The 115662-nt window shown below is 45.3% G+C and overlaps 1 long non-coding RNA gene, 1 other non-coding gene and 1 pseudogene across 3 annotated transcripts; 2 read left to right on the top strand and 1 right to left on the bottom strand.

Moving 5' to 3' along the window:
• Positions 1 to 30781: 30781 nt before the first annotated feature.
• On the bottom strand, positions 30782 to 106895 carry LOC138426926 (uncharacterized). 2 transcript variants are annotated; one of them, XR_011251837.1, is made up of 6 exons: positions 106772 to 106895; positions 106500 to 106672; positions 96202 to 96345; positions 35441 to 35606; positions 35020 to 35285; positions 30782 to 31321 (listed from the first exon to the last, which is right to left on the bottom strand). It is a non-coding gene; the product is annotated as an uncharacterized lncRNA (long non-coding RNA). The 2 variants fall into 2 exon arrangements; XR_011251838.1 differs by lacking the exons at positions 30782 to 31321; positions 35020 to 35285; positions 35441 to 35606 and adding an exon at positions 66379 to 66974.
• LOC138427372 (small nucleolar RNA SNORA70) lies at positions 76461 to 76595 on the top strand. The gene has a single exon (XR_011251976.1). It is a non-coding gene; the product is annotated as a small nucleolar RNA SNORA70 (small nucleolar RNA).
• Positions 76531 to 77008, top strand: LOC138426925 (uncharacterized; annotated as a pseudogene).
• Positions 106896 to 115662: the final 8767 nt, after the last annotated feature.

Raw genomic sequence — 115662 nt, forward strand, 5'->3', positions numbered from 1 at the left:
GCTTTAGCATCATTCGCTAGTTTCACGAGAAAAGTTTTCAATGGGACAAGAGCCCGGTACAATAAGGTAAGCAGAAGGATAGTGGGAGATTACAGACGAGGGGGGCTTTACCCAGTCTGGGATAAGAAGTCAGGGAAAGCTTCCCTAAGAAAGTGACACAGGAGCAAAGTCTGAAGGAAAGGTAAAGAGGGAGGTGGGGAGAGAATTCCAAGCAGTTGTTGAGTTGCTGAGCTGTGACCAACTCTTTTGAGACCCCATGGACTGACTGTAGCTTGCCAGGCTCCTCTATGAGATTTCCCAGGCAAGAATACTGGAGTGGGTTGCCATTTCCTTTTCCAGAGCATCTTCCCAATCCAGATGCTTCCCAAACCAGAATATCTTTTGTTGGCAGGCGAATTTCTTTACCACTAAGCCACCTGGGAAGCCTCTATATTCAAGGGTATAAGGTGTGGAAATGCATGGCCTGTCCAAGGCACCTTAAGGAAATACTTTGGCCTGAGACTCAGTGTTGGAAAAGGCTGGAAGGGTAGGATAGGGGCCAAGTTAGGAAAGGTGGTGTGCTGTAAAAAGGGGTTCAATTTTATCTTGAAGAACATGGAGACACTAAAGGGTTTCTGTCCAGAGAAATAATGTGTTAATTTTAAGAAAACTTATACTGAATTAACAGAAAAACTAGTAGGATAAGAGTATGGTTAAGTCACCAGATGCAGTTTTCCTATGTAATAGTCACCACCAGTTAGAAAACATAATGAAGGGAAAGCATTGCTTTCATTTATAGTGGCAACAAAAGCTCAAAGTACCTAGGAATAAAATTATCAAATATGTGAAGAAAACTATGTATGTTTACTGCTGGGCAGAAAACAAAACTTCATAAATGAAGAGACACCATGTTTCCAGATAGCCAACCTCAGTTTTGTAAAGCTGTCAATTCTCCCCCAAATAAACCTATAAATTCAGGGCAGTTTCTATAAAACTCAGGGGCTTCCCTGGTGGCTCAGAGGTTAAAGCGTCTGCCTCCAATGCGGGAGACCTGGGTTCGATCCCTGGGTCGGGAAGATCCCCTGGAGAAGGAAATAGCAACCAACTCCAGTATTCTTGCCTGGAGAATCCCATGGACGGAGAAGCCTGGTAAGCTACAGTCCGCAGGGTCAGACACGACTGAGCGACTTACACTTCACTTCACTTCTGTAAAACTCAGTAGTCTTTTGGAACCTTGACAAAATGATTCTAAAGTTCATTTGGAAGAGTGTATAGAAAAGCTGACAAGCATTTTAGGGGGGAAATGTTATGAGGTTAGATTTGCCCTCCCTGATATATAAAAAAAGTAGTATAATATACTATAAACGAGTTGGTACTAGAGCAGGAAGAGATGCGTAGATCAACACTACTAAACGGTCCTACCTCATAGGAATGGGAATTGATGGCACCCCACTCCAGTACTCTTGCCTGGAAAATCCCATGGACGGAGGAGCCTGGTGGGCTGCAGTCCATGGGGTCGCTGAGTCTGACACGACTGAGAGACTTCACTTTCACTTTTCACTTTCATGCACTGGAGAAGGAAATGGCAACCCACTCCAGTGTTCTTGCCTGGAGAATCCCAGGGAAGGGGGAGCCTGGTGGGCTGCTGTCTATGGGGTTACACAGAGTCAGACAAGACTGAAGCAACTTAGCAGCAAAGTGGCATTTCAATTGGGAGGGAGGGCAAGAATGGGTTCAAATGATGTTGAAACAATTGATAGTCATGTGGGGGAAAATGACTCAGTATTTCAAAATATGTTCTTGATGGATTAAAGATCCAAGCCTTAAACAAAACAAAACAAACCCTATAACGTTACCAGAAAACTATATAGAGGATTATCATTTAGAACTTGGACGTACAGAGTGTTCTTAGGAGGCTGTCATAAAAAAGAAGCCAGTTGCCAGGTTTGACTACTTGAAAATCTGGGCGGCTGGCTGGTTTGGTGACGTGGATGGTGGGATATTCTGGGCTATAGGGGGGCCGAGGTCACCCCCACTCTCACCGCACCTCACCCCAGCCTCCACAGAGAGGCGATGACAGAGGAAGAAGGACCAGCTATTGAACCCAAAGCAAAAAGACCAAGTCTTTAGAAAAGAAAGACTCTGCCAAACTAGAGAAAAATCAGTGACACTCAAGTTCCCAAAAGAGCTTCCAAAAGTAACAGGGTTGCAAAGCAGAATGTTATAAGAGTGCCTTGGTTATCAGGTGCATTGAATTACAGGAAAGGGATTAATTCAGATCCGAATTGGCCTCTGCAAGCAGGAGAGAAGGGGAAAGAAGCAATTCCAAAATTTCTGGGACTTGTAGTATTTAAGATAGATCTCTGTTTTTCAATTAGCAAAAAACAAAATCAAGAAATACTTTGAGTAACAAAGGCTGATTAAGATGAATCCTCCTGGCAGTGACCAAATCAAGGTCAAATGTCTTGACTGGATTAAGGTAGCTGCAGGGAGGAGAAGGCAATGGCACCCCACTCCAGTACTCTTGCCTGGAAAATCCCATGGATAGAGCAGCCTGGTAGGCTGCAGTCCATGGTGTCACTAAGAGTCGGACACGACTGAGTGACTTCATTTTCACTTTTTATTTTCACGCATTGGAGAAGGAAATGGCAACCCACTCCAGTGTTCTTGCCTGGAGAATCCCAGGGATGGTGGAGCCTGGTAGGCTGCCGTCTATGGGGTCGCACAGAGTCGGACACAACTGAATTGACTTAGCAAGCAAGCAAGCTGCAGGGAAGTTCTTTCAGTAGGACCAAGTGCCCAGGGAAAGAGAACAAAGGGTGTGATCCCACCAAAGCTTGATGAATTCAAAATATGTGGAGTTATATCTTTGAGGAGGCATACCTAGAAAAATATTCTGAATCTAGGAATATGAAGCTGACTGGTACCAAGCAGGTAGTCAACAAAATTCTTTTCTTTGCAAAAATGAGTGATTTTTCATTTTTAAAAAATTAAGGTATAATTAACATAAATAAAATGTAGAATCTTAGGTGTTTCATTAAATGTGTTTTGACATTTGAATACAGCTGAAACAAGATGCAGAACATTTTCATTATCCCAGAAATTCCCTTTGAACCCCTATCTGGTAGATTTCCTCCACTTCCCTCAAAACCACCACTCTTCTGAAATTTTCCAATAATTAACTTCGCATGTTCTAGAATTTCACTTAAATGAAATCATACAATTATAAAAATGAAAAGCTATAAGACAAAAGATGCCATGTTGTTGTTGTATAGTCACTAAGTCATGTCAGACTCAGGGGCCTGCAGCTCACCTGGCTCCTCTGTCCATAGGATTTCCTAGGCAAGAATATTGGAGTGGGTTGCCATTTCCTTCTCCAGGAGATCTTCCAGACCCAGGGATTGAACCCATGTCTCCTCCACCGGCAGGCAGATTCTTTATCACTGAGCCACCAGGAAAGCCCAAAGATGCCATAAACAAAATGCAAATATAAATTAAGTTGATACTTGTAGCTTGTTAAATAGTGAAGATTAACAACCATACTATGAAATAGATATTCGTATGTTTAACTGTATATTGCAGACACGTAAATCATTTTTGGATCGTCTTTACTGTAAGCTCCTGGAAGGCAGGCATTGGTCCTGTCTTCTCCATCCTACACTTCAGGCATTTTGCAAGATGCTTGGAACTTGGTCCTCAGTATGCACTGAATGGATGGATACATGCACGATTGAAGGTGGAGGATGGATTAAAGTCAGACAAGAGGGCTGAGTACCTATTTGGAGGTAATAGCCCTAGCTCTCAGTGAGCAGAGGAGAGAGAAAGCAGAGTTGAGAGATATGGAGCAGATAGAACAGACAGGATGAGGTGGCTGATTTGATAGTGTCTCCGGGGTGGTAAGGGGTGGGAGTGGGCACGAGAGCCCCCAGCTTTCTGGCCTGGGGAGCTGGGTTACTGCTGCCATTTACTGAGGATGGGAGCACAGAAGGAAATGCAGTTTTGGGGGAAGGCTGTTGAAGAAGGCCAGTGTGGTTTTGTATTAGCTGTGCCAAGTTTCAGGGCCTCTGGGACATCCAGGTGGACACAGCCAACATTAAGTTGGACCTACCAGAAGTTGTTCCAGTGCAAAACAGAGGTTTCTTGGCTCTGTGCTTGCTTCAACACATGCAGCTACAGTCACCATCATGGCAAAACAGAATCAGCTTGGAATATGTAGAAGGTCCCGCTCGGGGAGGCTGGCTGGGAAAAATGAAAGGGGACTCTTGTGCTGGTGTGTGTGTGTGTCTGCGGGTGGTGCAGGTAGGGTGTGTGTGTGTGTGTGTGTGTGTGTGTGTGTGTGTGTGTGTGTGTGTGTGTTTGCTTGGGCCTGTTCCACACTTTCTGGGAGCCCTGGGGTGTCAGAACTGCCATCTCCAAGCTTCTAGAGTCTTCTGAAGCCCTGGCCTGATCTTTGGACCTTTGTTGACCAGGTTTCCCCCACTCCCTCTCCTCCAGTTCCTCGTGACTCTGTGGAGGAGGGGAGTTTGGCAGGCCTCCCGGGACAGCCGCCTAGGCAGGAGGAGGCTCAGAGGAGGGAAGAGCCAGGCCTGTAGTTTCTGGAGAACAACCGCTAATCTGCTAATCCCGGAACTGGAGAGGAGTGAGGGAGGGAGCGGGGGTTGGGGGCAGGCGGGGTAGAGAGCTGCTGTCCCGCCATGACTCAGCACTCTGCTGGGCTGGAGGGGTTGGGCTTGGGCTCCAAAAGTGCTTTGTCATGGAGGGAAGGAGCCCGCTGGAAGATTTTATTGTAGGGTGAGCCACATTCCCTAGTGTGATTAGGTGTCCAGGCTGGAAGGAACAAAGGGGTCTAGTTCACCCAGCCAGGCCTCAGATGGTGTTTCTGCAGGAAAGAGGAGGTGTCACTTTTTGTTTGTCTTTCTTCTTTTTTAAAGAATTTTTTCCCTTTTTTTTTTTTGGCCTCACTGCGTGGCTTGCAGGATCTTATTGAATCCAGAACCTCCACAGTGAAAACACAGAATCCTAACCACCGACCACCAGGGAATTCTCTTTTCTTTTTTTTATGGACCCATTTTCTTTCTTATTGCTTTTCTGCCTCACACTGTGTTCTCAACAGATATTGGAGCTCTCTCCTTTCTAGGGATTGTTGCTATGAGGCTATGATTCCACAGTGGGGAAATCATAGACCTCAGAATATTAAGGCTTAGAAAGGACCTTAGAGTTTCCAGATCAGCCTATTTTACAGAAAAAGAAGTGAGAGGCCCATAAAACGCTGGGGCTTGCCTAAAGCCATTATCACTGGCAGAAACACAATCTGAAAATGAAGGACAAGACACTTGAGGGTGTGGTCATTAAAATGGATAAATGTGTTGCTGGAAAGTATATGAAACAATGTTATGTGAAAAAGCAGAGCCCAACATAGTTTGTGCAAAGCTGAGGACCATGAAGAGGATCACCCGGACCTGAAGCATGGCTGAGGATTGGGCAAGAATGGGTTAAACGATGTTTTCACTGACCAGCCGGTGTTTTTAAGTATCTAGGATTTTCCCTGGAGTTAGTAAAGTGAAGTGTGAGGAAATCAGAGTTCAGAAATTGGAAACCATGATACTGAATCAGATTCTGGTACATTTCTGGATGTTGCAACCATGATTCAGAGAGTTTGTCCTTAAACTTTCTTGAAAATCCATCTGGCAATGTAGACTTAGTCTAGGCACTCAGGTTCCCCCTTTCTCAGGAGATTAAGGTCAAGACCTGGGATGTTAGAGGATAACTTGAAAATGGAAGACTCTTTTTTTTTTTTTTTTAAGTCTTTACTGAATTTGTTACAACATTGCTTCTATGTTTTGGTTTTTTGGGGTGTGTGGGATCCTAGCTCCCCAGTGGGGGATCGAACCCTCACCCCCGAGCACTGGAAGGCGAAGCCTTAACCACTGGACTGCCAAGGAAGTCCTAGAAGGCTCACTTTTTAAGGCAACTCAGGCCTTATGGCATCTATGGGAGCTCCCTCTGGAAGAGTCCACAACCGCACTTGTGGCAGAGACCTTGTCCCACGGGCCCTGGCTGTCATTTACCTGTCTGACTTCCCGCTGGACTTTGGGCTCCATCCTAACGGGTATCCCAGACCCTAGCGCAGTCCAGGGGCCCTTCCAGTTCTGATAGATTTCAGCCCTAGGGCCCTTCTCTGAGACCATCAGGCCCAGTGGAATACCCTGTCTCTGCCTGGTCTCTTCCTATATCCTTCCAAAGGACCTGCTGGGTATGTGCCCACATTCTGAAAGCGTCAGTGAAGTCACCTGGCCTTTCTGAACTTTTTTTTTTTGGCCACACCACATGGCATGTGGAATCTTGGTTCCCAGACCAGGGATCGAACCCTCCAGTGAAAGCCGGGAGTCTTAACAATTGAACCACCAGGGAAGTCTCCCTTTCTCAACTTTGATGCTTGTATTTATTTACAGTCTCTGGAGTCAACCCTCCCCCATGCTACCCTGGGTGCCCACCCCTCCACACACACACTTTGGGTGCTCTTGTCACCATGATTCATGTTGCACCCCATGAGCTTATATCCAGCCACATGGCATACCCATGTCACCCAGTCCAGGCTCAGTCAGGCCCACCTTGGCCAAATCAGCAGAGGCCTGGTTCCACAAAAGGCAGCCTTGGACAGGGGCCAAGAGTAGTGTGGTGTGCTTGTCTTGGCAAGGCTGGGCAGGCAGAGGCTGGGATTGCCTCCTTGTGGAAGTGGAGACTGGTGTCTGCTTTGCCTCTTGTGCCGTGGACACTCGCTTCACCCACACTCAGCGAGGCTGCACAAGCACACTGCTCTGTCTGCTGGGGGAGGTTGAGGCAGAAGCTTGAGTTTCAGGCTGCACTGAGTAGCGGGTGGGAGGGGCGGGGACAGGACACCGAAGCTTGTTAGGAATCCTGTAGCCTGTAGTCCTGTAGCCTGGGGCAGAGGGGAGGCTGAAGTATAAAGAACAGCTCAGGGCTAACCAGGCTGGGAGTCAGTAGAAGGTGAAAGGATGATTCATTGACTTTCTGGGAAGGGCAGTAGGGGCAGTCCAGGCAAGCTGGTTTTTCTGGCTGAGCCAGCGGATGGGGCCTCAGTGATCAGCAGAGGGGAGTCCTACATGTCCCAGGAAGAGGGGCAGGACCCAGAATACCTCATCATTATGATGGAGAAGGCCCTAGTCAACCTGGGTGGCTACCAGTGCCCCTGGCTCCTATTTCCTGCCTGTACTACGATTTGTAGCCCTACCCCTCTCTAACTACCAGCATCCCCAGAACCCCTGGGGGTACCAAAATCCAAAGATGCCCAGTTCAGTTCAATCTCTCAGTAGTGTCTGACTCTTTGTGACCCCATGAACCACAACACGCCAGGCCTCTCTGTCCATCACCAACTTCCGGACTTTACTCAAACTCATGTCCATTGAGTCGGTGATGCTATCCAACCATCTCATCCTCTGTTATCCCCTTCTCCTCTCACCTTCAATCTTTCCCAAGTCCCTTATATAAAATGATGTAGTATTGGGACTTCCCTCCAGTCCAGTGGTTAAGACTCTGCACTTCCACTGCAGGGCATGGGTTCCATCCTTCATGGGGGAACTAAGATCCCACATGCTGTGTGGCACTGCCAAAAAATAAAATGAAAGAAAATAAAGTGGTAAGGTATTTGCATATAACCTATGCACATCTTCCTGTGTACCTTAAATTGTCTCTAGGTTACTTATGATACCTAATGCAATGTAAATGTTACGTAAATATGCCAGGCACATGGCAATTTCATGTTTTGCGTCTTGGAACTTTCTAGAATTTTCTTCAAAAATAATCTTGGTCCGTTGGTTGAATCTGTGGCCGAGGAAGCCACAGATATGGATGACTGTAGTCTCTTTTCTGTCTGTCTCAGCTTTGTGAAATGCGAAGGTAAGTACTTTACTCCTCCGCTTATAACACCTGCCAGTCTCTACTCTGCTCTCGGGATAAAAGTCCAGGTCTACCGTGGAGGGAGAGGCCCTGCCCATCTGCCACCCACTCTCCCCCCAGGTCCTCCTCTTCAGCTATTCCCTGCTACCCAGGAGCAGTCCCCTGCACCTCAGGGCTTCTGACAGCTGGTACCTCTGTCCAGGCTGTGTGCTGCCCTGACTTTTCTGTCTGAAGACAACCCAGCCTTTGACACCCAGCTCACATAGCTTCCATGATGCTTCCCTATACCCCTGCAGAGCTGAGAATTTCCATTCTTTGTGCCCTCCTGTGCTCTGAACGTTTCTCCAGGGCCATAGGCAGTGACCTGCTCTGTACCTACCTCCTGCAGCAGAAGAGGAGCTCCTGCCCTGTTCACCCGGGCAGGGCCACCCATTCCTCCCTACAAGACCCTTAAAGTGCCAGGCTCCCAGGCCACCAAGAACTGAGTGTTAGATTCATTTAAGAGGCCAGCTCTTACTCACCTGTCCTGTTATTGACAGACCTCCCACCTCTTGCCTCGTAGGTTTGCTTTTTCCGTCTTAAGTAAGACCAGCTCTTCCTACTCTCCATGAGGAAGGTGCAGAGAGTACGTGAGCTTCTGTGGGGTCTGAGGATTATTTCCTGGCAGAGACTTGAGAACGCTGCAGAGCGGAGTGGTCTGTGACCACCTGGACCATGGGGACACTGACGGCATGTGGGATCAGGGTCTCCCTGCTCTGTGGACCTGTTCCCTTTGCCTGTGGTGGTGGCCACAGAGAGTTTCCTCGACTGGAGGAATTTGTGGGAGGTCACTAGGGGCCAGGGAGGAAAACTAGAAGGATGGATTCTCTCTGCGTGGAATCCCCTGACAGTCCAGTGGTTAAGATCTGGAGCTTTCACTGCTGGGGCATGCGTGCATGTCTGTTCAGCTGTGTCTGACTCTTTGCAACCCCTTGGACTATAGCCTACCAGGTTCTCCTGTTCATGAGATTCTCCAGCCAAGAATACTGGAGTAGGTTTCCATTTCCTTCTCCAGGGAATCTTCCCAATCCAGGGATTGAACCTGTGTCTGCTGCATAGGTAGATTCTTTACCAGCTGCACCATCTAGGAATCAGCCTCACTGCTGGGGACCAAGGTTTAATCCCTGGTTAAGAAACTAAGATGCAGCAAGCTGCATGGTGCAGCCAAAAAAAAAAAAAAAAAAAAGCCACATGCTTCCTGGAGATGAGATTAGAGCATTCTCAGAATCGTTATATTCTACAAACATAACATGGCCAGAGAGTTTACATAAAGTAAGTTGACACCTTATTATTGCTGAAACCAGCTGCATCTCTTGAGGAGGAGGTGGGGCAGGTTGTGGCACTAGAAGCAGTCTCTGCTTTTCGGAGGAGGAAACTGACTGTCAGAGTGGTTTGGTTCAGTGACTGCTGGGCTGGACGTCGCACAGCTGGGTAAGAGGCAAGGCTGTGTGACTGGAACTCAGTCTAATTGTGGGATAATTTTCCAGATCTGCGACCCTGATTGTTGTTCAGTCGCAAAGTCATATCCGACTCTTTGCAGCTCCATGGTCTGCACCATGTCAGGCTTCTCTGTCCTTCACTGTCTCTTGAGTTCGCTCAAATTTATGTCGATTGAGTTGGTGATGCTATCTAACTATCTCATCTTCTGACATCCCCTTCTCCTTTTGCCATCAATCTTTCCCAGCATCAGGGTCTTTTTCAATGAATTGGCTCTTTGAATCGGGTGGCCAAAGTATTAGAGCTTCAGCTTCAGCATCGGTCCTTCTAATGAATATTCAGGGTTGATTTCCTTGAGGATTGACAGGTTTGATCTCCTTGCTGTCCAAAGGACTCTCAAGAGTATTCTCCAGAATCACAGTTCAAAAGCATCAGTTCTTTGGCCCTCAGCCTTCTTTATGGTCCAGCTGTCACATTCATACATGACTACTGAAAAAACTGTAGCTTTGACTGTATGGCCCTTTGTCGGCAAAATGAAGTCTCTGCTTTTTAATATGCTATCTAACTTTGTCATAGCTTTTCTTCTAAGGAGCAAGTACATAGTACAATTCTCATGGTCCATGACCCTGGACCGTGAAGCACAAAGAAAGAAGACCTTTGAGATCCCAGTTGCCTGGAGACTGAAATAGGCTTGTAGGTAGAGAGCAGTTCCTCAGCTCCAAATCCAGGCAAAGATAAGCCAGCCCCCATTTTTGACCAGCTTTAACATGCCCCAGTTGGCAGTTGACACTTGGCACTTTCAAAGCTGCAATTCCACTAGCAGCTATAACAGGCAGTTTTTAAAACCACTAAGCTGGTTTGGTTAGTAACCAGAGACTGCTTGGTGGGAGTTTTGTGATGCTTTAGAGGGCATCCTTGGGGACCCTATGACAAGGTTCAGGCTGTGCACTTGGTCTTGAGTTATCTCCCAAGCTTGGTGCTTGTGGCTGGCAGGCCTATGAAGTGACTAGAAGGCCTGGGGACCCTTGACTATTCCATGGCATCCCTGAGTGGGGCAGCTGGATCCAGACCCACTCCTGAGCCTTGAGAGTACTCCAGGCTTGTTGCTATTTAGTTACTAAGTCATATCCGACTCTTTGCAACCCTGGGCACTGTAGCCTGTCAGGCTCCTCTGTCCACAGGATTTCCCAGGCAAGAATATTGGAGTGGGTTGCCATTTCCTTCTCCCAGGGATCTTCCCGACCCAGGGATCAAACTCACATCTCCTCCTAGAATATACTGTTCACAGGGACCAAGGCTGGCTCCTCACATGCCTGTGCTCCCCATGGGCCTGAGGCTTGTCTGTAAGCAGAGGTGGACACACCAAGGTTGGGGAGCTGTCAGTAATGCCTGTTCCCAGGGTTTGCAGCCCTCATTCCCGGGGGAAATCTGAGGATCGTGTGGACTTTCCCCAAAAAGTCTGGGTCCCTGCCACTGAGGCTGCCTACACATCAGGGCACGTAGGAACTGCTTCCCAACTGGGGCAATGCCAGTCCCTCAGCAGGGCCTCAGCCCACCCTTGGCCTTCTCAGCAGAGGATTCGCCCGCCATTCAGATGGAGCTCGTGGTCTAGGGCAGATGCCTGTGCCAGACCCAGGGGAACCTTCCCAAGGGAGGGTACAACGCGCTCTTTCCCTTCCCTTCTTTTAGTTCTTGCTGCACGGATGACATTCCAACCCCCTTTCACACATCCCTGCCTTTTGTAATTCTTTGGAGTCAGTTGGAATTCAGCAGCTCTCTCTATTTTTTTTCATACTTGCTCACATGTCCAGCTGTCCTTTCAGTACTGTGGGTGTGTATGTGGTGGTAGTGGCAGCAATCCAGATATTTCGCTGTTTCTGAAATTGATGATTTCCCCAAGATCCACACCTACTTCCCCACATCCACCCCAACTTCTGGGTACTGAATCCAAATTTTCCTTCGGGGCAGCATTCTGCCACTTGCACCCGCCCCCCCCATTCCAGTCCCTGCCCTGTGATTAGAATGGGCTTTGTCCCCACATTTGGAGAGAGAGACACATTATCTGTCACTTGCAACACATTTTCCAGTCAATTTTCTTTTTTCTACATATATATATATATATATATATATATATATATATATATATATATTTAATTTATTTTATTTGACCATGCTGGGCAGCAGGCAGGATCTTAGTTCTCCAGCCAGGAATCACACCTGTGTTCTCTGCATTGAGAGCTCAGAGTCTTAACCACACGACTGCTGGGGAATTGCCCAATTTACTTTTTAGATCACCTAAAGGGCAACTAATTCCTTCATGAGTCACAGCATTTTCAAGCCAGGAAGTTCATTTATAGACTGTCTAATCTAATATAGTCATTCAGTCAACATTTTGAAATGCTGGTTTTGGGCCAGGCCTTAGATAAAGAAACTGAGGCCCACCGAGAGGAGGGGCCTGACTCAGGGCTTCACAGAAGGTGTGTCGTCGAGCCAATGACCAGGACCTAGGCCTCCTGACCCCCAAGCCAGCATTTTCTCATTATGTTTGTCTGCTTCCTGAGATTAAATCTCAATGCAGTGTGTGCAGATGGATATGCGAGCGTGAGAAAGATGGAGGGCTAGATGCTAAGCAGTGAGCATTGCTTCCTGGGCCAAGCAGACAAAGTGCTAAAGGCAGCAGAGAAAGGGACAGAGAAAAAGGAGAAAATGCAGAGCTGTCCACTCTCAAAACTGCATTTATGAAAAACTCAGCACACACACACACATAAAAATCACGCACGCATACACACCCCTTGCCCTGTAGGGAACAACTAAAGAGGCAGTCAGACAATTCAGCTATGCAGTCAGTACTGGGTTGAGCCGTGGAGACGCAGTGACAAGTGAGTTCCAGTAGTGTCTGACCACAATCCCTTCGAGCGTCTGTAATGACTACCTTGCCGGCCATACCTGCTGGCTACAAGGGCTGCATTGAGCCCTGAAGTCAGCCCCCCATGGGGCCCTGGGGCGAGCGAGGAGCAGTTAGCAACTGAGAGTGGGGCCTGTGGAAACACTGCCCAGAACTGGCCAGAACAGATTCCAGATGCCCTGTGCTTCTCTCCAGGAGTCAGAGGGAAACTGGAGCTGGAATCAAACCAACTGGGCACCTGTGGTGGGGCCGTCAAGGATGCTCGCTCCGCTGCCCCCCTCAAGCCCCCACCCTTGTCTTTTTTTTCCTTTCTTGGGGCTGCACTGCATGGCCCATGGGATCTTATTCCCTGACCAGAGATTGAACTTACACCCACCTGCAGTGGAAGTGCAGGGTCTTAACCACTGGACTTCAAGGGAAGTCGCTCACTCTTGTCTTTCTGAACTTCACTGACCTTTCACCGCATTTGCTACCAGCAGCCTCCCCTGAGTGCCAGGCAGTTGTCTGACAGGTGGCCAAGCCAGCTGGGGCTGCAGGAGGCCTCAGTCCTCCTGGTGTCTCCCCTGGCGTCCCACCTCACCCACTCCCGTCCTGACTGTGTCCAACAGGGCCATGTGGGCCGTACCTCTGTGCCTTTTCTTATGCCTTTCCTCCCCAGAGCCGTGCCCTTCAGCCTATCAAAGACCTGCCCTTCTTTCCAGCTCCCCTGGTCTGGATCCTGCTTCTGCTGAGGAGTCTTCCAGGATTCAGAGCTAACGTCTTTCTTCCCCTGACCTTGGTCCCTTCAGCCTTTATTGAATGACAGTGGGCACCTGTGTCATTCCATCATCATCATCGCTCCGTGGCCTCGAGACTGAGGGCTCAGTGGACTCAGGAACCTTGTTTTCCTCTCTGCTCCCGGTACGTGAGCCTGAACCCTGGCACACGGCAGGCACTCGGTGCAAACTCTGGTTGCGTGTAATTGAATTGCTGTGAAAAGGAGGAATCCTTGTCCCAGGAAGGTCCTTCCTTCCCTCCAACATGGTTCTTTGCACTTAACTAAAGAATTAGAGAGGACCCCTCCTGCATTTCTGCATAAAAGCCCAGAATGAGAACCTCAGAGGCAAAATTGGAATTGGCCTCATAGGATCTTAGTTCCCCAGAGATCAAATCCGTGCCTCTTGCAGTGGAAGCATGGAGTCCTAATCACTGGACTTTCAGGGAAGTCCCTGCCTAAAGCCCTTGAGCTGAAAACTCCTGTTTTCCAAGATCAGGGGTCCACAGGCCCAAGCTCTGCCCAGCTGGGTGGGTTAAAGTCAATTCTCTTTCTTAAAAATGAATCCAATAATAATACAATTGATGCTTAATAATAAAAACAAATAATAATAAAAAAGCGAATACTTACAAGATATGTCAAACATTTGCCAGATAAGAAGACTGAGGCACCGAATTACAAAGTAACTTGTCCAAGCACATCTGCACTTCAGATCCAAAGCCCACTCGCTTTTTTGTTTAATTTTTTATTTTCTGCCACACAGCTTGTAGGATCCTAGTTCCTCGACCAGGGATTGAACCCGAGCCCCAGCAGTGAAAGATCAGAGTCCTAACCACTGGACCACAAGGGAATTTCTAGACCCCACACTCTGACTCCTCCTAGCCCCCCTCCCATTGCCCAGGGTAGTCAGCCCTCTGCTACAGCCTGTCCTCTGCTCACCGCTCCTCTCTCTTTGCCTAGGACCCATTATGGGGTGTCTTACAGTGGGGTAGTAAGTGCTTATGCAATGGATGAGTGGGGTTTGGGCATTCTGTCTGCTTACCCAGCTTATTGCTAGGAGGGCATGGAGGGCATGAGAGGGAGAAACAAAAATGCTGGGCCCAGCAGCACAGACACTCCCACCCCAAGCCCAGCTTCCAGGACACCCTGATCCTCTTGGCCATGTCTAGGGAAAGGAATGTTTCTGTAAAGCTCTCGGATTTCAGGTTGGCTCTGTCACAGTGAGAGTAAGGTCAGAGGGCCTGAGTTGCCTCTTGGCCAACCCCCAAGAAAGTACTCGAGGGGAAGACTCCTGAGGTTGTGCCAAGGAGGATGTGAGGCAGGAGACAGGTGGGCCCCAGGGGCTGGACAGCTGGAGTTTGTCAAGTGGAGTAAAACTGAAGCTTTGTTCTCACCCAGACACTCCAAGGACAAAGCTAGTGGCAGAAGCTAAGCTCTGTTCGGATAGAGATACAATGACCCCTCCTGAGGTCAAGGAAAGCTTCTCTGTCTGCACACATGCAGGAAGGCTCCTTGGGGATCAAAAAGAGAGGGGCTCCACCCCATAAGTGTGGGCACGCACCTACAAGCCTCTGAGGTAAGATCCATCTTAGCAAAAAGTTGAGCACGTATGTTGGGGAGGGTCCTAGGACAGGTCAAGTGTGAAAAAAGAAACAAGTTGGGACTTCCCTGGGGGTCCAGTGGCTAAGACTCTGCGTCCTCAATTCAGGAACCCCAGGTTCCATCCCTGGTCAGGGGACTAGGTCCCACACACCATACGAACACTCGACAAAGCCAAATAAATAAATAAATAAATATTTACAAATTTTAAAACAAACGAACAAAAGATAATCTGCCAAAGGTAAACAAAGACCCAGAAGGACTGCCCTATGGAAGTGATTCGTATCGCCTTTGTGGCGCTTTTTATGCTCTGCTCTCTGGGTGTGTATTTCCGCCTAACTTCTGACTTAAGTAAATATATTATTTCCCTGTGTGCTCTCCTAAATGTCGCGCTGTGTCTTAATAATAAATTTGATACCCGTTTTTGCAGTTGTTGCTTCCTAGAAACATTCTTGCTTTCAAACAGGGGAAAGAGCCAAGACCATTTTTCTTCTAGCATCTAGCCCCTGGTGGTCTAGTGGTGAGGATGCCTGGTTTTAACCCAATCTACCCAGGTTTGATTCCTGGGCAGGGAGCTAAGATCTCTTTTCTGGATTGCTTGCTGCTTTCTCTCCTGGATCAGAGGGATGAGAGAGCTGGGAGGGCTACCTCAGTCAGGATGGTTTTGATTTCAGGCCACAAAACTCAACCCATACTAGCGGAGCAACAAAGGGGATTTGTTGGCTCTTGTAGCTGAGAAATCAAGTGGGCTTCAGGCATGGTTCCATCAGGGCTCTGCTTCTATCTCTCTGTGATTCTCTCTGGGATCTGCTCCCATTCATGGAGCTTCTCCCTCAGGCTATCTTTCAGCAGCCTCCAGGGTTGCAGTTCTTCTTCCAGAGGTAACATTAGATGTATCACTCTCACCCCTTCATTTCCCAAGCATTGTCTCATCAGGTCTTTTATCAGTCAGTACTGGAGAAGGAAATGGCAACCCACTCCAGTGTTCTTGCCTGGAGAATCCCAGGGAAGGGGGAGCCTGGTGGGCTGCCATCTATGGGGTCGCACAGAGTTGGACACGACTAAAGCGACTTAGCAGCAGCAGCAGCAACGGCCCCTCAGAGTGTCTGATTTTAAATGACTGCTTAAGTAAACCTAGAAGATGGAGCTGATGAGTGATTCAAAGTGGCATTTGGGCCCCAGGGCTCAACTGGAGACAGGAGGAGTTTCTGCCAAGCGCTCTCTTGTCTGGCTTGCTGGTATCCTTTTACCAAATAATACAATTATCTCAGAGGCAGGACATTGGAGCTGGGGCGCCTAGACCTGTGCCTTACAGAGTTCTACTACCAAGTGTCTGTCTGAAGACCTCTGAGGAGCCCAGCACTCTGATTTTGGAGGTGCCACTGTGCATCACAGCAAATACATTAAAATGTAGGTACACACCTCATTCAACTTAATGGAAAAGTAACTAAAAATAGTTGAGCTCAATTGCAGTTGAATACGTGACAATGTCGCAGTTTATAAACACATCCTTAAAAATTTTTTTTTGCCAGGCCACGTGACTGGCAGGATCTTAGTTCTCTCCACAGGGATTGAACCCAGCCCCTCGGCAGTGGAAGTGCAGAGTCCTAACCACTGGACCACCAGGAAATTCTCAATATTTACTTTTATGCTTTTATTGTTTTTCTTTCTTCGTCTTTTTTTCCTTTACCATCACATCACCCCTTTGTTTTTGGTAATCACATACTTCAACCATCTCCAACCTTTCTTCCTCCTGGTTTCTTTTTAAAAATTAAAAAAAAAATTATTATTTTGGTTGCACTGGGTTTTCGTTGCTGCACTCTTTTTTGCGGAGTCCAGGTTCTAGGCACACAGGCTTCAGTAGTTACATCACGCGGGCTCAGTAGTGTGGCTCATGGGCTTTGTTGCTCGGCAACATGCGGGATCGTCCAGGACCAGCGTCCAACCCATATCACCTGCGTTGGCAGGCAGATGCCTATCGTCTACCTCCAAGGAAGTCCTGCTATTCTCTTTTTGAATTTAGGGACCAACACGTTTTCTTGGGCCTTGGCAAAGCTTGTGAGCCCTAGGCCCAGGGCCTGCGGTGCTTATTATGGGGAACTCTCTGGGTGGAGACTAGTAACGGTGATGGTGTGCGCATGTGCCTGATCCGACACCAGGCCTGAAGCCAGACCTGTGGAAGTTGGTCCCAACTCTGCTGCTAACTAACTAAGTGGACTTGGGCAAGTTGCCAGTCTCTCTGGGGCTCCATGTGGTCAGTCGTCAACTGGAGATAAGGACGCTTGCACTTCTTCCCTGTTTACCTCCTAGAGGAGCATTCCTTCCAGCTGGCATTGCAAAGAGGATTAACTGGAAGTTACTTTCAGTTCAGTTCAGTTCACTCGCTCAGTTGTGTCTGACTCTTTGCGACCCCATGAATCGCAGCATACCAGGCCTCCCGGTCCATCACCAATTTCCGGAGTTCACTCACACTCATCTGCATCAAGTCAGTGATGCCATCCAGCCGTCTCATCCTCTGTCGTCCCCTTCTTCTCCTGCCTCTAATCCCTCCCAGCATCAGAATCTTTTCCAATGAGTCAACTCTTTGCATGAGGTGGCCAAAGTACTGAAATTTCAGCTTTAGCATCATTCCTTCCAAAGAAATCCCAGGGCTGATCTCCTTCACAATGGACTGGTTGGATCTCCTTGCAGTCCAAGGGACTCTCAAGAGTCTTCTCCAACACCACAGTTCAAAAGCATCAATTCTTCAGCACTCAGCCTTCCTTACAGTTCAACACTCACATCCATACATGACCACAGGAAACACCATAGCCTTGACTAGATGGACCTTTGTTGGCAAAGTAATGTCTCTGCTTTTGAATATGCTATCTAGGTTGGTCATAACTTTCCTTCCAAGGAGTAAGCGTCTTTTAATTTCATGGCTGCAATCACCATCTGCAGTGATTTGGGAGCCCAAAAAAATAAAGTCTGACACTGTTTCCACTGTTTCCCATCTATTTCCCATGAAGTGATGGGACTGGATGCCATGATCTTTGTTTTCTGAATGTTGAGCTTTAGGCCAACTTTTTCACTCTCCACTTTCACTTTCATCAAGAGGTTTTTTAGTTCCTCTTCACTTTCTGCCATAAGGGTGGTGTCATCTGCATATCTGAGGTTATTGATATTTCTCCCGGCAATCTTGATTCCAGCTTGTGTTTCTTCCAGTCCAGCATTTCTCATGATGTACTGTGCATAGAAGTTAAATAAGCAGGGTGACAATATACAGCCTTGACATTCTCCTTTTCCTATTTGGAACCAGTCTGTTGTTCCATGTCCAGTTCTAACTGCTGCTTCCTGACCTGCATACAGATTTCTCAAGAGGGAGGTCAGGTGGTCTGGTATTCCCATCTCTTTCAGAATTTTCCACAGTTTCTTGTGATCCACACAGTCAAAGGCTTTGGCATAGTCAATAAAGCAGAAATAGATGTTTTTCTGGAACTCTTGCTTTTTCCATGATCCAGTGGATGTTGGCAATTTGATCTCTGGTTCCTCTGTCTTTTCTAAAACCAGCTTGAACATCAGGGAGCTCATGGTTCATGTATTGCTGAAGCTTGGCTTGGAGAATTTTTAGCATTACTTTACTAGCATGTGAGATGGGTGCAACTGTGCGGTAGTTTGAGCATTCTTTGGCATTGCCTTTCTTTGGGACTGGAATGAAAATTGACCTTTTCCAGTCCTGTGGCCACTGCTGAGTTTTCCAAATTTGCTGGCATATTGAGTGCAGCACTTTCACAGTTTCATCTTTGAAACAGCTCAACTGGAATTCCATCACCTCCACTAGCTTTGTTCTTTCTAAGGCCCACTTGACTTTGCATTCCAGGATGTCTGGCTCTAGGTGAGTGATCACACCATCATGATTATCTGGGTCATGAAGATCTTTTTTGTACAGTTCTTCTGTGTATTCTTGCCACCTCTTCTTAATATCTTCGGCTTCTGTTAGGTCCAGACCATTTCTGTCCTTTATTGAGCCCATCTTTGCATGAAATGTTCCCTTGGTATCTCTAATTTTCTTGAAGAGATCTCTAGTCTTTCCCATTCTGTTCTTTTCCTCTATTTCTTTGCATTGATCGCTGAAGAAGGCTTTCTTATCTCTCCTTGCTATTCTTTGGAACTCTGCATTCAGATGCTTATATCTTTCCTTTTCTCCTTTGCTTTCCACCTCTCTTCTTTTCACAGCTATTTGTAAGGCCTCCCCAGACAGCCATTTTGCTTTTTTGCATTTCTTTTCCATGGGGATGGTCTTGATTCCTGTCTCCTGTACAATGTTACGAACCTCATTCCATAGTTCATCAGGAACTCTATCTATCAGATCTAGGTCCTTAAATCTATTTCTCACTTCCACTGTATAATCATAAGGGATTTTATTTAGGTCATACCTGAATAGTCTAGCGGTTTTCCCTACTTTCTTCAATTTGAGTCTGAATTTGGTAATAAGGAGTTCATGATCTGAGCCACAGTCAGCTCCTGGTCTTGTTTTTGTTGACTGTATAGAGCTTCTCCATCTTTGGCTCCAGAGAATATAATCAATCTGATTTCGGTGTTGACCATCTGGTGATGTCCATGTGTAGAGTCTTCTCTTGTGTTGTTGGAAGAGGGTGAGCTATGTAAACTCAATTTCTTTGGGATCCATTTAACAGAGTTACTCTGGTGGCTCAGACCATAAAGAATCTGCCTGCAAGGCAGGAGACCCTGGTTTGATCCCTGGGTAAGGAAGATCCCTGGAAAATGGAATGGCTACCCACTCTGGTGTTCTTGCCTGGAGAATTCCCATAGACAGAGGGGCCTGGTGGACTACAGTCCATGGGGTCACAGAGAGTCGGACATGACTGAAGCGACTAAGCACAGTACAGCATACATGGAATCATGCAGGAATTTTCCTTCGCTGACTGGCTTATTTCACTTAGTATGAAGTTCATCCACATTGTGCAGATGAGAGGGTTTTCTGCCTTTTTAAAGGCTGAATGATATTCCACTGTGTGTTTATGCCCCACTGTCTTCATCCATTCATCTATTGATAGGCATTTGTGTTGCTTCTACTTTGGGGCTATTTTGAATTAGGCTGCAGTGAACATGGGAGCCCAGATGTCTCTTTGAGATCGTATATTTCAGTTGCCTAATGTCCCCAGTTTCATCCATGTAGCATATTGCAGATTTTCCTTTGTGTTGAAGGCTGAATAATGTTCCACTGTATGTATAGATGACATTTTCCCTACCCATTCATCCATCAGTGGACATTTAGGTGGCTTCCAGGTTTTAACTACTATGAGTAATGCTGCTGTGAACATGGGGTCTCTTGGAGGCCCTGAGTTAAATTCTTTTTAGTGTATACCAAGAAGTGAAATTGCTAGGTTGGATGGTAGTTTTATTTTCAACTTTTTGAGGAAGATTGCTCATTCCTTTGATGGCTCCAAAGTACTCCATTGTGTGGATGTACTATTGTTTATTCTGCTTATTGATGGGCACTTGGCATTTTTTCCAGGCTTAGGCTGTTACAAATAAGGCTGCAATAAATAGCCTTGCCCCTGTGTCTTTTTGTATTGTTTGTGGTGAATCTTTAAGATAGATTCCTAGAAGTGGGATCACAAGATCAAAGGGCCAATACCCAAGCAGGTATTGCCAAATTCCCTGTCAACGGGACGGTTCCATTCCCACCAGCAAAGCGTGAGAATGTCTGTCTTCTCACAGCCTGGACAAGAGAGTGTTTTGTTAAACTTTTGGATTTTTGCCAATCTGATCAGCAAGAATTAGTTCCTTGGAGCAATTTGCATTTCTTTAACTACAAGCTTGGTTGAGCATCTTTTTATGTAGTTTTGAAATATTTATTTGCTTTTCTTTTTCTGTAAACTGTATTTGTAGTGCATCTTTCTCACAGTTGGTTGGCATTTCAATTTATATTAGAAGCACTTTGTGTTTATTCTAAGAATGTTAACTCTTTTGTGATGCAGTTGTAAATCTTTTTTTTTTTAAACCAGTCTGTCATTTGTCTTTTAAGATTTTATTTATTTAAGTTAATTTTGGGGCCATGACAAAAACTTCAGTTACATGAAACTTATTGATGTTTCCCTTTATTGCTTCTGGATGTTGAGTCAAAATTAGGAAAGATTTCCCTGGCCCAAGATTATAGAAGGATTTATTCATGTTTCCCTTTAATGCTTGGATGGTTTCCTTTTGTTGTTGTTTCTAATGTGGACCATTTTAAAAGACTTTATTGAATTGTTTACAATATTGCTTCTGTTTTAGGCTTTGATTTCTTGTCCCCAAGGCTTGGGGGATCTTAACTCCCCGACCAAGGATCGAACCCCCACCCCCTGCATTGGAAGGCAAAATCTTAACCAATGGACCATCAGGGAAGTCCCAGGATGGTTTCGTTTGTTATACCCAATCTCCAGTTTCTTTGGAATGTATCCTGGAATACAAAAGGAACACCTCCAGGTGTTTCTGATTCCACAGGGCTCTCCAGTTATCCCAACACTAAGTGTTACACCAGCTATTCTTTCCCCACAATTTGTGATGCTGCCTTCTCTGGTGGCTCAGACGGTAAAGAATCTGCCTGCAATGCGGAAGACCTGGGTTCGATCCCTGGGTTGGGAAGATCCTGTGGAGTAGGAAATGGCAACCGCTCCAGTATTCTTGCCTGGAGAGTTGCATGGACGGAGGAGCCTGGTGGGCTACAGTCCACGGGTCATGTGACTCGTATGCTCAGTCCATACTGAGCGACTGAAAGTTTCGGTTCCTTTGTCATGTATAAGCTCTCCATAGGCCATGGCGGCTGTTTCTGGATTTTGTACTCTGTTGTCCTGGGGACTCACTTCATCTCATTCAGCACTGCTCAGGACCCTGCTCTCCAAGAGCATTCCTGAGGATGGCCCCACCTGACCACAAGGCCCTTTCCTCCAGGCTCAGAGGTCAAGCTCTGCGAGGTCAAGCTCCCTTGGAGAGGGAGACCTGTGGGAGCCAAATTCACACCCACCCAGACTCTGCAGATGAGGAGGTGTTTCTGGAGAATGACCTTCAGAGAGGAGGGCTCTCTACCAGTAGGAGCACCTGTTCTGTCCCCAGGAAGGGATCAGTTCAGTTCAGTTCAGTCGCTCAGTTGTATCCGACTCTTCACAACCCCATGGACTGCAGCATGCCAGGCTTCCCTGTCCATCACCATCTTCCGGAGCCTACTCAAACTCATGTCAATTGCATCAGCAATGCCATCCAACCATCTCATCCTCTGTCACCCCCTTCTCCTCCCACCCTCAGTCTTTCCCAGCATCAGGGTCTTTTCCAATGAGTCAGTTCTTCGGATCAGGTGGCCCAAGTATTGGAGTTTCAACTTCAGCATCAGTCCTTCCAATGAATATTCAGGACTGATTTCCTTTAGGGTTGACAGGTTGGATCTTCTTGCAAGGAGGAAGGGATGGTGTGATGAAGTATTCTACCAGCACTGGGGCCAGGGGAGAATCTAGTGCTTGGCTAATGATGGCTCTTGAAGGATCATTTCTTCCAAGAAAAGACAGAACAACCATTTCTCACCCACCCATCAATATTTACTTAAATTCTACTTCACAGCAAACATTATGCTTTGTGCTATGAGGAAAGAGAATCAATACACTGTTCTTGCTTCTCTGGGGAGATAAGAACAGATGCTCTGAGAGCTAAAAGCATCATGATGGGAGACATGGGCGGGGCGACTTCCAGGCGCCCAGTGGTTAGGACTCAGCCTTCTAATACAAGGGGTGAGGGTTCGAATCCTAGTTGGGGGAACTAAGATCCAACATGCTGCTGGACTGCAGCAGAATCAGGCTGTTCCTTATTACAATCAAGTGACTTCAAATTGTTCCTTGAGCTCCAGGAAGTCACACCCATGTCATCTGAGTGTCCCCTGCCCTGACACCCACCAACTCCTACTGTCTCCATCTCTTTCACACTGAGTTCCGCTCCTTGTGTCCCCCGTGCCATGCTTTCTAGCCTGCTCTGTGTCGTGGACCCTCACCAGTCTCACTCTCCTGCCTGCCAGAGGGGTGCCTGGGTGAAAGAACAGAGGACAGGCATCTCCCTAACATGGGGTCTGGGTTTCCCTTCATGTCACCCACGGTGGCTGGAGGAGAATGGTCCTTGAAGAACCCTAAAGGGAAACTGTCAAAAATTTACACGGAGTGATGAAGCCAAGCAGACATCACCCTGAGACTTGGGAGGGGTTCGAATGATTCTCCCGCCCCCTCCATGTAGTTATTATGCTTATTTTCATAGAGCAAACCAAGCTGATGGGATCAGATCTCATGGTCCTGAAGTCTGGAGTTAATTCAAGGGCCATTAGCTAAAGGGACAAGAGGGTGACACTGGGGTTCAAAGCTCGTAATCCCTTCTGCTCTCCTGCTGAGACCCCTGGACATCTTTCTGACAATTAAGTAAAATAAATTGTCATGAGCCAAGCCAGTGACCAGGCAGCCCAGAGGTCAGTGGAGGAAAGAAGCTGACTTTGGGGCCTGGCTGACCTGTTAGGGAGGGCTTGGCAGGGAGTCTGTTCAGAGGTTAATCAGTGCCTTGTCTTGCTCCACATCTCCTGGGAGAGGAGATGGAGGCCCCTGTTACTTTGGTTCTAAGAGATGTTTTGGGCCTACCTTGCTAAAAGTACTGTTTCAGTTTGTAAGTTTTCAACATGTTTGCGTGTCCAAAGAGAAGGAAGTTAAAGCCTTCACACACAGACAGGAAGTTTCATCATCCTAGGCACATGGGAGTCAGGAGTGGTCCGGTATAGGGAGTGACCAACGCATCTGACCCCACGAGGAACTAAACAGAGCGCAAGGCTGTGCACTATTCTGAAAGCCTAGGGGCTGCTGTTGAAAACCCACCCACTGTCTGGGAGAGGAGAGATACCTTCGCAGAGAGCTCCACTTTGTCAAATGCCACTGGGGGTAAAGGTGTAGAAACTTCAGGCACATAGAGGTGATTCCCTCCTTCCCTGACCATCCCTACAAGGACCAGTGAAAGAGAGAACAACCTGAGTTTCCCCAGAGATTCCCCCGGATCCCCCAGCTGTGGTGTGGTCAGTGCACACCAGGACTTCCATATTTGCTGTTCCCTCTGCCTAGATGCTCTTTCCCCACATCTTTGCTGGACCAGCCTCTTCTCAGCACTGATGGCTTAACTCCTAGAGGCCCTGCCTGACCCCTACCCGTGGTGGCCCATCCCTGTAGGACTCAGCCTCTCTCTAAGCCATTACTGTTTTTTTCTTTAAAGTAGATAATACTATTTCTGTTTAGCTTACTTCCCTTTTCCAGGCTCCACTGACTAGAACGTGAAGTCCCAAGAGCCAGGCTTCATCATGATGATCACAGCTGTAGCCCAGTACCCAGAACTGTGCCTGGCACCTGGTGAATGTTTAGTTGAACTTGTGGATAGTACTTGAAGTAGACAGGGAAAGGAAGGAGATGGCTTGGAAACAGAAGGGGGCGTGTAGGAGGGAGGTGGCCTTTCCCTACTATCGGCTTTCTTCTTCATATGCCTCTTAAGGGGCCGACCATGTGGAGGAAGAAACATACCACCAGTCTCTGTCCCTTTAAGAGCCTTCACCAACAAGGAGGCTGAACCCCTGCTCTGTTGGGCTGGGGTCAGGCAGATGGACCACCCCACAGCAGAGGTGTTTCTGGGGCAGCAGAATCTGAACCTGCCACTGTTCTTTAGTTAAACCAAAGCACTTCTGGCACCATGAGGAAATCGATAGGAAATTCTCTGTCTGGGGTAGGCACCCAGGAGAAAGTGGGGTGGGCCCCTTTGACTTCAGTTCAGTTCAGTCATTCCGTTCCGTTTAGTTGCTCAGCTGCGTCCAACTCTTTACGACCCCATGGACTACAGCACACCAGGCTTCCCTTTGACTTGCTGAACTTTAAAAGTAAGTGGCAGGGACTTCCTTGGTGGTCCAGCGGTTAAGACTTCTCTTTCCAATGCAGAGGGTACCGGTTCGATCCCTGGTTGGAGAGCTAAGATCCCATATGTCTTATGGCCAAAAGACCCAAATGTGAAACAGAAGCAGTATTGTAACAAATTCAGTAAAGACTTTTAAAACTGGCCTACATAAAAAACAAAAAAAAGTAAAGTGGCACAGGTGAGAACAGGTTGAAGAAGCCAGTTTTCCTTCTATTTGGTCTGCCTACAAATCAAATATCCTAGCATTCAGTTCAGTTCAGTCGCTCAGTTGTGTCCCACTCTTTGCAACCCCCGTGGACCACGGCACGCCAGGCTTCCCAGTCCATCACCAACTCCTGGAGCTTGCTCAAACTCCATCAAGTCAGTGATGCCATCCAACCATCTCATACCCTGTCATCTTTGTCTAGTATCCAAGGACCCCTTAATTCTGCCCAGTGCTGGACCTAGTTGGTGGGTTCCTTAGAGGCAGAATGTGAGTGGGGTTTTTGTGCAAATTATGAAAACTGGTCAGGAAGGAGGCAAGCAGGGCAGGTTAGGTGAACAAGCCAAGCAGAGTTGTTTTCAGCTCTAGTCTGAAAACAGCCTGATCTCTTGGGAATTCTGGAGTGTGAACAGCCCCACAGAGCTGTTCCACCAGGGCAGGAGAGGGTGGGTCTTTGTAACCATGTATCACCCAGTCATCAGCTGCCAGCCACCCCCTGGGGAGTGTAAGGACCAGGTGGCTCCTCTCAGCCAAAGGCAGTTCTCTGGAGAAGGATGCTCTGTGGGGCAGCAGCAGCAGACATTCACAGCTCTGGGGAGTGGGTGACGGGGATCTGGATGGGCATCTGTATTATAGAGTCTCCTGTTGTTCATTGTTGTTCAGTTGCTTCTTTGTGACCCCTTGGACTGCAGTATACCAGGCTTCCCTCTCCTTTGCTATCTCCCGGAGTTTGCTCAGACTCTTGTCCATTGAGTTGGTGATGCCATACAATCATCTCATCCTCTGTCACCCCCTTCTCCTCCTACCCTCAGTCTTTCCCAGCATCAGGGTCTTTTCCAATGAACTGGCTCTTCGTATCAGGTGGCCAAAGTATTGGAGCCTCAGCTTCAGCATCAGTCCTTCCAATGAATATTCAAGGTTGATTTCCTTGGGGATTGACTAGTTTGATCTCCTTGCTGTCCAAGGGACTCTCAAGCATCTTCTCCAACATCACAGATCAAAAGCATCAATTCTTTGGTGCTCAGCCTTCTTTATGGTCCAGCTCTCACATCCATACACAACTACGGGAAAAACCATAACTTTGACTAGACGGATCTTTGTTGGCAAAGTGATGTCTCTGCTTTTTAATATGCTGTCTAGGTTTGTCATAGCTTTTCTTCCAAGGAGCAAGCGTCTTTTAATTTCAGGGCTGCAGTCACTGTCTGCAGTGATTTTGGAGCCCAAGAAAATAAAATCTGCCACTGTTTCCATTTTTTCTCCATCTATTTGTCGTGAATTAATGGGACTGGATTTTTGTTTCTTGAATGCTGAGTTTTAAGCCAGCTTTTTCACTTTCCTCTTTCACTTTCCTCAAGAGGCTCTTTAGTTCCTCTTCACTTTCTGCCATAAGGGTGGTAACATCTGCATATCTGAGGTTGTTGATATTTCTCCCAGCAATCTTGAGTCCAGCTTGTGCTTCATCTAGCCAGGCATTTTGCATGTACTCTCCCTGGTGGCTGAAATGGTAAAGAACCTGCCTGCAATGCAGGAGACCTGGGTTCAATCCCTGGGTCAGGAAGATCCCCTGGAAAAGGAAATGGCAGCCCACTCCAGTATTCTTGCCAGGAGAAATCCATGGACAGAGGAGGCTGGTGGGCTACAGTCCATGGGCTCACAAAGAGTCAGACATGACTGAGTGACTAACCCTTTCACTTTTCACTCTGCATAGAAGTTAAATAAGCAGAGTGACAATATACAGCCTTGATGTACTCCTTTCCCAGTTTGGAACCAGTCCCTTGCTCCAAGTCCGGTTCTAACTGCTTGGTCACCTGCATACAGGTTTCTCAAGACGCAGGTCAGGTGGTCTGGTATTCCCATCTCTTTAAGAATTTTCCACAGTTTGTTGTGATCTACACAGTCATAGTCAATGAAACAGAAATAGATGTTTTTCTGGAATTCTCTCGCTTTTTCTGTGATCCGATGGATGTCGGCAATTTGATCTCTGGTTCCTCTGCCTTTCCCAAACCCAGCTTGTACATCTGGAAGTTCTCAGTTCACATACTCTTGAGTCTCCTACAGCCTCCTGCTGGCCCAGGATGAACCACACCCTTCTCCATAGGTGTCTTTGCCTCTGCACCTCCCCTGCCTCCAAGGTCCCCTTCTTGCTCCTCCGAAAATCCTCCTCAAACACCAACATCACACCTTTGATTCCTACAGTGCTTATTGACCTGAATCATGTCCTCCTTATCTCCTTCTCCAACATTCCTGTCCTACCTTATATGTGGGCTGAGTCTCCACCTGCCCTTGGAAGCAAGGACCACCCCCATTTCCCTTCCATGTCTTTAAAAGGTCCTTGCACAGACCTGGACATGTGTGAAGTGACTCAGAATGTACAGCAGAACCCAGAGGACCCTAACCTCAAGAGCCTGAACCCCAGGGTCTATCCAAGGTCTCCAGACTGTAGGCAGAGCTGGTATTTGAGCTCATGACACTACTTAGATCTCCCCTGTTGCCAAGTCCAGATGAGAATATGTACTTAAAAATTTATTTATTTATTTATTTATTTTAACATGAGAAAAACATTTGATATTGGGATATAGCCGATTAACAATGTTGTGATAGTTTCAGGTGAACAGTGAAGGGACTCAGCCATACATATTCAGGTATCATCTCCCCTAAACTCCCCTCCCACGCAAGCGGCCACATAACACTGAGCAGAGTTCTGCGGCCAATACAATAGGTTTTTGTTGATTATCCATTTTAAATACAGCAATGTGTACATGCATGCGTGCTAAGTTGCTTCAGTCATGTCCGAGTCTTTGCGACCCTATGGACTGTAGCCCACCAGGCTCCTTTGTCCATGGGATTCTCCAGGCAACAATACTGGAGTGGGTTGCCATGCCCTTCTCCAGGGGATCTTCTGGACCCAGGGATCGAAACTGTGTCTCTTACATCTCCTGCTTTGGTAGGCCAGTTCTTTACCAGAGCCACCTGGGAATTCCCCAAATTCTTAACTATCCATCCATCTCACAGCCCCATCCCACCCGCTCTGCACCATGCCCCCCACCCTCGCACCTCCTCCCGCAACCCCCAACCGTCCCAGGAACCATGAGTTCGTTTTCTAAGTCTATGAATCTCTTTCTGTTTTGTGAGTAAGTTCATTTGTAAGAGAGTACATATTTTCTAAGTCACACATTTGGTCTTCTGGCTGTTAGGATTCTTGGGATTGTAATCTTTGTTCCCTGGGTCAGAAAGTTCTAACTTTGAGTGTCATATTACTGAAGTTGACCTACTGCTCAGAAAACCCATCAACCAAAACTCCCCAGGGAATTTAGGATCTATGCATGTTGCAGAAGCTTCTGAGGCCCAGTGTGTGGGATTTCCAAAGGAAGTGAAAGCTGGCCTCAGCCCCAGCTGGGACACGCAGACCAGCTGGCCACAGCCCAGCCTCACCGCTACCTTTGCTCTGCAATCCTAGACAAGCTTATTTCCCCTGAGCCAGAGCTCACAAGCTTCCTAGCAAACAAAACTGGGTCACCTGTGAGCGCCACTGCTGTGGTGTATCCCCCGAGGGCCAGAGAGGCACTGGGAAGACTCTGAGACTTGGGCATGGACTTTGCAGTTAGAAATCAAAGACAATCTCTCCTCTCTTTCTCCCTCTCCCGTGAGCAGTTGCTCTAATATTCTGCTCTAGACCACCCAGGAATGCACAGAAGGACAGACAAAATACAGTCCTAGGGCAATTCAGAGTGTCTGGAAGATCCCCTGGAGTAGGAAGTGGCAACCCACTCCAGTATTCTTGCCTGGGAAGTTCCATGGATAGAGGAGCCTGGCGGGCTACAGTCCTTGGGGTCACAAAGAGTCGGACACAACTGAGCAGCTGAGCACAGGGGCAACTCGGAGGCCAGTATCGCGTTGTTGCTGTTCAGCCTCAGTCATGTCCGACTCTTTGTAACCCCGCGGACTGCAGCACGCTAGGCTTCCTGTCTTTCACTCTCTCCCGGAGTTTGGTTAAAGTCCTGCTCATCGAGTTGATGATGCCATCCAACCGTCTCATCCTGTGTCGCCCCCTTCTCCTCCTGTCCTCAATGTTTCCCAGCATCAGGGTCTTTTCCAACGAGTCGGCTGTTTGTATCAAGTGGCCAAAGTATTGGAGCTTCAGCTTCAGCATCAGTCCTTCCAATAAATATTCAGTGTTGGTTTCCTTGAGGATTAACTGGTTTGATCTCCTTGCAGTCTCTCAAGAGCCTTCTCTAGCACCACACTTTGAAAGCATCAGTCCTTTGGCACTCAGCCTGCTTGATTTGTCCAGCTCTCACATCCGTACATGACTACTGGAAAAAGCACAGCTTTGTTGGCAAAATGATGTCTCTGCTTTTTAATGCCCTTCCTAGGTTTGTTATCATCTTTCTTCCAAGAAGCAAGCATCTTTCAATTCCACAGCTGCAGTGTCATATCTGTTCTCTAATGGTGCTAAGAAAGGATAATAACAATAATAACTCTGAATGAGAGCCGAGGGAGTGGCTGGGATGTGCCCCCAGGCCAATCAGGAGGAAGAAAACAGTGCAAAGAAGGATGCTATTCAGAGCCACAAACAACCTCTTTCTCCTGCTCAGTCTCCCCCTCCTCTTGGTCTCTGGAGTTCTCCTTCCACCCACGGGCACCAGCCTTGCTGCCCCGTGATTGTATAGTGGGGGCGGGGAATGGGAGAACTGGCCACCTGACTCTCCCTGGCCAGTTGGCTGCAAATTGTCATTCATGAAGCCTAAGGGGTTCCAGGCTCAGAATCGTATTTCCCTACCAGCACTTTAGGATCTTCCATTTGCTACCATCAAGGGGACCAGTGATTTTTCTCTCCAGTAAACTGTACATTTAGACTTGGCTTCCCTGGTGGCTCAGTGGCAAAGAATCTACCTGCCAGTGCAGGAGACTTGGGTTCGGTCCCTGGTGTGGGAAGATCCCACATGCTGTGTGGCCAATAAACCCGTGCCCTGTAACTACTGAGCCTGTGCTCCAGAGCTCCAGAGCCGCCACCAGCAAAGCCTGTACCCTCAGAGACAAGAAAAGCCACCGCAATGAGAAGCCTATACACCGCCCACTGCAGAGTAGCCCCTACTCGCTGCAACTAGAGAAAAGCCCTCGCGGCAACAAAGACCCAGCACAGCCAAAAGTAAATGAATAAATATTAGTAAATAAGATGATTTTTTTAAATGTACATTTAGATTCAGGGCTCTTCTTTCAGGAGGACTTATGAGGCGTCAATAGGAAAGTGAAAGTGAAAGTGAAGTCGTTCAGTCCTGTCCGACTCTTTGCGACCCCATGAACTGCAGCCCGCCAGGCTCCTCCATCCATGGGATTTTCCAGGCAAGAGTACTGGCGTGGGTTGCCATTTCTTTCTCTGGGCAATAGGAAGAGGACCCAGCAAAATATGGGGCTACCAGCTTCCCTACGGAAAGTGACTCCTAGGTCAAGACCTGTAGACTCTATTTGTATTTATCTGACCCGAACAGTTGGTTGGGATGAAAAAAGAGAAAGCAATTTTCAGCAAGTATGTACTCCTGGGCAAGAAAAAGGAAGGAAGCATTGATTCGCCCCACTTGGATGAATCACAATGGTGTTTATGCTGACCGAGAGAAGCCAGTCGCAAATGTTTGTATACTGTGAGATTCCGTTTATCTGACATTCTTGAGAACAGGGGGATGGGGAAGGAGGGTAGATCAGTGGCTGTCAAGGGTTATGAGTGGGGGTCAGGATACCGCAGAGCAGGAGAATGGTTTGGTTTTCTGTGGGGGAGGTTAAATAACAGAACAGTTATGTATCTGGTTATGGAGATAATTATAAGAATCTATATGTTTATCACTCAGTCGTGTCCAACTCTTTGCAACCCCATGGACTGTATCCTACCCGGTTCCTCTATCCATGAAATTTTCCAGGCAAGAATACGGGAGTGGGCTGCCATTTCCTTCTCCAGGGATATGAATCTATACAGGTGCTAAAATTCAAAGAATCATACATAATATAAGTCAATTTTTATGTAGTGATTTTTTTTTAAATAAAAAGTTAATGATGATAATGGCTGACATTTTCTCCCCACAGACCTGATTGTTTAAGTGCGAAACGTCCATTGTCTCATTGTTTTTCTTCTCAGTAAACAGGGGGCTTCTCAGTAAACCGTGTGGCTTCAGGTTATGCAACTTGCTTGAGGTCACATACTAAGCGGACCCTTGAACCATGTCTGTCTGACTCAAGATCTAACCACTGTGCGGTGGTGCCTCATTTGGGGGCAGGAGCGGGAAAGGATCACGCGATACCTGAGACCCTGGCTTGGAGAGCACGCGAGCAAGAATCAGATTCTCTTCCAATGGAAGAAGCTGTCGGGCAGGGGGCAGGGGTGGTGGGGAGGGTTAGCCCTGGCTGGAGAAGGGACTGCAGAGTTGAATTTACATCCGTCTGCTTCAGATGGCTCTTCCAGGCCCAATCCTGTTTCTCTGGTTTTCCCCCAGGATCCACGGCTGGGAAGCTGAATGGAACTGCTGTCCCCTGGGAACCACAGCCACTGTGAAGGAAAAAAATGAGACTAGACCAGTTACAACCCTCTGCCCAGGGCCAGGGATGAAGAAGCAGGGATTGGGAGACAAGGGGGCAGTTTTGTTTTCTTCTCATTTACATGTTCCATAAACTGACTTCTTTTCCTATTTTGTTAAAAATGTTTCATTTGTTGGACAGCACAGATGAGCGGGGACAGCGGATACGTGCACAAGTGCATGCTCAGTCACGTCCACATGTTTACAACCCCGTGGACTGTAACCCATCAGGCTCCTCTGTCCATGGGAATTCCCAGGCAAGAATACTGGAAGTGGGTTGCCATTTCCTTCTCCAGGGAATCTCCCCAACCCAGGCATTGAACCTGTGTCTCCTGCATTGCAGGCAGAATTTTTTTTTACCACTGTGCCACGTGGGAAGCCCTGCCTGTAAATTTCTGAAGTTGTTTTATGGGAATCAGTGGTCCTCTGGAGCTCTGTAGGGTGAGAGGGAATTAACACAGGCTGGCTATCGAGACTTCTAAGAAGAGGAAACACAGATGTGGGGGCCTCAGGCTGAAGAGGAACAGCACATATTTAGCAAATTGAAGAGTTCAGTGTATTTCAGGAGAGCCAAGCCTGGAAGCTGAGCCTGGGCGGGGAGGGGCTGGGCCATTCAGGACTCCTATGCGGACTGGAAGACTTTGAACTCTATCCTGATGGCAGTGACAACAAGCAGAGTGGGGGTGAAGTTTAGAAAGATCATTCCAGATGGCCGGGTATATCCAAGTGTGAGATGGGGGCCCCAGAGTTTGGCAGTGGCTGGAAGGACACATGGATAGGTTCAAAAGGTATTTAGGGAGTAGAATCAACAACAGGTCATGGAGATGGTTCAGATGTAGGGGCCAGGAAGGGAGGACTCACTAAGCTCTGAGCCAATAAAGATGCTTTTCCCTGGGATGCAAACACAGAAAAAAGAGGTGGGGTTGTGACCAAGAGTCTGCTTTTGGAAGCTTTCTAGTTCAGGTGCCCATGGGTCACCGGTGTGGAGCTGTCCCACTGGTGGTTGATTGTCCATTCTAGGGCTCAGGAGGAGCTGAACTGGTGATGTGGGCTTGGAGGTCATCAGCATAAGTGGTTCTTGGGAGTGGATGGCCTGAGTGGGGAGAACTAGCAAATCTGCAGAGGGAAGAGGAAGAGCTAAGAAGAAGGATCAAGGCACAACCGCAGGAGCCCTGCATCAAAACACAGCCACACACATCACCCTCACTGCATTTGCCGTACAATATGCTACCTCTATTATTTTCTATTTAATACTTTAAGTTGTCTCATTTTCAACTTAGTGGGTTTATTTAAAAGGAAAATCTATACAGTTAGATGAAAAATCAGTATCATTACCATAAATAGATATTGGTGAGAAAAATAAATACAATGAAAACCAAACAATCAGACTTTATTTTGGGGGCTCCAAAATCACTCCAGGTGGTGATTGCAGCCGTGAAATTAAAAGACGCTTACTCCTTGGAAGAAAAGTTATGACCAACCTAGATAGCATATTCAAAAGTAGAGACATTACTTTGCCGACTAAGGTCCGCCTAGTCAAGGCTATGGTTTTTCCTGTGGTCATGTATGGATGTGAGAGTTGGACTGTGAAGAAGGCTGAGTGCTGAAGAATTGATGCTTTTGAACTGTGGTGTTGCAGAAGACCCTTGAGAGTCCCTTGGACTGCAAGGAGATCCAACCAGTCCATTCTAAAGGAGATCAGCCCTGGGATTTCTTTGGAAGGACTGATGCTAAAGCTGAAACCCCAGTACTTTGGCCACCTCATGCAGAGTTGACTCATTGGAAAAGACTCTGATGCTAGGAGGGATTGGGGGCAGGAGGAGAAGGGGATGACCAAGGATGAGATGGCTGGATGGCATCATTGACTTGATGGATGTGAGTCTGAGGGAACTCCGGGAGTTGGTGATGGACAGGGAGGCCTGGTATGCTGCGATTCATGGGGTAGCAAAGAGTCGGACACGACTGAGCGACTGAACTGAACTGAACTAGCTAGCTAGTTTGAGAATCTCCTTTGTTCAAAAAGGAGATCCTCAAATGTCAGTCCTGCTTGCAAGATGTTCCCACACCCAGCTGAGCTTGCTCCTGGAAGAAATCAGGGTTGGAAGAGAGTTTAAGAGGGGATAGTCGTTTGTTTGTTTGTTTGTTTTTTAATTTGGCTGTGCTAAGTCTTTGTTGCAGCATGTGGGATCTCGTTCCCCATCCAGGGATCGAATCCAGGATGGCTGCGTTAAAAGTGTGGAGTCCTAGCCACTGGATCACCAGGGAAGTCCTGGAAAAACTTTCTTGCTGACACCTAAAATCAGCTCAGATCTCATCTACAACCAGGGCACGTTTGTCTAAAGCATGGGTCCTCAAACCTATTCTGTAAATGAGCAGATAGGAAATATTTCAGACTTTGAGGGCCAGCTACATCCCTGCGGTATATTCTGCTCCCTTCCTTCCTCTTTTCTTGCAATCCTTTAAACCCAATCTCACTTCTGGGTTGTATAAAAACAAGCCCAGGCTTGGATTTGGTACACAGGCTGTACGAGACAGGAGCAAACACCTAGAGAGATGGGAGCCTGTGGTGCCACAAGCGGTCCCGTGGCACTCAACTTCTTTCTTTAATTTCTACTTTATGTTGGAGTGTAGCTGATTAACAATGTTGCGTTGGTTTCCGGTGTACAGTAACGTGATTCAGTTCCGCTCATACATGTTCGGTTGCCTAGTCGTCTCTGACTCATTGCAACCCCATGGCCTGGAGCACACCAGGCTCCTCTTATCTATTCTTTTTCAAGTTCTTTTCCCATTTGGGTTATTACAGAATATTGAGCAGAGTTCCCTGTGCTGTCCAGTAAGTAGATCCTTGTTGGTTATCTATTTCAAATATGGCAGCGTGTAAATGTCAGTCCCAAACTTCCAATCTGGGCCTCCTTCACCTTTGCCTGCTGAACCAGAAGACCACTTTCTAAGCACTCAGCTTAGAGTGAGTGCATTTAGAGTGCCCTTAGAGTGAGTGAGTGCACTCTAAGCATTTCTGACCACAAATAATCACTCCCTTCCCAGCCATGAATGGCCCTTCACCGTCTCTGTTTTTAGGCTTCTCCCACAGGATAATTCCTTATCCCCTGTGAGTTTTGGGCTTCCCAGGTGGCACTAGTGGTAAAGAACTCGCCTGCCAGTGCAGGAGATGTAAGCGATGCGGGTTTGATTCCCACGTGTGGAAGATCCCCTGGGGGAGGGCATGGCACCACACTCCAGTATTCTTGCCTGGAGATTCCCATGGACAGAGGAACCTGGCAGGCTACAGTCCATAGAGTCACAGAGTCAGACACGACTGAAGTGACTTAGCACAAGCACCGTGAGTCTTGGGGGAGATTTGGCTACACTTCCTTTGTTGACAGTTTCTTAGGATCAGACACTCTCAGAACCCGTTGTTCAAGGATTCACTATTGGGATAGCCCTTCGGGCTGGGTCAGCGTTTCAGCACCAACACCTCCCTCTGGACCCCTCCGAGTTCCTCTTCCGATGTCACTCCTTCCCTCAGACCTCTCTGTGCCTCGACCTGAGGCTCACTGTCCCTCCTTTGCTCACTGAGGTGTAGCTACGTTAAGGTCACCTTTCACTCCCGATCTCCAAGGCTACCATCAAGTCCTTCCCTCCCTCCTGTCAGGAGCTGGAGTGCAATTACCCCTCTTCCAACTTGAGTGTGAGTAGTAGGTCTTCCATCTGAGGTGGAAGAGATGTTCTAGGTCTTCCAGGGCGTGGCCGTAAACAGCCTTGCAGGTTCTGATGGAGCCTGTCTTTTGCACAGTTGTTTAGAATGCAGCCAGCTGCCTTGAAAGAAGTCCAGCCAAGCTGTGAGGAAGTCCAAGCTAGTCACGTGGCGAGAACACGTGGAAAGAGAGACGCTTGACATCCTCCAGTTGTATTATTCATTTCTCCAAAATGGATCACCTTTTTCATGTAAAAAAAATGCCCCAGTTATTCATGAAGTAACTGTATGTTAGGGGATAAAAATCAGTATAATTTTAACAACATAACCATGTGTTCAACTTCACAGTGTCTCTAGTGGGTAGGTTTTGGCAGACATGCTGTGCTAAGTGTTATACCTGAATATTGTAAGGAGCTGGGTCACAGTGGAGTTCTAACATAAACTGGAGCACGGCAGAGTCAAGACGCACTGTCCACGCAGTGGTGCAATACAATTTCAGTATGCCTCGTTAGCAAACACGTCAGCTATGTTCAGGTTTCTCCTTTTTATTCAGCTCTTCCTGTCTAGGAGAGACAATATGATGCGTCAGGGGCACCGCTTATTAAGGCGTTTGGGGAGCAAACATTAAGAATGTGCCTGGCTGGTATTTGACTCCATAGAAGCACAAATGAGTCCCAGGTAGTTGCTATTGTCTTTTCCCCTTGACACTCTATATAACTCATACTTGAGGAAATGACAGTTTAAAAACACTATTGTATTATCTTTTTTTTTATTTTTTAAAACCTTTTATTGACATATAGTTGATTTACAATATTGCATCAGTTTCAGGCGTACAGCAAAGTGGTTCAGTTATATGTGTATATGTATACAATCCACTCTTTAAGATTCTTCTCCTGTATAGGCCATTACAGAGTACTGAGTAGAATCCCCTGGGCCATACAGTAGGTCCTTATTAGTTATCTATTTTATATATAGTAATGTGTGTGTGTCAATCTTGAGCTTTCAGTCTATCCCTCCCCCCTTACCCCCTGGTAACCATAAGCTTGTTTTCTACATCTGTAACTCTATTTCTGTTTTGTAGATGAGTTCATTTCTTTCTTTTTTTTTTTTGATTCCACATTCAAGTGATATCATGCAATACTTCTCTTTCTCTGTCTGACGCTTCCCTCAGTATGACAATCTCTGAGTCCATCCATGTTGCTACAGATACTTTTCAATGTAGCTTTTTTAGTTTGTTTTTATTTTTTTAATGGCGTATAAATTGACCTACAATACTATGTTAGTTCCTTGAGCGCAATGTAGTGATTTGATATTTCTAATGATCACCGCAGTAAACCTAGTCACCGTCTGCCGCCGTGCAAAGATATTACATAATAATTGACCTCTTTCCCTGGACTGTATATTTCATGCCAATGACTCATTTGTTTTGCAACTGGAAGTTTGTACCTCTGATCTCCCCTACCTATGTCTTTCCTTTCCTCACTCCCCTCCCTTCCTGCAAACATCTGTTTGTTCTCTGTATCTATGACGCTTTCTGTCTTGTTATGCTTGTTCATTTGTTTTGCTTTTAGGCTCCACGTATAAGTGAACTCATACCGTATTTTCTTTGTTTGACATTTTACTTAGCGTGACACCCTCTAGATCCGTCTATGCTATCACAAATGGCAAGACTGCATTCTTTTGTGGGGGGCATGCTACTCAACTTGTGGGATCTTAATTCCCTGACCAGGGATTGAACATCAGCCTTTGACAGTGAGAGTACAGAGGCCTAATTACCGGACCACCAGCGAATTCCCCCAAGAGTTCATTCTCTTTTATGAGTGAGTAATATTCCATTGTATATCTTATTAATCCATTCATCAATTGACGGGCACTTAGGTTGCTTCAGTCACTCTGTGTCTTTTGATTGGGACATTTAGTCCATTTACATTTAAACTAATTATTGATTGGTATTAAATATATCCTTATACTGCCATTTTGGTTAATCATTTTCCATTTGTTTTTGTAATTCTTTCTTTTCCTTTCTTTTTCTCTTGCTCGCTTCCCTTGTGATTTGATAACTCTCTGTAGTGTTATGTTTGGATTCTTTCTCTTTTGTGTGTATCTATTATAGTTATAGATTTTTGGCTTGTGATTACTATAAGGTTTATATATATGTGTGTGTGTGTGGTTACTATGAGGTTTATATGTTCATGATTATTTTCAGTTGATAATCTTAGTTTTTGAACTTAACAACTTGAGTTTTGAATTCTAACAACTCTGTACTTTTACTTTCCCCAACCATTGGGTTTAATGTTTTGGACATAACATTATACACCTTTTGGTTTTGTGTGTCTCTTAACTATTTATTGTAGATATATTAATAGATGATATCTCTAGAGAGTCCCTTGGACAGCAAGGAGATTAAACCAGTCAATACTAAAGGAAATCAACCCTGAATATTTACTGGAATGACTGATGCTGAAGCTGAAGTTTCAATACTTTGGCCACCTGATGCAAAGAGCCAACTCACTGGAAAAGACCCTCATGCTGGGAAAGATTGTGGGAAGGAGGAGAAAGGGGCGACAGAGGGTGGGATGGTTGGAGGGCATCACCGACTCAATAGACATAAGTTTGAGAAAACTCCAGGAGACGGTGAAGGACAGGGAAGCCTGGTATGCTGCAGACCATGGGGTTGCAAAGTTTGACAAAACTTAGTAACTGAACAACAGCTAGCTATTTTAGCTGTCCTGGCCCAGAAACCAAACATTTAAGTAAAGACAACTTCAAATGGCTTCGAACCACCCTGCAATCTTATGAGACCCCAAGTAAGAACTGCCCTGCTGAGCCCAGTCAACTCCCAGATGGTGAGAAATGTAACTTAACCCTTTAAGCCACTACATTTGGGGGTGGTTTGTTACACAGCAATTGACAACTGGAACACCACCCAAATGTGATGTCTCATCAGGAAGTTTTCTGTCTCACTCAGGGATAAGGTTTAAACTCTCTCTTTCTCTCATCCAAACAAGATGACTTTTCCTCAGCTTTGCAGGTCAATCTCTGGTTTTCTCATCAGAGAACAATGTGAATTTTTTACCCAGCTCAAATTACACAAACCCAGGAGTTCTCAAACTGATTAACTGTGAAAAGTACTTTTGTTTGCCTAAGCCAGAGTCATTGCCCAAATCTTTCATCCTGTCCTCTTTTACTGTAAAGCCCGGGACAGCCAGATACGCATTTCCTGGCTTTGTTGGGGAGGGCTTTATAACCCTTATTTGGCTAATGATGTGAGGTCAGCTGTTGGGTTCTTGAAAACAATCTTTGCTTGTTGATAAGGGGGAAGCTGGGGGAAGAAACTGCCTGACATCATCACCTGCTTTCTGCTTCTGAACATGGTGTGAGGATGTGATGTGATGTGCGGGGTTGCTGCAATCATTTTGAAATGATGAGGGGAAACCTAGGAACTCAGAACCTTATCATCTTCTTTATGAGAAGAATAAACAACTCTTTCTTTAAAACATTGCTGGTCAGGGGACTTCCTGGTAGTCCAGTGGTTAAGAATCTACCTGCCAGTGCAGAAGACATGGGTTCGATTCCTGGTCCAGGAAGATTTCACAGGCCGTGGAGCAACTAAGCCTGTGTGCCACAACTCCTGAACCCATGTGCTGCAATTATTGAAGCCTTTGTGCCTAGAGTCCATGCTGTACAACAAAAGAAGGCACCCCAGTGGGCCTGTGCCCTGCAACTAGAGAGTAGCCCCCAGTTTCTGTAATAAGAGAAAAGCCTGCACACAGCAACAAAGAGCCAGCATAGCCTAAATAAATAAATGAATAAAAATTTTAAATAAAACTATTATTGGTCTTTTTTTTTTTTTTTTTGCAACTGAATGCATTCCTTACTGTGACATTTAGACACAAGAAGATCGGAATTTTCCTTATAAAAGTGGGGAGTGTCTCCCTTTGGAGGCCTGCCTGTTGAGTTTTTGCCTCCTGGGGCTGGAGATTCAGTTGAAGGGAGGAGGAACATACCTCTACCTGGGGCGTGAGCTGGGAGTTGGGATGGGCTTGAGGGTTCTGGCAGGGAAGACTTGGGGAACACTTGGCTGATGTGAGCGCTCCCCGCTGCAGAGGGCTTTCCCTAGGATCCCCGCTGGGTCTGGTCTTGATCACATGAGGAGTCAAAGCTACCACCCTGGACTCATGAACTAGGAGACTGGGAGGTCCCCCCAGTATTAACGGTGGGCGGGGGTGGAGATGACAACAGACAGCGAATCAAGTCAGGAGACTGGACTCTGGCCCCAGCTCTGCCACTAACTGCCTTTGCGTCTCTGTATCTCAGCCAGTTCCTTGAGGGCTGGTGTTCTGAGCCCTCATCTGTGATAGGACATTCTGTGCATTCTGTGTTCACAGGGAACCCGCTGTCCCCAGGCTCCTGGTCTCTGAGCCTCTTCTTGGAAGCACAAGTAATCCTGGGCCAAGAAGGGCCCACATCCAACAGTCAGCAAATGCCACTCCAGGTTCCTCCCATGGTGGGAAGGGAAACCTGAGCCCCTGCTGGGCTTCCAGAGGCCAGGTGCAGCGAAGTGGCAGCGGGGGGGAGGGGGGGGTGGACAGGAGGCAAAGATGAATCAGAGGAAGAGCCTGCCTAGAGCAACACAGAGTAAGCGGAGGATGGTAATGTGAGGATCCAAGTTCTAAGGTCCCTGATCCCTGCCCTGCCAGCTCTCTCAGCTCACTTCCTGCTGCTGGGCCAGTGCGGGTGCTGGGGCGGGAGTGGTGGGCGGCCAGGCTACATGGCGGGGGAGGGGACAAAAAGCCGGAGTCCCAGCCTCTGGAAAGGTGGTGTTCAGGTTTCCTCACTGCTCCCTGGGAGGCTGAGCTGCTGGGAAGTGCCCACCACCCACCGGGCTTTCTCCTCGCCTCTCTCGGAATTTCTGCAGGGAACATTCTGCAGTCAGCCAGCAAAGAATCCACCCACAGTCCCCTGGAGCTGTAGACCCTCTCTCCTTCCTGCACGGGGAGACTCTTCTACCCAGTTAATACATTTAAGTGAACAGGAGTGTGATGGTGGCTCAGAATGCTGTTAGTGTTCCAGGCAATTTTTCCAAATCTTATCTCATCTAGTCCTTTTGATAAATCTAAGTACTCCATTGATTTCAGAGATGAGGAAGCAGGAGCAAAGAGACTGACTGACCTCCAAGGGGTCACACCAGCCGAGAAGCGACACAGCCACAATTTCCACTCTGGGTTGTTGATCTTTTCTTAATATCTTTTGCTTCTGTTAGGTCCATATCATTTCTGTCCTTTACTGACCCCATCTTTGCATGAAATGTTCCCTTGCTATCTCCAGTATTCTTGAAGAGAGCCCTAGTCTTTCCCATTCTATTGTTTTCCTCTATTTCTTTGCACTGATCACTGAGGAAAGCTTTCTTATCTCTCCTTGCTATTCTTTGGAACTCTGCATTCAAATGGGTATATCTTTCCTTTTCTTCTTTGCCTTTCACTTCTCTTCTTTTCTCAGCTATTTGTAAGGCCTCCTCAGACAACCATTTTGCCTTTTTACATTTCTTTTTCTTGGGGATGATCTTGATCACTACCTCTTGTACAACATCACGAACCTCCATCCACAGTTCTTCAGGCACTCTATCAGATCTAATCCCTTGAATCTATTTCTCACTTCCACTGTATAATCACAAGGGATTTGATTTACGTCGTACCTGAGTGGTCTAGTGGTTTTCCCTACTTTCTTCAATTTAAGTCTGAATATGGCAGTGAGTTCGTGATCTAACCCACAGTCAGCTCCCAGTCTTGTTTTTGCTGACTGTATAGAACTTCTCCATCTTTGACTGCAAAGAATATAATCAATCTGATTTCGGTGTTGACCATCTGGTGACTTCCATGTGTAGAGGCTTCTCTTGTGTTGTTGGAACAGGGTGTTTGCTATGACCAGTGTGTTCTCTTGGCAAAACTCTATTAGCCTTTGACCTGCTTCATTCTGTACTCCAAGGCCAAATTTGCCTGTTACTTCAGGTATCTCTTGACTTCCAACTTTTGTATTCCAGTCCCCTATAATGAAAAGGACATCTTTGTCGGGTATTAGTTCTAGAAAGTCTTGTAGGTCTTCATAGAACCATTCAACTTCAGCTTCTTCAGCATTACTGGTCGGGGCATAGACTTGGATTACTGTGACACTGAATGGTTTGCCTCAGAAATGAACAGAGATCATTCTGTTGTTTTTGAGACTGCATCCAAGTACTGCATTTTGAACTCTTTTGTTGACTATGACAGCTACTCCATTTCTTCTAAGGGAATCTTGCCCACAGTAGTAGATATAATGGTCATCTGAGTTAAACTCACCCATTCTGGTCCATTTTAGTTCACTGATTCCTAAAATGTTGATGTTCACTCTTGCCATCTCCTGTTTGACCACTTTCAATTTGCCTTGATTCATGGACCTAACATTCCAGGTTCCTATGCAATACTGTTCTTTATAGCATCAGACTTTACTTCCATCACCAGTCACATCCACAACTGGGTGTTGCTTTTGCTTTGGCTCCATCTCTTCATTCTACTATACAAAAAAGATCTTCATGACCCAGATAACCATGATGGCATGATCACTCGCCTAGAGCCAGACCTCCTGGAAAGTGAAGTCAAGTGGGCCTTAGGAAGCATCATTATGAACAAAGCTAGTGGAGGTGATGGAATTCCAGTTGAGCTATTTCAAATCCTGAAAGATGATGCTGTGAAAGTGCTGCACTAAATATGCCAGGAAATTTGGAAAACTCTGCAGTGGCCACAGGACTGGAAAAGGTCAGTTTTCATTCCAATCCCAAAGAAAGGCAATGCCAAAGAGTGTTCAAGCTACTGCACAATTGCACTCATCTCACACGCTAGCAAAATAATGCTCAAAATTCTCCAGGCCATGCTTTAACAGTACATAAACCGTGAACTTCTAGATGTTCAAGCCGGATTTAAAATAGGCAGAGGAACCAGAGATCAAATTGCCCACATCCGTTGGATCATCAAAAAAGCATGAGCGTTCCATGACGTCTACTTCTACTTTATTGACTATGCCAAAGCCTTTGACTGTGTGGATCACAACAAACTATGGAAAATTCTTCAGGAGATGGGAAAACCAGACCACCTGACCTGCCTCCTGAGAAGTCTGTATGCCGGTCAAGAAGCAATAGTTAGAACTGAACATGGAAAAACAGACTGGTTCTGAATTGGGAAAGGAATACGTGAAGGCTGTATATTGTCACCCTGCTTATTTAACTTCTATGCAGAGTACATCATGAGAAATGACAGGCTAGATGAAGCACAAACTGGAATCAAGATTGCTGGGAGAAATATAATAACCTCAGATATGCAGATGACACCACCCTTATGGCAGAAACTGAAGAACTGAAGAGCCTCTTGATGAAAGTGAAAGAGGAGAGTGGAAAATGTTGGCTTAAAACTCAATATTCAGAACACTAAGATCATGGCATTTGGTCCCATCACTTCATGGCAAATAGATGGGGAAATAATGGAAACAGTGGCAGACTTTTGGAGGGGGCGGGCCCCAAAGTCACTGCAGATGGTGACTGCAGCCATGAAATGGAAAGACACTTGCTCCTTGGAGGAAAAGCTATGACCAACCTAGACAGCATATTAAAGAGCAGAGACATTACATTGCCAACAAAAATCTGTCTAGTCAAAGCTTTGGTTTTTTCAGTAGCCATGTATGGATGTGAGAGTTGGACTATAAAGAAAGCTGAGCGCTAAAGAATTGATGCTTTTGAACTGTGGTGTTGGAGAAGGCTCTTGAGAGTCCCTTGGACTGTAAGGAGATGCAACCAGTCCATCCTAAAGGAAATCAGTCCTAAATGTTCATTGGAAGGACTGATGCAAAGCTGAAACTCCCATACTTTGGCCACCTGATGTGAGGAACTGACTCATTTGAAAAGATTCTAATGCTGGGAAAGACTGAAGGTGGAAAGAGAAGGGGACGACAGAGGATGAGACGGTTGGATGGAATCACTGACTCGATGGTCATGAGTTTGAGTAAGCTCCGGGAGTTGGTGATGGACAGGGAAGCCTAGTGTGCTGCAGTCCATGGAGTCACATAGAGTCGGACACAAGTGAACTGAACTGAACTTGTTGACCTTAACCCCCACTTCTCCAGGCTGACCATCCATCACCTGGAGAGTAAAACCCATACCAGCAGCTGGACACAAAGGGCCCTATGGGTGTGGTCTCCACGGACTTTCATTTCTAGAAGCGAAGATGTGGGGGAGAGCCACACAGAGGCCTTCAAATGAACCTGCAATGTTTTAACACTTTATTACTTAAAAAAATAAGAAGCAAACGTGGTACAGTGTTGACATCGGGCAAAGCTGGGTGATGGGTACACAGGTCTCCCACCTATAGTGTGTGTGTGTGATTTTGTTCCTTGGTAAATGAGCTGGTTTTTGAACTTGAGAGGAGGGCTGGGCCCCAAGGAGACAATTAGGATTTTAACAGCTTACTATAAGTGGAACATTTCATTTCTCTAAGTATTGAGAAGTGCATGTTAATAGTTATCCCAACCAACAGTTAATCTGTCAAAGAGTTCTATCAGACGGAGACATTCAGACAGATGTTCTAATAAATCAGCACTATAATCAGCAGAGACTTGCAAAGCCTTTTCTGGAGGAAGTCAGTCCGTGCAGGTCAGTTATTTAGATTCACAAGTCATTTTGTTGTCAGAGTATTACATTATTATCTATGCTTTCCTGTAAGCTTGAAATATTTCATAATTAAAATAAGATTGCCATGTAGATCCTTCTGTGGGACATTGTGGTCCCCCCAAAGAAGTTCCAGTCATTTCCCCAGGACCTGTGAATATGTGACCTTACAAGGCAAAAGGGACCTTGTGGATATGATGGAGCTAAGGATTTGGGAATCTAGGGATTATCTCAGTGGGCCTGCTGGAATCAAGGCTTCCCCGGTGGCCCAGTGGTAAAGAATCCACCTGGTTTGGGAAGATACCCTAGAGTAGGAAATGGCAACCCACTCCAGTATTTTTGTCTGGGAAATCCCATGGACAGAGGAGCCAGACAGACTACAGTCCATGAGTCCACAAAGAGTCAGACACGATGAGCAAGTGAACACTCCTGCTGGAATCGCAGGTCATTCATTATGAGAGAGCCAGGTGCCTCAGTCAGAGGGGATATGAAGATGGAATCCGTAGTCAGAATTGTGTGGTTATGAGTTGATGAACATGCACAGCCTTTGCTCTGTCATTCAGTCGTGTCCAGCTCTGCGACCCCATGGAGTAGTCCACCAGGCTCCTCTGTCCATGGGATTTTCCAGGCAAGAATACTGGAGCGGGTTGCCATTTCCTCCTCCAAGTGGGCAGCCTTTAGAAACTGGCAAAGTCAGGGAACCATTTCTCTCCAAGTCTCCGGAAGGATGGTTTCTGGCCCCTGCAAGTCTCACTGGAGACTTCTGACCTCCATAACTGTGAATGATCTTGTGTTTTTTTGAAGCCACCAAACATGTGGCAATTTGTTGCAGCAGCAGTAGGAAATGAATCTGGACATGGTCAGCAACTACGCCAGTTGGTGGTGATACAGTTTCTCAAAGCAGGAACAAGAGGTCCGGAAAGGGCAGTGCCCCACCCCCCTCCCCTTCCCACTCAGGATGGCACAGCTGGCCTCCCCGGGTTCCTGAATCCCCAGTCCTGGGTTTCCCTAGAGTCCACTCAGCACTATCTAACTTCAGCAGGAAAGCAGGGAGGCCAAAGGCTTATGGAGCCAAGAGCCCTGACCTGCGTGGTCAGCATTAACACTCCCAGGGCCTCAAATACTCGGTTCCTCCTGGGCCCCCCAGGGCTGAGATACTAGGTACTCCTGGTCTGGGAATGAACTGCCTAGGCCTTCCCTTCTGGGTCTTGCACATGAAAAGATGGATTTTCCAGTTGATGGACACCCAAGTGCTTCTGATCGCTCCCCCTGATCCCTGAACTTCTTTGTTCCTCTGTTGCCCTGGGCAGAGAACTGTGTCTTCTGACCTCCATGCCCATTCAACAACTTTTGCCGATTGCTTAGTCTGCAGCAATGCCAAATTCTGGGCAGGGAGGGGGAACGGGGTGAGGTCTTTTCAGAGACCCCTACTCCAATCACCTTAAGAGTTTATGGTCTAGGAGGGGAAACTATGACATGTACTGGATAGCTACAGACCAAGCTGGCCTGTGACTATAGCGGGAGGGAGGGATCTGAGATTCCATGTTTGTTTATTCAGATACTCGTTAAGGCTCCCAAATCATTTCCCTTCTGCCCATCTGGACTCTAGATGCTGAAAATGTGATCCTTTGCTGTGAAGGTGCAAAATATCTTCCTAGAGAGACAAAAACAGAAGCAGATGAAAAAATTTCCTAGCAATAGCTGAAGCTCCAATACTTTGGCCCCTGATGTGAAGAGCTGACTCATTGGAAAAGACCCTGATGCCGGGAAAGATTGAGGGCAAGAGGAGAAGAGGGTGACAGAGGATGAGATGGTTGGATGGCATCACTGACTCAATGGACAAGAGTTTGCACAAACTCCAAGAGATAGTGAAGGACAGGGAAGCCTGGTGTGCCGCAGTCCATGGGGTCTCAAAGAGTCAAATACAACTTAGCGACTGAAAAACAACAATCAGTAAGGCTGTGAGTGCCCTGGTATTGCTGGAACAGCTGTGGTGTCTCAGACAAGAGAGAGCAGGGAGGGACCTTCAGGGACTCAAGTCAGATTCCAGAAGATGCTCAGGATTGTGCTGGGAAAGCCCTGGAGGCAGTCTCAGCTGTGGGGGTTGCCATAGGAGAGTGTTGCGAAAAGGACAGAATGAGCTAAGCTAAGAAATGCTGACAGCAAAAGGTGTTCACAGTTGGAAAGGGGTCAGGAGTACCCAGCGTTAACTCTTGTGTTGGGAAATAATCTGAGTATGCTAGATTAACCCACGCATGCCTTTACTGGTATATCAATGCCCCTGAAGGAACTTCACTGGTGAGTCTGTTGGGGCAATGCAGGACTTCAAGTATTCCAGAACATGTGGTCAGAGCAGGTGTCCTGAACAAAAAGGGTAAGGAGGACATGCTTGATAAGGTGGGAGTCATAATTCAATGTGCTCAGAGACATCGTCAGGTGGAGGACTAACTAGGGGTCAGCCAGGAGGGGTTGAAGTGACAGGGTTAACTGGAAGAGCTGAGTAAAGGAGATTGTTCCCTGGAAATGAAAGTGACAACCATAAGGATTCATGACCAGTCACCTTCTCTGCAGAAGAGAAATTGATCAGAACCACAGCAAGGAGCAGCCCGATCTATCTTATTGATTACATTCGAATCTGACCAAAAGACGATTTGGAGCTACTATCGCACACTCAGGGGGACTGCCCTCCTCCCTCGGTTCTCTGGACTGTCTGTAAGAAGGTAGAATAAGGGGGCTGCCGTTGGCAAGGCTGAGCTTGCCCGGAGAATGGGGGGTTCAGGAGTCAGTATGGAGGAGGGAGGTGGGGACAGGCCAGGAAAAAGTGACTGCCCAGAACCAGCTCCAATGTGGGTTTAGGACAAAAGAGTAGAGAAGAAAGAAGGGCGAAAGGACAGGTAGATAAGATGTCATTCTCAACGTGAGACAGAAAGAGGTAGAGAGAAGAGATGAAGGCTGGAGGCAAGAGTGAAGGGTGGAGGAAAGCCTGGCGACGATGAACAGAGCCAAGAGAGGGTAAAAACAGGATGACAAGGCAGAAAGCCAAGCATCTGAGAACAATGGGGCCTGGGGGAGGAGAACAAAGCCCAGGACAGAGCCAGCACAGGCCTGGAGGCATTCAGACTGCAGCCCAAGGATTTGGTTACACAGAGGGGTCTGAGATTCTGCCAAACAGAGATAAGCACCCTGCTGTGTGGCTGGGCTGGAACTGCAGCTCCGCAGTTAGCTGAATGTTTGCTTAACAAAACCTTTCGCTGTGCAGAAAGCCCTCACGAGTCAGGTGGGCTTTCTTATCAAGACATTCAGGGTCTTTCACTCACACCACATCACTGTGATGACTACAAACCCAGGAGGTTCTGAATGCTAGAATGTCAAATGGCAGCATTTGTTACAATGATGCTCGAACTAAAAGTCAGACTTGGGGTTGCCAGGGGGAAGGGGAGTCGGGGAAGGAGAACTGAGAGTTTGGGGTTAGCAGATGCAAACTAATATATATATATATAGGACGGATAAACAACAGGATCTTACTGTATAGCACAGGGAACTATAGTCTGGTATCTGGTAATAAACCATAATGGAAAAGAATGTGAAAAAGAATATATATATCACACACATATTCATATATGTGTGTACTAATATAAGTGAATCACTCTATGCCAGAAATTAACACAACATTATAAATCAACTATACTTCAATAACAATTTTTATTTTATTTTATTTATTTTTGACTGCGTCTGGGTTTTCGTTGCTTCGGGGGGGCTTTCTCTAGTTGCAGTGAGTGGACTTCTTGTTGCAATGGCTTCTCTTGTTGGGGAGCTTAGGAGCGTGAGGGCTTCGGGAGGTACAATGCATGAGTTTAGCTGCTCAGCAGCATGTGGAATCGTCTCGGGCTAGGTATTGGACCCATGTCCTCTGCATTGGCAGGCAGATTCTTAACCACTGGACCACCAGAGAAGTCCAAAAAATATTTTTAATGAAAAAAATAAAGGCAGAGCCTTGTCCTGTTACTTGTATTTTATAGTTTTGAGAGTTTCACCCAATCTGGATAGGAGGGTATGATATCTTACAAGGGACATGTGACACAGTGGTTGGAATAAAGGCTCTATGCTTAGTGGCCTGGGTTCATATCCTTGCTTTGCTACACACTGAGAACTGTGGCCTTAATTTTATGATCTGTAAAATGGGTACATTGATAACACCTACCTCATAGGGTTGTTGTGAATAATAAATGAATATCTACATGTTAAGTGCTTAGAACAGTGCCTGGCACATGGAAAGTACTCTCTACATCTCAGTGATTTTGACTGCTTAGCGATCACAAGTGTAGAAGGAAATGGCAACCCACTCCACTATTCTTGCCTGGAGAACTCCATGGATGGAGGAGCCTGGTAGGCTACAGTCCATGGAGTCGCTAAGAGTTCGACACAACTGAGTGCCTTCACTTTCACTTTTCACTTTCATGCACTGGAGAAGGAAATGACAACCCACTCCAGTGTTCTTGCCTGGAGAATCCCAGGGACAGAGGAGCCTGGTGGGCTGCCATCTATGGGATCGCACAGAGTCGGACACGACTGAAGCGACTTAGCAGCAGCAGCAGCAGCGTTCATAAGAAAAAAATATGAGGACAGAAAGTAGAAGAAGGTCCTAGGTTAAGGGAGGAGAGGTTAGTTTGGAGTGGGCGTGTGTGGATTACGTGGTGTAGGGGTCAGAGAGATGGGAAGGGGCTTCCAATTGAAACTAGGGGTTTGAGTGTGGCCCTTCATGAGGGTTTGCTGCCGTTTCTGATCAAGCTAGGTCCAAGAGAGGGAACCGAGGGCCTCATCTGTCCATCAAGTGGGTAATAATAATAATTCTAGGTCCCCAAATGAGAGACTTCATGGTATATCCATATGTACCTATAGTTAGTTAGTTAGTTAGTTAAGTAGCTCAGTCATCCGACTCTGCAACCCATGGATTGTAGCCTACCAGGTTCCTCCCTCCATGGGATTCTCCAGGCAAGAATACTGGAGAGGGTTGCCATTTCCTTCTCCAGGGGATCTTCCCAACCCAGGCTTCATTGCACCCTAGCCCTAGAGATCTGTAATACGGTACAGCCACCTGACACTTGAACAAACAAAATCAGATTTGGAATTTGCCACCTGCCAGCATTTTGACCTTTGCCCCCACTTTCCTCCCCTCCCTCAGTGAGCTGTTATAAAGATCCAGCGAGTAGAGTAGGCAAAAACAAACACAACTGGATCCCCGATAAACATCACTTACAGAGCTAGTGTGCCGAAGAACTGCAGCCCTACCTGTGGAATCCAAACTCTGCTGGTAACAGAACTGTAAATAGTGTCTTTATGGACTAGAGGTGAAGGACTTCTTTAAAAATGCCAAAAGCACAATCGTAAGGCTCAAGATTAACGTGATCCCTCCAACTACAGGAAAACAAAGGACACAATGGTCAAAGATAATGACCAGGAGGAGAATGGGTACATGTGTGTGTATGGCTGAGTCCCTTCGCTCTTCACCTGAAACTGTCACAACATTGTAAATCTGCTGTGCCCCAATACAAAATAAAAAGTTAAAAAAGAAGATAATCACCAGATAACAGATTGGGCAAAGATACTGCAATACCTCAAGCTCAAAATGACTAGTATCTGAACAGTACAGGACCTCCTGCATATCAACAAGACAGAGAGAAGAAACTAGTGGGAAAATGGGCCAAGAAGAGGAACAGGCCATTTTCAGAATAAGAAACTGAAAGGGCAAATATATGGAGAGATGTTCACTGGTTAGAAGGTAACTGAAAATTAAACCAATGAGATACTACTTGCTACCTGTTTAGCAAAAATTAAAAAGCTGAGGAATGCCAAGCGGGTTAGGATGTGCGGCTATAAGCTTCCTACATTACTGGAGGTCATGGGTAGGTGGTGCAGCCTTCCTCAGCCAGACCGCCTCTATCTATACTACATAATCAATAATCCACTCCTGGGAATTTACATATAGGTATACCCTGAAGTCTCTCATGCAGGGACCTAAGGACACCTACATGAGGATGTTCATCATAGCAGAGAGTTGATGGCGGGGACAGGGCTGTGGATGGGGTGATGGCGGGGGCAGGCCTCAATCCAAGGCTCTTCCATGTGGCAGTGGACAGGTGAAACTCAGTGGCTGCACTCTCTAAGTCCTCTCCAGCAGCAAGAAGCAACACAGACGGCTCATACTAACATAGGCTGGGAGAAAAAGTGTGCCTACCCTAATTTACACAAGCAGATTTGACATCAGCATAAATTTAAAAACATGCCTAGAAAACAACCTGAAATTCCAAAAGCACAAACAAGGACATACACAAAACATGTCGGGATGGTTGTATAAGGGGAACGGGAATTGTGATAAACGGATACAACTGTTTTTAACAGGAGTGCAAATGACGTGTTTAGCCCAGAAACTGGCCTGTGGTAAGCACTCCCCAAGGGTTCGTTCGCTATTACTAACTAAGAAGAATAGTTCAACAATATACATAAGTCAAATCATGATGTTGTATGCTACCACGCACATGAACTCTGAATACATTATGCTAAGTAAAACAAGCCAGGCACAAAGAGCAAATACTGTCTGATCTACTTACGGGAGATCTCTAGCAGGCAAATGCATAGAGACAGAGAGTATTGTCGAATACTGCTTTCCAGGGGCTGGGGGCTGGGAGGAAGGGGCAGTTAGTATTTAATGGGCAGAGTATCAGTTTAGGAAGATGAAAAAGTTCTGGAGATAATGGTGTGATTGCACAACAACGTTAATGTTCTTAACAGCACTAAATTGTACACACAAAAATGATAAAATGATTAAGAATAGTAAGTTAAAAAAAATCATTATGAACTTTAAATGCCATACGTCAAATGTCAGTTTAAATGCCTTTAAACTTATACAATGCCATATGTCAGTTATAGCTCAAAAAAACCGGAGAGAATTCCCTGGCGGGCCAGTGGTTAGGACTCCATGTTCTCTCTGCTGACGGCCAGCGTTTGATCCCCGGTCAGAGGGATAAGATCCCACATGCCTCAAGGCCAAAAAACCACAAAGTGAAACAGAGGCAATATTGTAACAAATTCAATAAAGAATTTAAAAATGATTCACATCAAACAAATCTTTTAAAAAAAGGACTATTATTCAAATTACACAAAGAACGCAACCATAAGAAAATAAAAACTTATTTAAAAAATAAGCTAAGACCGTAACAGGCATCTCACCAAAGAAAATATACAGATGACAAATTAGCATACCAAAAACTCCACATCATATGTCATCAGGGAAACACAAATTAAAACAAAATAAGATTCTACTACAAACCTAACAGAATGGCCAAAATCCAGAACACTGACCACATCAAATGCTGGTGAAGATGTGGGGCAATAGAAACTCTCATTAATTACCAGTGGGAATGCAAAATGGTGCAACCATTTTGGAAGACAGTTTGGCAGTTTTTAACACAATTAACACATAGCTGAGAAATAGCTGAGAAAAGAAAAGAAGCGAAAGGCAACAAAGAAAAAGAAAGATATTCCCACTTGAATGCAGAGTTCCAAAGAATAGCAGGAGAGATAAGAAAGCCTTCCTCAGTGATCAATGCAAAGAAATAGAGGAAAACAATAGAATGGGAAAGACTAGAGGTCTCTTCAAGAAAATTAGAGATACCAAGGGAACATTTCACGCAAAGATGGGCTCAATAAAGGACAGAAATGATATAGACCTAACAGAAGCAGAAGATATTAAGAAGAGGTGGCAAGAATACACAGAAGAACTGTACAAAAAAGATCTTCATGACCCAGACAATCACGATGATGTGATCACTCACCCAGAGCCAGACATCCTGGAATGAGAAGTCAAGTGGGCCTTAGGAAGCATCACTATGAACAAAGCTAGTGGAGGTGATGGAATTCCAGTTGAGCCATTTCATATTTTAAAAAGCTGATACTGTTAAGGTGTTGAACTCAATATGCCAGGAAATTTGGAAAACTCAGCAATGGCCAAAGGACTGGAAAAGGTCAATTTTCATTTCAATCCCAAAGAAAGGAAATGTCAAAGAGTTTTCAAACTACCACACAATTGTACTCATCTCACACACTAGTAAAGTAATGCTCAAAATTCTCCCAGCCAGGCTTCAACATTACATGAACCGTGAACTTCCAGATGTTCAAACTGGATTTAGAAGAGGCAGAGGAACCAGAGACCGAATTGCCAACATCCATTGGATCATCGAGAAAGCAGGAAAGTACCAGAAAAACATCTACTTCTGCTTTATTGATTACATCAAAGTCTTTGATTGTGTGGATCACAACAAACTATGGAAAAATCTTCAAGAGATGGGAAAACCAGACTACCTCACCTGCTTCCTGAGAAATCTGTGTGCAGGTCAAGAAGCAGCAGTTAGAACCAGCCAAGGAACAACAGACTGGTTCCAAATTGGGAAAGGAATACGTCAAGGCTGTATATTGTCACCCTGCTTTATATCATACAAAATGCAGGGCTGGATGAAGCACAAACTGGAATCAAGATTGCCAGGAGAAACATCAATAACCTCAGATATGCAGATGACACCACCCTTATGGCAGAAACCGAAGAAGAACTAAAGAGCCTCCAAAGAGGAGAGTGAAAAAGCTGGCTTAACATTCAACATTCAGAAAACGAAGATCATAGCATCTGGTCCCATCACTTCATGGCAAATAGATGGGGAAACAACGGAAACAGTGACAGACTTTATTTGGGGGGCTCCAAAATCACTGCAGATGGTGACTTCAGCCATGAAATGAAAAGATGCTTGCTCCTTGGAAGAAAAGCTATGACCAACCTAGACAGCATATTGAAGAGGAGAGACATTACTTTGCCAACAGAAGTCCATCTAGTCAAGGCTATGTTTTTTCCAGTGGTCATGTATGGATGTGAGAGTAGGACTACAAAGAAAGTCGAGCACCGAAGAACTGATGCTTTTGAACTGTGGTGTTGGAGAAGACTCTTGAGAGTCCCTTGGACTGCAAGGAGATGCAACCAGTCCATCCTAAAAGAAATCAGCCCTGAATATTCATTGGAAGAACTGATGCTGAAGCTGAAACTCCAATACTTCGGCCACCTGATGAGAAGAAATGACTCATTGGAAAAGCCCCTGATGCTGGGAAAGATTGAAGGCAGGATGAGAAGGGGACGACAGACGATGAGATGGTTGGATGGCATCACCGACTTGATGGACATGAGTTTGAGTGAACTCCGGGATTTGGTGATGGACAGGGAAGCCTGGCATGCTGCCGTCCATGAAGTTGAAAAGAGGCAGACACGACTGAGCGATTGAACTGAACTAAACACAATTAACATACTTTTACCATAAGATCCAGCAATCTACTCCTTGGTATTTATCCCAGAGATTGATAACATGTTCACGCAAAAACCTGCACAGGGTGTTTATAGCAGCTTTATTCACAATTGCCAGAACTTGGAAGCAACCAAGATATCTTTCAGTAGGTGAGCGAATAAACTATATTCCAGACAATGGAATAGAATTTAGATGAAAAAAGAACAAGCTATCAAGCCATGACAAGACATGGAGGAAACTTAAATACGTATTACTAAGTGAAAGAAGCCAGTATGAAACAGCTACATACTGAGTGATTCTAACTTTATGCCATTCTGGAAAAGGCAAAACTATGGAGACAATAAAAAGATCAGTGACTGCCTAGGGTTGGGAGAGTAGAATGGAAATGAATACAGAGTACAGAGAAATTTTAGAACAGCGAAGATACTCTGTGTGATGCTGTAATGATGGATGCATGTCATTATACATTTGTCTAATCCCATAGAATACGTAACATCAAGAGTGAACCCTAAGGTAAACTATGGACTTTGGGTGATTATGACGTGTCAATGTAGGTTCATCTTGGGTAAGAAATGGACTATTCTGGTGAATGATGTTGACAACAGGGAGAGCAATGCATGTTGAAGGGAAGGGAATGCATGGAAATCTCTGCACCTTCCCCTCAATTTTGTTGTAACTGTTTATTTGTTCTAAAAAATAAAGCTTCCCCCCATCAACCATTCTTTTTAGGAGACTAGAACAGTTTCTGGCAGCGAATAAGTCTTTTGTAAAAGCTTTTTTTTTTTTTACTTATTTATTTGGCTGGGCCACACAGGATCTTTACATGTGGCATGCGGGATACAGTTCCCCAAACAGGGATCAGACTCCTACATTGGAAGCTCAGAGTCTTAGCCACTGGACCACCAGGAAAGTCCAAGCAAATATCTCTTGAATGATTGAACAAAAGCTAGTTGGTGTCAGAGTCGCCCACAAACTGAGAGAAACCTTCCCATCCTCCCCTCAAAGGTCTGAATTAGGGTTCACCAAGTTTTATATTTATACTTCCCCTTCCTTAAAAACATCTCGAAGCCCAGAAATGTCACACAGTTGTCCATATAAAGTCCCCACACCTCCCCTGACAATGGCGGGAGAGTTGGAACTTGAACTCAAGGCCCTTGCAGTTAAACCTGATAGTTTTCACCCATTCTAGGAATTCCTGCGGCCGCAGGGTTTGTGACCCAGGAAGCAGTAAACTCCATAGGCTAAGGGGAGTGAGTCAGAGTCTTGCCACTCGTGGATTTCAAAACAGAAGAGACAGCAGACTTTACCCCATGAAGAAATTCATCAGACAGTTCTGTTATGACATCAAGAAAGCTGAACTCAGCAGATACCCACAGGACGTGGGTGTGTTTTGACCACACCTCTCTCAGCAGTTACAGTACATGCCAAAGGGAAAAGCCCAGACACCATGACTGGCAGAAAAGTGACCGTTTGGGGGAATTAATTTACATTTTACAAAACAATGTTTTCAATGCAGAAAGCAAGGTCTTCATGTTGCTATGTGTGCACAGACCAAACCAGCTCCAGGTTAATGGCTTCTGACAATCCGAAACAGTGGAATAGGAAGGACATCCCAGGAAGTCCAGTGGATAAGACTCCATGCTCCCAATGCATGGGGCCTGGGTTCAATCCCTGGTCAGGGAACTAGATCCCACATGCCACAAATAAGAGCCTGTATGCCACAGCTAAAGATCCTGCAAGCTGCAACAAAGACAGAAGATCCCTCAACTAAAACCTGGCACAGACAAATAAATAAAAATAAATGTCTTTAAAAAAGAGATAGTGGAATATTGCCCATCCATGGTCCTCCCTCGTGAAACCTTCACTCAGTGGTACCTGAGTTTCCCTGGATTTTTAAAAATGTGCTGCCGCTGCAGCTCTTTCCTCATTCACCGAGATCATAGTCTTACTGTTTGAACTGGAGAATAGTCAACCTTAGTTGCATCTTAGAATCACCTGGAGAATTTTGAAAAATCCCAGTGCCTGGGTTGGGCTTCCCAGGTGGCACTAATGGTAAAGAATCTGCCTGCCAAATAGGATACACAAGAGACTCGGGTTTGATCCCTGAGTTGGGAAGATCCCCTGGAGAAGGGAATGGTTACCCACTGCAGTATCCTTGCCTATAAAATCCCATGGACAGAGGAGCCTGGTGGGCTACAGTCCATGAGGTTGCAAAGAGTCAGACACGACTGAGTGGCTGAGCACAACGCCTGGGTTGCACCTTTCCAGTGAAACCAGAACTTCTGGGATTTGAGCATGGGAATGAATATTGGTTAAGCTCCCCAAAGTGGTCCCCACATGCAGCTGTTTGTTTTTTTTTTTTCTGAAGCATAGTTGCTGTACAATATTATCTAAGCTACAGATGTACAATATAGTGACTCATAATTCTTCAAGGTTATACTCCATTTATAGTTATGATAGAATATTGACCATATTTCCTGTGTTGCACAATATATCCTCATAGCTTATTTTATACCTAATAGGCTCTACCTCTTAATCCCCTGGATTGTCCCTCCCATCCAGCACTTTATTCTCTGTATCTGTGAGTTTACTTCTTTTTCGTCACATTCAGTAATTTGCTGTATCTTTCAGAGCATGCGGCTTGCTTTTAAGCCCTGCTTAGGGGACATATTCAGGAAAGATGCATTAAATTAAGCACAAAAAAGGATTCCTTCCGTGCAGACTGATGACGGGGCCCTTGCCCTGGACCACATTGTAAGTGAGAATCAGACATCCAAGGCACAGATGCGCTGGCCCTCACCTCCCGGGGTCCCAGGGGAAAACAGCTTTGCTGAGGGTACAAACAGGACCCGGGAGCCTTCAAACTCGACAGTCGCCTGAGCCGTGGCCTCGCTCCTCCCAGATCTGCCGTTCTTTCCGTGATAATCGGAGGAGATGCCACCAGGACCCACTTCCATAGCTCTGTAGTGGGCATCCGGCTCACGGGGATACTTCGTCCTCTGATGCAGTAGCAGATGGGGTCAGGATGGTGCGAACCAGGAGCTGTGGTGAGAGGTCCAGAAGAATCTGGGGGCCCCTCTGCTTACAGCTCTCTGTTCCTCCAGGTTTCCTGGGTTCCACTATCAGGGCTGTTTGTTCCATAGTTATCCTGTGCTTAGTCGCTCAGTTGTGTCTGACTCTTTGCGACCCCATGGACTGTAGCCCGCCAGGCTCCTCTGTCCATGGGATTCTCCAGGCCAGAAGACTGGAGTGGGTTGCCATTTCCATCTGCAAGGGATCTTCCCAACCCAGGGATCAAACCCAGGTCTCCCGCATTGCAGGCAGATTCCTTATGGTCTGAGCCACCAGAGAAGCGCTTGCCACCGGGGAAGCCTATAGCTCTCCTAGCCTATGACAGAGATCGGGTTGGATTTAAAGGGAAAGAGAGCAACTGAGGGGGTTTTTGGGGAGAAAAAATTTGAGCCCTTTCTGCCAGTCACAGGGCAGACAGGAATTGCCACGTCTGTTTCTGAGACTAGAGGTAACAATAGTTCATATATATTTTTATTTTCATAAAGTTGTGAAATAGGCATAACATAAAAATTATTATTTTTACTATCTTCAAGTATCCTGTTCTGCGGCATAAAGAACCTTCCTTTATGGTGACAGTCATGAAACTGTCACCACAGTCCATCTCAGAGGTTTTTCCGTCCTCCCAAACTGAAACTGTCCTCCCCCACCCCATTAAACCAGTCCCCGTTCCCCCTCCTCCCCAGTCCTTGATAACCACTGTTCCTTCTGTCTCTGTGAATCCAACCACTCTAGGCACCATACCTAAGTGGGCTCATACCGAATTGGCCCTTTGGTGACCAGCTTGTTTCACTTGGCATCTCTTTCAGGTTCCCCCACTGCTGCATGTGTCAGAATTTCCATCCTTTTAAAGGATAAATTGTTGTTGTTCAGTCGCCAAGCTGTGTCCGACTCTTTGTGACCCCATGGGCTGCAGCACACCAGGCTTCCCTGTCCTTCACCATCTCCTGGAGTTTGCTCAGATTCATGTCTGTTGAATCGGTGATGCTATCTAACCATCTTATGCTCTGCCGCCCCCTTCTCCTTTTGTGTTCAGTCTTTCCCAGCATCAGGGTATTTTCCAACGAGCCAATTCTTCAAATCAGGTGGCCAAAGTATTGGAACTTCAGTTTCAGCATCAGTCTTTCCAATGAATATTCAGGGTTGATTTCCTTTAGGACTGACTTCAGGTCGAATAATGTTCCATTGCATGTATGGATCACATTTTGTTTATTTGTTCATCCATGATACATGGATTGCCTCCACACATGGATTATCTACAGCCTCCACAGAGTGGCTCAGATGATAAAGAATCTGCCTGCAATGCAGGAGACACGGGTTCAATTCCTGGGTGGGGAAGATCCCCTGGAGAACGGAACAGCAACCCACTCCAGTATTCCTGCCTGGAGAATCCCATGGATAGAGGAGCCTGGGGGGCTACAATTCATGGGGCCGAAAAGAGTCGGACATGACTGAGCAACTAACACTTTCACTTTCACACTTTCAATAACATGATAACTAATACTTTGGGGCACTCTCTGTGTGCCAGACACTCTTCTAAACACTTCACTTACATTAACTCATTTAATCTTCCCAGCAACCTGTGAGTTAGGTTCCGTCATCACTGACACATTTTAGATTTGGAAACGGAGGCACGGAGAGGGGAAGTCACTTGCCTGGGTATCCCAGCGAGTCGGGACTCCAGCGCCACTCGTGAGTGCTGCAGACTCCACTGAGCAGATCCAAAGCAGACTCCAAACTCCACCAGAGCCTGGACTTATTATTAAAGCAAGAGGCTCTAGTTTGGCTACCATGCAGCCACATTTTTTTATTAATACAAATAGGAAACCCATTTTACCAGAAACCCCCAGTCAAGATGCGTGGTTTGATATTTTTAGTATTTTTTGGTAAAACAAACACAAAAGCTGAGCTAGGAGGTGTTATTTGAATGGGACCCCCCAGTGTCAGGCCCTCTCTTGTGGCTCAGCTGGTAAAGAGTCCGCTTGCAATGTGGGAGACCTGGATTCAAGCCCTGGGTTAGGAAGATTCCCCTGGAGAAGGGAAAGGCTACCCACTCCAGTATTCTGGCCTGAAGAATTCCATGGACTATACAGTCCATGGGGTTGCAAAGAGTCGGACACAACTGAGTGATTTTCATTTTCCCCAGTGTCAGAGGTTGTGGTTCATCCTGAAGGTTTATAACTGGGTCACCTAGACAGACATTCTAAACCATCCCTGTTCTGGAGAAAGGGGCCTATTGCTGTATCTGGCAAGTGAGCCAGGGTTCATTTTAGAGACTTACCCAACTTGGTTGAGAGCCTTGAGGGTGACTCCTCTCAGTAAAAGTGAGTCACGTCAGGAAGACGGCAGGTTTCTGCTCCTTCAGAACACGGGCTTCCATCCTCCCTGGTCACACCGGCTCTCAGCCCTGACCGGTCATCTTTTTATTTTTCTTTAAAATCCATTCATTCATTTTATGTATCTGGCTGTGTTGGTTCTTAGTTGTGGCATGTGGGCTCAGTAGTTGCGGCACACAAGCTTAGTTGCCCCAAAGCACCTTAATTCTCCAACCTGAGGTTGAACCTATCTCCCTTGCCTTACAAGGTGGATTCTTAACCACTGGACCCCCGGGGAAGTCCTGTGACCAGTCTTCTTCATGTCATGGGAGACCCAGGAAGAGGAAGACTTTATTTTAGCCAAACCCACTACCCTCCAGGGGAAGGACAGTCCAGCACCATGCCAAAGAGGACAGGAGAGGCTCCTGTCCTGAGTCACACTTCGTGCCCAGACACTTACCTTCTTTCTGTCTCCCTTGCAATAGCCCTCTGTAATCCCTCTTTATTTCTGGACAGTCGATTCATTCTTCCCAGTGCTACCAGTAAGACGTGAATTTGATCATGCCACTCCCCCCTCAAAAACCCACGGTGGCTCCCCACTGCCGGCAGAGTAATGGGGATACCCCATTGCGTTTGGAAATGCTCTGTATAGAGCCCTAGATTTCATTTCCAGCCCCATCGGCTGCCTTCTCCCCAACGCTCTGCCTGCCTACACTAACTCCACGTGCTCCTCTGCTCCCCACTCTCCCTTCCCCATCCATCCCCCACCTCAGCCCGCTCTCTGAAGGCTTCCTCCTGTGTAAACTGCCCCCTCCTTGCTCCTTCCTCAATGCCAGCCCTGAGGGTACTCATCCCTCCTGGGGCCCTGTCTTGGATTGCTGTGGGGCATTCACAGATCACTTCCCCTATAGATAATCAATTCTGCAAGGACACTGACCATGGAATCACCTTTGGGCAGGGCAGAAACTCAAGCTCTTGTATTTATCAGTCATATGATATCCTCTCTGGGTGCAGCATCTTTTCTTAGTCATCACCCCTCTGTCTTGTTTTTATAGCAATGTTTCCTAAAGCGGGTTTGGAGGAAGGTGAGGACCATTGGAAGTCACCCGGGGGTGATGAGCTACTGATGGTGGTGGAAAGTACTAGTCTTGTGTAGGGGGTGTGTTAGTCACTCTTTGTCCTACTCTTTGCCACCCCCATGGACTGTAGCCCAGGCACCTCTGTCCAAGGATTCTCCAGGCGAGAATACTGGAGTGGGTTACGGTTCCCTTTTCGAAGGGATCTGCCCGACCCAAGGTCTCCAGCATTGCAGGCAGACTCTTTACTGTCTGAGCCAACAGGGCAAGAGCCATTGGAGGGTAGGGTGGGGAGAAGGTTGAGAACCGCTGCTCAGTAGCCACACTGGTTAATCCACACTGGTTGAAAGAACAGCCCTGTTCCCTCTCCAGTTGCCTCAACCCACTGCAGATAGATCCCTACAGAGCCACCAAATTCCTTTCTCTAACGTGATCCTCTAAGAGCAGAAGCCCAGCACATTGTTACGTGCTCAACACTGTCAGTGCCATTTGCTTTGTTCAATTTCAAATCTCTCCTTTCTCAGCTTCCTCCTCCTGCCCCTCTGCTGCTCCCTGTATATTGTATACATGCATAAACCCATACTGGATTGCCTTGAGCCCAGCTCACATGATTCTCTTGCTTCACCCTGGGACACTGTCCCCAGACAACACAGTCACTGGTGGGGCAAAGGTTGTTACCTAAATGCAGATGAGTCAAGTCTTAGTCTGCATTTGAGAGCTTTCTGAGCTCCTGATTAGAACTTCTGACTTCTAACTGGGTGCCCCAAAGTAGCCTCAACTTCTCTCCAAACTAATGTTTTTATTTATTTTTTAAATATTTATTTATTTGGCTGTGCTGGGCCTTAGTTGCAGCACAAGGGATCTTCTATCTTTGCTGCGGTATGTGGACTCCTAGTTGCTGTACGCAAACTCTTAGTTAAAGCATGTGGGATCTAGTTCCCTGACCAAACCCAGGGCCCCCTGCATTGGGAGTGCAGAGTCTTCTTAGCCACTGGACCATCAAGGAAGTTCCTAACTAATGCTTTTATAGGGAGAGATAAACTTGCATTTGGAGAAGGAACTGGGAACCCACTCCAGTATTCTTGCCTGGAGAATCCCATGGGCCGAGGAGCCTGGTGAGCTAGAGTCCGTGGGGTCATGAAGAGTCAGACACACTGAGTGACTACCACACACACGCTTGCATTACTGGCTCCAATCCTTCACCCTTCTGCCTCACCGTGGGCTTCACCCCTCCCCTTGATTTTGGCCTTGGCCACTTGACTTCCTTTGGCCAGTAGGGTAGAAGTGGCACTGTGCCTTAGTTGAGTCTCTGGCATTGCTGTGAAATGAGCCTCCCCTGCCTCCTGAGTCTGGGCCTGCAATGAACACACACAGAGCGAAGCTGCCCCCGCCAACATGCAGACCTAAAGCCAGAAGCAGAGCGGCCCCATGACTGCCGATGCATCAGAGCTACCGATTCTGCAGGACCCAGGGCTGTGAGACTAGAGGACTGTGGTCTTCAGCCACTGAATGTTGGGGTGATTTGTTACACACCATGATTGCAGCAACAGCTAACCAATACAATCTTACATAGTAAGATTCTTTGCGACACCATGGACAGTAGCCCACCAGGCTCCTCTGTCCATGGAATTTTCCGGGCAAGAATACTGGAGTGGGTTGCCATTTCCTACTCCAGGGGATCTTCCCCACCCAGGGATTGAAACCACGTCTTTGGAGGCTCTGGCAGTGGCAGGCAGATTCATTACCACTCCGCCACTTGGGAAGTCCATAAAACATAGATACACAAACTAAGATTAGTTATTTGAGGAAAACCTACATAACTACCACCAAGGGAAGGAAATAAAGCATCACTCGACACCCCAGAAACCTACATGTGCCTTTCCTGATCACCACCTCCTCTCTCAGCCCTAGATATAACCATAGATTTTACTTAAAAAAAAGCAAACAACTCTTACTTTTCTTCATAATTTATCATCCATATGTACATTCCTAAATTAGTTTGCTTTTTTTTTCCTATTGGAGGATAATTGTTTACAATACTGTGCTGGTTTCTGCCATACACCAGCATGAATCAGCCACAGGTACACGTATGTCCCCTCCCTCTGGAGCCTCCCTCCCATCTCCCACCCCATCCCCCCCCCCCTCTAGGTTGTCACAGAGCACTGGGTTGAGCTCCCTGTGTCACACAGCAAATTCCCACTGGCTATCTGTTTTACATATGGCAATGTACATGTTTCCATGCTGTACTCAATTTTGATTGTTGTTTTATCTTGATGTGAATGGAATCTGTCTGTATTTTTTGTGTCCTATTTTATTTGCTCCCTGAATACATGGAAGAACTGTACAAGAAAGATCTTCACGACCCAGAAAATCATGATGATGTGATCACTCATCTAGAGCCAGACATCTTGGAATATGAAGTCAAGTGGGCCTTAGAAAGCATCACTATGAACAAAGCTAGTGGAGGTGATGGAATTCCAGTTGAGCTGTTTCAAATCCTGAAAGATGATGCTGTGAAAGTGCTGCACTCAATATGCCACCAAATTTGGAAAACTCAGCAGTGGCCACAGGACTGGGAAAGGTCAGTTTTCATTCCAATTCCAAAAAAAGGCATTGCCAGAGAATACTCTAACTACTGCACAATTGCACTCATCTCACATCCTAGTAAAGTAATGCTCAAAATTCTCCAAGCCAGGCTTCAGCAATACGTGAACCATGAACTTCCAGATGTTCACGCTGGTTTTACAAAAGGCAGAGGAACCAGAGATCAAATTGCCAACATCTGCTGGATCATGGAAAAAGCAAGAGAGTTCCAGAAAAACATTTATTTCTGCTTTATTGACTATGCCAAAGCCTTTGACTGTGTGGATCACAATGAACTTTGGAAAATTCTGAAAGAGATGGGAATACCAGACCACCTGATCTGCCTCTTGAGAAATCTGTATGTAGGTCAGGAAGCAACAATTAGAACTGGACATGGAACAACAGACTCGTTCCAAATAGGAAAAGGAGTACGTCAAGGCTATATGTTGTCACCCTGCTTATTTAACTTCTATGCAGAGTACATCATGAGAATCGCTGGACTGGAAGAAGCACAAGCTGGAATCAAGATTGCCAGGAGAAATATCAATAACCTCAGATATGCAGATGACACCAGCCTTATGGCAGAAAGTGAAGAGGAACTAAAAAGCCTCTTGATGAAAGTGAAAGAGGAAAGTGAAAAAGTTGGTTTAAAGCTCAACATTCAGAAAACGAAGATTATGGCATCTGGTCCCATCACTTCATGGGAAATAGATGGGGAAACAGTGGAAACAGTGTCAGACTTTATTTTTTTGGGCTCCAAAATCACTGCAGACGGTGACTGCAGCCATGAAACTAAAAGACGCTTACTCCTTGGAAGAAAAGTTATGACCAACCTAGATAGCATATTGAAAAGCAGAGACATTACTTTGCAGACTAAGGTCCGTCTAGTCAAGGCTATGATTTTTCCTGTGGTCGTGTATGGATGTGAGAGTTGGACTGTGAAGAAGGTTGAGTGCCGAAGAATTGGTGCTTTTGAACTGTGGTGGTGGAGAAGACTCTTGAGAGTCCCTTGGGCTGCAAGGAGATCCAACCAGTCCATTGTGAAGGAGATCAGCCCTGGGATTTCTTTGGAAGAAATGATGCTAAAGCTGAAACTCCAGTACTTTGGCCACCTCATGCAAAGAGTTGACTCATTGGAAAAGACTCTGATGCTGGGAAGGACTGGGAGCAGGAGGAGAAGGGGACGACAGAGGATGAGATGACTGGATGGCATCATGGACTCAATGAACGTGAGTCTGAGTGAACTCCGGGAGTTGGTGATGGACAGGGAGGCCTGGCGTGCTGCGATTCATGGGGTCGCAAAGAGTCGGACACAACTGAGCGAATAAACTGAACTGAACTGAACTAAAGGTTTGTGATGCTGGGAGGGATTGGGGGCAGGAGGAGAAGAGGACGACAGAGGATGAGATGGCTGGATGGCATCACCGACTCGATGGACATGAGTTTGAGTGAACTCCGGGAGTTGATGATGGACAGGGAGGCCTGGCGTGCTGCGATTCATGGGGTCAAAAATACTTGGACAGGACTGAGCAACTGAACTGAACTGAGGTTTGTGAGAATTATCCAGACTGTTATACGTGTGACCATTTCCACTGCTGAGTGATATTCCTTAAGTGAACAAATTAAAATGTAACGACCTATTGCGGGGCGGGAGGGGTGCAGGGGACGTGTCCCCAACCTCCAGGATCTAATGCCTGATGATCTGATGTGGAGCTGATGTAATAATAATAGAAATAAAGCTCACAATAAATATATTGCTCTTGAATCATCCTGAAACCATCCCCCATCTCGTCTGTGGAAAAATTGTCTTCCACAAAACTGGTCTTTGGTGCCAAAAAATGTTGGGGACCTCAGAATACTATTCTACAAATAACGGCTATTTCAGATGTTTCTGGTTTTCTGCTATTAGAAACAATCCTGTGTGAGCATTCTTATAATCAGAGGTTGGCACATTTTTTCTGTAAAGGAATATTTTACATTTTGTGGCCAAATATGGTCTCTGTTTGGAGAAAGAAATGGCAACCCACTCCAGTATTCTTGCCTGGAGAATCCCATAGACAGAGGAGCCTGGCAGGCTATATAGTCCACGGTGTCCCAGAGTCAGACAGGACTTAGCGATTAAACAACAATGGTCTTTGTCAAACATTCGTCTTTATTTTGAAATAGAATTTAAAATATGAAAAAGGGGAAAAGTCATTCTAAAAACTGTAAAATAGTTCTTAGCTCATGAGCTGCACAAAATCAGACTGGGGGCAGGATTGGGCAGTGGGCTGTAGCTTCTTGGCCCTCTGCCCTCCGAGATCCGCATACATGTACATAAATGTTTCTGCAGGAATGCAATGGCTGGTTGTGGGGTTCACACATCTTTACCCTCACTGGAAAATGCCAGTGTGTGCGATGTCTTGTGTGTGCGTGTGTGATTTCATTTCTTTATTTTTGACTGTGCTCGGTCTTCGTTGCTGCCCAGGTGTTTTCTCCAGTTGCAGTGCTTGGGTTTCTCACTGAAGTTACTTCTCTTGTTGCAGGACAGGCTCTGGGGCACGTGGGCGCAGTAGTTGCAGCTCCTGGGCTCTAGAGCACAGGTTCAATGGTTGTGGCGCATGGGCTTAGCCGTCCCGCAGCACGTGGGATCTTCCTGGATCAGGGATCGAACTCGTGTCTCTTGCACTGGCAGGCAGATTCTTTGCCATGGAGCCATCAGGGGAGCCCCAGTACTGCTTAGTTTTATATTCCACTTGTGGAAAATGGAAATCCCATCTCCTCAAGCAAATGAGCCCATGAGAGCCTGCTGCACCAAGAAAAGGACATTCCTGTGGTCCTCTGGGGCTGGAGGGCTCTGCCACTCCAGGTCTCCTCTCCCTGTCCAGGTGAGGCTCAATGTGCCACTGTTAGGCTGGTACGTGTCAGAGGGCTCCAGGGAGGGTGGTGCTAGACAGAGTCTCACACCAGGCATTGAGGCTAGGTGGTGAGTTTGGATTTTATTTGAAAACCAGTGGACAGAGTGGAGCAGGGCTGTGACAAGTTGGAACTACGTTTTAAAAGAATCACTTTGAAAAAAAATTAAAAAAATAAAAGAATCACTTTGGCTGCAGAGAGTGGATTTTTAGGGGACAAGAGAGGAGGAAGGGAGACCAGAAGGTAGCGACCTGACTGCAGGAGTCTTGTGAGAATTGAGGGGGCAGTTGGGGGCCCCATGGATGCGCCTCCTTCACGCCCACACACCCACACTTCACACCCACAGCTCCAGCCACCCTACTCTTATCCCCTTGCACATCCCGTACCCCATTACATTTTTCTAAAAAAAAGTATTTCTTTTTGGTCATGTTGGGTCTTAGTTGCAGTACATGGAATTTTTTCCATGCTCAAACACAACAGTTGCCCTTTGACCCGTGGGATCTTAGTTCCCCAACCAGGGATCAGGTTATTAACCACTGGACCGCCAGGGAGGTCCCATACCCCATTTCTGCAATCCTCTAACCCAGGGAACACAGTTCCCACTACAAATCTTCCCTGGCTGCTCCCTGCCCCACAAAGCATCTGGCTCCACTTCATCTGATGTAATGATAAATGTGATAACCCTGTGTGATAAATATGAAACCCTAAGTCTGTTTGCTCACTGAACTTCAGAGGACTCTTACATTCAAATCTTTTTGTCATTCTGCCCATGGCCAGAGAGAACACACTGAAACAAGAGTGTGGAGCTGAATCCATTGTCTGGCACCCACAGCAGCTGTGATCCTGACTGGGGTGATCAGGAGATCAAGGACCCCAAGGATGAGCCCACAGGCTGGGTCACCAGGAGAAAGACAGCTTGGTAAAGTGGCCAAGCCAGACCTGGAGCCCACAGGGATGTGGGCTCCTTGAAATACTAAGAAAGTGTCTTCTGGAACCTCACTGTGCCAGAAGGAGCAAAGGTGGAGGTGCCCAGAGCCAGAACCTCCCTCAGATGGAATCCCGGAGCAACCAACTGGTTAGTTCCTTTTATCTCACCTACAGCGTCAGTGGTTGATACAGCGCCTCTGCCCACGGACATGACCCAAGGCACTGCTTGTATTCAGTGTGAGTTCTTGACTCCATTCCTGCCCGATCCACCAGAGAAGTTGTCAACCACAGAGAGAAATGAACTCACAACAAAAGGTCAAATCATCCAATTAGTTGGCTGCTGGGACTGAGAAAAGGAAATGTAGAGGGAGGAGAAAAGGAAGTAGGAGGGGGAGCTGGCCTGCCGGGGAGAGGGTGAGAAAATGGGGAAAGAATAAATACCTGGCTTCTGGTTTTTATTTTTTTTGGTAAACGAATCAGGATATTGGGCTTCTCTGGTGGCTCGGCAGTAAAGAATTGTTAGGTAGGTAGAACAGGAAAAGGAGTCCGAAATGGCGGTGGCTACAGATGAGGAAGGGAAAAGCCCGCGAAAATGGAACAAAAGAAGGTCCGAGGGCCGAGGACCGGAGTGAGGACCTCAGGTTAAACAAACAACACTCCTGGCTGGCCCAATTTACATCGACAGGCCCAGAGAGAGACAAACATATAAACAGAGGAGCCAGGGCCAGCTCTCTCTCTCTCTCTCTCTCTCTCTCTCTCTCCCACGCGCTGAGGCGCTCTTCTTCTCGTGTCTTTAGATCGACGTGCCCTTACACTTCAAAGATGGATTTTCCTGCTATCTTCTAAATAAAATAGAGCTGTAACACTGATTTGTCTAAGAGCTATAACGTGGTCCATTTGAGACCTGAGAGCTATAACATGGTCTATCCAAGACCTGAGAGCTGTGACTCACCGAGGGGGCTTTAATGTCCGTCACTCCAAATCTTTGTTGTGATGAGACAAAGAATCGAGGGACATACACTCGCATGACAGGATCCTAAGGGCAATGCAGGAGAAGCAGTTTGATTACTAGGTGAGGAAGATCCCTTGGAGAAGGAAACAGCAACCCACTCCAGTACTCTTGTCCATGGGGTTACAAAAGAATCAGATACAACTTAGCAACTACACAACAACAAATTGGGATATTATTAACACTTAAAGTGGTGAAGCCTAAAGCAGGGAATGGCAACCCACTCCAGTAGTCTTGCCTGGAGAATTCCATGCATGCACAGAGGAACCTCACGGGCTACAGTCCATGGGGTTGCAGTCGGACACTACTAAGCAATTAGCACACACACAATAGTAAAGAATGTGTTTTATTAAAACACAGCAAACTCTTTCAAGGTGAGTTAGACCAGGACTATACACACTGTGTTCCAGAGGCAGGGGCTCATCCATGAACTGTGTGGCTGGTCCAAGAAGTAATAAGTACAGAAGGCAAGAGAAATTGTTAAGCAAGTTTTATAGCAATTTCCAAGAGTAATTTTCTGACCGTTGAGTCTAATAATCAAAACAGGACTTGTGTTTTCTGGATTTATTTTCAAAATATCATATCCTTAGTGTAAGGGAGGCAATTTTTACCTCTGCCCTTTTAGGGTTTTTGGCTGGGCCTGAGGATTAAATTGACATAAAACAGATTAACAGGAGAAAAGCACACACCTTTATTTACAACAAGTCTTATATGACGCAAGAGCCCTCATAAGAAAATGCAGACTCAAAGAAAGTGATAAACCCTCAATGGTTTTTATAGTAGTTTGAACAAAGAGAGGCAATTGTAGAAAAGAAAGAAAAACATAAAGGAGGTTAACGGAAGATGAGAATTATTTCAGCAAGTTCTGTTTGTACAGAATTCTGGGTTCAACTCCCTGGCCTTGATAATAACAATATTACTTTTCTCCCAGTATAGGGAAGGCATCTTCCATCTGGGGGTTTTAGCTCCTGCTTTTAGGCAATACCAAAGAATGCTCAAACTACCACACAACTGCACTCATCTCACATGCTAGTAAAGTAATGCTCAAAATTCGCCAAGCCAGGCTTCAGCAATACGTGAACCGTGAACTCCCTGATGTTCAAGCTGGTTTTACAAAAGGCAGAGGAACCAGAGATCAAATTGCCAACATCCACTGGATCATGGAAAAAGCAAGAGAGTTCCAGAAAAACATCTATTTCTGCTTTATTGACTATGCCAAAGCCTTTGACTGTGTGGATCACAATAAACTGTGGAAAATTCTGAAAGAGATGGGAATACCAGACCACCTGACCTCCCTCTTGAGAAATCTGTATGTAGGCCAGGAAGCAACAGTTAGAACTGGACATGGAACAACAGACTGGTTCCAAATAGGAAAAGGAGAATGTCAAGGCTGTATATTGTCCCCCTGCTTATTTAACTTCTATGCAGAGTACATCATGAGAAACGCTGGACTGGAAGAAGCACAAGCTGGAATCAAGATTGCCAGGAGAAATATCAATAACCTCAGATATGCAGATGACACCAGCCTTATGGCAGAAAGTGAAGAGGAACTAAAAAGCCTCTTGATGAAAGTGAAAGAGGAGAGTGAAAAAGTTGGCTTAAATCTTAACATTCAGAAAACGAAGATCATGGCATCCAGTCCCATCACTTCATGGGAAATAGATGGGGAAACAGTGTCAGACTTTATTTTTTTGGGCTCCCAGATCACTGCAGATGGTGATTGCAGCCATGAAATTCAAAGATGCTTACTCCTTGGAAGGAAAGTTATGACCAACCTAGATAGCATATTCAAAAGCAGAGACATTACTTTGCCAACTAAGGTCCCTCAAGTCAAGGCTATGGTTTTTCCTGTGGTCACGTATGGATGTGAGAGTTGGACTGTGAAGAAGGCTGAGCACCGAAGAATTGATGCTTTTGAACTGTGGTGTTGGAGAAGACTCTTGAGAGTCCCTTGGACTACAAGGAAATCCAACCAGTCCATTGTGAAGGAGATCAGCCCTGGGATTTCTTTGGAAGAAATGATGCTAAAGCTGAAACTCCAGTACTTTGGCCACCTCATGCGAAGAGTTGACTCATTGGAAAAGACTCTGATGCAGGGAGGGATTGGGGGCAGGAGGAGAAGGGGACGACCGAGGATGAGATGGCTGGATGGCATCACTGACTCGATGGATGTAAGTCTGAGTGAACTCCGGGAGATGGTGATGGACAGGGAGGCCTGGCGTGCTGCGATTCATGGGGTCGCAAAGAGTCGGACACAACTGAGCAACTAAACTAAACTGAACAGAACTTTAGGGAGAAAAGGGGGAGAATCAGAATACCCTTCTTACACCTGCTGTGTTAAAAATGTGTTTTTTAGCTTAAACTAATCTTTATGCCAAAACCCACTTCTGTGTGTGGTGGGAGGGGTTGCGCTGGGTCTCTGTTGCTGCCCGCAGGCTTTCTCCGGCCGTGGCCTGCAGAGGCTTCTCTTCATTGCAGTTCACGGCCTTCTCGTTGCAATGGCTTCTCTTGTTGCCGAGCACGTGCTCTGGATCTCAGCCTGAGTAGTTTCGTCGCAGGGGCTTGGTTGTTCCCCAGCATGCAGAATCATTCTGGTTCAGGGACTGAACCCATGTCCCCTGCATTGGCAGGCAAATTCTTATCCACTGTACCACAAGGGATGTCCCAAAACAGCATATTTTAGAACGGCATACTCTGCCACCCTTCCCTGGGAATTTTTAATGTATTTTACAGAAGTAGTCAATCCTAAAGGAAATCGACCCTGAATATTCCTTGGAAGGACTGACGCTGAAGCTGAAGCTCCAATACTTTGGCCACCTGATGCAAAGAGCCAACTCATTGGAAAAGACCCTGATGCTGGGAAAGATTGAACACAAATGGGGAAGGGGGAGACAGGATGAGATGGTTGGATGGCATGACTGACTCAATGGACATGAGTTTGAGCAAGCTCCAGGAGATGGTGAAGGATAGGGAAGCCTGGCGTGCTGCAGTCCACCGGGTCACAAAGAGTCGGACACAGTTGAGCCACTGAACAACAACAACAGAATGAGTGATCTGTGACACACTGGCCATAAAGAAAAACAACCCTGTCCTTCAGCCTAGAGGCTTTGAGCAGCGCTGAGCCCAACTAGGGGAGGCCCGGAGGGAAGAGGCTGGGCCTCAGCTGGTCCCATGGGGGACAGTGCAGAGAGGTTTCTTAGGATCCTTTGAAGAACAGAGAACTGAGCCCCCCTGGAGAGGGGAGCTGTTGATGCTCAAAGAAGAGGAATGACCAGAGCTAGACAGAAAAGCAGCCACAACCGTGGATGGGCACTGTTACAAAAAAAAGAGAGAGAGGATGGCTTGCCATGGGCAGTCAGAGAAATATCGAGTTTCCTCTCCCTGGTTCCACCGTCAACACAAAAAGAATAAGCACAAGAAACAAGGACCTACTGTAGAGCACAGGAAACTGTATCTTGTAATATATCTTCTATGCCTTGCAATAGCCTATAATGGAAAAGAATAGATATAGATATGTAACTGAGTCACTTTGCTGTACATCTGAAACTAACACAGCCTTGTTAATCAACTATATTCCAATTAAGAAGAAGAAAACACAAGAGCGAAAGGGTGTGAGGAAGAAGACAACCCTCCTTGCTCACTTCCACCTACTCCCTCCAAGATCTAGCCATTGCTTTTTCAATGGCATTGAGAGGAGATTGAGTTCACTGAGCCTGAAGTGCTTAAACATTGAAAGTATCAGTAACCAAAATGTGACTTGGAGCAGGTTGACCCTGGAGCCACACATACCCAAGGCGGCAGCACATGCCCCCTGGGCCACCCTCATGATCCCTGTGGGCATCACTGATGTTGAAGTCAACTCAAAAACCCTGGATTGTGCTGGGGACCTTCACTACCTTACGCTTCCATCTCAATATTTGGGGCAGAATAAAACCAGATGATCTGCCTCTGAAAGAATCAAACTTGGGGAACTCTATACAGCCGCCTCTGGAGGGAGGGGAAGAAGTATGTCCCCCACATCCAGCTGGGAAGATGGCACAGCACCCAACTTGCCAGATGACAGTGTAGAGTGTCACGTGTGTGCAGATCAGCATATCCAGGATTTCAAGTTAATGGGATACATTACTGTGCAAAGAGAGGCCTCTTTGAAGGCTGTGCTGGGTCTAGAAAGCTGGTAGAAGTTTAATAGAGAGGGGGCGGTTTGTTTGTTTGGCTTTTTGGCTAGAGGACAAAGACTGTGGCAGCCTCAGATTGGCCAGCATTTCAGAGGGCTTCCTAGGTAACAAATGTACACAAAGTGACTCAGGTCTGCTTCTCAGAGTCATGGACACCCAGGGGCGATAAAGCCAGACTCAAGGGCACCCTTGACATGGCTCATAATTCCACAAATGGCAATAAGTCACATGGAATTATGACGATCAGCCCCGCAGGGTGATACCATCCCTGGCTGCAAACAGTGGTGGACAAGCTGGAACCTCCAAAAGCAGGACCAGGCAGTGTTATCCTGACCTAAAAAGTGAGACAAGCTGGGTCCGGAATGTGAGGAAGGGTCTGCTCCCCAGCCCGGATCCTCTGTAGGTCGATGTGACCCACCCTGGGGCACTTCCTGTCCCCACCACTGTGCACCCTAAATGTACTCCAAGACAGGCACAGCAGAGAGTGAATGCGGGCTGTTTTGAGATCGAGCTGAATTCTCATCCCCAGAAAAGGGTTACGTGGGGCAGAGTCTGGGCAGCTCCCCAGCAAGTGGAACCATCAGCCCAAGCTTTCTAGAACACCCTCTTGCATCTTTCCGTTCATATGCAAAACTTCTCTTTTTGGGGCGGTTGTGGGGGGGGGGGGGGGCTGGGAAACGGCTGGTTATTTTTCATTTTCAGACGGTCAAATATTTTCATTCTCACAGGGTCAAACCAAGGTTTAAGGATTGGAGAGGAAAGAAAGCAAAGACTCTGCCAGGTCCCCCCAGCTCAGCCCTCAGGCAAGCCGTCTGTGGACCCTGCTACCCAGTGTCCTTGGTCATTCATTTGGTAGGTCCAAGTGTAAGGAACCAGGGGGCTTGGGGTTGCAAACAGCACAGCCCCCACGCTCCAGAGAGCCTCTGCTCACTCAGCCCACGACTCCCTCCAGGCTGGCTCAGCTTCTTCCCTTGTCTCCTCAAAACAGGCCAGAGGCCCGGGATCAATCTGGATCCCTCCTTCTCTTTTCCTCTCCATCACCACCCCCTTCCCCCCATCCAATCAATCACCAAGTCCTATCCACCTTACCTTCTACAACTTCTCAAACCAAACTGTTGATAACTGATGAAGAGGCCTGGCTATGTGGAGATTCTCATGTTGCATCCCAGTTAAACTGCTTTTAGTTGAAGGAACTGCAAGACATGAGACCCAGCTAAGCATGCAGTCAGGCAGGCTTTACCCCAGATGGGGGTCAGGACCTGGGTTCTGGTCCCAGAACGTGTGGCACTAGCCAGGCATGAGGATGAGCCATTTCCTATGCTCCTGGTCTGTAAGAAAGTAATACATAAAAACACCACTAGCCCCTGGTCAGTGCTTCCACAGTTAAAGGGATTTGAAGAACATGGCAAAGAACCTGCCTGCAATGTGGGAGACCTGGGTTCGATCCCAGGGTTGGGAAGATCCCCTGAAGAGGGGAACGGCTACCTACTCCAGTATTCTAGCCTGAAAATTCCATGGACTGTATAGTTCATGGGGTCGCAAAGAGTCAGACACGATTGAGCAACTTTCACTTCCAATTTCATCATCTTGTTTGAACCTCAAAGCAGACCTGTTTTTGTGCTGATAAACAAGGTCCTACTGTATAGCACAGAGAACTATTCTCAGTATCCTATGATAGTCATAATAGAAAAGAATATAAAAAAGAAAGTGTGTATATATATATATATATGTATAACTGAATCACGTTACTGTACAGCAGAAATTAACACAACTTTATAAATCAGCTATACTTCCAAAAATTAAAAAACAGACCCTCAGGGAAGGCAGGGCATGTTTTGAGCTTATTTCAGCCAGGGTGTCCTACGTGAGGGATGAAATGGGCACTTCCTGCTCCCTCCCCAGAGGAGGGGTGACACACGTCTGGTTCAAGCAAATTGAAGACCTCATCTCAACTGACTCATTTGTCTGTGACACACTCAAATGCCAAAGCAAACAGAGAAGAGGAGAAGCCTTGTAGGAAGAAGGAAAGCAGACACATATTTCAACTTATTAAGACATGTTTTTAAAGGCATGTATTTTTACCTGTGGGACAAAAAAGAATGGGTCATTCTTTGGATGACCAGCCTGAGGAGGTCATCTGATCGTCCCAAAGTAATTCTTAGTGTGGAAATAATTTTTTATTCTATTACAAGTTAGTCACTAATGGAACGTTTCCTGTAAGCTTAAATTAAACATAATGGCCCATCTCTGGGAACCCTGCCTCCCAAGCAATGAGCCTTAAGCTAAAATACACTTTTGTAGCTGGCAGGTAACATCCTGAGCAGGCCCACCTGTGAGTGGCCACAGGGAAGAAGAAATTAACATATTCCCTCTACAGTCTGGCTGGAACCAGTACTTTCAACCCCCCCACCCCCACCCCCGTCCCTTTTAGTATAAAAGAAGCCTGTGTTCTAACTTGGGGAAGATGGTTCTCTGGGACTCTAGACTACCATCTTCTCAGTCTGCTGGCTGTCTGAATACAGTGGCTATTCCCTTCCCCCCAACAATTCATCCCTTGATTTATTGGCCTGTTGTGCGTGAACATACAAGTTTGGACCTGGCAACATTCATAACAATAACGTTCATAATAATATTCAGAATTTTAAAAGACTGAAAAGACACATCCAATTAAAACATGAGCAAGACTGGGACTTCCCTGGTGGTTCAGTGGCTAAGACCCCTCGCTCCCAATGCAGGAGGCCCAGGTTCAATTCCTGGTCAAGGAACTAGATCCCACATGCCGCAACTAAGAGTTCCTGTGCAACAATTAAAGATTCCATATGCTGCAACTAAGACCTGGTGCAGCCAAATAAATAAATATATATATATTTTTTAATGAACAAGACTAAATAAACATGATGTCTAGTGATGCACACCTGGGCGATAAAACTGTAAAAGGCTCAAGCTTGTGATTCCTTAAAAAGTTGGGAGAGAGGCTACTGTTGGGGAAGGATCGATGTGGGTTAGGAGGGGATGCAGAAGGAACTTCTAGGGGTGGCTGGAAGAGTCTCCCTTCAGACCTGGGTAGTAGTTATAAAGAGGTTCACCTTAGAATCACTCATTAAAGTCATACCTTTGTTTTGCATGGTGCGTGACTGAAGCGACGCAGCAGCAGCAGCAGCAGCTGTACCTGTACTTTACTTTAAATTTTATTTTATTATTGTGTGTATACTTAGGTTTTAGTTAACAATAAAATAACTTTAAAAATCATACTCTAGGGCTAGTCCTGGTGCCATCACACAAAAACCACCTTCCAGGGTTCGATGTCCTGTCCTGCCTTTGTCGCCTTCGTGAGCCACTGAGAACTTTTCTGAGACAAGCCAAGGGCCAGATAGATTTGTTCTAAGCCAAAGAGCATGTGTGTGTGCATGCAGAAGCGTGTGTGTCTGTGTGTGTGTGCGCGTGCAGAAGCGTGTGTGTCTGTGTGACCCCATCATATGTATCACCCCTCACTTCTCAGACTGTACCTCATGGGGCAGGTGGAAGCCTCTCTCCTTTCATATACATTTTTTTCAGTGGCCATTTTTGGCTGGTTGGTTGGATTGCTTTTTGGCTGTGCTGGGTCTTTGTTTCAGCGTCCAGGCTTATCTAGTTGTGTCTCACAGGCTTAGTTGCCCTGCGGCCTGTGGATCTTAGTTCCCCAAGCAAGCATCGAGCTGTGTCCCCTGCATACTGGAAGGCAGATTCTCAACCACTGGACCACCAGAGAAGTCCATTCAGGGGTCATTTTCAATCTTCGTAGTCTGAAGTTGAGCCACTCTACCCTTGAAGGAATCCAACCTGACTCTTAGCTCTCTAGAAGGTCCTTAGCACCCCTGATTTGCCTCTTGAACAGCCCTTTCTTACATAAATCACTTGCATCGACTTTGCTCATCAAGTAAGCCTCACCTTGCGACCTCGGGGTACCACCTTCCCATCTCGCTCTGCTCTTTCCCTCTCTTTCCCTTTACTTCCTGCTTCACGCTGATTGTTGCTCCTTTCTGTGTTTGGAAAGAAAATGGTGTTGGGAGAGGGGAGTTGGGGGAAGGGAGGAGAGAGAGCCATAAGAGGAAGTGGAGAGGAAAGAAAAATAGACACACTTCCCAGCCCCTCGGTCCCAGACACTGCCCATGCGGCCACACCCATCCTCTGCTGCCCCAGTGCAGGAAGGTCAACCATCCCTGCCCTCAACCTTCAAACAGGAACAGGGGGAGTAGGGGACAGAGGGGTAGGTCCAGCCGCCTTTTTCAGAGAGGGGTTCCTGAGCATGCCATGAAGCATTTATCGAAGCCCTTCTCACCAGCAAGGTCAGAAGGAGGGCAAGGATCCCCAGAGAAGCCTGGGCAGGAAAGACAAAGTGGAAAAATCCCAAGTCAGAAAAGGAAAGACAAACAGAGGCATCCTCTTAGGAAAAGGCCAGCGTCCACCACTCCCCAACGTGGCTGCCTGCGCCTTAGGGGCCCGCAGATCAGAGCCTAGTCTTTATGTGTCCAGAACCAGTTTCGAGTGACTCTGAGGTCCTTGCTTTTCCCTGGGGCCTGCTACTTCTCCTGCTTTCTTGTGAGTTATTTTTTCCACTTTGATTTTCTCTCCATTGTCACTTCCTCTGTCACCTGAGAAGGCCCCCAGCGAAGACCACCAGACTTGGGTGTGTGCCCACAGAGGGAGCAAATGAGGGTTAAGGACAAAGCCATGAACCACGCCCTCCACCATCTGGGAGGTCCCCCTCCCAGAACTCGGTCACTTTTTTAAAAATATATTCATTTATGTATGTATCTGGCTGTGCCAGGTCTTAGTGGTGGCTCGTGGGCATCCTGCATTGGGAGAATGGAGTCTTAGCTGCTGGACCACAAGGGAAGTGTGGAGCTCAGTTATTTCGACAAGCCTACAAGTTCCATTTAGAGAACACGTCTTCCATAGTAGTCAGGCTTGGGGGAACTGAGATGACAGGAGTTGTAAGCTGTTGTTGTTCTTTTTAGTTGAAGTATAGTTGATGTGGGTTTCCCTGGTGGCTCAGTCGTACAGGATCCACCTGCCAATGCAGAAGACATGGGTTTGATCCCTGGTCCGGGAAGATTCCCCGGAGAAGGAAATGGCAACACACTGCAGTCTTCTTGCCTGGGAAATCCCATTAGACAGAGGATCCTGGCATGCTACAGTCCAGAGTCTCGAAGAGTCAGACACAACTTAGAGACTGACCAACAAAAATAGCTGATGTAATATCAATGATAGCTGATATTACACAAGTTACAGGCGTGCCATATAGTGATTCACAATTTTAAAGGTTATATTCCATTTACAGTTATTATAAAATATTGGTTTGCAGCCAATTAAGCCGACTGTGCTCTTTTCCCCATGGGGGCCCAGTGTGCAATGGCTGCAAATAGCAGGCTCCTTGGTAGTGTATGCAACCTGTTGCCTGTACAGGTTGCCCTAAGGGACCTTGGAGACCACTCTTCCTAGTGGGCATTCATGACTGGCCTGCTGTTTCCCAGTCTAGACTCCAGACAGGTATGCGCGGTGCCTTTGGAAAGCCTCAGGGCGCAGTGGCCAGGGTCCACATTGGCCAGGTCATAATGTCCATCCCCATCCGCACCAAGCTGCAGAACAAGGAACATGTGATTGAAGCCCTCTGCCGGGCCAAGTTCAAGTTCCCTGGCCGCCAGAAGATCCACACCTCTAAGAAGTGGGGATTTACCAAATTCAACGCGGATGAATTTGAGAACATGGTGGCAGAAAAGCGACTCATCCCAGATGGCTGTGGGGTCAAATACATCCCTAATCGTGGTCCCCTGGACAAATGGCAGGCCCTGCACTCATGAGCATCAGCACTGTCCCCTCCTTAATCATGCTCACCAATAAATGCTATTTCCTCTCAAAAAAATATATATATATTGGTTATATTCCCTATGTTGTAAAGGCTGAGTCTGAGAGATAGCAGATCAGTGTGGACAAAGCCAAAATTACACCCAAACTGGTATCAACTCAAGGCTTCAGTTCAGTTCAGTTCAGCCATCCATTCGTGTACGACTCTTTTCAACTCCATGGACTGCAGCACGCCAGCCTTCCCTGTCCATCACCAACTCCGGGAGCTTGCTGAAACTCATGTTCATTGAGTCAATGACGCCATCCAGCCACCTCATCCTTTGTTGTCTCCTTCTCCTCCTGTCTTCAATCTTTTCCAGCATCAGAGTCTTTTCAAATGAGTCAGTTCTTCACATCAGGTGGCCAAAGTATTGGAGCTTCAACTTCAACATCAGTCCTTCCAATGAATATTCAGGACTGATTTCCTTTAGAATTGACTGGTTTGATCTCCTTGCAGTCCAAGGGACTCTCAGGAGTCTTCTCCAACACCACAGTTCAAAAGCATCAATCCTTCAGCTTTCAGCTTTCTTTATAATCCATCTCTAATGTCCATGCATGACTACAGGGAAAACCATAGCCTTGACTAGACGGACCTTTGTTTACAAAGTAATGTCTTTGCTTTTCAATATGTTGTCTTGGTTTTCTTCCAAGGAGCAAAGCATTTCTTCCAAGGAGCAAGCATCTTTTAATTTCATGGCTGCAGTCACCATCTGCAGTGATTTTGGAGCTCCAAAAAATAAAGTCTGTCACTGTTTCCGTTGTTTTCCCATCTATTTGCCACAAAGTGATGGCAACAGACAGCAAAGTTCCCTGGACCCCTGATGATGCCAGAGTCTTTGCTTTGTAACCTCGATCTGAGAGGGAGTGTATCAATATTCCCTTCTGTTCAATCAATACCGACTTGCCAAGTGCCCGCTCTGACCCTAACACTCTGCAAACTGTTGTGGGCAATGCCAAGAAGCAGAACTTCCTTTAGTTATCTTTCCCTTACTTATCAAGTGGTCGAAAAAGGACACACATGTGGGAAAGAATTGCATACTGTTATTTGTGGTTAATTTAATATCAAAGGGAACACACAGTTAATTTTTGCCAAAAGAGTTCAGAAGATCAGTGTCCCAGGGCAGCTGTAACAAGGCACCACGACGGGAACACACAGTTAATTTTTGCCAAAAGAGTTCAGAAGATCAGTGTCCTAGGGCAGTGTCCTCAGTTCACAAGATCAGTCACCACAACCTGGGTGGCTTCAAGCAACAAGAAATTTCTTCTCTGAAAGTTCTGGAGGCCAGAAGTCTGAAATCAAGGTGCTGGCGGGGCCGTGCTCCCTCTGAAGGCTCTACATGGGAAGATCCCTCCCTATATCTTTCAGGTTCTGGTGGCTCCAGGAAATCTGGTTTGTGTCACCATCACTCCAATCTCAGCCTCTGTCTGCATGTGGCCATCTCCTCCATGCCTTTTGAGGACACTTGTCCTTGGATTTAAGGTTCAGCCGGGATCTGGGATGATCTCATCATAAGATCATCAACTTAATTATATCTGCAAAGACCATTGTTTTGTTTTTTTTAATATTTATTGCAGTATAGTTGATTAACAATCTTGTGTTACTCCAGGTGTACAGCAAAGTGATTCACATATACGTGTGTGTGTGTGTGTGTTAGTTGCTTAGTCGTGTCTGACTCTTTGTGATCCCATGGACTGTAGCCCACCAGGCTTCTCTGTCCATGGGATTCTCAAGGCAAGAATACTGGAGTGGGCTGCCATTTCCTCCTCCAGGTCAGATATACATACTTGCTTTATTTACATTCTCGTCCCTTAAAGGTTAATACAAGATATCAGGTATAGTTCCCTGTGCTGGGCAGTAGGACCTTGTTGGTTATCTATTTTTTTAATTTGATTTTTAATTGGAGGATAATTACTTTGCAATATTGTGATGGTTTCTGCCACATATCTACATGAATCAGCCACAGGGAGACACATGTCCTCTCCCTCTTAAACAGACCTCCCGCCCCTCTAGGTTGTCACAGAGCACCGGCTTTGGGTACCCTGCATCATCCAGTTATCTATTTTATATGTAGTAATCTGTACATTTTAATCCCAAACTCTGAATTTATCCACATCACCCTACTGCCATTTTTCCAAATATGGGCACATTTACAGGTTCTGGGACATGGACATATCTTTTTGAGCACCACCATTCAGCCCAATACAAGCAATATTCCCCATGTTAGGGAAACACTTTAATTTTCCACTGACTTAGCTTTATATATATATTGTGCACCTGTGACAGGCCAGGCTCCATTCTAGATGATAGAGACCCAGCCCTGCAGGTTCCTGCTCTTCGTTGAGTTTCCATTCTGGGGGAGGACATGGACCATACAAAATTAGACAAACAAACAAGAAAAGGACTTCCCTGGTGTTTCAGTGGTTAAGAATCTACCTGCCAAGGCAGGGGACACGGGTGTGATCCCTGATCCAGGAACAGACCACGTGCCACGGAGCAACTAACCCCACGCGCCACGGCTACTGAAGCCCACACGCCCTAGAGCCTGCGCTCTGGAACAAGAGAGGCCACCGCAGTGAGAAGCCCATGCCCCGAAACTAGAGAGTAGCCCTTGCACGGCACACCTAGAGAAAGTCTGTGCAGCAACAGAGACCCAGCGCAGCCAAAAAATAAATAGATAGATAGATATATTTTTTTAAGTGTGTCTGAGACATAGACATAATTTGTGTTTACCAAATGAATAGTTTGTTTTTCAAAAAAGAATAAAAAGCATATTAGGAAATAATAAGGGCTGTTCAGGAAAATGTGCCAGGAATATGTGATAAAGGGACTCGGCAGCTAGTTTAGACTCAGAAGGGAAAAGCCTTTCTGCAGAGGTGACAGGAAGCTGAGGTCTGGGTGCCAGGAAGGAGATTAGGCAGAGAAAACAGCAGGAGCAAAGCCCTGATGTGGGAGCAAGCTTAGCACACTCAAGAAGCAGAAAGAGGTAAGCCAGAGGATGTGGTCAGAGATGGGGCTGGAGAGGCTGATTGTGACAGATGGCATACACCCCAGAGACCAGGTAGGGAGCTTGGCTTTTATCCTAAGAGCCAGGAGTAAGCCATTTGGTTTGAGCGAGGAGAATACTATGAGCTAAGTTATGATCTGGCTGCTTAGGAGACAACGGGCTGCAGGAGGGCAAGAGTCCATCAGGGGGATGAGTTAGGAATTAGGAGGTTGCTGCTGTCATAATTAGAGGTATGGATGGTAGCTTGGACCAAGTGTGGATGCAGAGACGAAAGGACAAATTCTGGAAGTCTCCTGGAGGTGCAAGATTTCCTGATAGGTTGGTCAGATGGGGTAAGTAAAGGAGAGAATCGAGAATGGATTTTAGTAGCCAAGACGTGGAAGCAACCTAAATGTCCATCCACAGATGAGTGGATAAGGATGTGGTACAGGGATTTCTCTGAGGGTCCAGTGCTTAGGACTCCACACTTCCACTGCAGGGGGGCGGGGTTTGACCCCTGGTCAGGGAACTAAGATCCTGCAAATTAAGAGGTGTAGCCAAAAAGTAAATTAAAAAAATAAAAACAAAATGATGTGGTACATACATACAGTGGAATATTACTCAGTCATAAAAAATAATGAGATAATGCCATTCATAGCAACATTGACGGACCTCTAGGTTATCATGCTAAATGAAGTAAGATAGACCAAGGAAGACAAATATTATATGTTACTGTTTATATGTGTTGTCTTAAAAAAATGACAGAAATGAACTTATTTACAAAACAGAAATAGACCAACAGACATAGAAAACAAACTTATGGTTGCCAAAGGGAAAAGAGAGGGAGGGATAAAGCAGGAATGGGGGATTCACACATACATAACACTATACATAGAATACACAATCAACAAGGACCTACTGTATAGCACAAGGAACTTTATGCTCAATATTTTGTAACAATTTGTAAGGGAAAAGAATCTGAGAAAAGAATAGATACATATATATGCATAGCTGAACCACTATATTGTACATCTGAAACTAATGCAACATACTTCAATATGTTCAATACAAAAAATACAATACAATACAAAAAAATACAAAAATTTGATACTTCAGTACAAAAATTAAAATAAAAAATAGATCTTAGACGTATCCTGGTGATCATTTCGCAAGGCACATCTGAAGCTAACTGTTATATGTCAATTATATTTCAAGATAAAAAAAGTCAACATACTCAATGAAAAATAAAAGGAACGGATATTAGGTTTTAGATGCAAGTAACATCTAAACATTTAGAGCTTCATGACATTGTACAGGAGACAGGGATCAAGACCATCCCCAAGAAAAAGAAATGCAAAAAAGCAAAATGGCTGTCTGAGGAGGCCTTACAAATAGCTGTGAAAAGAAGAGAGGCGAAAAGCAAAGGAGAAAAGGAAAGATACAAGCATCTGAACACAGAATTCCAAAGAATAGTAAGGAGAGATAAGAAAGTCTTCCTCAGTGATCAATGCAAAGAAATAGAGGAAAACAACAGAATGGGAAAGACTAGAGATCTCTTCAAGAAAATTAGAGATACCAAGGAACATTTCATGAAAAGATGGGCTCGATAAAGGACAGAAATGGTATGGTCCTAAAAGAAGCAGAAGATATTCAGAAGAGGTGGCAAGAATACACAGAAGAACTGTACAAAAAAGATCTTCACGACCCAGATAATCACGATGGTGTGATCACTCATCTAGAGCCAGACATCCGGGAATGTGAAGTCAAGTGGGCCTTAGAAAGCATCACTATGAACAAAGCTAGTGGAGGTGATGGAATTCCAGTTGAGCTATTTCAAACCCTGAAAGATGTTGCTGTGAAAGTGCTGCATTCAATATGCCAGCAAATTTGGAAAACTCAGCAGTGGCCACAGGACTGGAAAAGGTCAGTTTTCATTCCAATCCCAAAGAAAGGCAATGCCAAAGAATGCTCAAACTACCGCACAATGGCACTCATCTCACATGCTAGTAAAGTAATGCTCAAAATTCTCCAAGCCAGGCTTCAGCAATACGTGAACCATGAACTCCCTGATGTTCAAGCTGGTTTTACAAAAGGCAGAGGAACCAGAGATCAAATTGCCAACATCTGCTGGATCATGGAAAAAGCAAGAGAGTTCCAGAAAAACATCTATTTCTGCTTTATTGACCATGCCAAAGCCTTTGACAGTGTGGATCACAACAAACTATGGAAAATTCTGAAAGAGCTGGGAATACTAGACCACCTGACCTGCCTCTTGAGAAATCTGTATGCAGGTCAGGAAGCAACAGTTAGAACCAGCCATGGAACAACAGACTGGTTCCAAATAGGAAAAGGAGTACATCAAGGCTGTATATTGTCCCCCTGCTTATTTAACTTCTATGCAGAGTACATTATGAGAAACACTGGGCTGGAAGAAGCACAAGCTGGAATCAAGATTGCCGGGAGAAATATCAATCACCTCAGATATGCAGATGACACCACCCTTATGGCAGAAAGTGAAGAGGAACTAAAGAGCCTCTTGATGAAAGTGAAAGAGGAGAGTGAAAAAGTTGGCTTAAAGCTCAACATTCAGAAAACGAAGATCATGGCATCCAGTCCCATCACTTCATGGGAAATACATGGGGAAACAGTAGAAACAGTGTCAGACTTTATTTCTTTTGGGCTCCAAAATCACTGCAGATGGTATTGCAGCCATGAAATTAAAAGACACGTGTTCCTTGGAAGGAAAGTTATGGACCAACCTAGATAGCATATTCAAAAGCAGAGACATTACTTTGCCAACAAAGGTCCGTCTAGTCAAGGCTATGGTTTTTCCTGTGGTCATGTATGGATGTGAGAGTTGGACTGTGAAGAAAGCTGAGCGCTGAAGAATTGATGTTTTTGAACTGTGGTTTTGGAGAAGACTCTTGAGAGTCCCTTGGACTTCAAGGAGATTCAGCCAGTCCATTCTAAAGGAGATCAGTCCTAGGTGGTCATTGGAAGGACTGATGTTAAAGCTGAAACTCCAATACTTTGAGTTGATTCATTGGAAAAGACCCTGATGCTGGGAGGGTTTGGGGGCAGGAGGAGAAGGGGACCACAGAGGATGAGATGGTTGGATGGCATCACCGACTCGATGGACGTGAGTTTGAGTGAACTCCGGGAGTTGGTGATGGACAGGGAGGCCAGGCGTGATGCAAGTCATGGGGTGTCAGAGTCGGACACGACTGAGTGACTGAACTGAACTGAGCTTCTGGTTTTTATTTTTCTTTTTAATTGTGATCAAACCCACATAATGTAAAATTTACCATTTGAACCACTTCATGTAAAATTCAGTGCCATTAAGTACAGCCTTGGACAGCAAGGAGATCAAACTAGTCAATGCTAAAGGAAATCAACCCTGAATATTCACTAGAAGGACTGATGCTGAAGCTGAAACTCCAATACTTTGGCCACCTGAGGCAGAGTTGACTGAATGGAAAATACCCTGATGCTGGGAAAGACTGAAGGCTGACGGAGAAGAGGGTGGCAGAGGGTGAGATGGTTGGACAGCCTCACTGACTCAATGGACATGAGTTTGAACAAACTCCAGGAGATAGTGAGGGACAGGGAAGCCTGACATGCTGCAGTCCGTGGGATTGCAAAGTGTCCGACACGATTTAGAGACTGAACAGCAAGTAGAGCCACAATAGTGTGCAAACATCACCTCTATCCACTTCCAGGACTTTGGGGGTGTGTGTGTTTTCTGCACTAAACAATCCAAGTATTCATCAGATTCTGTGGAAAGCAAGAGAGCACGGAGTTCCTTGGCAGTCAGCACCAGTGTCTCTGATGGTTGCTCCCGTTTCCTCCTTTCCAGTCGGCTCCTGGGCACAAGGCATATGGTGTCATGCTTTATTTTTCTCTTGATTTTACCTCAGCAGAGCCTAGGAAAAGTCTTGGGCATGGCGCTGGTTAGTGACTTCCCCTCGACCCTCATGAGAACCGAGGCCCTGTTACTCCATCCCCCAAGCACACACTTCGAGTGAAGCAAGGGTTACCGTCCTTTTGACAGTGACCTGAGGCTTTGCTCCCTCTTGTCCACAGGGGATATCAGTTACAGAAAGGTTGGCTGAAGGATAAGAGAGCTGATGTTGTCAACTGAAACCCCAGAGGAAGCAGACTCCTTGCAGAGACCTGCAGAGGGGGAGGGGGAAGGGCGAAGCTGAAGAGTCTGAGTGGCCTCGTTTCCAAAGAGATCTTAACTTTAAACAGAGAGCTACCTGTCTCTTTAGGGGTCTTACATCAAGCTCTGAGGAAAATGCCCCAAAGAGGATGATGTTCGTAAAATGACTAATGTGCATAAACCTACAGTAAGGAGTTTAACTTTTCTAAAAAAAGATTTTGGGGAAATTAGAGTGAGGTATGGAGAAAACAACGCTTATTTTAAGCTGAATTAGTTTAGGTAGGGGAGATAAATTAGGAGTTTCAGATTACCATATACACACTGCTGCTGCTGCTAAGTTGCTTCAGTCGTGTCCGACTCTGTGCGACCCCATAGATTGTAGCCCACCAGGCTCCTCCGCCCATGGGATTTTCCAGGCAAGAGTACTGGAGTGGGGTGCCATTGCCTTCTCCGATATACACACTAATATATATTTACTAGGTGAAAAACAAAAAAATAAAAAAAAAAAAAAAAAAAAAGAAAAACAAAGACCTAGGAACCATACTCAATATCTGGTAATAACCTATAATCTGAAAAAGAGTATAACTATACCTATCTGAGTCACTTTGCGGTACACTTGAAACTAACACGACATCGTTAATGAATTATATGTCGACTTTAAAAATTTTATTTGAAGCAGAGAGATTCAAAAGCAGGCTCGGAAGTCAGTACAGCTGGTTGGGGGCCTTAGAACCCTGATTCCCCCACTGCCTCTGCTTGAGTTTCACGAAGTACATGCTCATCTTTACATATTTCAGAGAAGTCATCTGTAAAATTCGGAGGAGGAAATGGCAACCCACTTCAGTATTCTTGCTTGGAAAATTCCATGGATAGAGGAGCCTGGCAGGCTATAGTCCATGGGGTCACAAAGAGTCAGAATGACTAAGCAACTGAGCACATATATGCAAAATGGGGTCACATCTACCTCACAAGGTGGGGAGGATCACATGAGATAACGTGGCCAGTGTGCTTAGAACAGTAACTATCCACTATTAGCCACTCAACAGAGGATGTTCCAACTATTAAAAATTAGGTAAAGTTCTGGCATGGGGATAAAACATTAAAAGCAATATGTTAAGTGTGATTCCATTTTTGGAAAGGAAAAAATGTGCGTGTATTTATAAGTACATTTGACATCAGTAGGGGAAAATATAGACGTATATACACCCCAATTTGAATTTAACATGCATCTCATTTTCTTTAGTGCATATATTAGTGGTACAACACAAAAAAAGACATTTAAAAATATCTAGACCTGAGCTGACTGCCCAATTCAGTAGCCACATGTGGTTACTAAAATTGAAAAGAACTAAAATTAAATAAAAAGTAAAATTTTGTTCTTGGTTCCAACGACAGTTCAGCACTCTGCAGTCACACGGGCTAGTGGCTACTTCATTGTACATCACAGATGTGAACAGTTCCATCACTGGTCTAGGGGACCAAGGGGAGGGGACTTTTGGGTGATCTTTTCTTTTGCTATCCAATAGGAAGGCTTTCTCCTAACTTGCTCAGGTGATTTTAACAGGACTTCTCAGAAGACCCTCTTTAAGCCATTCAGTCTCCATTTTCACCAGGCATCAACCTACCTAAATGTAATTTTTGTTATAATATTTGGGTAACAACCTTGATCAGCCTTTATTTCTTTCCAATTATTTTTTAATATATGACAATTTCACAAGAGATGAGAAAAGCACATTTATCAAGCAGCCTCATTTCCTGCTTATGAGGATTCTGGGGGCGTCAGAAGGACCAAGGCTCAGTCAGATTAATTTTCCATAAGAAAGAAAAGAAAGTGCAGTCGCTCAGTTGTGTCCAATTCTTTGGGACCCCATGGACTGTAGCCTACCAGGCTCCTCCATCCTTGGGATTCTCCAGACAAGAATCCTGGAGTGGTTTGCCATCTACCCAATGAAAGAAACAGTGCCAACTGACTCAGTTCTCAAAGTTCTTGATCAAAGATCAAGAATACTTTGATCTAAGTATTCAGATCAAAAATAAGCTGCATTTCAGGGGCTCCGCAAACCCTCACTATATCAAGCCCAGGACGTTAGAAAACAGCGTGTGCTACTTCAGGAGGTTAAGAGCCCAGGGGAGGTTTGATTACTGACGAGTGTGAACCCGCCCATTCCACTCCCCTGGGAGAACCCGGGATCCGCGGGCTTGTGCTGTCCTCTGGCGCCCCCAAACGGGTGCTTAGGGTTTATCACATATAGGAAGCTAACACCCCAACATAACTCCTTGTGAAAGCTCTGTTGTGTCTGACTCTGAGACTATTTTCATGGAATTCTCCAGGCAAGAATAGCCGTTCCCTTCTCCAGGAGATGTTCCCAACCCAGGGATCGAACCCAGATCTCCCGCATTTCGGGCAGATTCTTTACCATCCCACCGGGGAAGCCCAAGAATACTGGAGTGGGTAGCCTATCCGTTCGCCAGAGGATCTTCCCGACCCAGGAATCGAACCGGAGTCTGCTGCATTGCAGGCTGATTCTGAGCTATCATAACTCCTTATGGCGAAATAAAGACTTTCTGCCTTGGGTTCTCTACAAGTTCATGTACCTTGCCTTTAAAATGACAAACCAGGATAATCAGATCAGGATTTCACATCAGAGAAATTATTGTGGTTCTAGAGGATTAGCCTTTAAAGATGCTAGAACTAATTTTTCAATAATTTTTATAGTATTGTAAAGCAAACAAAATATAATGATACAACACGTTCACGTTTTTACCAATCCGATTAACACCTAAAATATTACAGACTTATCTGAAACCTCAATCCTATTTCCCTTCCTTCTTGGAGGTAAAAATAAAACTCTGGATAGTGTTTTCCAGACCCATATAAGCATTTACACTTGTATAACCTTTACTAGTACGGTATGGATTTGTGTTTCAAATTTTCTCAGAAAACTGGTGTCATACTGTATCAACTGAAGGTTTTGTTTTTATTGATCAACATTATTTTTGTTTTGTTGTTGTTCAGTCACTAAGTCACGTCCCCATGAGCTGATCTCTGTTACACAGCACACTATGCTTCCCTATCCTCCACTATCGCCCAGAGTTTGCTTAAATAGTTCATTGAGTCATTGATGCCATCCAACCATCTCATTGTCTGTCATCCCCTTCTCCTCTTGCCCTCAATTTTTCCCAGCATCAGGGGCTTTTCCAATGAGTCAGTTCTTCGCATCAGGTGGCCAAAGTATTGGAGCTTCAGCTTCAGCATCAGTCCTTCCAATGAATATTCAGGACTGATTTCCTTTAGGATTGATTGGCTTGATCTTTTTGCAGTACAAAGAACTCTCAAGAGTCTTCTCCAGCACCCAATTCGAAACCATCAAATCTTCGGCACTCAGCCTTCTTTATTATGGCCCAACTTTCACATCTGTACATGACTACTGAAAAAAGATCCATTTAGCTTTGACTATATGGATCTTTTTGGCAAAGTAATGTCTCTACTTTTTAATATGCTGTCTAGGTTTATCATAGTTTTTCTTTCAAAGAGCAAGTGTCTTTCAATTTCATGGCTATAGTCACCTTCAGCAGTGATTTTGGAGCCCAAGAGTATAAAATCTGTCACTGTTTCCACTTTTTCCCCTTCTGTTTGCCATGAAGTAATGGGACCAGATGTCATGATCTTAGTTTTTTGAATGTTAAGTTTTAAGCCAGCTTTTTCACTCTTCTCTTTCACCTTCATCAAGTGGCTCATTAGTTCCTCTCCACTTTCTGCCATTAAAATGGTATCATCTGCGTATTTGAGGTTGTTGATATTTCTCCTGTCACTCTTGATTCCAGCTTGTGAGTCATCCAGCCTGACATTTCACATAATGTCCCCTGCAGAAAAGTTAAATAAGCAGGATAAGTATAAACAGCCTTGACGTACTCCTTTCCCAATTTTGAACTAGTCCATTGCTCCACATCCAGTTCTAACTTGCTTCTTGTCCTGCTTACAGGTTTATCAGGAGACAGGTAAGGTCTGGTTTTTGCATTTCCTTAAGAATTTTCTATAGTTTGTTGTGATCCACACAGTCAAAGGCTTTAGCATAGTCAGTAAAGCAAAAGTAGATTTTTTTTTTTTTAATTCCCTTGCTTTTTCTATGATCCAGGGGATGTTGGCAATTTGATCTCAGACTCCTCTGCCTTCTCTAAATCCAGCTTGTACATCTGGAAGTTCAGGTACTGCTGAAGCCTAGCTTGAAGGATTTTGAGCATTACCTTGCTAGCATGTGACGTGAGTGCAATTGTATGGTAATTTGAACATTTTTTGGCATTGCTTTTCTTTGGGATTGGAATGAAAAGTGACCTTTTCCAGTTCTGTGGCCACTGCTGAGTTTTCCAAATTTCCTGACATGGTGACAGCTGGAATTCCATCACCCCCACTAGCTTTGTTTGTGGTAACGCTTCCCCATTTGACTTCACGCTCCAGGATGTCTGGCTGTGGGACAGTGTGGTTATCTGGGTCAATAAGACCTTTTTTGTATATTCTATGTATTCTTGCCACCTCTTAATCTCTTCTGCTTCTGTTAGGTCCTTGCCGTTCTGTCCTTTACTGTGAATGTCTTTGCATGAAATGTTCCCTTGCTATCTCCAATTTTCTTGAAGAGATCTCTAGCCTTTCCAATTCTCTTGTTTCCCTGTACTTCTTTGAATTGTTCATATAAGAAGGCGTTCTTATCTCTCCTTGGTACTTTCCGGAACTCTGCATTCAGATGGGTATATCCTTCCCTTTCTGCTTTGCCTTTTGCCTCTCTTCTCAGCTATTTGTCAGGACTCCTCAGCTTTGTCTTCTTGCATTTCTTTTCCTTGGGGATGGTTTTGGTCACCACCTCCTATAGAGTGTTATGAACCTCCATCCATAGTTCTTCGGGCATTCTGTCTAACAGATCTAATCCCCTGAATCTATTCATCACCTCCACTGTATAGTTATAAGGGATTTGATTTAGGTCATACCTGAATGGCCTAGTGGTTTTCCCTACTTTTTTCAATTTAACCCTGAATTTGTCAATAAGGAGCTGATGTTCTGAGCCATGGTTAGCTCCAGGTCTTCCTTTCCTGACTGTATAGAGCTTCTCCATGTTTGGCTGCAAAGAATATAATTGGTCTGATTTCGGTATCGACCATCTGGTGCTGTCCATGTGTTGAGCCGTCTCTCGTGTTGTTGGAAGACAGTGTTTGCTATGACCAGTGCATTCTCTTTGCAGAACTCTGTTAGCCTTCGCCCTGTTGCATTTTGTACTCCAGGATCAAACTTGCCTGTTATTCCAAGTATCTCTTGACTTCCGACTTTTGCATTCCAGTCCCCTAAGATGAAAAGGACATCTGTTTTTGGTGTTAGCTCTAGTTAATGCTGTTAGACCTGCTTTGGTGTTAGGTCTTGTAGGTCTTCATAGAACAGTTCAATTTCAGTTTCTTTGGCATTAGTGGTCGGAGCACAGACTTAAATTATTGTGATATTGAATGGTTTACCTTGGAAATGAGCCGAGATCATTCTGTCATTTTTGAGATTGCACCCAGTGCTGCATTTCAGACTCTTTAGGTTGACTATGAGGGCGCCTCCATTTCTACTAAGGGATTCTTGCCCACAGTAGTAGATATAAGGGTCATCAGAATTATATTTGCCCATTCCCATCCACTTTAGTTCTGGGCTTCCCTGATAGCTCAGCTGGTAAAGAAGCCACCTGCAATGCAGGAGACCCCGATTCAATTCCTGGGTTGGGAAGATCCGCTGGAGAAGGGATAGTCTATCCATTCCAGTATTCTTGGGCTTCCTTTGTGGCTCAGCTGGTAAAGAATCTGCCTGCAATGCAGGAGACCTGGGTTCAATCCACTTTACTTCACTGATTCCTAAAATGGCGATGTTCACTCTTTCCACCTCCTGTTTGACCACATCCAATTTACCTTGGTTCGTGGACCTAAGATTTCAGATTCCCATACAATATTGTTCTTTACAGCATCAGACTTTATTTTCACCACCAGACACATCCACAACTGAGTGACATTTCTGCTTTAACCCAGCCTCTTCTTTCTGGAGCTGTTTCTCCACTATTTCCCCAGCATATGGGACACCTACCAAGCTGGGGGGCTCATCTGCTTTTTCATTGTGTTCATGGGGTTCTCCAGGCAAGAATACTACAGTGGTTTGGATTCCTTTCTCCCATGGACCACATTTTGTCAGACCCTGACTAGGACTGACAGGCCATGCCATGTGGCAGAATGACATGTCCAGTGCCCTGGTGAATACACATGTATGAAATATGTAAATATATATATTGTTTGTTTGTTTGTTTGTTTATAGGGCCTCCCTCATAACTCAGTCAGTTAATCATCTGCCTGCAATGCAGGAGACCTGGGTTTGATTCCTGGGTTGGGAAGATCCCTTGGAGAAGGAAATGGCAACCCACTCCAGTATTCTTGCCTGAAGAATTCCATGGACAGAGGAGCCTGGCAGCCTACAGTAGTCCATGGGGTCGCAAGAATCGGATACAACTTAAACCACCACCACCATATTTTTGTTTGAGTTTTTCTTTTGGCTGCATCATGCAACCTGCAGGATCTTAGTTTCCTGACCAGGGATTGAACTGATGCCCCTTGGAAGCTTGGAGTCTTAACCACTGAACCACCAGGGAAGTCCCTGAGTATATATATTAATTCATAGTTGATTCATTATTTTCCTGCTGAAAAGTTCTTTGTATAACTCTGGTATTTTACTTGTCTATTCTCCTTACAACAAAGTAATGGCAATTAGATAATTCATCTTTTTTTTCATCTTTTTCTTACTGACACATTTGAACTCTTTTTATGTTATGAACACAGATCCCTTGCTTATCTGATTCTCTGATTACTTCTTTCACCTGGTGGCTTCTCTGTTCTCTTTGTTTGTGGTATCTTTTCAAATACATGATTTTTACACATCAAAGACAAATATATATCTGTCTTATCCGTTCTGGTGAATGCATTTTGAATCTTCTGAAATTCTTCCAGATCCCAAGGTCATGTGTTAGTTTTTTATCTTTTTAAAAGAATTGTAAAGATTGGCTTTTCACATTAGATGCTTAACCCCTGTGGTTTTATGTATTTGGTGCACCAGGTGGATAGCTCTTTGTCCCTGTGAACTTTTCGCTGGCAAAAGGCACACTAGAATAGCCTTGGGAGCTTTTAAAAAAAACCAATTTCTGGGCCTCATCCCAGAACTGATAAAATCGTAATCCCTGAGAATAGAGCTGAGACATTAGGACTTAAAAAAAAAAAAAAAAAAGCAACTCTTTCAGGTGGTTCTAACATGCAATCAGGGTTGAGAACTTTTGCTAGGAGGTCAGACCGAGGATAGAAGTGCTGAGGTGTGGTATTACATCCTAAGCTCTACTGGATATTGCCAGTGCTCTATAAAGTGATTATAACTGTTTATGGTCCTTCCAGTAGGAGAGGTCCAATTGCTTCACATCTTTGAAAACACATGGCCATTATTATCCCAATTAAGTGATAAGGAAACCACACCCAGAGAGTTTAGGTGATCAGGCGCGTGTGTGCTAAGTTGCTTCAGTGATCTGCCTGCATGCTTAATTGTATCCAGCTCTTTGCAACCCTTTGGACTGTAGCCTGCCAGGCTCCTCCGTCCATAGAGGTTTTGCAGGTGAGAATACTGGATCAGGTTGCCATTTCCTTCACCAGAGGATCTTCCTGACCCAGGGATCGAACCCATGTTTCCTGTGTCTCCTGCACTGGAGACGGATCCTTTGCCACTGAGCCACCTGGGAAGCCCCTCAGTGATCTGAGGACTTGCCTAAAAATCACGCAGCAGATGCAGCTGCGTCTGCACCACCTCTGACATCCTGCCTCTCGGCTTACACATACCGCTTCTATCCAATGTGCCTCGCTAGATTCCCTGGACAAGGACACTGGCAATATTTCTGAATCTGTATACACCCAGTTTGGCTCCTATTTGGACTCTAAATCCAACCTCAGTGTGGACAGATTCACCCTACAGCTAACTTCTCTTTAAATTCTGGAGTCAGTCGCTCCCAAGCTTTCAAACCACAGAGAAACATCAAATTAAGAAGGTAGGCGTCAGGAGGTGGCGGCTGAATATTAACCAATAATGTGCTCAGTCGTGTCTGACTCTGCAGCCCCATGGGCTGTAGCCCTCCAGGTTGCTCTGCTCAGGGAATTTTCCAGGCAAGAATAGTGACGTGGGGTGCCACTTCCTCCTCCAGGGGATCTTCCTGACCCAAGGATCGATCCTGCGGCTCTTGCATCTCCTACATTGGCAGGCAGATTCTTCATCACTAGCGCCACCTGGGAAGCCCATTAACCAGTGAGTTACTCTTCAAATGCTTGTTAACAGTTTGTCAAGTTTACAAAAATGTATGTATCCCTATCTCTGTGCCAAGGAGCAGGCAAAATGCTGGAACAGTTTCAGAAGCATAAGGCAGGTTTTCTGCTCTTCGGAGATCTGGGGGTTCTCATGCAAATGAGGCAAGGCTTATGCAGCTCAGTTTTAAATTATCAGTAGAGATTTTTAAGTGATATGATTTTAAAGAAGTGATTCCTGGACTTCCCTGGGGGGCCAGTGGTTAAGAAGCCGCCTGCCAATGCAGGGGGCATGGGTTCGATCCCTGGCTTGGGAAGATTCCACATGCCTCAGAGCAACTAAGCCCGCGTGCTGCAACTGCTGAAGCCCCTGCGCCCTAAAGCGCATGCTTTGACTCATGGGAGGCCACCACAGTGAGAAACCTGAACACCGCAACTGCAGAAAGCCTGAGAGCAGCAAATAATTTTTTTTTAAAGGAAACCTAATTTTTTTTTTAAGTGCTAAAAAGAAAAAAGGAAGTGATTGCTGTGAGCTAGATGTTGGGTACTAACTGACCCTGGAATTTCTTTCCTACTCTGCCTCTCTGAGGCTTTATGAGATAAGGAAAGCTCTATGGCAGAAGACTAAATGATAGAACCTTCTCCTAGGTCATGGCAGGCAGCCTCTAAGCTAGCCCTGGTGATCCTGGTCTCCTGTTATTCGCGCCCTTGCATGGTCCCCTCCATGCTAAGTAGGGTTGACTTGTGTAGCCAGTTGGATGCTGTGGACAGGATACCTTGAGACTTCTGAGCTAGGTCGTAAAAGGCACTGAAGCAAATTCCTTGTTCTCTCTTGAACTGCTTGCCCTGTGGAAAGTCAGCTGCCGAGTGGTAAACACACTCAGGCAGCCCTGTGGGGAGATCCTTGAGAGAAGCTGTGACTTCCTACTAACAGTCAGCACTGACTCAACATCCACGTGAGTAAGGCAGGGTAGGAGCAGATCCTCTGGCCTTAATCAACTTCAGATCAGCTGCATCATGTCCGACATCATGACCACAGCCTCGTGGGAGACTTGGGGCCAGATCTACCCAGACAAGCTGCTCTTGAATTCCTGACCCACAGAAACAATGTGAGATAATAAATATGTGTCCCTTTTTCTTTTTTTAAGTTACTAAGCTTTGGTGTAATTTGTTTTGCAGCAATAGAAAACTTGTACAACGGTTTTCTTATAGATAATCACCAGTCTAATAAGAAGAAAACAATTCTAATTGCTCAAAAGCCTTTAATGATTGTTATTACTCCCACAAACTCTGAAAGAGGCAGATGGTGAAAGGGAAGTCTTAGAAAAGGTGAACTATTTCTTTAATTCAGAGGGATAGATGACAGGGATAAAAAGATATTTCAGATTTCAATGCACAAAACAGTACTTGCACTCTCGAGTTATAGCTATTTTAAAAACACTCTGGGGACTTCTCTGCTAACACCCCTTGTTCCCAGTGCAGAGGACCTGGGTTTGATTCCTGGCCAGGAAACTAAGATCCTGCATGCCACAACCAAGAGTTTTCACACCACAGCTAAAAGTTCCCATGTAACTAAGACCTGGCACTGCCAAATAAATAAATATTAAAAAAAATGAAAACAGTCTGGCAACTCATTTAAGCCTTACAATGTTAGGTTTATAGATATATACATGGTATATGTGTGACTTAGAAAAAAGTTTTGCAGCTTCCTAAAGTACTAAAAATATGTTAGCTAGTACTCTACACACTCCTGTCATTACTGATCTGTTTTTCCCACTTTAATAAACGGTCACCGTTCATTCCGAGAGAAAGCATCAATTTGTGGGCAAATTCAGTCTTTTCCCACTCCACACACAGAAAAGGAGGGGAGATTTAAAATATTCAAAAAGAAAACAGAACCAAAACAAACAAACAAAAAGATAGTTTCTTAGGAGGAAAAGGGGACGACAGAGGACGAGATGGCTGGATGGCATCACCCACTCAACGGACGTGAGTTTGAGTGAACTCCGGGAGTTGGTGATGGACAGGGAGGCCTGGCGTGCTGCAATTCATAGGGTCTCAAAGAGTCGGACACGACTGAGCGACTGAACTGAACTGATGGCAATTGTAACAAACACTGAAAACTGAGGGACTTCCATGATGGTCCAGTGGTTAGGACTTGGCGCTTTCACTGCAGAGGGCCCAGGTTCAGTTCTTGGTCAGGGAACCAAGATGCTGCAAGCTGTGCAGCACATTCAAAAAATAAACTATAAATTAAAAAAAAATTTAAAAAGAAGATGTGGTACATATACATAATAGAATATTACAGCCATAGAAAGGCCAAAAATAGGTTTCACCGAGCTCAAAATCAAGGTGTCAACAGACCTGAGTTTATTCTGAAGAGTCAAGGGGAAATCTGTTTCACACAGATGGGGCTGAGTTCAGGATCTTGACATGGGGAGATTATCTAGGATTCTGCAAACAAGTTGATGTGATCACAAGAGTCCTTATAAGGGAAAGGGAGAGATAGGTGACTCAGAGGAAATGCTACAGGCTGCCTGCATTCCTTGGCTCATGGCCCCTTCCTTCCTTTTTTTTTCAAAGCCAGCAGTGTAGTATCTTCAAACCTCTTTCTTTCTGTGACATCTGCTGTTTCCATTGTCAAGATCCTGAACTCAATCCCACCTGTAAATTCCTTTTTGCCATGTAAAATAACATATTCACAGGTTCTTGGAATTAGAAGGTAGACATCTCTATGGGCCATTATTCTGCGTGGTGGGGGGTGGGAGTGAGGTGTGCTCAGAACCACAGATGAGAAGCAGGATGAAAATGCACTATGGTGAGTGGGCTGCAGAGCTCCAGGCTCAGACATTCAGTGAAAGCCCCAGATTCATTCCTGCGGGACATGGGAACTAAAAGTCTCAAATTAGATGGGGGATGGAGCTGGACCCCTGTCCAAAGTTGTGGGCTGAACCAGGCCAGGCTAGGGGCTGCTGAACTAAATTGCTGCTGAAACCTGCCTGGGCTAAGATGTATAACAGGCTGCAAGTCCAGAGACTCATCTTGCAGCCCAGGGAAGGAGCCAGGCTGCCTGCTGGCTTCATGCCTGGATCTGTGTCCTCCTACATTACTAGTGGGGCAGCTCAACCATCATAATGAGAGCCAGTTCTGAGCTAGAGCCTTGAGGATGGTAGGAAGGCAAATGCAAGAGCATAAGACCTAGAGGGTTGAGCACGGAAGGCGAGCAGGAGAAACATACAAACCCTGAACATGGCCCATAAACCAACATTATGAAACCCTGTAAAGAGATAACACTGTGGCAGTCAATAAACTCAGAAATTAGAATATGAGTTTTAGATGAGATTAGTCAATCAAATAATCTGACAAAGACTTTAAACTGAGCCTGTTTTGTTTTTCACTTTTAAAAATTATGTTTAGTTTCATTGTTTACCAACGGGGAGATGCAGGCTATTTATACCAGTAGCTGTAGGGGCAAGGGGAATGCACAGTTAGTTAGCAACCTGTATAGGATAGAAAACTTAGGCAAAAAATAAGACTCTCCAAAACAAAGGACAGTGGTGGGCTTCACTACACGTTGAGCATGCCCAATTTGCCCAAAGGTAGACAAAATGGTTCCAGGGGAGTCCCAGGATGCTGAGGTCCTGTTTGAATTTGGGAGAAGGTTACCAATACTACAGTCTGGACTTTGTTAGGAAAATGGGGGTTGTCCTTACCATGGAGGCCATTGTCAGGAAGATCTTGCTGGAATGTCAAGGTCCAAGCTCGAAAAGGTGGTTCCTTTGTCAAGTGTATAAACATGATTTGAGAGGCCACGTCACCCACAGAGAGAATCCAGATGTGTCTGGTACAAATTTCATCTGGAAAACAGGACAAAATTTTGTCTTTGAAAGTCAGAGGGATGTGAAATGTTCAACCCTTCTCTATAGTCCCACTTTACAGTGTATCCACAGCTTATTAGTTTTTCTGTAGTAAAGTTTCTCAGGTCAAAAGTTCTGTTCTATTCTCTTTCAGGGCATTCCAAAGACTCCGATGCTCTAGTCCACTGCGGCCCCAGGGAATAGTCCCGTGAATTCTCAACTATGAGTTTATAGTTTGCAGAAAGGCAGAGAAACTGCCTCATTTGAAGACATCAAATCTTTTAAACAGGAAGATCGTCTTTTTACTCAGCAAGGATTTCTTTTTTAAATAGGTAAGAAGTGTACTTTATTCAGAAAGAAACACATTCCACAGAGTGCAGGCCATCCCAGAGGGTGCGTGTGGCCTCTTGGCAAGGATTTTAATGAGCATCTACTCGGTACAAATCTTTGGCCATACTGCATGAGATTTCATAATGCAGTACTTTTCCAGGACCTTTGAGGTTAAACTGCAGGTTTGAAGTGACATTTTGTAGGGGCCCTAGAATCAGGCATCCCTTGTGACTCAGATGGCAAGAATCCTCCTGCAAAGTGGGAGACCCAGCTCAGATCCCTGGGTTAGGAAGATCTCCTGGAGAAGGAAATGGTTACCCACTGCAGAATTCCTGCCTGGACAGAGGAACCTGACAGACTATAATCCATGGGATCCCAAAGAGTCAGACACAGCTGAGTGGCTAACACTTTCTAGAATCAGGACCTGAGTTCAAATCCTGGCCGCTCCCCCACCACCTCCTCTGGGTCCATCTCTTTGAGACTCTGCCCACATTTGCAAAATGGAGATGATGCTAGTAACTACCATATTGTTGTAAGGATTAAGTAAGTAATGCCTAAAAAGTACTAAACCCCATGCCTGACACAGGCAGTATCAGTAGATGTCAGTAATATAAAGCAAATATACATTGTCCGAGAAAGAGTTTATGGTGCTGATAAGCTGAAAAGTTGCAAAGAAAGGGCACAATGTGACAGAAGTGTGCGGTCAGAAATCTGAAGGTAAAGTCAGTCAGAAAGCCGTCAGACCAGAGGGAGGACATCTCAACAGCAGGAGAAAAGGACCTAGGGTTATACCTTTGGAGTATTTGAATATGTGAATCTTTTATTCTGAGAAGCCCTCAGTTAACGGAACTGCTGTCTGTTCTTCGCTGACCACGGGAGGGAGCAGACAAAAGCTAACCAGTTCAGTTCACGTGGAGATACGTTAAACGTGTTAAAAACGTCGCTCAGTTGTGTCCGACTCTTTGCAACCCCACGAACTGTAGCCCTCCAGGCTCCTCTGTCCGTGGGATTCTTCAGGCAAGAATACTGGAGTGGATTGCCATTCCCTTCTCCAGAGGATCTTCCCAACCCAGGGATTGAACCCAGTTCTCCTGCATTGCAGGCAGATTCTTTACCATCTGAGCCACAGGGAAGATCCAACATGTACTGAACCAAATTAAAACTACTCCCTCAGTGTTACATTTTAATTTTTCATTTAATTTTTATTTTATATTGGACTATAGTTGATTTACAATGTTGTGTTAGTTTCAGGTACACAGCAAAGTAATTCAGTTATACATAAACAAATATCCATTCTTTTTCAGATCCTTTTCCCACTTAGATTATTATAGCATATTGAGTAGAGTTCCCGCACTATACAGCAGGTCCTTGTTGATTACCTATTTTATACCTAGTCATATGTATATGTTAATCCCTAATATATCCCTCCTTCTACCTTCCCCCTTTGGTAACCGTAAGTTTGTTTTCTATGTCCATGCGTCTGTTTCTGTTTTGTGAATAAGTTAATTTGTATCTTTTATTTTTTGGCCACATTGGGTCTCATATCTTTTTTTCAAATTTATTTTTGGCCACACTGGGTCTCGTATCTTTTTTTAAATTTACTTTTGGCCATGCTGGGTCTCGTATCTTTTTTTAAATTTATTTTTGGCCACGCTGGGTCTCCGTTGCTGTGTGTGGGCTTTCTCTGGCTGCAGCGCTTCGGCATCTAGAGTGTGGGCTCAGTAGCTGTGGCACCTGGGCTCAGCTGCTCTGAGGCCTGTGGGGTCCTCCTGGACCAAGGATCGAACCCATGTCCCCTTCACTGGCAGGCGAATTCTCAACCACTGGGCCACCAGGGAAGTCCCCATTTGCATCATTGTGTTTAGATTCCTATGATATTTGTCTTTCTCCGTCTGACTTACTAGTCTTTCGTTTTAAAATAACATTTTATCTACTTACTGTCCTAGTTGTTTAATCACTGAGTCATCTCCGACTCTCTGAGACCCCACGTGACTGCAGCATGCCAGGCTCCTCTGTCCTCCACTCTTTCACAGAATTTGCACAAATTCAAGTCCACTGAGTTGGTGATGCTATGTAACCTATTTACAATTGTTAACCTAGCTAACCTATATCTAATTTAAAATAGAATATTTGATCATTGCTACTACAAAGCTTAGCCCTCTCACTCCCACGCTCTATGGAATGCTGCCCCTTTGAACATGTACTGCTAATCTCTAAATGGTTATCAATGGGAAACATCCTTCTACTTGGTTCTGCCTGAAGGATTTAACCAGGATGTCCCCAAAACAAAAGATACAAACAAAAGAATATGGAAAAGTGTTCAACTTTACCGATAATGAAAGAAACATGTATTAAATACAAGCTCTTATTTTAATTCAATTAGTGAAGACTTCCAGTATAACAATGACTACCATAGGCAAGGGCCTGGCAGAATGAATGCTTTCAGGAGTTTCCAGTGAGAAACAACAACGACAAAAACTGTGTTGTTCTCAAGCTCAACAAGGAAATACTAACTGACATGTGCCACTCACAGGAAGCAATTTCATAGGCAGTTAAAGTGAGACCCGTGGAGTGGTGACATGGTGAAATACACACCCACACAAGTGACGAAAGAATATGAGGTGGTTAGGAATGGTTTTTCCAGTGGTCATGTATGGATGTGAGAGTTGGACTATAAAGAAAACTGAGCACTAAAGAACTGATGCTTTTGAACTGTGGTGTTAGAGAAGACTCTTGAGAGTCCCTTGGACTGCAAGGAAATCAAACTAGCCAATCCTAAAGGAGATCAGTCCTGAATATTCATTGGAAGGCCTGATGCTGAAGCTGAAACTCCAATACTTTGGCCACCTGATGCAAAGAACTGACTCACTGGAAAAGACCCTGATGCTGGGAAAGATTGAAGGCAGGAGGAGAAGGGGACGACAGAGGATGAGATGGATGGATGGCATCACTGACTCGATGGACATGACTTTGAGCAAGCTCCAGGAGCTGGTGATGAACAGGGAAGCCTGGCGTGCTGTAGTCCATGGGGTCGCAAAGAGTTGGACACGACTGAGTGGCTAAACTGAACTGAAGGATGCCATGATTACAGTTGTGCCTGAAAAAATACCCAGAAGGAGTCATGGGAAGAAATACAGCCACAGTGTGATGAGGTAGTGAGATTAACAATCACTTTCTATTTCTGTTTGTCTCAAAGTTCCTATAATGAATGTGCCCTATTTGTAAATATTTTCTTTTACTTTAGAGTTTATCTTAAAATTTTTATTTTAATTATGTAAAAACCTGGTGGTCAAACATCAGAGCTCTCAGTCCCCAGTTCATATGTGGGTGGAAAAAAAAATCACATCTCTCAAGGTGACAAAAACTCAGGTTTCAGGAATAGTAGAATGACTATACCATTCTCCTGAAAGATTCTAGAACATTCCTAACAGCCTACCTGGTGAAAAAGGTTTTGCAAGTAATATGTACTTATCTTTGGGAAAATATGTACTAACCCACCAGAGCTTCTTAGTATAGCAGAAACTTTATAATCCTTAAAGTTTTTTCTTTTAAAAAAAAAAATTCATTCATTTGGCTGCATCAGGTCTTAGTTGGGATCTTTCCTTGTGCAGGCTTAGTAGCTCTGCAGCATGTGGGATCTTAAGTTTCCTGACCAGGGATTGAACCCATGTTCCCTGCTTTGCAATGTGGATGCTTAACCACGGGATCACCAGGAAAGTTCAAACAGTTTTGTTTTTTTTTTCTTATTTCACCCTCTCCCCCTGGTTCAACTTTTCTGAGGAAATGAGATTTTCAGGCATAACTTCAAGTTCTGGAGAGACGTCATGGCACAAACCCCTTTCCCTTCAGGTGGTCATGGTTTCCTGTTCCCTGTAGGTAGAAATTCCCTGGGCTCCGACTTTATTCAAGAGCACACACAGTGTCTAGGGAGTGCCCTGAATGCCTCTACTCTCTGGGAAGAGTCCTAGATTCACTTTTATTTGGCTCTTTGAAAAAAGAGGCACAGTCTACAAGAGGGAGCAAAATGGGTCATTATTGAGAAAACAGAATATAGGTACAGTCTTATGACCGAAAGGTGTTGGGAATCATACTCTGACTTGTATATACCCAGTAAATCTCGCAAGAGGATGAAGTTTGTTTTTTTCTTTTTTTAAGTATGTCTTTTTTTCAGACAATATAAGAGACAGATAAAGTGAAGACTGCCAATTGCTGTCAGGAACATGTTGTTTGTTAAAACTGGAATCTTGGGACTTCCTTGGGGAGTCCAGTGGCTAAAAAGATCCCATATGCCACAATTAAGACCTGGTGCAGCTAAATAAATAAATGAATAAATATGTTAAAAAGAGAAAAAGCTGGAGGGACTTCCTTGGTGGTCTGGTGGTTAAGACTCAGTGCAGGGGTCATAAGTCCCCTCCCTGGTGAGGGAACTAAGATCCCACATACCATGTAGTACAGTAAAACAAAACCAAAAAAAGCTAGAATCTTGTTTAAAGAGAAGAAAAAAAAGCCAGCATTATCTGAGTGACTATTGCTAATAGTCATACAATGTCCTTTAAAACTGTACACAGGGATTAGTCCCTTTGCCAAAGAGCCACTGAGTAAATAAAAACAGGAATTCCAGTGTCTTGGTTTCTCCTGGGGATGATTTTTGTTGTTTTTCAGTCACTCAGTCATGTCTGACTCTTTGCTACCCCATGGACTGCAGTACACCAGGCTTCCCTGTCCTTCACTATGTCCCAGAGTTTGCTCAAACTCATGTCCTTTGAGTCAGTGATGCCATCCAATCATATTATCCTCTGTCACCCACTTCTCCTCCTGCCCTCAACCTTTCCCAGCATCAGAATCTTTTCCAGTGAATCAGCTCTTTGCATCAAGTGGCCAAGGTATTGGAGCTTCAGTTTCAGCATCAGTTCTTCCAGTGAATACTCAGGGTTTATGATTACCTCTCTCTTAACTGAGCTCTCTGCATTTGCTGATTCTGAGCACACTGACTCATGAACCCACACAGCAGCTGCCTACACCATCCTGTAGGATTTAACCTACCTCTTACTGGTCCAGCAGGTTAACATTCACAGGGGAAAATTTTTCTCTCTTTCCCACCCCCATTTGACTCCTAAGCCTCCAGAATGTTTTATCATCTAGAAATCCAAGTTACAAATCTTCTCCTAGGAAGTTTTTTGCAAGTTCATCTTTAGAAGACCTCCTTTCTCACTCTCACTATTTTCTTTAGCGGTTCAGAAATGTGTTCAACCTCCAGCATCTCTTGAGAGGAGCCAGTCATAGGCAGAAGAATTCTTTTGCAGAGGAACTTCGGTCACATTGGCTAGCTCCTTAAGGCAGTGGTTTCCAAGGCTGATGTGTAGGCTAGGTTTGGTGAGTGACAAGGATTCTACTGATTTGGGCAAAATGATAAAAATAAGAACAAGGCAAGTGTTTTTCAAAAAGGAATTTATCTAGCTGTGATGGATTCTGAGATTGCATACTCTTTTAGTTTTTGACTTAAAATGTCTTTTATAATAGTGAAGTGAAGTGAAGTCGCTCAGTCGTGAACGACTCTTTGCGACCCCATGGACTGTAGCCTACCAGGCCCCTCAGTCCATAGAATTTTCCAGGCAAGAGTACTGGAGTGGGTTGCCATTTCCTTCTCCAATTATAATAGTAAGGTCATAATAAGTGATAGATTTTTTAAAAAAGACATGCGTATTTGCTCAGTAAAATCAATACAATGTACATTTTTTGTTAACTTACAATTTCGTGAAATCCGAAAGTCCAGAGAACAATTGCTCTCATGGATTTCATCAGAGATTTAATATGAGATAATGGTATTTAATGAGACTTAATAGCATTTCATTCCAATGAAGAAAGTTCTGAATAATCTGTCTTTGTACACTCAAAAAGTCAACCTACTTGGAAGCAACCGTGGTGTCCTTCAGTAGATGAATAGATAAATAATAGATAAAGCCCATTTCCTGCGGTCCAACAGAAAATGGAATATTATTCAGTACTAAAAAGAAATGAGCTATCAGGGCATGAAAAGACATGGAGGAAACTTAAATGCATATTATGAGCTGAAGAAAGCCAATCTGGAAAGTCTGTATATTCTGGGATTCCAACTATATGACATTCTGGTAAAGGCAAAACTTTGAAGATGATAAAAGTAATCATGGTTGTCAGGGGGTGTAGGCAGGGGTAATGACTAGGCAAAGCGCAAGGATTCTTAGTACGTGGTTTGATAGGTATCATTTTGATACATATCATTACACTTTTAGCTAAACCCCACAGCACCAAGCGCGAACCCTAATGTCTAAGCTATAGACGTCTAAGCTTAGAAGTCTATAGACTTCTTTTATTTTTCTATAGATTTCTTTTTTAAATATAGAAGTCTATAGACTTCTGGTGATAATGATATGTCAGTGTATGTTCATTAATTATAATAAGTGGACCATTTGATCAGGGATATTAATAACTGGGAAGGCTAAGCATGTGGAGGGGCAGAAGGTATATGGGAAATCTCACTCAAGTTTGTTCTGAACCTAAAAACTCACTTAAGAATAAAGTCTTTTTTTAAAAAAGTCAACCTCCCAAGCAAAATTAATGATTAGTTAGAGCCACCGTGGGAGAGCAGAGATCTCTGGCCAAGACCAGAACATCAGTTTCTTAAGCCTAAAGCTTTAGATCTTCAGAGATCACCTCTTATATAGCTGAGAAAGTTGACTTTGATGCTTTCTAGTCCTGGGCCTACCACTAACTTGACATATAACCTTGAACTAGCCACTTACCAGTCTGGTCCATTTCCTCAGGCTGCAAAGAGCCCTTTCCAGATCTGAAATTCTGTAACTTAACAAGTTAATGATCTGCAAGTTCAACATATTAAGAAAAACAGAGAGTTCCTCCTGGGTAAGGGGTCAACGCTGGGGAAATTCTCACTAATTATAGAAAGCAGCAATATACTCAGTGAAACAAAAAACTGGAAACACACAATTTTTCTTATTGCCCTAAATGGTCATGACTTGTAAGTTGTTATTCTAGAGTGGTTTGGTATTGAGAGAAAAACTAAGAAGATATTCCTACCCCATCCCCTCCCCTCTCCCCATTCACTGACTTCTAGTAAGTGAGAAATCCCATGGACAGAGGGTCCTCTCAGGTTACACTCCATGGGGTCACAGAGAGTCAGACATGCATGCGTGTTAAGTCGCTCAGTCGTGTCCAACTCTTTGCAACCCCATGGACTGTAGCCTGCCAGGTTCCTCTGTCCATGGGATTCTCCAGGCAAGAATACTGCAGTGGGTTGCCATGCCCTCCTTCAGGGGATCTTCCTGACTCAGGGATGGAACCTGTATCTTCTGTGTCTCCTGCATTGCAGGTGGATTCTTTACCACTGAGCCACCTGGTAATCCTGAAGAGTCAGACAGGATTTAGCAACTAAAACAAAATAAGTGAGACATTGTTCTCAAAGGGCGGTGGATCCAAATGCAGTCACTGCCTCTTAATAGACACACAGCGTGGGGCTTATCTCTAGATGCAGAGATTTCAACTCAATTGCCCAGCAGCTGCAAGAATCGTTAAGGCTGGAGGGGCCTTAAACAGCTGGCTGTTTCACTTCCTTTACTTTGCGATGGGGATGTTGATACTTGAGGTCACATGGTGGGGCCCAGGGTGTTTTGTCTCAAGTCCAGGGACCATCCCCCTGCATCACATGGCAGCTTCATAGGGCTGCACAAACTCTGCCTATTTCTGTAAACATCTTGAGTGTTAGGGAACTACCTTTGGCAGGAAAAGAAAGATACCTCTCCATGTCAATTGGTCTCCCACTGGAACAGGAAGAGGATGCCTCAGACACAGCCATGTGACCTGTGGACCTGAACAATATTCACAGCCTAAAAGCTGAGAGTTATGTTTATTCAATGGGGATTTTTAGGACTTCAGATCCAGGAGACAGCATCTCAAGTATCCCTAAGAGAACTGCTCTGAGGAGGCAAGGGAGGAGCCAGGTTGCATATAAGCTCTGAAACAAAGGGCAGTAGTCTGAACATCAAAAGATTGTTGTCAATTAAAGGAAAACCAACCTGCCAATGCAGGAGATGCAGAAGATTCAAGTTCGATCCCTGGGTAGGGAAGATCCCCTGAAGGAGGAAATGGCAACCCGCTCTAGCATTCTTCCCTGGGAAATCCCACGGACAGAGGAACCTGACAGGCTACAGTCCATGGGGCTGCAAAGAGTCAGATGCAGCAGAGCACACACACACACACACACACACACACACACACACACACACAGAGCAGCAAAATACCAGATGTCTCAAGTTAAGGAATCTAGTGCTTTCCTACGTATGGGAAAAACCAAGGGTTTCTGTTGGAGGAGGAAATGGCAACCCAGTCCAGTGTTCTTGCCTGGAGAATCCCAGGGACAGAGGAGGCTGGTGGGCTATAGACCATGGAGTCACAAAGAGACAGACACGACTGGCCAGCTAACACACACATACACACACAAGAGTCTCTGTTCACTTAACTCATCCTGGGATATGCACCTATGTAGGATGTTCCCTATACGTCACCTATCTGGGGCCAGTAGACTGTTTTCCCACCCCGAGTTTCCTTAGGGCTCACCATGGGGAGTGGCTGCAGTCTGCTGGCTGCTAGATAGCAGGTATTATTTCCTTCCTGAGTTCCCTCGGGACTCACCAGCTTACCATCCATAATGGTTACAATTGCTGATGACTGTGACATCCTTTGTTTACTGATATGGCAGGAATTATCCCATTTCTCAGGCCTGATAAGGCTAACACAGAGGGAGAAGGTCATGGAACATGAAGGCAGAGATGGGATATGCCAGGATGCCTGGCAAACCACCAGACACTAGGAGAGCAGCAGGTAACAGCTTCTCCCTCAAAGCCCTGAGAAAGGGCCAATGCTGCCAACCCCATCGTGAACTTCAGGCCTCCAGAATGATGAGACAATACATTTTTGCCATTTAAGCCATTCAGTTTGTGGTACTTTGTTATGGCAGTGCTAGCAAATTCATAACAGATTTTGCAGAGCTTTCTCCATCAAATACCTTCCAGTTGTCAGATAGACTTTGATTTTGCAGGACCAGATGAAGCTGCCTTTTCTCCGAAATATCCAATGACTGAAATTTCAAAACATGGAAAGGTCGTGTCTACTTAGAATTTCAGAATCATTCATTGCGGGACTTCCCTGGTGGCCCAATGGCTACCAAGTGCTACCAGGCTCAGCACTCCCAATGCAGGGGCTTGGGTTCGATCCCTGGTCAGGAAACTAACTAGGGTTAGGGATAGGGTTAGGGTTAGGGTTCGAATGCCTCAACTCAGAGTTTGAATGCCTCAACTAAAGAGCCTGCATGCCACAATGAAGATCGAAGATCCCATGTGCGGAAACTAAGACACGGAGCAGCCCAATAAATAAATAAAAACAAATATTTTCTAGAAAAGAATTATTAGTTGGAAGGAACAGTCTAGTGACAGAATCAGTAGGAATCCTTCTATAGTATCTCCTTTAGCCAGGGACAGAAAAGAATGCTGTATCCCAGGATGCCCCTGGTGGTCCAGTGGTTAAGAATCCATCTGGCAATATATGGGACACAGATTCGATATGTGGGAAGATCCCACATATCTCAGAGCAACTGAGCCAGTGAGCCATAACTACTGAGCCCAATCTCTAGAGCCAGTGCTCCACAATAAGAGAGCCCCCTGCAATAAGAAGCCCACACACTGCAATGAAGAGTAACTCCCACTTTCCGCAACTAGAGAAAGCCCGCGCCCAGCATCAAAGACCCAGCACAGCCAAAAGAAAGAAAGAGAGCTCACTCAGTCGTGTCTGACTCTTCGAGACCCCATGGACTGTAGCTGACCAGGCTCCTCCATCCATTGGATTTTCCAGACAAGAATAGTGGAATGGGTTGCCATTTCCTTCTCCAGGGAATCTTCCAGATCAAAAATAATAAATAAGTAAAATTTTTAAAAAAAAGACTTCTGTATCCCTAGGGCACAAAAAAGTTAGGACAGTCCAGATAAGATATTCTGTAATAGAATAGAGATGTAGCCTTAGAACTCAGCAAAGGATTAGCACACTCAACCACCTTCCATACTTGAAGCTACAGAGGAGCTCCTTATGAACCTTAAATGAGGTAGCCGGGCGTGCCATCCATGAGCTTGACTCTACGATCATGTATAAGGGACTAAAGCAGAGACAAGCAAAGTCCCCCGAGCAAAGCAAAAGGAACAGCAGGAAGCAAACACTTCCTGTCCAAGGGCTATACGGGGAAGGATGAATTTTAGTCACCAACTTTAAGCAGTTCCTGTTCCAAAGTGGTATTTCCAAAGTGGTATTTTTCCAGCTAGGATGATTTACTCAGGATCAGCAGAGAATTGCAATTTAGGGTCATCCACCACGGTGAGCTATATGCAAGTCCCCACGTGGCAAGGGAAAGGAGATAATTTTTTATGGAGAATTAAAGGAAGCTGGGGGGTTTCCCTGGTGGCTCAGTCAGTAAAGAATCCTCCTGCAATGCAGGAGACCTGGGTTTGATCCCTGGGTCTAGAAATTTCCCCTAGAGAAGGAAATGGCAACGGATGCTCCAGTATTCTTGCCTGGGTGGAGTCTTTTCTTTCTGGTGGGCTCTGCTGTTCTTGCAGGGTGTGAGAGCTCCCCCTGCTGGTCTCCCAACTCTATTTAACTGCTGCTACTGCTGATGTTCAAGCTGGTTTTAGAAAAGGCAGAGGAACCAGAGATCAAATTGCCAACATCTGCTGGATCATGGAAAAAACATCTATTTCTGCTTTATTGACTATGCCAAAGCCTTTGACGGTGTGGATCACAATAAACTGTGGAAAATTCTGAAAGAGATGGGAATACCAGACCACGTAACCTGCCTCTTGAGAAATCTGTATGCAGGTCAAGAAGCAACAGTTAGAACTGGATATGGAACAACAGACTGGTTCCAAATAGGAAAAGGTGTACGTCAAGGCTGTATATTGTCACCCTGCTTATTTAACTGCTATGCAGAGTACATCATGAGACACGCTGGGCTGGATGAAGCACAAGCTGGAATCAAGATTGCCGGGAGAACAATAACCTCAGATATGCAGAAGACACCACCCTTATGGCAGAAAGTGAAGAGGAGCTAAAAAGCCTCTTGATGAAAGTGAAAGAGGAGAGTGAAAAAGTTGGCTTAAAGCTCAACATTCAGAAAACGAAGATCATGGCATCCGGTCCCATCACTTCGTGGGAATTAGACAGGGAAACAGTGGAAACAGTGTCAGACCATTTTGGGGGGCTCCAAAATCACCGCAGATGGTGACTGCAGCCATGAAATTAAAAGACGCTTACTCCTTGGAAGAAAAGTTATCACCAACCTAGATAGCATATTCAAAAGCAGAGACATTACTTTGCTGACTAAGGTCCGTCTAGTCAAGGCTATGGTTTTTCCAGTGGTCATGTATGGATGTGAGAGTTGGACTGTGAAGAAGGCTGAGCGCCGAAGAATTGATGCTTTTGAGCTGTGGTGTTGGAGAAGACTCTTGAGAGTCCCTTGGACTGCAAGGAGATCCAACCAGTCCATTCTGAAGGAGATCAACCCTGGGATTTCTTTGGAGGGAATGATGCTAAAGCTGAAACTCCAGTAATTTGGCCACCTCACATGAAGAGTTGACTCATTGGAAAAGACTCTGATGCTGGGAGGGATTGGGGGCAGTAGGAGAAGGGGACGACCGAGGATGAGATGGCTGGATGGCATCACGGATTCGATGGACACGAATCTGAGTGAACTCCGGGAGATGGTGATGAATAGGGAGGCCTGGCGTGCTGCGATTCATGGGGGTCACAAACAGTCGGACACGACTGAGCGACTGAACTGAACTGAACTAAACTGCTGCTGCTAAGCCACTTCAGTTGTGTCCGACTCTGTGTGACCCCATAGGCGGCAGCCCACCAGGCTCCCCCATCCCAGGGATTCTCCAGGCAAGAACACTGGAGTGGGTTGCCATTTCCTTCTCCAATGCATGAAAGTGAAAAGTGAAAGTGAAGTCACTCAGTCGTGTCCAACTGTTCGCGACCCCATGGACTGCAGCCTACCAGGCTCCCCGTCCATGGGATTTTCCAGGCAAGAGTGCTGGAGTGGGGTGCCATAAGAGTAACTTTTTACATCTCTTAGGTATGTACTCAGGGAACATGGCAGATTTTACGTATTTCTGATTCCACTGGCAAGAGTCTCTCTGTTATAAGCTGGATGCATCAGGCTGTCGTAGCTGGCTGCCATTAACCATTCATCCAAATCCCCATGCTAATTAGCAGCACATGGGACTACAGCGTGGCTTTTGCTGTACATTAGAGAGAGAAATGCGCTTGACTGCATTCAGCCTAAAACTGGCTGCTCAAAAACTAGGATTCCTCAAACTCAATCCTCAACAAATGAGCTACTGATTGTGATTTCATTCACTGCTTGAGGGAGACCACACAGATAACACTTACTCAGGGATTTAGTTTGGTGAGCTTTATTCTTTACTCCATGAGGATCAAGAAGCATTCTTTTACTAAATTTCCTTTGCATACTTCCTAGTTCATATAAATGAGTTTCTCAGCCATTATGATCAGAGGGTAACAACAAAAAGAGTGATTCTTTGAGACGTCAATATATAGGCCGCCCAAATAAAACACAATTGTGGAGAACTTTTGCTACCAGCTGGGATGAAACTATTATAGAATAAGCCCTCCTATGGTAAACAACAGTAAAGCTGGAGTGAAAAATATGAGCAACTCTTTTTAGGCATTAGACCACAGGAGGAGGCAGACTGTTGTCCTGAAGAGAAGGGACACACCTGGGGTTGAGCCCCAGGACCACTGTCTTCCTGGGGTGCGGCCAGCTGGCACCTTAAGTAGCTGAGGAAGCAGATATCAGATCTAGGAGCAGGTGGAGTGACTGGAATTTCAGAGCATGGGCAGACATTTGTGTGATCCTCTACAAGGTAGGGAAGATGTGGAGCAAGTGAAATTAGAATCAGTTGCATGCGGAAGGGTGAAATGGTGCAACCACTCTGGAAAATTGTATTTTATAAAGTTATACATACACTCGCTATATGCCTCAGCATTTTCATAATAACAGACATATGGAAAGAGTCGTATGCCAAATATCCCCATCAGCAGAATTAATTAAGATTGCAAAATATTCATAAGTAGTATTAATACTTTTATATAGCAGTAGTAAGAATGACCTAAAGCCACAAATAACAGCATGGATGAATCTCACATAATATTGAGCAAAAGATGCCAGACATAAGAGCAAACTGTATAACACTTTATTTTTTTTAACACAAATTTTTATTTTTTAAAAAACAAAAATTATGTTGAGAGATGCATGTGCTTTGGTGGTAAACCTATACAGTAGTCCCCCTTATCTGTGGGGGATAGTTTCCAAGACCACCAGTGGATGTCTAAAATCTCAGACAGTACCATAGTATATACCAGGTTTTTTCCTACACATTAAGCACAGTAACAGATTGACAACAATAATAGTAGAACCATTACAGCAATCTATTGTAATAAAAGCTATATGAATATGGTCTTTCTCTCTCAAAATATCTTATTGTACAAATGTAATGCCTTTTCCATCATAACTAAGCAGTTCTCAGGCACTGTAGGCTGAAACATTTACAGTTTGAGGTGTGACAGCAAACTAGCATGAGTTTCTTTTTCCTTCTTCACAATTTCACAGATAGAAGAGTCATTCTTACCAAAGATCTTAGTAATCTGTGTATTTTTTTTTTTATTAAGAACTTTCACATTTTCACTTAAAGGAAGCACTTCATGGCTTTTCTTTGTCATATCTGAATCGAAAGCATCACTACTCTGGTGCCTTGAGGGCATTATTAAGTAAAATTAGGGCCACTTGAACACTGAGCACTTTGATGCCTGGACAATTAATCCAATACACCAAGACAGTAAGTAACTAAATGGGTGGGGTACACTGGAAAGGGATGAATCTTGGCAGCAGCTGGATACAGCAGGTGGTGTGAGATTTCAACACCCCACTCTGAACACAGAACAATTTAAAACTTATGAATTATTTACTTCTGGAATTTTCCATGTAATATTTTGAGACTGCATCTGACCCCGAATAACTGAGATCTTGTAAAATGAAACCATGAATAAGGACAGACTACTGTAGGAGCAATTAATAATTACCATACTTTTTTTTTTTTTTTAAGGCTTTACTTTGGGAAAGGGAGCAAGTGGGCTTTCGGGAGGCTAGCGAAGCTCTATTTCTTAACCTGGGAGGTGCTTTTTAAGGACTGATTTTGACAAACTAATAAGCTGTATATCTCTGTTTTGCGCCTTTTTCTAGATGTGTCCTCTATTTCACAATTAAACTGTTGGAAGAGAGGAATGAAGGGATATCCTCACTCAGGATAATTTTAGGGGTCCAAGAAGCCACGATCTGCTCCCAGGTCCATACACCACCCGCAGCATGAAGCCCCAGCCTGGGTAGCCCGTCCTTCGCTGGTCGCCAGATCCTCTGGCACAAACTGTCTAGAAAGTAAAATGCCTAGAACCGCGCTCGGCAGTGCAGCACTCTGAGCAGCCAATCAGCGGCTTCTAATCACCTGCGCCTGCGCAGAGGTGCCTGAGGCAGACTGTTACGCCTGCGCAGTCTGTGCTGCTGGGCTTAAACTCTTGTCCAGGGGCAGCTGGAGCAAGGGAATCCTTGGCAGCTGGCCTGTGGGCAGAGTATTAATACTTGGCCAAGAGGTGCAGTTGCATGTCCACTGAACCGAGCTGCAGGCTACTAAAGGGGTACCCATGTTTAGTTCGAGAAATGTTCTAACTTGTGTTGTGCTTAGTCACTGCCGTGTCCAACTCTTTTCGAGCTCATGGACTGTAGCCCGCCAGGCTCCTCTGTCCATGGGGATTCTCCAGGCAAGAATACTAGAGTGGGTTGCCATGCCCTTCTCCATGGGATCTTCCCAATCCAGGGGTGGAACCCACGTCTCGTGAATTGCCGGTGGATTCTTTACTGTCTGAGCCACCAGGATTCTAAAATAGGGATCAGCAAACTTCTAGAGAGGATTGACAGTAAATAGTTTAGGCTTTGTGGGCCACGAGGCAAAATCTCCTATATTACATAGGTACTTTAGTAAGGAAAGAAAAACTTATCTACAGCTTTAACAATTGATGTAATTCAATATAAAGCAATAATGATTAAAATTTTTAAGGGAATAGCCCTACTAATTAAAACAGAATTGTAGTTTGAGGCTGGGACGTGGAGGATAATATTTTAACTGTGGCTCATAGTTAAGTTTGAGGGACTGCCAGGAGATAGTGAAGGACAGGGAAGCCTGGAGTGCTGCAGTCCACGGAGTCACAAAGGGTTGGACATGACTGAATGGCTGAACAAAAATAATCATTAAAACTCAAATATGATGTTCATCTGTAAATGCAAATCTACAGTGAGATTTTTACCCACTTCCTTTTTAAAGTGTCTTTTCACACAGATAAGTAATGCCAGATATTGATAATCTGAGATGATTTCAGTTGACCATATTCATCACCAGAAAATGGGCTTCCCTAGCGGCTCAGTTCCCTAGGTTGGTAGGTGCCCAATATGCTACTGGAGATCAATGGAAAATAACTCCAGAAAGAATGAAGGGATGGAGCCAAAGCAAAAACAACACCCAGTTGTGGATGGGACTGGTGGTAGAAGCAAGGTCTGATGCTGTAAAGAGCAATATTGCATAGGAACCTGGAATGTTAGGTCCATGAATCAAGGCAAATTGGAAGTGGTCAAAGAGGAGATGGCAAGAGTGAACGTCAACAACTAGGAATCAGAGAACTAAAATAAGCAATAAGCAAACTCCTTATTTCCAAATTCAGACTTAAATTGAAGAAAGTGGGGAAAACCATTAGACCATTCAGGTATGATCTAAATCAAATCCCTTATGATTATACAGTGGAAGTGAGAAATAGATTTAAGGGACTAGCTCTGATAGACAGAGTGCCTGATGAACTATGGATGGAGATTCGTGACACTCCCTGTACAGGAGACAGGAATCAAGACCATCCCCAAGAAAAAGAAATGCAAAAAAGCAAAATGGCTGTCTGAGGAGGCCTTACAAACAGCTGTGAAAAGAAGAGAAGTGAAAAGCAAAGAAGAAAAGGAAAGATATACCCTTTGAATGCAGAGTTCCAAAGAATAGAAAGGAGAGAGATTAGAAAGCCTTCCTCGTGATCAGTGCAAAGAAATAGAGGAAAATAATAGAATGGGAAAGACTAGAGATCTCTTCAAGAAAATTAGAGATATCAAGGGAACATTTCATGCAAAGATGGGCTCGATAAAGGACAGAAATGGTGTGGACCTAACAGAAGCAGACGATATTAAGAAGAGGTGGCAAGAATACACAGAAGAACTGTACAAAAAAGATCTTCATGACCCAGATAATCACGATGGTGTGATCACTCACCTAGAGCCAGACATCCTGGAATGTGAAGTCAAGTGGGCCTTAGGAAGCATGACTACAAACAAAGCTAGTGGAGGGGATGAAATTCCAGTTGAGCTGTTTCAAATCCTGAAAGATGATGCTGTGAAAATGCTGCACTCAATATGCCAGCAAATTTGGAAAACTCAGCCGTGGCCATGGGACTGGAGAAGGTCAGTTTTCATTCCAATCCCAAAGAAAGGCAATGCCAAAGAATGCTCAAACTACCACACAGTTGCATTCATGTCACATGCTAGCAAAGTAATGCTCAAAATTCTCCAAGCCAAGCTTCGGCAATACATGAACCGTGAATTTCCAGATGTTCAAGCTGGTTTTAGAAAAGGCAGAGGAACCAGAGATTAAATTGCCAACATCTGCTGGACTATCGAAAAAGCAAGAGAGTTCCAGAAAGACATCTATTCTGCTGTATTGACTATGCCAAAGCCTTTGATGGTGTGGATCACAATAAACTGTGGAAAATACTGAAAGAGATGGGAATACCAGACCACCTAACCTGCCTCTTGAGAAATCTGTATGCAGGTCAAGAAGCAACAGTTAGAACTGGACATGGAACAATAGACTGGTTCCAAATAGGAAAAGGAGTACGTCAAGGCTGTATATTGTCACCCTGCTTATTTAACTTATATGCAGAGTACATCATGAGAAACGCTGGGCTGGATGAAGCACAAGCTGGAATCAAGATTGCCGGGAGAAATATCAATAAATTCAGATATGCAGATGACACCACCCTTATGGCAGAAAGTAAAGAGGAACTAAAGGGCCTCTTGATGAAAGTGAAAGAGGAGAGTGAAAAAGTTGGCTTAAAGCTCAACATTCAGAAAACTAAGATCATGGCATCTGATCCCATTAGTCAGTTCAGTTCAGTCGCTCAGTCATGTCTGACCCTTTGTGACCCCATGAATTGCAGCACACCAGGCCTCCCTGTCCATCACCAACTCCTGGAGTTCACTCAAACTCACGTCCATCGAGTCGGTGATGCCATCCAGCCATCTCATCCTCTGTCGTCCCCTTCTCCTCCTGCCTCTAATCCCTCCCAGCATCAGAGTCTTTTCCAATGAGTCATCTCTTCACATGAGGTGAAGAAGGTCCCATCACTTCATGGGAAATAGATGGGGAAACAGTGGAAACAGTGTCAGACTTTATTTTGGGGGGCTCCAAAATCATTACAGATGGTGACCGCAGCCATGAAATTAAAAGATGCTTGCTCCTTGGAAGAAAAGTTATGACCAACCTGAACAACATATTAAAATGCAGAGACATTACTTTGCCAATAAAGGTCTGTCTAGTAAAGGCTACGGTTTTTCCAGTAATCATGTATGGATGTGAGAGTTGAACTGTGAAGAAAGCTGAGCACCGAAGAATTGATGCTTTTGAACTGTAGTGTTGGAGGAGACTCTTGAGAGTCCCTTGGACTGCAAGGAGATCCAACCAGTCCATCCTAAAGGAGATCAGTCCTTTAGCGTTCATTGGAAGGACTGATGCTGAAGCTGAAACTCCAATACTTTGGCCACCTGATGTGAAGCACTGACTCATTTGAAAAGACCCTCATGCTGGGTAAGATTGAGGGCAGGAGGAGAAGGGGATGACAGAGGATGAGATGGTTGGATAGCATCACCAACTCAACAGACATGAGTTTGGGTAAACTCCGGGAGTTGGTGATGGACAGGAAGGCCTGGCGTGCTGCAGTCCATGGGGTCACAAAGAGTCAGACGCGACTGAACTGAACTGCGTTGCTCAGTCAGTAAGGAATCTGCCTTCAATGCTGGCAGACCAGGGTTCAATCACTGGGTGGGGAATGTCCCCTGGAGAAGGAAATGGCAACCCACTCCAATATTCTTGCCTGCAGAATCCCATGGACAGAGGAGCCTGGTGAGCTACAGTCCACAGGGTCGGCTATAGTCCATGGAGTCTCAGGAGAGTCCAACACGACTTGGCGACTTAACTATCACCAGAAATGTATGTGTAGAATTGTTGGCTTCTTCTCTTGATATTTGCCTTTTAGCAGGTCATCGCGTTACAGATTAATGACTTCCAGTTGGAGATTAAGTGGCAAGTCCTGAATAACAGGGTTAAATGGATTATGAAATAATGGAAATGTCCTCTGTATTTGCATCAAAGTCTGAAAAAGTATGCTGGAACTGCAGTTTGAGGTTGGCGATTTGTGCTGAAATGGAAATATGGATTCTTACTTTAACCTTTGACAGCATGGAAAACATACAAGCAATTTGGCTTTACTTGTGACTCAGACAGTGTTAACTGTTATGGAAACAATTTCGCTCTATTATAAATTTTGCTGTCTTGCTTTGTAAGTTTAAGTTGAAATCATTAAGAAACATCATCGTCTATATTATTTCTGTAAAATGGCTGAGCTCGGCCCGTATTGAGGACAGAGTTGGGTGAAGAAACGGCAGTGAAGAGCACTATCCACAACTAAGGCCTCACCTATCTCCCAGGTCCCTCAGGGCACTCGCAATGCACGCTG

Source organism: Ovis canadensis, chromosome 21, assembly GCF_042477335.2.
Source record: "Ovis canadensis isolate MfBH-ARS-UI-01 breed Bighorn chromosome 21, ARS-UI_OviCan_v2, whole genome shotgun sequence".
NCBI lineage: Eukaryota > Metazoa > Chordata > Mammalia > Artiodactyla > Bovidae > Ovis > Ovis canadensis.